Source organism: Lissotriton vulgaris, chromosome 4_1 (assembly GCF_964263255.1).
Source record: "Lissotriton vulgaris chromosome 4_1, aLisVul1.2, whole genome shotgun sequence".
NCBI classification, from domain to species: domain Eukaryota; kingdom Metazoa; phylum Chordata; class Amphibia; order Caudata; family Salamandridae; genus Lissotriton; species Lissotriton vulgaris.
In genome coordinates, this window is record NC_141691.1 from 1,016,099,061 (window position 1) to 1,016,243,239 (window position 144,179).

Below are 144,179 nucleotides of genomic sequence, written 5' to 3' on the forward strand. Positions count from 1 at the left end.
AGCGCAGGCACGATCGAATTATGCAAGCCAGGCTGTGAGCGCATGCACAACCGGGTGTTTATTATTTAATTTGGAGGCAGGTACGGAGCCACTTGGTTAACGAACATTGAATAGTGGTGGCAGTTACTAAGACTACTATGACCAGCATGCCACTGCACCTATTAGGGCGGGACTCTTCATTTAAATAAATCCTATGTTCTTGAATCCAGTTTCCTGACTCCTTGCAGCCAGTGAACAAGAGCTGATACAAGGTCGAAATACGTATGGCAGTAATCGTGCACATCGCTGGGCTGCTACTTACCTGTGTACATGGACTACCATGCTGAGTTGTTGCTTCGCAGGTTGGGGCAACTTGGTGATTGGATGTTAAGCGGCAGGTCCTGCCACGGCGAAGGCAGGCAAGATGGAATTATGCAAGCCAAACAGTGAGCGCATGCCCAACCGGGTGTTTATTTTTGAACTTGGAGGCAGGTACGGAGCCACTTGGTTAACGAACATTGAGTAGTGGTGGCAGTTACTAAGACTACTATGACCAGCATGCCACTGCACCTATTAGGGCGGGACTCTTCATTTAAAAAAATTCTATGTTCTTGAATCTCGTTTCCTGTCTCCTTGCCGCCAGTGAACAAGAGCTGACACAAGCTCGAAAGGCTTATGGCAGTATTTATATATATAAAAAACAAGGGTGTCCCCATGGAGGCATCACACGTGGAAAGGTTACCGCACACCACCCCGGCAGCAGCAACCACAGCGAGCACTCGCTTTCTCCATCTTGCAATATGCCAAACGCGTTTCAAGCCGTAAGCCCTTTGTCAATGGCATGCAATCAGCACAGTGAGGCACGAAGATAGATTAGGGTCATTTTATTGGTTGATAAAGTCAAAACTCATGTGGGCGTGTGCAGGCACAGCATTCTGGTAGATGAAGTCCATATGCCTTAAACTCACGTTCCTTGTATGAAGTCAAGTCAAAACCACTTTATTCGATTTAGTTAAAAATCATAAAAGCATTCTACATTCACAAAGAAGGGACAATATAAATTCATGAGAAAAGATACGGATTCAATAAGTCAATAATATTTACAAATTCACAATAATAAGAAAAGCTAAAAGACATCAGTAAAATTCATATAATTCACACTTTAAAAATACAGCTAAAAAAAGGAGTACGTATTACGCTTTAAAATTTACAAATACAGAAAGCATTAACCAATTTAGCCTTCCATGAAAAAACCCATGTATTAGATTTTAAGTCTTTTTCTCCTGATCCTAACTGCAGCAACAAGATAATTGGCCACGCTAAACATAGCCAAGGCAGAATCCGAAAGTTGAAGATACAGGAGGGCTGGTTTTGCCTGTTGGAAGGCTTTATCCTTCAATATTGGAACCATAGCACCTCTTCCGTCATTTGTCTGGTCAGCTCAGCGCTTGGACGCCTACGGGCAGCAATCGCGCTCTATAAATATCGTTACAATTACAATTACAATTACAACCAGGTATTTATGTCTGGGCACAGTAAAAAAATGACAGAACAACATAAGGTGCATATTATCTTGTACTGAAAAGTTATCACAGTTACAAACAGGGGCGTCCTCCTCTCTATACCAACATTGACTATCACAGAGAACCGTATAGATCTGATTAAACCGGAGTTTAACCAGAAGCCACCTGTGAAAGGGGATGTTAACAATGGTAAGGTATGGTTGTATAGTGAGGCGAGTAATGGTCAGATAATGAGCTCTGACCGTGGTTTTAGTCAATTGTCGTTCCTCCCTCTCCACGTTTTTAATTTTAATGAAGTTGAGCTTAACCCATTCTAAATCAGATTTCTTTAGACCTTGAGGGGCCGAAAAAATATCGGGACGTCCAAGGTCTGAAGAACACTTTTGAATATATGAAAGCCAAACTATTTTATTGAAATTGTCCAATTTTAGAGAGTCCACCAGAATTTTATGGTTCAGGCCTAGATTAATGTTAGTCCAGGTCCTTATCCATAACAAAATTGGGGCCATAAGGAGAGTGTCTGAAATATACCCTAGACCAAGTTCCTGGTGGACTGAAAACGTGGCTGTAGATTGGGGTAGCCCTAATATGGATCGAAGGAACTTATTTTCTTCCCTTTGGACCGACTCGCCGTTCACATGCCCCCACAAACCTGAACCATACCTGGCAATTGCCACAGATTTCGCCCTATACATGTTTAATAAAGCACCAGTTGGTTTCCCGCCCAGTCTCCTGGAAAAACTTAAAATGGCGTTAGCCGAACTCCTAACTGCTTTAGTTTTAGCTGTAATTTGGGGAGCCCAGCTCCCCCTGGTGTCAAAAATCACACCCAAATAAGTAAAAGTTTTGACGTTAGTGATCACATCGCCATTGCAGTAGAACTGTTTGGAATTATTTTTAACAGCCCCAAAAGCCATGACGTGAGATTTAGAGTTATTTATCACTAAGTCCAGTGAAGACATAAAATCATTAAAACCATTTAAAAGTCTTTGCAAACCTATGGGCGTACGCGCTATCAGAGCAGCGTCATCCGCGTACAGGAGAACAGGAATTCTAGTATCCCCTGCACGCGGAATGTCCAAGGTGGCATTTAAAAGAGTCTTCTCAAGTGAATTTATATAAAGGGTGAACAGCATGGGAGCAAGAATGCAGCCCTGCCGCACCCCCCTGCTCGATTTGAACCAAGCTGTACAATTTCCTTCTTGGTCCATCCTAATAGAAGCTTTTAAATCCTTATGTATTTCTGCCAAAAAATATACAAGGAGTGGATCATGTCCCAGTTTTAACAACATGGTCCACAGCCGAGCTCTATTAACTAAATCAAAAGTCGTGGACAGGTCCATAAAAGCAACAAAAATTGAGCCCTTTTTAGCAGTAGTGTATTTCGAAATTATCAAATGAAGATTTAGGCATTGGTCTTCTGTCCCTCTGCCTGCACGAAACCCGTACTGGGCGTCTGCTAAAATGTTATTCTCTAGGGACCAAGTATTAATTCTAGCTAACAGGACCTTGCCCAAAATCTTCATAGAAGAATCCCACAAAGAGATTGGACGAAAACACTTGGGGTCACTTCTTTGGCCCTTTTTAAAAATGGGTACTATAATTGAACATGCCCAGGTTTTTGGCATGCCCCCCTCATGTACACAATTAAAAACATTAGCCAGGATCTCCGCCCACAGCTCAGGTTTACATTTGTAGAGGTCCAGAGGTACCCCATCCGGGCCCGGAGCTTTATTGGCAGCAGAGCCCAGAATAGCCAACTCAACTTCTGATTTTCTAAAAGTTAGCTTGGTAGGGTAGGATACGGAGTAGGGTATAGCAAAAGCCTCAACTGTTTGATTTGAACCATATATATAGGAAAAATGATTTATCCAGTCTGCTTCAGGGATATTTATATCAAGATCCGAGTTATTAGTATTAGCAAACAAAGGATTATTAATTATGGCCCAGAATTTGGAGCTTTGTTTGAGAGTTGTGGAATCCATTAAAGAATCCCAGGCTTCATCTTTAATGGCTTTTTTCTGTGATTTAACTGCCATTGAATATTCTCTTCTCAACTGGGCCACCAAAGACCTATTTCTGGGCAAATGTTTGAGGGCCCTCAGCAGAGCCGAGTGAGCCTTCGAACAAGTATGGTCAAACCACTTGAACACTGGGAAAGGGCCCCTCCTCGGTTTTGCTGTAAGCTCTTTTTCTATTCTTGCACAAATAGCTTCAAAGTCACCAACAACTTCCCGCCCCCTACTCTCTCCATCCCTACATTTCTCAATTTCGACTGCCATATGTTGCTCAATCTGTCCATGAAAGTCCTCCGGACAGACTTTGCACCATTTAAGGCGTCTTCCCTGGTCGCTACTCCTGACGTCCCTTGTAGAAGTAGCCCTTTGTTCCCCTTTACACAAACCAGAAAGAGTGTATAGAACCAACAACACCGGGTTGTGGTCACTGAACCCACTTGCAAAAGCATTGTAAAACAAGACATAACGTAAGAGCCCCGGGGACATAAAGAAGTAATCAATAATGGATTCGCTGCCCCTCGCGTTATACGTGGCACACGATTTGTTTGGTCTTCAAACCCTGGCTCATATAAATCATTGGATGATAACAGGTTTTCCATTGCCACGCCCTTAGGGCTATGTTCAAAGTGAGGCAATGATGTGTGGTCTGGGCCGGTATCATCTACAATCTGGCAGTGAAACTTACATAAGTGAACATTAAAATCACCCATCATGATTAGCTGTACAAAAGTGGATTGATTTGACATATACTTCATTAAAAAGGCCGATAACCCATCTAAAACAAAATTTGGGCCCCCCCCTTGGGTTGAATTATAACAATTTATAAACACAAATTTATTCTTGTCTGGCAAACAAATTTCCACCAACTGGAAATATGGAGATGAACTGGGTATTTCTCTAACCTTCCCTGCCAATTTAATTGAAACAAGAAATAACAGGCCCCCTCTATCGCTTCCCGCCATGGAGCTCTGAGCATCAACAAAGAAAGAGATATAACCATCTAGCCAGAACCCCTTATCTTGTGACCAAGTTTCTTGCAAGGCAACTATGTCGTGTTCCTTCAGTTGTTGTATCCAAATAGGGTCATCCTGCTTTGCCGTAAGCCCGCAATATTCCATGATAATAACCTGATATGCCCTTTGCCTACTAATAATGGGACATCTATAACAGTTTTGGCAGATGTATTAGCCTCTGCAGTACCTAAACATGGGACTGACAGGTTTTCATGTACGGGCACTAGTCATTCAGTATCTATTCTATCAGTAAGGGCCGCAAACCTATTTGACAAAAATAGATCGTTTGAAGGAGGGTACCTTTCAACATTAAGTAAACCGTTCCCCTTAGTTGGCTTAGTGACCCAATCATTAGTCACCACAGATGAAGTAAGTTTATCCTCCGCCCAAGCCTTGTCGATAGGGTTTGGCATGTTATTCTCCACACCGCTCAATCTATGAACTCGAGGATAAAAAAAAGCCAAGAGGCATCGCCCGGACACCTTTACTTACAGGGTCCAAAGGAGAATCGTCCCAAAAGAGTCGACTAGCGACGTTTCTGGATTTGAAATTAACAATGACACAGTCTCCCACTGCCTTTTTCTTACTTGTGCCCACCCAGTTAACCCTTCTACTTGTCAGGATATTGTCAGCAATGTTACTTTCTCCTGTGCAGTTAGCATTACACCATTTTTTAACTTGCCTGAGAAGAGTATCATGTTGTTCCACCTCCCCCTCTTTAAGTTTTGGCACGTTAACTAAAATTGCGACAAAGGGTGTTGCATCCGGCGGTAAATTTATTGGGGGTACCCTTCTTACCACAGCCCCCTGCTGGCCTCTTGGATTTGCAGGGGTAATAACCTGGGAGGCAGCCTCCGTTGAGGGGATGTATATTCCATTATCCACCTTCCCTTTTTTGTGTGCAGGGTTATCAATGGTCACTATAGGAGGGCTAGCCAACCTAAATGTGGATTGACCCCCACCCTTAGGAGCAGACACCTGCGCAACTGTAGGGAGAAATGATGTGGGTATACAGGGGGGGGAGCCCGAGTAATAAGGGCATCATTAATGCGGTCACATTTTGCCATAAGGTTCTTAACACAATCCTTCAAAGTCTCAGTAATGTCAGAGGCAATCTGGATCAAAGCGGATTCCAGTCTTTCTGTGAACAGTTTTTCCAATAGGACCGAAATACATTCCTCCATTACATAAATTGGCTGTGGAGGACCAGACTGGCTAAATGCCAACCTATCAGCAACCCCCGGGCTCTTGGGAAGTGTTGGTATCACAGTTTCGGACAAAGCCGGGAACGGAAGAACTGTGGCAGATTGTGGCAAAGTGGGTCTACATGACTCGATAATGACCCGGGCTCCAACGGGATACAGTTTAAAGCAGGAGCAGATACATTGGATGAGTTGGCAGTCCCAGGGCTGGAGACAAGCCCCGACTCACGCTCTGACTCAGCGATCTGCGTGGATAGCTCTCCCACCTTAGAAGTTAAATAAGTGATTATGCTGGTTGTGTATTTTGGCACCTTCGCATTTGCCTCGCCTGCCGCCGATGTAGCCAGTTTGCGCTTACCCATGATGAAAGGGACGCATCCCGTCCCGTCCCTGGTCGTCCTTGGACGGCCTTAGACGGCCCGCCCTCTGCCCGGGCTCCGCCCGGCGCGTCCCGCGCGCGTCCCGCGGCAGCGGGAGGCGTTCCTTCGTTTTCAAGCGCCTCCGGGCGCGCTGTTGGTGGCGTCAGGTGTGCGCCGCCGAGGCACCTGGGGGCTGTAGTCCTGCCTGCCGTTCCCCTCACGGCATTGTGGACTCCCCCCGGTGCGGCCGTTTCCCTCACGGCTGGTGTGCCCTCCAAGGCTCTGCACAGGTTAGGAAAATGCTCCCCTGAGCGCTCGGCGCTCCTTCGTTTTCAAGCGCCTCCGGGCGCGCTGTTGGTGGCGTCAGGTGTGCGCTGCCGAGGCACCTGGGGGCTGTAGTCCTGCCTGCCGTTCCCCTCACGGCGTTGTGGACTCCCCCCGGTGCGGCTGTTTCCCTCACGGCTGGTGTGCCCTCCAAGGCTCTGCACAGGTTAGGAAAATGCTCCCCTGAGCGCTCGGCGCTCCTTCGTTTTCAAGCGCCTCTGGGCGCGCTGTTGGTGGCGTCAGGTGTGCGCCGCTGAGGCACCTGGGGGCTGTAGTCCGGCCTGCCGTTCCCCTCACGGCGTTGTGGACTCCCCCCGGTGCGGCCGTTTTCCTCACGGCTGGTGTGCCCTCCAAGGCTCTGCACAGGTTAGGAAAATGCTCCCCTTGTATGACCAAGTGGATTAGGTGCCTCACGCTGCCAAAAATGTCAACCCGATTGGGTGGAGGCCAGCCAAAAATTCACAGTGTTGCTTCCAATATATTCCGGAGATGAGGCCCCTTCCACTCCCAAACATGCCCACCGTAGCGAGCACAGGACCCGCCATAGTTCAGCGGTGGGACTTCTCCGCGGCTACTTGTGAATACATATGTATCATTGAATTTAGTTTTCAGCAATGATTCAATAAAACAATGTCCACCACAGTAAAAAGAAAAAGAAAAAGAAAAGCAAGGGTTGAAATAACATCAAATATTACAAATAATGGTGTAACTCATCAATAACATTCAAACCGTTAGGGGATCTCGAATCTAGCAACAAAATAAAATATGCTTCCCTCTGCCCGAGTAATCTTTCTCGGTCACCACCCCGTCTGGGGTTAGGGACTGAGCACAGTAAAGTATATTTTAAATCCTTTAGTTTGTTGTCATGCACTGCCTTGAAGTGGCGAGCCACCGGATAGTTTATGTCTGAATTCACTATTGCGCGTATGTGCTGTAAAATGCGCTGGTTGGCTGGCAACTTGGTGCTCCCAATGTATGATAATGCACTTGTGCATGTCAGTTGGTAAATGACATATTCACTTCGAGAGGTTAGATGTTCATTTATTTTTATAGGCCTATCGCTGAACGCTGATGTGTAGTGCGCGCCATTAACAGCAAATGTGCAGGCCCGGCAAGACGTGCATCTAAAAAAACCTGTTTTAGCAAACCAAGAACTTTTAACAGTAAGCTCAGGCTAGGTTTCGTCCAATGCATCTTTCATGGAGGGTGCCCTCCTAAATGTGATTGCTGGTGACTTAGGTAAGATTGGGCCTAGAATCACATCAGTAAGAACAATTGGCCACTCTGCATTGATGATTTGTCTTAATTTACGCTCCTGAGAGCAGTAGGTGGTGATAAGGCGGACAGACCCCCTAGAAGCTGATTCAGAGGTTTCAATAGTTCTAGGAATCAAAAGTTCGTCTCTCGAACGCCTAGATGCCTTTGAGAGTGCGCGATTTAAAAGATCTTTTTTGTAACCGTGCTGCAAAAACCTTTGCATAGAATCAGCCAAGCATTGGTTAGTTGTGTTAGAATCACTGCAAATTCTTTTAATGCAAATGAATTCGCCAAACGGAATGCTATTGATGGTATGTGGAGGGTGAGCACTGCGGGCCTGAAGGATAGAATTACCCGCAGTGCTTTTCCTGCGTAATTCGGTGTGAATCTGACCCTGTTCAATGTAGACATGTATGCCTAAAAATTCAGCTGAGTTTGATGTTATGGTAGCAGTGAATCTCAAATTGCGGTTGTTGTTGTTAATGTTATTGACAAAGAGTGCTGCCTGTTCCTGTGCGCCCTTCCAGATGATACAAATATCATCTATAAATCGCCAATAGTAGGCTAGATGTTGAGGCCAGTGGCGATGGGCCCCATGGAGAACGTGCTCCTCCCACCAGCCAACATGTAAACATGAATAACTGGGGGAGAAGCACGAGCCCATAGCAACCCCACGCTCTTGATGGAAAATGTCCTTGTCAAACTGGAAATGATTGTTGGTTAAACAAATACGTATCATCTCCAGTAACATGGCATTGTGTTCTCTTAGCGTTGCATCTCTCATGTCAAGATAATATTGGATGGCTTCCAAACCGTGCAGATGATGGATGCTAGTGTAAAGGGATTCAATGTCCATAACCAGGAAACAAAAATCAGAACACCAAGTGACCTGCTTAATTTTAACTAAAAAATCCGTGGTGTCTTTGAGGTAGGAGGGACGTGAGGTCATGTGGGGTTGAAGGAAAAAATCAACATATTTAGAAAGATTTTCATTGATGCTACCTTGTGCTGAAATGATAGGACATCCGGGAACTGGGGTGGTGCATTTGTGAATATTGGGTAGGAGGTAAAAGAGAGGGGTGATTATGTGTGTTACACTAAGAAATGTAGCCTCTTCTTTTGTGAGAAGCCCTTGTCTTTGCCATTGACTAATGCTTTTTTTGATGGTTTCATGTGTTTTTAACATGGCAAATTTAGTGGTCTTAGTATAACATAGGGGTCTTCTAACTGGCGAGCTGCTTCCTGAAGGTAATCCGATTTAGCCCACAAAACAGTTTTCCCCCATGTCCACATTCTTCACTATCACATTAGGATCACCCTGTATCTTTTTGATAAGCATTAAATATTGTTGATTATTATAGTCATTTTGTTTCTTACTACCCAGCACAGTCCTGTTCAAAGTTTTTAGTTCAGTGATGACTCTATCACTGAAAACTTTCAGTGCGTCCTTCGGCATCAATGGTAAAAACGTAGACTTTCCCCGAAAAGGACTTAGTGATGCTTTATTAACTGCAATTACTTGGCTGAATGTAGGAGCTTGTTGAGAACTGTCCTCATGTGCTAATGAAATAAGAGCTTGAAGACCTCCTAGATTTTTAACTTGCAGTGGTTGTTCTTCAGATACTTCAACAGGCGTTTCAGTGTCTTTATTAGCTAATTGAGGATGTATTTGAAAATATTTCATTACCTTAATTTTTCTAATAAATTTAAAGACATCAATTCGTGTCTGGGTGCATGAGAAGTCATTGGGAGGACAGTATGAAAGACCCAAAGATAAAAGTTGTTCTTCTGCCTTAGAGAGTACCAAATCAGTCAGATTAATTACAGTATTTTCTTGTGTTGATGTTACTTGTTCCAATTCTTGCGCAAGTTGCCCCGTGCTGCGCCACGCTTTGGTATTGCGCCTCCTGATGCGGCGCTTTTGGCTGCCGCTCTGCTTACTGCTTGAGGAGGGTTCCGGGAGCGCAGGGAGTACCTCCGGTCCTCGCTGACAAAATTTAGCTCGTCGACTAATGTAAAGTTGGTTAAGTCAATTGGAGCCAGAGTAGTGGTTGTTAAGCTTTCATCAGACCCACTGTAAGAAGCTACTGATAAGTTATCTTCATTTACTGGGGCAGTGTTCATATTCGTCGTCTGTTCGACTCCTGCTCCTGGTTTTTGTTGGACTGACATCGCTTTGCGTTTATACGAGTCGTACTTCCTTTCAAAACTGAAGATACGACCCGTGGCATAGTCCTGCTGGTCTCGTGCGAACTTCTGTATCTTGCGCTCCTGAATGGTTTGTTCAAGTGTAGTCAGTCTCTGGTCAATTTCTTTCTGGGTTTTGTTAATCAAAGCAGTTTCCCCTGTAGCTTCCAACAGCCCATTGACACGGTCTATCTCAATCAATAGGGCTTCTCTGTCTGATTGGGCATACTTGATCAAGATATGCAACATATTTCTGGAGGATTGAAGGTTGTTTTCCGCCCATTCTTGTAGCATTCTTGGGTCGGGGTTCTCATAAATGGGGACAATTAGAACCCTCAAGCCCCTTGGAACACGATTTGCATCTCGGTATTTCTCGAGGGACTTCTTTTCCCACCATTTTGACAACTCGTTACGGAGTAATTTCTCCAAGGTCTTTAGCCAATCCCTAGCATTGCTGATAGTAGGAGTAGCACGATTTTCACGAGGTGCTGTGACATTACCAGCTGGTAAGTTCTCGTAAAGGGCATCAGCCGCTGTTTCCCTACTCCTGAGCGCGTCGCTGGAGATCATTTTAGCAAAAGTACACAGCTTTCTCAGTATTGTACCTTCACACCGCTGGATGGCTAGAATATATTGAATGAATGTCTTGGGAGATTTCCCAAAGCCCGCTTTTAAATAACGTAATTAACAGTCAAAGTGCACCAGGTGCCTTACCGGACTTCACCTCAAGGATTCACAGAGGTCAGCCGACCCCACCGATTCCAAAGCACCTCGTCAGGCAGGGACACCAATGCAGATGTAGCTGAACAGTTTCAGATTTGCGGGGGGCACCGCAGTCACAAAACTCCACCGAGTTGAAGTCCAAAACGCTGAAACGTTGCTAGTTGCAAAAAACGCTGTGCCTCGTAGAATGGGAGGGTCCACGGAACCGGAAGCAACCAAACTCCGGTAATGAATATCAGAAGAAACCCGACCGCTTCTAGTCGCGGTCACAAGCGGGCGCAGACCACCTCTCCTCCAAAGTGTATTTTGAATAATATCAAAACGCCATCATAAGATTAAAGTGTCAGCAGTGCAAATTTATTGCTTTCCATAGCAGAGCAAGTGCTCTCCCTGACGCGTTTCGCTCCGCGGGCGGAGCTTGATCACATGACGCGTCAGGAGTAGGCAGAGCAATATACAGTGATTAAAAGCCCAAGCGCCTAAAGAAACAGGACGCATGGGTAAAAAATGATACAATCAGGCATAGAAATAACTGTTTACATAGTTTGTTGGCAAACAAGGCAAAAGAAAGAATATATATATATATATATATATATATATATATATATATATATATATATATATATATATATATATATATATATATATATATATATAGATATACGTACATATATATATATATATATACACATACTTATATATATACACATACTTTTATATATATATATATATATATATAAGGCAATCCGCAGATCAGCCGCAGCAGCTATATCGTCGCACTCCGCAGCTTTCACGGACACGGACCAGGTAAATCAGTGCAATTTTTTTTATTTTGTGCCATTTTGCCGTTATAACGTTTCGGCTTCTCCGAGCCTTGATCACATGACAACATGAACCAATAGAACCGCCGTTTATAATGTGACTGTGCTTGTTTAAAAACTGATCATGTGATTTGTTTGTTGGCTAAAAATAAAAGACATACTAAACACACTATGGCAGTTGTAATAATCGTGCAAAACTGTATAAATTTCAAAAAAGCTACAATGAGTCAGACAGTGCTAACTATAATTGAAAAAATTTGCAAAATTCGCATTACATGTGCAGAATGTGCATATGTGAAAACAATGTAATAAACATCGTTTGCTTAAGAGGCTATACAAATGCCTGGCTAAATCCAAATATTGTAACAGTACCTCAATGGAAAATTGATAACTGATAATGTCAGTTCATGGCACAATCTTGTCAGAGGTTAAATCCTTGACAAAAAATACGGTGAACAAGAGCCAACCTATAGGGCCATGTATCAACTATTAGTGCCAATCTCACCCCTGTAGGCACTGTATGTAACACCATATTGCCATATGTCTACAAGTGCCAAACACAGTGCTTAACTGTAGTTGGAACAATGTGCTAAATTTGCAATACATGTGCAGGTTGCGCATATGTGCAAAACATCGCAATAAACATCGTTTACTTAAGAGGCTATGAAATTACATGGCTAAATCCAAATAATTTAACAGTGCCTCAATAGAAAGTTGATAACTGATAATGCCTGTTCATGGCACAACCTCATCCAAGGTTAAATCCTTGACAACAAATACGGTGAACACGAGCCAACATATAGGGTCATCATATCAGCCATTATATCATCTGTCAGTGGCAATCTCACCTCTGTAGGCACTGTATATAACACCATATTACCATATGTCTACAACTTCCAAAAGCGAATAATTTTATTAGTATACTATACTCGCTGTGTTGCCAATAATTCAGATTTGGATAACTGAAGTCAATCTTGGGATGAATGAATCCCTGTTTAGTTGCTCACTCCTGTCTTCCAGCCTGACGTAAGGTAAAATCACAGGTCTTTGTCCTTCGGTTTTATGTGCAAAAAAGTGCAAATGTAAAGTGCCCAGTTATATTCAGGAGAATATGACTGCTGTGAATAAAAACAAGTATTAAAACCTTGCAATTAACAATCAGGGAAATACCAGGTACATAGGAGTGGACTGAGCCCAGTCACACTCTCCTAATGGTAAATAAGATGTGATGGTGAAACTGTATGTCATAAAAAAATCACACTTGTTTCCCAGTATCCAGTACACTCTTTCATCTTTTGGTCAGTATAAGTGCAAATACAGCTTGCAAAACTCAGTATGGGCATACATAGTATACTATTCCCTCTTCAATGAGTGCAAAAGTAGGGAAAGTGTTGGATAGCGGAGGGATAAAAATAACTATTTCCACTCCAATAAGTGCAACAGTAGGGACAGTGTTGGATAGCAGAGACGTAAACATTACTATTCCCATTCCAGTAAGTGTAACAGTAATGAAAGTGTTGGATAGCGGAGGTGTAAACATTTCTGTTCCCACTCCCATAAGTACAACAGCCCACACCTAAAATTAATTACACAATTTCAATATTTAATTTTCATTAATTCATGAATAATAATTAACAACTAATTATTAATGAATTCAAAATAAATTGCTTCCCACCCTTTACCCCTATAAACGCCACAACCCACACCTAAAATTAATTACACAATTTCCATATTTAATTTTCAAATAATTCATTTATAATAATTAACAAAAAATTAATAATTAATTAAACATAAATTACTTAACACAATTAACACTATAAAATCTCAATTAAATGAATATTAATCAATAAAAATATATAATTCATTCATTATAACCACAGCTAAAAACCCCAAATTTAATTAAAATAAAATGTATAACTGCTAAAAATGTAACACATATATTAAAAAGCATAAACAATACTGATACAAAAAATGCAGTACATACATTGAAAATATATACTAAATGCATAACACTAATTAAAACATCAATATTTTAAACAACTATATTTTTGCAAATTATATTATTGACTTCCATAGTTTTAAAAACAATATTTGAAATGGGACCGCCCGCCATAAGGGTGAGGGTCCCGTGGGGGCCATTAGAATCCTGCATTCCTGACATTGTGGTGGGCAGTGCACTCAGCACCGCCCGCCACAATGCCAGGAAGGCATGTTGTGCACTTCCGTGCACAACATGGCAGGCACCACGCAGAGCCTGGATTGTCGTGCATGGAACTGCATAGGTACCCCCCATGTGCACCCCCCAGCGCCCCTGGGGGCCCTCAACAGGCCCCCGCAAGCAGTTCCCGCATTCCTTTCTGTGGCGGCATTGCGGCCACGGAAAGGTATGTTTCCACCCCCATAGTAATATGGCTGGCGGTGTCTACAGACACCGCCACCATATTAAACTCTTTTCCGCCCGGTCAACTTGTTGACCGGGCGGGAAAAAAGCGGCGGACAGTCTTTACGTCCGCCGCAGTCCCCCGCCATAGTAATATGGCGGGGGTAAATGGGTGGCGGGCGGGGACGGATCTAGGGCAGATTGCCACCGCCATGTGGGCGTTGGCGATCTGCCCGAGATCCTAATGGGCCTCTAAATGTCAGAAGGTGAGTTGCTACAATGTTTAAGATTGCCTCACGACCATGCTTCTTCTCCAGTGTCAACTAAATAACCAAGGGCTAGAAGTATACGAAATGGAATAGCGATTACCTAATGGCACTTTTTTGCTAATAGCAATTATTAAATCGTAATTCCTAATGTATGAACCTCTTTGAGTTCATTAGCGATTCATAGTGGGTCGCAAATAGACCTACCTCATGAATATTAACAAGATAGGTTGCAATTTGTGATCCTTTAAGAACTGCTGCCATAACAGGGATGGTGGCTACCCCCACACAGCTTGTTTTCCTGAAGTGAAAATGGGATTCTTTTAAAAAATAAAGAAAATGAAACTTTAAAGTTTCATTTTTTTAAGGGTAGGTAGTGGTCCGACTTTGAGTCGACTGCATATTGCAAATGTTCTGCAAGTGAATTTCAGTCACAAAAGATTTGTACATTACACTGTAATTCAGTATTACGTAGGTACGCCCTTATCATGCTCTTTGAAAGTACCAAATTGTGAATCTGTAACAATTCACTCAATTGCAATACGGGATTTGTACAACAGAAAAAGCATTTTTGCAGTCACAAACAGTCTGAATCAGGTCATCTGAGAATGCAAAAGGTTTTCGTACATCTAGCCCCAAATTCCATAAAAATCACATCTATGAAACAGAAGCCCAGATCAGTGTGATGATGAATGACTGCAGAATTGCAAAGAGATCTCATTGTCTCTTTCAAAGTAATGCATATATACAAAGAGGCCTGTTGAAATATAACACCATCAAATTTGGATTCTGTAGTGATTTCACCTGAATATTAACTTCTTCTCAGCATTGAAGACAGAGGATGTCTTGGATATGTATCCCACTCCGGTAGGCACACTAATGCATGCTTTGATGGTATTGTAAAGAAGCTGCCGCAATTCAAGACGTTGGGGATGAAAGCTGGTTGAATGTATTTTTGTGAGCCAATCTTACAGTTCGCAAAGCTGTTTGGTCACTCATTACAGCATAACAAGTTTAGTGTTGTCCCTAAATTCTGATTGACATGTTTTGCCATTTCTTTTTTTCCTTTGATGGATTCATTTTGTAGGGAAAGTGTTTAAAAAAAACAATCATATGTTTATATTTCTTGATCATGTTATTTACTATGATTGATATAGATAACTCTACCAGGAACATTTTTATCAAAGCGGTAACATCTCAAAGATGAAAAGCAATACACAGATGTTTATGTTAAAAAACACAGTTGAGCTGACACTGCTAAATATTTCAGATTAAGGAGCCTATTATGATCACGGGCGGACCACACTCCAATGTATAGAAAAACTAGCGGACAATGTAACAAACATAACTACAAAAATAACAAAAATCCAATAATGGGAACTGGATCTAAGAAATTTTAAAGATTTAAGAGAAAAAGATCCAATAAAAATGAACATGTCAATAGAAGGAACAGTTATTGTATGACTGGGACCTAGGTGCAACTTCAGGCCAATTGAGATGGAGGGTGGGGGCATACACATATCTGGCTCATTCCAGTCAAAGAGTTTACATTCTGATTTAGTCTTGGATACAGAACTTTAAATCCTTAAGCAGGGCAAGGTTGCTAACTGATCCGAGGATGTCCTCCTGAAACTGCTAAGCCTTTGGACAAGGTCTTGCTGAAGCTGCTGATTTTGCTGGAAAAAGCTCAGTGCATGAAAAGTTAAAATTTCATGCCCACGACAAACCTCTCATCATCCAGACACTTTTTGGTATCTTCGCCTGATCAATATTTGTTCATTTAAACATTAGTCTCTTTTTTGAGCTTGGGATCCTCCATCAGGCCACAGCTGCAGGCTCTATCCAGAAAGGAGGCACCAAAGTCAGATCGGCTTTATGTGAGGGTATACTGACCTGGATGTTCCTGCTACAAAAACTCAAAGAGAACCAACCTAATTTTCTTGCCCAGCGAGGTTGTATCTTGGGAAGATTGAATTGAGTAGCTGGTCCTGTTCCTCCAAAAGTCTGGAAAGCCCCTTTTTATGAGATTATTAGAGGCGACCATCTGGACACATCCAATGGTCTCAGAACATCAGGGACAGCACTTAGAGATCAGACTTCAGTCCCGCAGAGGCCAATAGCAGGTCCAAACCAGGTTGATTTGCAACTGGTCAGTTGGCCGCTTAAGACAAAAGGCCTCTTACAGCTTGTTGGGTTCCTGTAACCACGCAGGAGTTCTGCCAACTGATCCTTAGAGTCAACTCCTTTGTCCTGGGTACAAGTGGGAGAAGGCATAGGCATTCAGGCTTCCTAACAGCCCTCAAACAGCAGGCACAGACTTTCTTTATTTCCACTTTAAAGTGCATACTGTTCCCCTTACTGCAGACTACCCAGAGTGCCCTATCTAACAGAAATCTAAATTAGCTGATGGCTTCTGTCTGCCCCATGAAGGAGTTTGTTGCCTGTTAGGGGTGTATTATGGAAGTTAACATTGCCCTGGTTCTAAGCTAAACCAAAAGGGTCTGGGATAAGCTCCACCTCCCACTCAGCTGGTGCTCACCTAACTATTTTGGGCCTAAGGATAGGTGTCCTCTTACACTAAATTATGAATGTGCAGGCTTAATGTTTGTCCTTTTCAAGTTCATGAAGTTCCTGGAACGTTTCCACCCACTCTTCCTGAGCTGATCTGTAATATCATGTATTACTCTCCCCACACCCTTGCTACTCTCTCACTAGGCCTAAGCCATTGTCTGTACTCTGGGAGCAGTTTTCATACCTTATTAAGGTCAAGGACTGATGATGCAGCTGCTGGCAGGCATACTAATGCAAATAAGCATCCATGCAGAGAAAGGGCAACTTTCTAAAAGCTAATTTTCCTGAATATTTATCAAACATCCAACTTCACCATTTAATTGGATTTTTAATAAATATTAAAAATAGTGGTTGAACTATTTCTCTAGCTCACCTACATTCCAAGATAGCAAAATTATCATAATAATCTGCAGCCTAGACTTACGCATTGGACAGCCACAGCCTTCCACATTAGAGTGATACTTCTTGTGGTTTGTCTACGCTGACTAAGCATATCACATCTTCTGTTATGGGACTAGGCAAGTTGTGCATTAGCTCTGAAATTTATGAAAACCCCACTAACAAATTTCAGGACAACACCAAACATGTAAGCATTTCCCCAATCATCCCCTTCTTTAAAGTCTGTATTAAGTAGTACATTTAAAAAAATGAAATGCACCTATACTTGCATGTTGGTCACCTTCGTATAAAAAATGTATCAAAATAAAGCTATCACTTTCACAAATCCAGTACTGTAAAATGACCAGGGAATTTTGTTCGGAAGCTTGGAGGAATGACGGATGCAGGATTGAACTATTTTTCTAGCCTACTCTCACTTACAATGTCTTCTATATATACAAAAGGCTGGGGAACACAGGCCAAATTAATGAATCCGGAAAAGAAGAGAGTATTATTGGAAAGGTGTTAAGACCTAGAGGTCCGGACAGGTGAGAGGCGTCTAATAGGGAAAGAAATCACATCTCCTTCTGATTGCATACTCTGCTGTCTGATTGACAGAACATGCCCTACCAGCTAAAATGCATCTTGTTATATAACAAAACAGGTCATTAAAAAGAGCAGAAGAAACATACTGCGCGAGCTGATGTGTGAAGGTTTCCTGGCATCTGGTGCAAAATAGTCCATTTTCCTCTTCTCACCAAAAACAAAATTGTCCTAATCCTATATTCATGTGTTGATGGCCCTGAGGGTAGTAGCGGTCGGTCGTGGGAGTACTGCCGGACGGTTATGTGGGGAGGGGGAGGGGCAGTGTGGGGGATAGTAAACTATGGATTCAAGCCGAATACAGGTAAGTAAACATAAAAATAAATAAAACAAATGTTGTTCCGCTCACTGAATCGCCAAATACTTACCTGTAATTGGCCGGAATCCATAGTTTACTACCCCCCATCCTGCCCCTCTCCCTCCCCATGTCACCGCCCGGCAGCACTCCCACGACCGACCGCTACTGCCTGGGGGCCATTTTCTTCTGCAGTTTCCATAGATGGTCTCAGGGTATCTTCAGCCTGATTCATCAAGCCGAAATCGGCTCGCAAAGGGCCAGATTCTGAGAATCTGGCCTTTGTGAGTGCTATTTTTGCATTTGGGATTCATCATCCCAAATGCCAAAATCGGTAATAGCGATTTCGCTATTTTGCGAAGAATTACATTTAAGGAATCTCTATTTGAGATTCCTTAAATGCAAATCATCATCCATTTTAAAATTGCGAATTCGCATTTTCGGTCCGTAATTTTCGGGGGGGGGCAAACCTCGTGGTAAATAGCGAAAACTTAGAAAAATGCTTTTAAAAGCATTTTTCTAAGTTGTATGTTGCACACACACATGTCCTTTGTACATGTGTGTGCGCAAAAACCTGTTCGTATTTACTTTTAAGGAGTGCTACAGGGTGTCCTTTGGACACCCCTGGCACCCTTTAAATCGCTATCTTATTTGCGATTAGCTAATTGCTAATCGCAAATAAGGAATACTCCCCATTCATTCCTATGGACCTTTTGGCCCATAGGAATGAATGGGGAGTTATTCCTTATTTGCGATTAGCAATTTGCTAATCGCAAATAAGGAATATGGAGGAATCGCATTTGTTTTTGCGATTCCTACATGAATCCCGTTTTGGAGTCTGGAATAGCGATTCCTTATGAATCGCTATTTCAAACTGGCAAAACGGCACTATTATGAATCAGGCTGCTTGTTCATTACAACAGTTTACCATAGCACCACACGTACTGTATTTCAGTAGTTTGTATGAAAGGAAATTGAAGAACTAAGAAAATGGAATTGGATCCTGTCCAAACAATACTACGTAAAACGTTCTAGTTTTCATGTTATGCTACAAAACAAATGTCTTTATTGTTGTAGACTACAACTAATAAGGCGATGTTTTGATAAATTATATTCTTCATGACTTGTACCAGAATTAATTGCTTTACTTATAAACCGATTATATTTTGCATGGGAACCTTTTAGGCTGTAGATGGGGCAGCGGCATATGTTATTTTATTGTTTGTATTGCTAATAACAGTGGAGATCAGGCGTCTATACTCTCTCATCTATTTCCAATTAAACGACTCGCTGAAGATGATAGATTATTTGGCATAAACACAGAGGCAGACGTCAGGAACGCCACCATGAGGCCTCCTATTAAGTTCAGAAGGGAGATGTGGTTTCGGGACTGATACTGATTTTAGGGCCAGATGTACTAAGAGTACATTTGGAAAAAGTGACTGTGAATACACAAACAGCCTTTTTGAGAATGGACTTTGATTTTATTAAGCACCTGATGTATTAGTCGGTAGCTATGCAAAATCACCATTCGCAGGGTGTGGCAGAACGACCTGCCTAATAAATATAATTAGGCAGATTGTAATATGTGACCCCCCCTGTAATTTGCTACAAGCATAGCAATGGTGATTGCAAGCAAGAGCAGACAATCATCCTTGAATTTACATTATGGATGAGAAACTTTCTTTTTGTTTTAAATAGTCAGTGTTCATTAGAGGAAGTGGTGCTGCTTTAACAAAATAAAAGATTTGCATTTGAAAAAAATATAGGGGGAGTGTCCAGTGGTTTACTTCCCCAGAGGCTGCCAACACGGTTCCCAAAAAGGAAGAGGCGCAAGTGAGACCCCTTCTCCGAGATCTCGGAAATTATTTAATGGTTTGGAATCAAAAGTGCAATAACAAACTATACGTTCCAAACCAAACTGCAATTTGGGAGGAGCACCCTCTTGCAAATTGATATTTTGAGTGATTCTAAAAGCCTTTTATAGAAGGCAGAAAGTCTTTTCTGGCTCACAAAATGGGTTTTCTTCATAAGAAATAGGCCAGGCAGTTTGTGGTATAAAAAAAGAAAACTGTGATTTTGTGAATCACATGCATTGACACTGCAAGATGCCTTTGGATATATGGCTCTTACGGCCAGATGTATGACCAAGAAATTTGCGACTCGCAAATTGCGTCTAAATAGCGACTCGCAATTTGTGAGTCGGAAAGTGGTATTTATAACAGTGTCGCAGACACTGATTGTGATTCCCAAAAGGGTCACATACATATTGCATGCTTCATGCATATGTATGAGGCACTCGCAATTTGCGACCCCATTGGAATGGCTGGCCCTCCCAGGTATGATGGCCTGCTGGGCTCAGCAGACCTCTATGTCTGAGACTGCTTTTCAATTAAGAATTTTTTTTATGCAGCCCGTTTTCCTTAAAGGAAAACGGGATGCATTTAAAAAAAGAAAAATTACGTGTTTGTTTCATTTTTTAAGGGTAGTTTGTGATCCCTGGGACCACTGCCTTCCATTAAAAAATATATTCAGAGCCACTCACAAAGGCGAAGGGGTCCCTGTGGAGACCCGTTCCTGTTTGCGAGTGAGTTACCACACTTCTGTGAAGGGTGGTAAACTGCGACTGTTTTGGGACCGCAAAATTGGGTTTGTACATGGACAAAAGGATTTTTACACGCGCAAACAGGTCTAAGACCGGTTTGAAAATATCCATTGTTCATCTGGCCCCTAGAACCTAAAAACCTGTTGTCTGGTCCTTTCTGTGTCATTTGATCAATCATGTGTTTTTTGGCAAATCGTTTTTTCCTCCCTCTGCTTCAAATTGTAAATATTTGTTAACGATTAAGGTTTATTTCTAGAATTTTCCTAATAACAGTTCCTCCCCCCCCCGCCATCTCATTTTATGGCTGTTCTGCATAAGTGTCCAGTGTGCAACAACTGTTGCACCAGTCTTTTGTGACCCGGGTACAGTTGTATTATGAAAGGGGTTGCAGACAATTTTGCCCTTGCCTTATAATGGAGAACACCAGTGCCATAGTGTAGCCTATCTCTGATTTTCTGTAAGCATGCTTAACATTCTAATGCCCAGTCCTGGCATAGCGATGACCATGGCACAACGATGGCCACTCATGGCATATTGTGGGCCTCAATTCCTGAGCCTAATTGTGGCTTCACCTAGCATAAGGTGACCACCCCTTGCAGCACAGCTGAGATCAAATTTCCTGAAACAAACATAAGGATGGCAACCTATAGTTTTGCCATGGGGTAACTCTGGGTCAAGAAGTCAGGTGTCTGACTACCAAAGTTTTTAAATTACATACCTTACCACATCTCGCAATGCGCAACGCTTTTTAATGGCTACACGGAATGAACCAATGACCTTGTCCTGGCAGTTAAAGATCAGCACGACGATGATATTAGCACAATTTACCTATTTTTCGCAACAAGGAAAAATCAGTACAATGCCTGAAATCTACAAGGGAGAGTCAGTGTCACACACTCCAGAAGCGGATATAGTAAGATGCATTGCTAATTTTCAGAACAGATGTCATAGAGGCCGATTCTCAAAATTGTTGAAAACGTCTTAAATGCAGTTATCATAGGCATACTATTATGATTTGGATGGATTTCCTTTCATCAGTTGCTACTCTTGTACCTTCACTACCAAAGCACTCCTGATTCCAATAAAGAGAACCGTTTTCAACTGGGAATAGGCTCCTGACACTCCACTGGTGCTAGTGTGGTGAACTTGTCCTAGTTAGCAGTTCTAGAGGAATCCACACAACTCCCTAAATTAATCTTCTCTCAAGGTTCATATCATTCATCTTCTTTCAAGATAATAGTTCCAAAGTGTTATATGAAATCTCTACCCAGTCCAGACCTATTCAGGAGTACTATGGATGACACCCACACCTCTAGGTAACAAAGTGCAATATTCTGTGTGATTGTCACTAAGAGCCCAAAAACAATTCAGGGAAATCAAGAAAAAAAATAGAAATGTATTGTATCAAAACTCGAGTTTCCAGAAGGTTTGAACAAAGTAAATAACTTCCTGTAAGTCACAAACAACCAAGATATCCCGTTCTCTAAAGTCAGTCACTGTTACACTGTTGTTTATAATTGTATGCAGATAATATACCATGTACAAACAAATGACAATGTACTATGAAGGGACACTTAAAGTCACAAATGGCAAAAGAAAGCAGTTAACCACACATTCTTATGCATCATCACTACAAGCACCATTTTGTGAGCAACTAACACTGTGCACAGATGTGAATAAAATACTAAATCTATAGGGGGCTAATAGAAAAGGTAAATTTGGCTCTAAATGTACATTTAAGACCAAATGTTTCTCAGTTATGTCTTCTGGGAATTTACAAATAGATTCCTGGCAGGAATATTCCATTTACCTAGTGTGTGGATCTCTATAACAAATGTGGAGCTCTAAGCTCCCATAAACCCAACTCAAGGGGGTAGATTGTTATGTTATGTTAATTAATTTTATACAGCGCAGCAGCTACCCGAAGGTTTCCCGGTGCTAAGAACGCTAAGGATATGAAAAAAGGAAGAGGTAACTAGTGGATATGGTCTATTGGTTAAAAAGCCAGGTTTTTAAGTCCTTGCGGAACGTCTGGTACTTAGGAGTGTTCTTGGGAATTCTAAGGCACAGTTAGCCTGGAAAGTTGTATGTATGTTTGTGAGCATTCACAAACTATAATCATTACCCATTAAAGCTTGGGAAGTAATGTATATTTGCTTCAGCCAAAGCCTGGTGTAAATACAATTTCTAAGGTGGTATGGGAAAAGGATCAACCTCAAATTTGGTGGGGGTGTAGACAAATTGGTTTCACAATGGAGAAAAATATGTTTCCCATAGAGAAAACAAAAACAAAAAAAATACATTTGCAGAGGGAAATGTACTCCTTCTGTGCAGATTTCCACACCACTCTAGAGAGAATTCAGTATTGAGGTAATTAATTCTCAACAAGAAATAGCTTGCTGTCCATGGCGACTCCTTGAGGAGTAGAAGAGTACAAAAAAAGTAGCAAATCCTACAATTTTGGTGAATCTGCGCTGTTGGAAATGACTATATGTGTGTGGTATCCTACCAGATGTGTGCCTTCTTTTCCTGAGCCCCTTTTTGTTGGCCATAGGCCTCTACCCTCTTTAGCCCTGCTAAGCAGTGGTACAGTGCTTCTGTTCTCCTTTGTAAAACATGGTAAATTGGCCTACAATTAATTGCCAAATTTAATTTCCTTTTAATACAATAATATATGGCACTACTTGTACCCAGGGCTGGTAAATGATATGCTACTAGTGGGCCACAGCACTCAGTGTGACACCCACTGCAAGAGACCTGTCTGTGCAGTTTTAAGCTGCCATTTTGACCTGACAAAATAAACCTTTTGCCATGTCAAAACTTTCATTTTTAAGATTTATAAATCATCTCTAAGGTAAGCCTTAAAAGTCCATAAGGAACAGTGCACGGTATTTAAAAGTAAGACAAGTATATATAATTTTTTACATGGTCTGGCAGTGAAACATCTCTAAAGTTGTTTTTCACTGTGGCAAGATTGGCTCTCTAATAGATTAAAACTGGTTTATGCTATTACAGCAAATAAGTGCTAAATATGATTTGGAACTAGCTAGAATAAATATTTCCAGGACACATTTTAATACTAATTTAAAATACAACTTAATGGTCAAATAGGATTTTATATTACTATTTTCGGAATTATATTTTTTGAAAGTTGTAATATTCCTGCTTGAAACCAAAAGGCTTTCCTGCCAGTGTCCAGCTGTCATGTGTGCCCTGATAGCTCCCCTGTGCTGAGATGTTTATTTCCCCCAGCCAGTGGACAGAGGGCTCTGGGAGTGGGAAGAGAGTCTCGTCCTTGATAGTTTGACTGGCAGGCTGGGTCAACCCCTTTCTAAGCTTTAAAGGATGCCTACCTTATTAGTGGCAGATGACGCTCACATCCATCCCTGTCTTCTTTTTGTCTCTATAGTCAGGCTGGCCCAGTGGGAGTGGAGGAACTGACCAGAAATGGTTTAGGGTTAGACAAAGGATTGCCTTTCTCCCACTGGCTGGCACTGGCCATAAATGTGGATGACACAATCTCTGCTCAGAATAACCCTGGAGCTGTAAAGAATCAGAAGAAGAAGACCCCTGCTAACTGAAGAACCCGAAGTAAGACAGGGCCTGCCTGCCTTGAGCCCAGGACCACAGAAGTAACTCCAAGGGTCTCTTGGCTCACCTCCTGTTTGCCCTAGAGGGACACAACAGGTTTTCAGAGGTCTCTCTCCCTTCAACTCCCCAGCTGGCCAGTTCCAGGTGGACCTGCTCAGGACCCTGCTGCAGGCATCTGTTGGTGTGAGTACTAACCCCTAAGAGGTGCCCTCGATGTCCCCAGCCCTTGGCTGGGGTTGGGGTGTTCTCCTACTCTTCCCAAAATGCAAGATGTGGGACTTACAAACTTTTTGTCAACTTTCTGTCGGGAGAACTGTCAGAGACCGGGGTCACCCGTGATGCTGCAGCCATCGACATCAAATCCCCAGTCAGCCTCAGCTTGTGAGTGTGCCCTGCTTATGAGATCTGACTTCCAAAAAATGTTCTAAGTCTGAACATAGAGAGCTTCACAGAGACTGAAGTTGAGCAGCATATGATTGAAATTGAGGCCTTCCTGGAGACGGACTTCAGACTTCGCCTGCTTGGAACTTTCCTGCTTTCATTCAAGACCAAACTGAGACCTTCTCTTCAGCAGTCCACTGTCTTTGAGTCCCGTTTTAGATACAGCTTGCAGCCTGTCTTGTTGATGACCCGCCAATGACAACTTTTTTTTTTAAAGTTTCTAAGTCAGAAGGTAAACCCATCCAGGTATCCAACTGGCAATCAATTACAGTCTACCTTCAATTTTTGACTTTTATCTGATATAGCGTGACCAGATACCTACTTTTTAGGGGTTGGGTTAAGGATATTGGATTTTAAGGGCATTTTTAGGGTTTGGGGAGATGGATATTGGGTGGTAAGGGTGTTTTTTGGGTTTAGGAGGGGGTAAGGGAATAGGTTGGTAGGGGTGTTTTTAGGGTTTAAGGGTGGGTAAGGGAATAGGGTGATAATGGCATTTTTAGGGTTAGGGGTGGGTAAGAATTTGGGAGGTAAGGATGTTTTCAGGTTTAAGATATGGTGCAGAGTCGGGGCAGAGTGCCAGTTCTGAAGAGCTGCGAGGCTGCAATGAGGAGTCCGTCTTCATTTTTGAGGCTGCTTTCAATGAAATATGCCTGGGCCTATGCCAAGGATGTGTTGCGCTGTGATGGGTCCGATGGCAGGGTGGGCAACTGCGAAGATACAAGTCTTTAATTGGCCCTATTCAGGCAGCAGTGGAGATGGATCTATTCACCTCTGGGTTGCGCTGTGTAGGAGCAGAGGTGCATCAGTTCTGCTGGATCCCATGTGCTGGAAGAGCACCCTCAGGTCCACTTCCAAGGGTCCAGGACTAGGGTGGCACCACTTGGGAAGGCAGACCTGGCAGATGGTCAGGTTCAGATGCAAGGTTGCTAGAAGCATGTTATGTTCCTGAGGCTTCAGATCAGGAGGTCAGCCAACTAGCTCTTGGAGTCAATCTGGGGTCTGGGTTCAAGAGATGCAGGTCCAGTGCTTCTCAACCAGGAAGTGGGCTGTAAGTAGCAGGTCAGCACAGCAAAGCAGGAGTCCAGCAGAGTGGCAGTCCATCATTAGCACAGCAGTCCCTTTTTTCTGGAAGAGTATCCACAGGTACAGAAGTGCACTGAAAAGTTGGTGTCTTAGGTCAAGATTTTATACTTAGTTCTGCCTTTGAAGTGGGGGAGAAGCTGCTGGAGGTTTTCCTTTGAAGGCCCCAGGCATCCTGTCTTCACTGGCTCTATACTAACTATGGGGGTATGCCACCATTTTTTGTAGAGGCAGGACACAGACTATTCAGGGTAAGTGGGGCTTAGCCCAGCTTCTCCCACCCATCCTGCCAGTGATGTCCCATCCAGGCACACCTAAATGCCCTATTTTGTGTTGTGTTGTAGTTAGGGGGAGCCTAACTGTCAGCTACCGGCACTAAATAGATAGGGCAGAAAAACACAAACTTTCTTAAAGTGGCATTTTCAGAATTACAATTTAAAATTCTGACTTCACCGTATGTTAGGATTTTAAATTGTGTTTCCAGAGACGCCAAACATGAACAGGTTAACTCTTCCCATTTGGAAAGTAAACCTATAACATGTAGTAAGGCAAATCCAATGTTATCCTCTGGAAGAGATAGGCATTGCAGTAGTAAAAAATGAATGTAAGGCTTTCACTACCAGGCACGAAAAACCTAATAGTACATGTCCTACATTTTAAATACATTGCACCTTGCCCTCTGGAATGTCCGGGACCTACTCTCGGGGTGACTTATATATATTAAAAAGGTAGGTTTGGGCCTGCCAAAAGGTTTATTTTACCACATCGAAATGGCAGGGTAAACTGCACACAGAGAGGCTCTGCAATGGCAGGCCTGAGACATGTTTAAATGACTACTTATGTGGGATAAGCTAATATTACTAAGTATAGAGGAAAGAGCACAAGCACTTCAGCACTGATTAGCAGTGGTAAACTGTGCAAAATCCTAAGGCCATCAAACAGGAGATCATAAAAATGGAGGAGGAAGGCAAAGAGTTGTGAAGAAGACCACTCTAAGGCAGACACGTCTGACATTTTCCATTTCCCATAAATCAATACCCAATATGATTCAGAAGGGACAAAATCAGATACAGCATTGTTCTCTTGTGGCTACCAATATCACAGGCAAAACATTCAGAGTTACAAAATGTGACACTGCAAGGATACACCAACAAGTATTTTACCATTTACTTATCTTTTTCAATTAGTCAGCCTTCATCAACTGCAGCCTTTACCAAGCAAAGGACGTGCTTTACCGCTGCACATGTGATTATGAGACCTCACCAACATTACTGTGGTAACTATTCTGCTCACAGTTGTTAAACATTTCCTAATAAAATGATTTCACTTCAGAATTACCCAAACACCTCTGAACAAAAGAGATTATATCCAACCCATTAATATTCATTGTAAGAGAAATCGATGCATTACTTTTAGTACGTACACATACAGGGGCTTGCAAATCCGCCATCATAACTAGCAGAGTTAATATAATGGGTGATAGAAAGGGATTCCCATATCACCAATCCACTCTTTTTTAGGAAACTGAATACATGAAAGGATACAGCTCCTGCATTTCATCTTGCACACTCCCTCTGCTGTTTGAAGGATATCCTTGTTAGCTGCACGTCTATGCTGTTGCAAGTATGTCCCTGTGTTTAATTATTTAGGGCACTGCTGTCTGTCAGTCAGGGTACGATTAAACCTGCGTTTTCCTTCAGTTATTTTCTTTTCTATTGACGCCACTTCTATCCATTTTCTTAAACAGAACATCAAACAAAACCAAAACAAAAAATATATATAGAGCTTAGCTTACAGATGTAGTATTACTCAGTTTGGCTGTCTCCATGGGGAGTTTAGAGGTGAGAATTGCATATTTGTATGTATTCCTTCGCGAAAGCTCAGCTTTTCACAAACCACGTTAATGTCTGATACTGTTTCACTAACTTGCCAATTTTGAGCTCTTCCAGCCTTAGCCCTGATACAATAAGATCTGAATTGCAGTTATGTGCAGACAACTCCAGCTCCTTCTTATCATTCTCTGATGCTTGCAGGGGTGATTTTTATTGTTTGTGCGCCTCTATTAACAAAAGAACTACTTCTGGCATTTTAGTGATGGTAAATTTTGAATCACAACTCGTTATGTTTAGCCTATGATTATGTTTGATTCCAGTTTAGTGTTAGCCATTATTTTCATATTTCTAAGTTTCCGCACACACGATAACGCCCAGTTTTCAAAGCTGAATCACAAAGTAACTGGATTTTGGAGAGTGACATGGTTTTACACTTTTCTAAAAATCAAAAATTGAAACATTTCGAAATATTAATGTGTATGAGCCAATTCCAGTTTAATAATATCCAAGGAAAAAAGTATGCAGCCTGGTTGTTCATGCAAACAGTTAATCTTTATGATCAATGTACTGCTTTCACCCCCTTTCTCTCTTTTTTATTATTTTTCTTTCTCTTGTTCATTCTTTCTCCTTTTGCTGCATTTCTCTGTATTGTCCTGTGACAAAGTCTAAAGATGAAAAAAATGGTAGCTTCCCGAAAAGTTGTGCTAGTAGTAACCACATCGGCAACAACCAGCACTTACTATGCACTGGTTTCTCTACCAATTCCTACTCTTAGGGGCATATTATCAAGGGGGTTTATCTCCGCTTTTTTGGCTTTAAAAGCCAAGAAAGCGGAGATAAAATTATCTCCCTATTACCTAGCTGTCGCTAACACCAGTTGGCGACAGCTAGCAGGAGATAGCGACCATCTTGGGCCCCGCTTTGCATGTCAGTGAAATTTATCACTAATGACATGCAAAGTGGGGGTGCCAAGATGTTAGCGACTGGAAACAGTCGCTAACATCGCTATCTCCTATTACCAACTTTTGGAGATAGTCGCGCTAAGCGCGAATATCTCCAAAAGCTAACACCTGCCCCTGAGCAGTTCTTAGCCATGTTATCCAATGGTAGGTGGATAACATGGCTAAAAGCATTAGCTCGGTAATGCATGAATATCGCTGACTTTTCAGCGATATTCATGCATTTCGGCCGATTTTTATCGCTTAGGAGATAAACCTTAATAATAGCAAGGTTCCTAAGCGATAAAAGTCGCCGCAGCTCGGCGATAAAAATATCGCCGCTAAACCAACATAGCGATAATTATCGCTATTTGTTGGTAATATGCCCCTAAGTGTCTTTTTGAGTTTAAAAGAACCTCATTAGGTTTAGGCATATACAAATATAATAATGCATTACAGTTAAGATAGAGGCTGTAAATGACGGGGAGGAGAGGGCGTAAGGAAAAAAAATACAATGGCATGATAAAAATATTTGCCAACCTATTTGAGCAGAGAAATCACAATAGCAAAATACATGTTTATAAATAAGTGAAACATTGTAAAATTACAATAAATAATACATTAGCTCTGAATGCAACAAGTGAACATCAGGGGGGTTTAGAAATCTCCTGCCTGATGGGGTGACAATAAAGTGAAGACGTAGCATGACTATCTATACAATTTATCATGGGAGTCCATGAAATAGAATGCCTAATGTCAAGTGAAAAAGGGGGATACATGCTGTATCAAGTATGTGGTTGGAACAAACTGCATACCACCAGGCTTGGAAAGACAGTTTAGAAAAATCCTTCCAATGTTAGTGAGTTGCCGAAATGCCTCTGCAATTAGGAGGTAAATGATCTTTATATGTATGATACATGTTATCAATCAGTAGATAATCTCCCTAGGAAAATGCTAGTCAACGACTAGGGAACAGAAGTGATCAAAATGGTGTTGAACTGATTCCAAACTTGTGTCCAGAAATGGTGAACGAGTGTCTGCTTGTTGTGAGTGACATGACCAACAAGTATCTGGGTGATCTGGGTTGATACGATGCAAAGAAACTGGGGAAAAGAGAAGCCAATTGTAAATATATAGAAAGGCATTTGAATGATATTGGGAGCTCGGGAGAAAAACCTTATTTTTGTTCAAATTCTTCTCCAAAAAGAAACAGTCTAAATCATTCCCAAATCATTCTCCCATGCTAGCTCAGTGTCTGATTTGGGTCTATCAGTGGAAGGTTGGCGTAAGGCATGATATATAACAGAACCTTTGGGTTATTATGTAAAAGATTGCCTAACATAGAAGAATGTGTGGAAGGCTATACCAAGATGGAGATAAACTGGTCAAGAGCATCTAATATAATATTTTGCAAAAGGAGAAATTTATGCTGAAAAGATGAGGGAAAACGAATGAGGGATTGGACCTGAAAAAAAGTAAAAAAGCAATAAGTAATTAAGCCATATTTCGTCCAAGCTTTCCAGGAAATTGAAATCTTTTTGTTCAATATGGAGGTATTACGCCACATGGGAGAGTGGAGGAAAGAGGGAACATCGTCAGTGTCATACTGCTTCACAGGATTTAATAAAAAGGTGTTTTAAAAATAGGAGAATATAGATTTTGAGGTTTTTAGAAAAGACCAAAATAGTTATATTAGGAAAAAGGGGAGAGAAAAGACTCCTCCAATTGTACCCATAAAGGAGAGTTTTAATTGGAATCTTGGATAAAGTGAACAGATTGTCTTAATGAGAAGGCTGAATCATATTTTTGAAAATCAGGTAAATTAAGACCACAATCTCATTTAAGGCATTTTTATTTTGTTAGAGAGAACTGTGATTTCTTCACATTCCATAGGGCAGGTGAAAGTATGGAATGGATTTGCTTAACATATTTAAGTGGAATAGAAAAGGGGATATTGGAAATAGTACAGAGAACTCCAGGAAAGATTCAAAGAATGCCAGTGATTGACCATGGTATGTATTTTGATTTTACGCTCATCTAGACTCAGCGAATCAGATGTTTTAACCCCTTCGGTGCTCATGACGGAATGGTTCCGTCATGAGCACCAGTGCTCCTGTGATCATGAAGGAACCATTCTGCCATGAGGACAGGGGCACAAAATCCCTCTGCTGCAAACAGCAGAGGGATTTCCATGTTTTATTTTGGGGGCCTCAGGAGCTTCCCCGGGGGGCATATGGGTGCAGTAGCCCCCAATCTGCCCCCCTGGGGGGGCAGAAAGCCTACTAGAAGCCAGGGATTTTTTTTATTGATGTTGGGGTGGGGGCTGCCCAAAAGGGCATGGCAAATTCCTCCCCACAGAGAAATGTCAGTCTTTCTGCCCCCCAGGGGCCAGCCTGGAGCAGTAGCCCCCAATCTGCCCCCGGTGTGGCGGAAAGCCCACTAGAAACCAGGGATTCATTATTTTTATTGACGTTGGGGTGAAGGCCACCCATAAAGGGCATGGCAATGCCCCCTCAGAGAAATCTCAGTCTTTCTGCCCCCCGGAAGTCCACTAGAAACCAGTATTTCTTTTTTTATTGACGTTGGGGCTGCCCAAAATGGACATGGCATTTTGGGCCTTTTGGGCCGTTTCTTGTCGCGGGCACTAGGCCTACCCACAGAAGTGAGGTACCATTTTTCTAAGAAGACTTAGGGGAATGCGGGGTGGATGGAACTTCGTGGATCCATGCAGTTTCCAGAACTTTCCGCCACAGAAATGTGAGGAAATATGTTTTTTGGGCAAATTTTTAGGTTTGCAAGGGATTCTGGGTAACATAACCTGGTGAAAGCCAGTCAAGTCACCCCATCCTAGATTCCCCTGGGTGTCTAGGTTTTAAAATTGCATAGGTTTGACAGGTTTCCCTAGGTGCTGGCAGAGTTAGGGTTCAAAATCCACAGCTAGGCACTTTGCAAAAAAAGGGTCAGTTTTTGCTGTGAAAATGTGGTGTGTCCACGTTGCGTTTGGGGCCGTTTACTGTCACAGGAACTAGGAATACCCACACAAGTGAGGTACCATTTTTCTCGGAAGACGTTAGAGAACGCGGGGTAGGTGAAATTGTGTGGATCCACGCAGATTTCAGAACTTTCCACCACAGAAATTAGAGGAAAATGTGTCTTTTTGGACACATTTTTAGGTTTGCAAGAGTTTCTGGGGAACAGAACTTGGTAAGAGCCAGGCAAGTCATCCTATCCTGGATTCCCCTGGGTGTCTAGTTTTCAAAGATTATAGGTTTGCTATGTTTCCCTAGGTGCCTGCAGAGCTAGGGTTCAAAATCTACAGCTAGACATTTTGCAAAAAAGGTCAGTTTTCACTGTGAATATGTGGTGTGTCCACATTGGGTTTTGCACCATTTCCTCTCGCGGGCATTAGATCTACCCACACAAATGAGGTACCATTTTTCTCAGATGACTGAGGAACGTGGGGTGCATGGAATTTTGTGGATCCAGGCAGATTCCAGAACTTTCCACCACAGAAATGTGAGGAGTATGTGATTTTTGATACATTTTGAGGGTTGCAAGGGATTCTGGGTAACAGAACCTGCTGCAAACCAGTGAACTCACCCCATCCTGGATTCCCCTGGGTGTTTAATTTTCAAAAATACATGGGTTTGCTAGGTTTTCCCAGTTGCTGGCAGAGTTAGTGTTCAAAATCCACAGCTAGGCACTTTGCAAAATAAGGTTCTGTTTTTACTGTGAAAATGTGGTGTGTCCATGTTGCGTTTTGGGCCGATTCCTGTCGCAGGTACTAGGCCTACCCAGAGAAGTGAGGTACCATTTTTCTCGGAAGACTTAGGGAAATGCGGGGTGGGTAGAACTTTGTGGATCTACGCAGATTCCATAACTTTCCACCACAGAAATGTGAGGAAATTTGTTTTTTTTACTTAGTTTGAGGTTTGCAAGGGATTCTGGGTACCAAAACCTGGTGAAAGTCAGTCAAGTCACCCCATCCTGGATTCCCTTTGGTGTCTAGCTTTCAGAAATGTATAGGTTTGCTAGGTTTCCATAGGTGTCTGCAGAGCTAGGGTTCAAAATCTACAGCTAGGCATTTTACAAAAAAAGGGTCAGTTTTCACTGTGAAAATGTGGTGTTTCAATGTTGCATTTTGGGCAATTTCCTGTTGCGGCACTAGGCCTACCCACACAAGTGAGGTACCATTTTTCTTGGAAGACTTAGGGGAACGCAGGTGGGTTGAAATTTCTGGAACCATGCAGATTCCAGAACTTTACAATACAGAAATGTGAGGAAATGTGTTTTTTTGGACACATTTTTATGTAGACTTTGGGGAACGTGAGGTGGGTGGAATTTTGTGGATCCATGGAGATTCCAGAGCTTTCCACCACAGAAATGTGAGGAAAATGTGTTTTTGTATAATGTTTTAGGTTTGCAAGGACTTCTGGTAACAGAACCTGATGAGATCCAGTCAAGTCCCCCTATCCTGGATTCCCCTGCTAGTTTTCAAAAATGTATAGGTTTGCCAGATTTCCCTAAGTGCTGGCAGAGCTAGGGTTCAAAATCTACAGCTAGGCACTTTGCAATTGAGGTACCACTTTTCTTTAAAGACTTTGAGGAATGCTGGGTGGGTGGAATTGTGTAGATCCACGCAGATTCCAGAACTTTCCACCACAGAAATATGATGAAAATGTGGTGTTTTTGGACAATATTGAGGTTTGTAAGGGATTCTGGGTAACAGAACCTGGTGAGAGCCAGTCAAATCACCCCATCCTGGATTTCCCTGTGTGTCTAGTTTTTAAACATGTATAGGTCGGCTAGGTTTTCTAGGTGCCGGCAGAGCTAGGGTTCAAAATTTACACCGAGGCACTTTGCAAAAAAAGGTCAGTTTTCACTGTAAAAATAAAGTGTGTCTATGTTGCGTTTTGAGCCATTTCCTGTTGCGGGCACTAGTCCTACCCACACAAGTGAAGTACCATTTTCATCGGGAGACTTAGGGTAATACAGAATTCCAGAGCAACTGTTATTACCTATTGACTTTCGATGCATTTCTGCCTTCCAAATGAAAGACAATGTGTAAAAATTAGTCATTTTGAAAAACTGACCTATAATTCTCATGCTAGTATGAGTACTCACAGTTTTGGATTTGTGCAAATATCTACTGTTTCTAAACTCTATGTTTTGTTCCAATTTCAGAAATACATAGGTGTCTTTCATAGCAATTTTTCCATGTATATATTTTCCCAAATTAATTGCTATATACCCGGTACATAATAAAAAACCATTGCAAGACTCTGCTCAGTTATACAGTCAGATTTTACAAATATCAGATTATACAACAACTCATGTTAGCGAATCCCCTACTGCATGTCAATGTATTGACTTGTGTTTCAATGGACTGCCATGTAACAATGCCTTTGTAATAACAAACGCGTCGCTATTGCATTCGATGTCACACATGTGATTTCATTGATGGTTCACATCAACACATTCATCCAAGCTGAATTAGTAAATGCTGACACAGGTGTCAGGAGAGTGAGTTTGTATGTCACCTTAGCAATGTGACAGTTACAAACATGCACAAAGGCAAACACAGATGCACAAATCTTGCTAAAAAACAGAATTGTCACAGTATGTAAGTCATAGCAAAACACTGATGTGTGAAATAACAACACACCTGGGCCATGCACACTGTGTCACTTCACAATCAATTTCTTCGTACAGTCAAGGATAAAAAGACTTGCACATTGATGCACAGAGCTAGGCATGCACAGTAAAGGACATCCTTACAAAATCCTAATGTTCGATGAACAAATATCCCAGTGTCTGTGATAATTAATGAGTATAAATTTGAAGGAAATGGTACATTATCCACAACATCTTCACATTAGTCTGTGTATGACACCATAACATGTGAAAATGCACAACTAACTTTGTGTCTCTCTTCTACCCATAGGCACTCCTGAACTGATGTCAGCATCTGGACACGATTCAGAGTCCACTAGCACCTCAGACACTGGGACCTCCAGTGGGGATGACTCTCACACCTCCTCAGACGATGTGGACGAACCTGGCACCTCCGGTGTGGGTCAGCATATGGCACCAGTACAATCACCGGCCCCACCGACCACTCCAGCAACATCTGTGAACATTCAGACACACAGGATCCCCAAGGACACACCCAGACAACAAAACCCTGGGAGCACAGGAACACAGCCCACACTGAAGCTGGCAGGAAACACCAGCCCTGTCAATAAAGAAGGACAGGAGCTGTCAGCGCATGCAACGCCAGTCAATGTCCATGCGGGTAGGGTTAGGAGTGGTGTGAGGGTGTGTGGTGGGAGGACACGTCCCACAGCTGGTGTCGTACATCAAGCTGACCTTGAGTTGCAACGGATATATGATGTATATCGCAAATGCACCGGAGAAGTGGAGCAGTGGAGAAGTGTGGCTCAATGGTTAGAGCGGCAGACCCTGATGCAGAGGTCTAGCCCGGGACCAGGGTTCAATTCCCCGCCTTGGCGGGTCTTGGGCTCAAAATTCCAAGGACCTGATAATTCTCGCCTCAGTACCTATTCCAATCATGGAGTCCCACTCTGCAACTCTGGGCAATAGCTTGCTAAATCTCCACAACAGCCCCCACAACGCTAAGGATGCCTGGCCCCCACCTTGGGGGTGCCCAGGAGTGGACGCCTCATAGGGAAAGCCAGGATGGGTTCCACAGCGGTATTCGTACAAGCGCCTTGAGACCCTTGCGGGTGAGTAGTGCGCTATACAAGTATCAATTTACAATTTTACAATTTACACCGGAGACTTTAACCAGGATGTTGGGATCCCCCGGGACATCAAACAAGAGCAGGCTGCACATTTTTACCGGATGGACAACCATATGGACCTTATGGACCAACACATGGACAGTATGGACCAACACATGGACCCTATGGAGTCCAACTGGTCAAAAATAGATGATCTCACAGCAGTGTATAGGGACACACTCACATGCCTATGCCAGATAACTACCAATATTACCCCACCACCCTGTGTGCACTCCACACCTATTGCACCAACATCTGCAACTGCCACAGTGAGGATGAGGAGTCTGGCGTAGAGATCCCTCCACCGCAGCAGCCTGATACTGAGGCCCCCCCCCTCTGAAGAGAAGGGGCCGTCCAAGGAAGACTGGCAAGTGAGAGACTGATAGCCATGCATCCCCCTCCCAAGGAAGTAAAGAAATGCTCTGGATACCCTCCACTATGTGCAAAGCATTCAGTTTGTTGACAGTTCCTGGACTCTCCTTCACATGGGATGGAGTGTTTTAAGTTGGACTACTTGCTCGAATTACTGTGGACTTTGCTTGGCAGATTTTCATCTAACAACACATCCAACTCCTCCATATAATATTACACTGTACCCACAGTTGTAATTATGATCAGTACAACCTGGCACTGTCTCCAAATGAGGTGCATGAGATCTGTGGTAGGGATTCTGCACATACTGAAATAGGCCGTTGTTCTAAGATGGTTGGACATTCCTTGCACATCAGAACCCACCACAATCCAAAGATCCACTACCTCTAGTGTCTCATTAGCTCTACAAACATACAGAAGATACACAATGATTCTACCACCCAGAACACAGTACTATCAACCTCGCAGAGTCGCGGTAGCAAAGCACACCTTCTTGCTCACTCACCCATGCTTGGCAACAAAAATATGATGCAGCGTCTATGTAAAGTCTAAAATGTCACGTTTAAGAAAGAACATTCTCTGTCCGTTGTCCTACAATGCAGTGTAGGAGCTTGCACAAGGAGCAGAATACATGATAATCAAACAATAATCATTTCCACATTTCCATAGAAGACAAAAGGTGAAATGTGTTTCTATGAACAGTGTGGAAATCACCACGCTCCCTGTGATGGTGTCATATTTATCATACTAATGAAGATCTCTGTGCCAAATCGGGTGAACCTCTCACCTTGGAAACTGGGGGCACTGGTCACAGCAAATGCACAGCAAAGTTTGTGTTCATAGAAGGGAATCTTCCTTCTGTGTAGATGAATCCCCAATGCATCAATGTAATGCAAGCATTTCTCTTTTGTGTCAAAAAGGGTACAATTTCATGGAAAAACAATACCTGCTGACTAGATCTTCCATTACAAACAGTCTTGATGTTCAACCTTGTGGCACAGCTCTTGAACAGTACCAGAATGATTTCATGTGGACTCAAAGGCGTCTTGCACAACAAGCAGAGAAAGAATGTGCGCAAAAATGTAAGACAGAAAGCTAACTTGTAAGCTTGGATCAGGGTAAATTAGCATAATCCAACCAGCTAACAATTCATCTACTGTCTTGTGAAGAAATGTCACATGACACATACCAGAGATAGACATGCAAGGTCACCTCAACACACATAGCACATGCAACATGTAAACATTTACTTAGCATGCCTTTACTACGAAGTTTTTACTTCGCAAATGCCTTTACATAGCAGTTTTTTATTTTGCATACCTTTACTTCGCAAAATCATTAAAATGCATTAAATACGCATTACTTAGCAGTACTTTACTTCGCAGGATTTTACTACGCATAAATATATATTTTTTATTTTTATCCCTTCACAGCAACACTACCCTCCAAGCCCCCTACACTTCCCAAAACACTAAAACACTACCCTACACTACACATACACTACCCTAAACCCTAAAACTCTACCCTACACTACACATACACTACAACACTACCCTAAACCCTAAAACACTACCACCTACACTACACATACACTACAACACTACCCTAAACCCTACAAAACTACCCTACACTACACATACACTACAACACTACCCTAAACCCTAAAACACTACCCCCTACACTACACATACACTACCCTAAACCCTAAAACACTACCCTACACTACACTACACATGCACTACAACTCTACCCTAAACCCTAAAACACTATCCCCTACACTACACAAACACTACAACACTACCCTAAACCCTAAAACACTACCCTACACATACACTACAACACTACCCTAAACACTAAAACACTACCCCCAACACTACACATACAATACAACACTACCCTAAACCCTAAAACACTACCCTACACTACACATACACTACAACACTACCCTAAACCCTAAAACACTTCCCCCTACACTACACATACACTACAACTCTATCCTAAACCCTAAAACACTACCCTACACTACACATACACTACAACACTACCCTAAACCCTAAAACACTACCCCTACACTACACATACACTACAACACTACCCTAAACCCTAAAATACTACCCCCTACACTACACATACACTACAACACTACCCTAAACCCTAAAACACTACCCCCTACACTACACATACACTACAACACTACCCTAAACCCTAAAACACTACACCCTACACTACACATACACTACAAAACCACCCTGAACCCTAAAACACTACCCCCTACACTACACATACACTACAACACCACCCTAAACCCTAAAACACTACCCCCTACACTACTACACTACCCTAAACCCTAAAACACTACACCCTACACTACACATACACTACAACACTACCCTAAACCCTAAAACACTACACCCTACACTACACATACACTACTACACTACCCTAACTACACCACCCCACTTACCTCTCTCTGCCCGTGGTCCACTCTTCTCCTGCGAAGTAACGGCATATGCTAAGTAAAGGCATATGTGAAGTAAAGGCATGCTAGGTAAAAACATGCGAAGTAAAAGATGCTAAGTAAAAGAAGTGCGAAGTAAAAGATGCGAAGTAATGGTTGTTTACCCATACACTGTTGTCAAATTAAAGCATTGAACCGCACAAACAATGACCATTGTTTAATGAAATTAACACCATGGCATAAATACAGGATATAAACAATTGTAGCATGTGTGGAAACAGACAAGGGAAACATCAATATGTGTAACAGTTTTATTACACAGACACAAGCTCTGCAAAAGCAAACTGATTACAGTTACAAGTATTCAAATGAACAAAATAAGTAAAAAATCTGACTGAAAACATTGTCTGTTAGAGAGTAATGTTCCAAATTGAAATTCCATTATGGAACAGCATTGTGTGTACCCAAACAGCAGCCAAAGTAGCCTGTAAAGGAGAGACATAGTACAGTCCTAGATACAACTTGCTATGATGACATATCCAATAATTGACTCACTATTGTACCCAAGCTAGGAGCAATTTCAACAATGTAGTGGTGACCATCATGACTTAACATTGACTGTACAACAACAATGACCCTGTAAACTAGAATACACACACTCAAATCACAACATATTGTTCTACATACACACATTCTGCATAGGAAAGACATTATCAAACATCTTTGCATACTTACACTCATGTAAAAAAGTTATTAATTAGCTGTCTCCTGACATCCAACTTCTCCTCCTCCTCCTCCTCCTCCTCGTCACTGGCAACGTGCCCGAGGCCTGGATCCTCCCTTGATGGAGGCCGTTGTTCCCTGTCATCCTGGATGAGTGGTAGCTCATTCCTCACAGCCAAGTTGTGAAGCATGCAGCACATGATTATGATCTTGCACACCTTAGCCGGAGAATATTGGAGAGCACCTCCTGTCCGTTCCAGGCAGCAAAATCTTGTCTTCAGTAGACCAAATGTGCGCTCTATCACTCGCCTGGTCCACCCATGTGCCTCATTGTAACGGACATCAGCTGAGGTGTTCGGGTTCCGGAGTGTCAGCAACCAGGGCATGTTGGGGTATGCAGAACTCCTACATTTGTCAAATAAAAAAGATCATTTGAGCAAAAATAGGGTACAACTTGACAGACAATGAACACACTACAAAAACTGACAACATGACTCACCAACAAGCCAGGCGCACTCATTCCTGAGCTGGGACATCAGCTGGGGTATCTGACTCATCCTCATTATGTATGCGTCATGGGCAGATCCCGGGAAATGCACACATACATGGGAGATGATCTGGTTCGCCAGACCTACCTCAAGGGCATTGATCGAATTAAAGTGTTTACAATTTCTGTAAACCTGTTCATGTGCTCGTGGTGCAACCAAACCCACGTGTCCCATCAATAGATCCAATCACATGTGGCATGTGTCCTAGGGCATAAAAGTCATCTTTAATGGCACGGAACTGTGGTGGTGTAGGAAACTGTATGTACAGGTTGAGGAACCTCAACATGGCCTCACACACATCCCGGAGCACTCGACTAAACATTGTCTGCGACATCCCACCAGCATCAGCCACAGTAAACTGGAACGATCCTGTCGCAAAATAATGTAGTGCTGCCATCACCTTCACCTAGGGCATCAGGGCAAAGGGATATGTGCGTCCAGGTTGCAAGTGTGGTGACAACAGTTCTGTCAATTCAGAAATTAATTCCCTTGTGAACCTGTATTTCCTCACGCACTCACGTTCCACCATGGTCGCAAGATCAGGGTAGGGTCTGTGGACATTTGGTCTCCTGCGGAACATATGACAAAGTAGGTACACATATTGCCATTACAAATAAAAATCTTGTAATTTAGATTCAACATATTGCATTACACTTTCAATAAAGACACAGTGAAGTCAGAATGTGAGGTTGAGCTAATCCACAAATGACAGCTATGTGATCCTGAACAGCACTCAATTTTGTTATGGATTTTCAAGTGATACATTGTTGTCCTGTGACTATTCACTGTTGTTTGTCACTCTCCATGTGATCAATCATAACATACATGGCACACACCTAATTAAGTATCAAACATAGATGTCAAGGTCAACTAGCACATGTTCTAAATGTACACAGACATGGATCATGTATTGCAACCTAGCAACAACACTACACACAGACAGATTTTCACCATGCACACCACTGTCATGGTGTGGACATTGTCATGATGTGATGTCAGACCTACATGTCCAATCACATACACAAACATTGATGATGTGTAGCAAATATGTATTTGACATGTATACATGTAAGTCAGTGACACATAGACACAACTCACATGACATATACTAGAGGAGGTATGTGAAAATACGTTACAATTTTCAACCAGAAGTTTTGGAGTTGTTAAAGTCTCACATACTGTGGGCACAGTCAATAGGAATTCACATATCAGACTTTAATACATAATCAGATGATGCTGTGATTATGCTTGGATGTAACTGGTGTAAACACAATGATCCCCTGAGACAGTGTCCAGGCATAGGAGGATGATCTGTGAAGTTGTCACTCACATTTGTCATGTTCCTCACAAACAATGCAATAGTTGCACTGTAAGCTAGGATCATCATGGGATTAGTCTTGTTTTTGTCTGTGTCCCATGTGACATGTTCTTCACTACATACACACAGGGCATACAGCATGACATAAACCTTACATATACTGTCTGACATGATGAGTGAGCATTGCATGGACACGTGAGCCAACTCCTGCCCGAGCCGGACTGACAGATTCAATGCTTAATACAATGGTGTCTGACGCGGGTGAGTATTGCATGGACGCGTGAGCCAACTCCTACCTGAGGCGGACTGACAGATTGCATGCTTAATAGTAACCCTGGGCAAAGTACTACGCTATGCTTGCATAGTTTGCTAAATTTACGCTACTTCACACTACGCGAATTGCATGTAGCACAGTGCAAACATGCGTAGCGTAGTGGTAATTTTTTGCTTGCTCGCGGCGCTCAAAGTCAAGTTGGCAACCGCGAGCGAGCAAAATGACATCCCGGCGATACTTTTTCCTCATTCGCGATCAACAATATCAAGTTGCTGATCGCGAGCATGGAAAATAAACCTTCCAGCAAGATTCTCAACGCGAGGAGGTCAGGTTTCTCATTGCGAGTGGTCGCGTATGCTCGCGACCGCTCGCGATGAGAAACTACCAGTCCGCATTGAGAAAGCTGCCGCTCGAGTACAAATCTACTTGAGGGGCAGAAAACGACCACTTGCACTGTGCAAGATGCAGTTTGCACTGATTGCACAGTGCGGACAAGCATCCGGCACTATGCAATCAGTGCGAACAGCATTTTGCACGTGCACTACGCAGTTCGCGTAGTTATGCGTAGCGCTACTACGCGAACTATGCCCAGGGTTACCTAAAAGAATGGTGTTCGACGCAGGTGAGTTTTCAAAATATGCGTCTGCCACATCCTAACCGATCTGGACACACAGATTGCACGCTTGATTCTATGTTGTTCGATGTGTGTGAGTTTTCAAAATATGCGTCTGCTACATCCTGACCGATCCAGACGCACAGATTGCATGCTTGATTCTATGGTGTTCGATGCAGGTGAGTTCTCAAAATACGCGTCTGCCACATCCTGACCAATCTGGACGTACAGATTGCATGCTTGATTCTATGGTGTTCGTCGCGGGGGAGTTTTCAAAATATGCGCCAGCCACATCCTAACTGATGCGGACGCACAGATTGGCTGTTGGCCGTCATCGTGCACAATTCGAGTGCGGTACGATTCGGTTACGTTCTTACACAAATGTATTAAAATCAAAACTGTCAGATATTTTGAACGTTGCGGTAGGCATGTCTAATGCGTGCCATCTCATTGATTGGACAAATTCATAGGATGCAAACGACTAGGACCTGTCGCTTTGGACCCATGGGACAGAATCTTTCTCTGCTGCACAGATATAAGGCTGTCTGCTCCCCTGAGAGCTCACTTGCCTGCACTACATTGTCCAGATTTACATCTCTGCTATCACTGCTGCTGTCTCTGTATACTCTCGCTCTTCAAGGATGGCACGTACTGTGGAGAGGGCCCCAGTCTTCACAGAGGAGGAGAAGAAGGTCCTGCTGGACAGCCTCCTACTACAGTACAGTAAGCTGTATGGGACACCAGGGGAGCTGGTGAGTGTGCAGTCAATATCCTCGCTCATTGTGCATGTTGTCTGACTTGCACTAATCACATTGTGTAAAGCAGTGGCTAGCATGTTCACTCAGTAGTTGTCACACCCAAAGTGTGTAGGTACCTGCAGTGAACAGTTACTGTGCTGGGAAAGTGCATTTTTAGACAGTTATAATACTCAGGCACTGTTTCCATGTTGGTGATGCTGACCAAGTGTCCATCACCATAGTTGCGCTACCAGTGTACATCAGATCCCCTTGTGAAAACAACATGTTTCTCCAACTGTGCATGCACAAACATGTTGCATTAGTATTAACGGTCATTTAACTTTGTCATCCTCACAGGTTGATACCCATCAAAAACAGGAGACCTGACTGACCATTGCCCGGGCAGTTCAATCTCTGGGGGTCCATAGATGTCGCAATCGCAACTACCAGAAGAGGTGGCAGGACTTACGTGGCTGGACCCGTCACATCGCAAGAGTCCAGATGAAGCTGCCGCCTCCTCGTAAAAGGGTCAGACGAGGGGCCCTGATCCCCCACATGCTCCGGATCCTGACAGTGGTCCTCCATGACCTGGATGGGCAGTTAAAGGCCCGACAGCAGCAAGGAGGGGGTAAGTGCATGCCTTCGTTGTGAACTGTGCCTAACATGACCTTTGCAGTCCTTCAGCCTGGTTACGCTACCACCGTCTGTCTGCTTCTACCAGAGTCATGTGCAGGAATTAGGTTATGGCCCTTCACCATCTGAGACACAGGTGAGGCCCTTTCAGTCTGTGACCTGTCTCACTTGGGGTGCGTGTCCCTGCTGTTGTCCAAGGTTAAGGTGGGAAACAACATTTGCTACTGTTACAATATTTGGGCCTACATGAGTGAGGCTATTGATTGAAATATGTCTGACATGTACTCTATGTGTGCCATTAATACATGTTCTAATTGCTGCTCTGCCTCACCATATGTGTTTGGGGGGTTTACCACACACCCATGCAGCAGGTGGGACAATGTTGGTGCCCCAGAAGTATGTGCGTCATGTATCTCACACATGCATAGACACATGCCTAGTGTTCAGGGTAATCCCATGGTGCACATGGACAACGTCTGGTATGCCTACTCCGGACATTAAGAACACTGTGTTCTCCTACTCCTGTCTGTAAACCTACATTTCATGCATTGTGAAAAGTGCAATCAGGTGTCAGCCTCTGTGTCATTGTGGATTGGCCTACCTTTTTAGGCTCATGGGGTGTCAAACAGTTTGGGGTGGGCAGGCAGCTGAGATGTGGCTGCTGCATCATCACAATGGGGTCAAACATCAGTGTGTTATCACTTGACTGTGCCCAACTGTGTACTTGACATTTAAGTGCAGCCAGCTATGATGCATTCACATCAGACTGTGATGTGATCATGTTGCAAGACTTGTGCTTGCTGTCACTTTCCTGTAGCATTTGCATGGCGTGGGATCATCAGAAGCTTTAAAATGTGGCTAGCAGTGGGGGAACATGTGCACTTGACAGCTGCAGGGCTTACATTCACCACAAATACATGATTGTGATAGAGTGCAGACTGTTTGCTTTTGGAGGCACTGCCCCTGTGACTGAAGCCAGTAATGACTGATTAGCCGGACTGGCCTGTAGAATGGTATACCACTTGCAAAAGTGTATCCTGTAGTGATGCCAGTTTTCCTGCATGCACTAAATTATGGCATTGGTCATCAATATCTGAGCACATCATGGTGTGTGGTGTAGGAAGCATATCAATATTACTGACAATGAATTTGGTCATCCCTTATCAGGACACCTGTACTGATTCAGTGGCAGGAGATGTGATATGTGCATACTGACGCATTTGCATCACAAATCCTGCAGTTCGGACAACTGTATATGTGGTGCATATGTGAACATATGAGTAGTGGCTAACTACATGCACCAGACAGATAGGTCCATGGACAGGTAGGATATGAGGGGCATGGTTGACTGTCAGACTGACATGTGTCTTGTTCAGATATGTGTCAGCCATTGGTAATCTACTGCATATGATGCTAAGCTGTGTGCTATAATGTGCTGTACTGACTGTGATGTGTGAGGTCAATACAGGTGACTGATGTGGATCTATTTACCCTGATTGTTTAAAGTTACATCTACGGCTACTGAAGGAGGCAGTTCCACGGACCAGGAGGAGCCACAGAGCCAGACAGGGTCCACTGCTGAGGAGTAATAGGGACCCAGTGGCACGGAGGGTAAGGGGAGCCACACTGAGGAGACCTCAGCTACGACCACCTCAGGAACATGGAAGCTTTGGTGATGACTCCCTTGTGGAGGCCGGTGTCGGCGTCCCCCAAACAACACCTAGTGAGTCTGTCCCCGCCACCACCACCATCTCCAGCCTCCCATCTGCTCCCATCCCAGATGTCCATGGAAGCTCCCTTGTAAGCGAGCATGTCTCCTTCATGCCAGGCCCCGCACCCCCTGCTGCCCTGAGTGTGGAGTCTGTAGGCCTGTTACGCAGATCCATGTAGGGCAGACTGCAATGCTGAGTGTCCTCCATTCACACACCAATCTGTTGACACAACTGGTGTCCTTCATGGAGGGCATCTCATCAAACATGTCTGCCCTTCATCGTACCATTCAGGGCATAGCCTCCACAAAGACGGCAGCAGTGTCCCTCCTCCAACAGGCCTTCACCCCTCCTACCTCTGCCACATCCACAATCCCCACTACCCTAACTGTCCCAAAAACAGACCCACAGGCACGCACCACATCAGACACAAGCAGCACACAGCCATGCAAGACAAAATCCAGAACCACAAGAAGGCAAACTTCGGGGACTGATGGTACACACACAGGGGATGGGTCGCAGACAAACAAGCAGGCATCCACAAGCACTCCGCAGGCCTCAGATGCCTCTCTCTTCAAAACCCCTTCCCTTGCCTCACCTAAACCCCCCCCCCTTCCAAGCAACTCTTCCTCTGTGTCCTTGGCCTCTTCCCCAATGATCCATCCGATCCAACTTACAAGTAGAAGAGAAAGTCCCCAAACGCAGAGGGGAGTTTCCCTGCCACACGGACACCCTCCCCCAGGTGCAAAAACACTGAGGCCCCCACAGCAGATCCCCCGGACCAGGAAAGGCAAGACCCCACCAAAACCACACACTTCCACCTCAAAGTCCATGTCCTGCAGCCCCCAGGCCACCACACCACAGATCCCACCGCCATTCCCTGCCCCAGGTTCACCCACACACCAATACCACATCACCAAAATGCTTGTGCTCTCCCCTCTACCAATTGCACTTCCACCCCCACCTCACATGCTCAACCTGTTCCTGCCACTGGTGTGGAGTCCATGTCCCCCAGTCTGTCCTGCCCACTTCATCAGAACCCCATTTCACTCTTCTTGAGATTGGCACTGCAGTAGGGAGCACATCCACCCCTTCTGACCTGGGCACTGCAGTGGAGACCTCGTCCACACCATCTGACCTGCCCACTGCAGTAGAGACAGCATCCACCACATCTAACTTGGGCCCGGCAGTGGTGACGCCACTCACTGTGTCAGACACCTCCACTGCAGTTGCCAGCAACACTCCTGCACCCACCAGCTGCTGTCCCCTGATCCCGTCCCTGCAGTGCATGGCCTGACCCTATGTAGGCCCCTCCAAGGGGAGATGTCCCTTGGCCGTAGCAGTGCAGGCAAGCAATGGGTGTCAAGTTGCCACATGTCACCCTGTTAAGACTCCTGAGAAGGACTGGCCATTGGCCTTTTGACATTGTTGAGTTCACAGTTATATGGATATAATTGCTGAATATAGCAAATTGTTGTTAACCAGTGGCGTTGCATCTAATGTACATGATGTTGATGATGTGTATCATGAACTTGCTGTTGCAATGGTGTCTTAACGGTATAAGAGACTGCTTTGTTGATTTGATGGACTCCATGAGGTCCATGGGATATGTGTACTTTGCTGGTATGTATTCATGACATATTTGCTGCTATTTCAGGGTGTAATGTATGCAGAATTAGTGGACAGGTATTACTCCTTCTATTTGCTACTTCATATTTTTGCCATGCACTTTTGCACATATGTTGGGTTTACATTTGTGCACATTGTGAAATTCCCTGACTGGGATCATCTCCACTGGACCGCAGGTTTGTGCATCAATGGTACGCAAGTCATCTGTGTCATCGGGGTACCTTGCTTTACATGTGTGTTGCATATGTGCAGATGATTCAAGGGATACTCCCGTACACAGGCTGATGTGACCAGAGCTTTCATTGTGTTGTAATTGTTGGCTCACTGAGAAAGTGTTATGCTGACACGACAGAGCCCTGCACAGCTCAGACAATGTTTGGCACAGCTAACCTTCCCCAGGAGTGGAGTCCCCTCATGGCAGTGTGTCATACTGTGATAATGCCTGAACCCAGGGTGTGTGTAGTGTGAGCATGTCTGTGTGTGATCCATTCATTTTTTCTACACAGCCTGTGTTCCTTACAGATCTTCCTGTTTGTGGCGCTTGCTGAGTTGTCCTCTGTTCATCCAATATCTTTCTCCTGGGTTTCCTGGGATGTAGGAGCATGGCACACTACTGGTCATTAGGGTGTCATCCCTAGGTGTTTTATTTGTAAAGCCTGTGGATGTTGTCAAACGCAGGTGGGACACATTCAGGATTGCCCTTGGCACTTCTGTGTTGCCTGTTTCTAAATCAAGGGGGGGGGGGGGGATTTAGGAGAAGCAACGATCCATTCAGCTTCCTGTCAGTTATTCATAATCAAAGGGGAATGGATCACTTGTACCTGCTACCAGGGTCCAGATCGTTCTATCCGTCAGTACTCACAGAGTACTTCAAAAACCCTCATTCACATAGACAGGTCGTATGGCGGTTTATCTTGATTCTCCGCCTTTTATCTTATACGTGACAGCATCATCATCGGGTCTCTTGTTGGCACTGGTTTATACAGTAGCGATCAGAAATAGGTGCAAAATGTGATGTGATTTAAAAAGGTCCTCATACTCATGGCTGCCAAATATCTGCCAGGTTTAGTACCACTCAGGCGCGTAGGTGCGGGATCCCAGGCTCCCTTGAGCAGTTGGCTGACGAGCCTGGGACCGCGAACACGTTACTACATTAACCAGAGTCCTTAGGGGCGACACCGCCGGTGTGTGAGTAGTGTGCGACCCCACCCCCATTTGTAAAATTAAAGCTCCCTTGAGCAGTTGGCTGACGAGCCTGGGATCCCGCACCTACGCGCCTGAGTGGTACTAAACCTGGCAGATATTTGGCAGCCATCGGCAACCCCAGAACATGGCCTATACCTGCTGACGAGGGGTGATACCCCAAAACACGTGTCCAGGAATGGTGAAGACAGCGAAGATAGCAGAAGATCGAAAGATGATGCATCGCGAACACGTTACTACATTAACCAGAGTCCTTAGGGGCGACACCGCCGGTGTGTGAGTGGTGTGCGACCCCGCCCCCATTTGTAACATTAAAGCTCCCTTGAGCAGTTGGCTGACGAGCCTGGGATCCCGCACCTACGCGCCTGAGTGGTACTAAACCTGGCAGATATTTGGCAGCCATCTGCAACCCCAGAACACGGCCTATCCCTGCTGACGAGGGGCATCGCGAACATGTTCCTACATTAACCAGGGTCCTTAGGGGCGACACCGCCGGTGTGTGAGTAGTGTGCGACCCCACCCCCATTTGTAAAGTTTTTAATCACATCATGTTTTTGCACATATTTCTGATCGCTACTGTATAAACCAGTGGTTCCCTCCAGGTGGAAGCAGCATACCAACAAGAGACCCGATGATGATGCTGTCCCGTATAAGATAAAAGGCGGGGAATCAAGATAAACCGCCATATGACCTATCTACGTGGAAGAGGGTTTTTTAAGTACTCTCTGACGGATAGAACAATCTGGACCCTGGTAGCAGGTACAAGTGATCAATTCCCCTTTCATTATGAACTTCTGTGTTGCAAACATGATGCAATTTTCCCTATGTGGTGTCTGTCAGTGAGTGGGTCACTTGTAGGTGTGTGTGACTACTCCCACTCATCAGGGTCATAGCTGCAATATTGGAAGGTGTTGACATGTGTTATTTGTGGCTCTCCTTTAGTTCATCATTGTTGTGGGAGTGTGGCCGTGATCCCAATGATTCTGGTAGATTTCACGTCATGCCCAGGTACCGCATACCGTGCAGTGTGGCGGACATTCACACAGGTTATTGACTGGCCATGTGTGAGTATTTTTGGGAACCTTAGATCCCACCACCACCCCTGGGATTGTCATGGGTGCATGAACAATGTCACAAGTCCATGTGTGCTTAGCTGATTCACATTGTTGTAGATCAAGGTGTGTTGTGTTGAGGGTGGCCAAATCTGAGTTGACTCATGGCTAGGCCCCTACCTACTTTTTGTTCATTGATGACAGGCCCTGGCCAGTGATTTGTTTGTGTAGGTGTGATGGCAGTTTGTTGGTGAGGACACTTGACCCACTGCACGTAGGTGACTGTACTCCACAGTATGGGCAACATCTACCTTTGCCATCACAGTGAGATTGTACAAGCTACTGTCACCCCAATGTAGGGTCCCTGAGGGTAGTGCTGTGTTGGGCTGTCTTTTGCTGTGTTGTGTGCTGTGCCGTCCAGCTTGTGTCACATGAATGAGTTGGGAGCCCACTCACCTGATGATGCCTGCTTGCCCACCATGGGATGCCCAGTTCATTAGTTACTTTTGTATGACACTGTGTACACATCTGTGTAATTGGGGTTCTGCCCACTGTCATGTGTTGTGTACTTGCCTGGGGACACTGAGATACACACACATGTTGTATATGATAGGCAGTGTGGGGCTGCCTGTTTGTAATTGTGCATCTGCTCCACTGCATTGGCATGGCTGTTGCGGTCCATTGGCTGTATGTTGTTTGGAAGGTTTTTTCCTAGTGTCCCTGCGTCTCCTGGCTTATCAGTCTGCACATTCATCATGTTTGGTGTGTTCGGTTGCTGCCATGGTATGGGACTTGGTCACCTGACATCTACAGTCTCCACAGGATTCCTTAGTTTGTGTGTCTGTTTGTATGGCTTTGTGTGTATGCTTCATGGTGCTCACTTGCCGCATTGTTTAATTGTACACTGGAGTAATTATCAGGGATCATGGCCATTGCTTGTCTGCACATGGCAGAGGATGTTCTTGTGATACACAGCAATCTTTGCCTCCCCATATCTGTGTTTGTATGTGACACAACCACTACATTGTCACAACATTGCTTGTGGTGTTGGAACCAGGAACCATGCATGCTGGTTTGGAGATGCTGCTATTTTCATGTCCACATTCACCTTATGTTCACTGTAGTGATGGGGGTTTAGGACACATTACCACATTGCTCCTGAGATGCTGTTTTTGTGAACCCCACCGACACCTTTTATGCACTGTAGTGTTGGGTGGGTTTAGACCCCATTGCCACATTGGTTCAGAGATGCTTGATGTTTGAACCACACTATCACCTTTTGAGCACACATGTGTTGGGAGTCACAATGTATGTTCAATGTCAGGATCTGTGGTGTGGTCTTTTTACACACACAGACATTAAATCTTAAAAAGGTGGTGGGGGTGTGCCTAATCATCCTTTGTGTGTGAATCCTGATGGTGCTAGGCATCCAGCCCCCTATTAGTGGGGACGGTAATAGTGATGGGCATCCAGCCTCCTATGGGGGGGGGGGTACTGGTGGTTATGGGCATTGGACCCCCAATGAGTAGCTGATACTGGTGGTGATGGGCATACAGCACCATACAGTTAGGATAGGCTAGTAGTGATAGGCATCCACCCCCTATTGGGAGGACTCTGCTGGGAGTAATAGGCATCCACCCCCTATGGGTAGGATATACTAGTAGTGATAGGCATCCACCCCCCTAATGGGTGGCCTATGCAGGGAAGGATAGGCATCCACCCCCTAAGGGGTAGACTATGCTGGGAGTGATAGGCGTCCAACCCCCTATGGGGTGGACAATGCTGGGAGTGATAGGCGTCCACCCCCCTGTGGGGTGGACAATGCTGAGATGGGCATCCACCCCCCTATGTTGTGGACTCTGCTGGGAGTGCTAGGCATCCACCCAGCTATGGAGTGGACAATGCTGGGAGTGATAGGCATCTAGCCCCCTATGGGGTTGACTCTGCTGGGACTGAAAGGCATCCACCCCCCTATGCAGTGGACAATGCTAAGATTGATAGACATCCATCCCTATGGGGTGGACTCAGCTGGGAGTTATAGGCATCCACCCCTATGGGGTGGACAATGCTGGGATATATATCCACCCCCTATGGGGTGGACAATGCTGGGATTGATAGGCATCCACCTCTGATGGGGTGGACAATGCTGGGATAGACACCCACCCCCTATAGGGTGGACAATGCTGGGACGGTTAGGCATCCATCCCCTGTTGGGTGAACTCTGCTGGGAGCGATAGGAATCCATCCTTCTATGGGGTGGTCTATGCTTGGATTAATAGGAATCCACCCCTCTATGGGGTGGACTCTGCTGTGAGAGATAGGCATCCACCCCCCTATGGGGTGGACAATGCTGGGATTGATAGGCATCCACCCCCCTATGGGGTGGACTCTGCTAGGAGTGACAGGCATCCACCCCCTATGGGGTGGACAATGCTGGAATAGACATCTACCCCCCCATGGGGGGGGACAATGCTGGGATTGATAGGCATCCACCCCCTATGGGGTGGACTCTGCTGGGAGTGATAGGCATCCACCCCTATGGGTGGTAAATGCAGGGATAGACATCCACCCCCTATGGGGTGGACAATGCTGGGATTGTTAGGCATCCACCCCCCTATGCGGTGGACTATGCTGGGAGTCATAGGCATCCACCCCCTATGGTGGGGTTTCCTTTCATGTCATTTTGGTGTGTGGAAGGTGTCTGACTTACCTTCTGCGTTGTGCACATCGGTAACAGTAGGCATACAGTATAGGGAAGACATACACGATTGGATAAATGGCTGCTACATCTCATCCCAGTTGATCGTGTTCTGGCGCAAAGCAGAGCTCCAATACGCCTCATCTGAATGCTGTGATGTGCTGGAAACGGCGCCCTGTACGACACGTAGTTATGACGCATCAAACTTGCATGTCCGGAAACTGGTTGGGAAAAGCCTCTGTACGACTCTATTTCTGGGTTTCCTAAGCCAGTTCGGTCATGACATAGAGCACGAATTGGAGCGGATGATTCGGTCGGAAATTTGCCTGTAATACGCATTGTACTTGCTCGTTTGTAGAAAAAAGCTCCGAATACGAGTAGGTCGTATGGTAAGTCTACAAATCGCATTGGGAAGGCATTTTTAGGGACATCGGAATCGGGCCCTTTGTGTGAATTAGGGGAAACCTAATGTCTTATTTAGATTAGATTTGAAAGCAGTACAATATTTTTATCATCAAAATGTGTTTTCCTATGAAGAGGTTGAGTGGAATGGATCCTCCTATTTTTGTTAATTTGTCGTAGATATTTGCCATTTTCCTGGAGCATTTTCAAGACCATTTTCAATTAATAGTGGTCAACCTCTATTGCAATAGTGAATAACAGTGTAGCAGCTTCTTTTAGGTGGCCTTACATAGTCTTGATGTTATGTTATGGTATAATATGTTATGTTACTTTCACTTAATATAGTGCAACAGCTCATACCCACAGGTGTATCTCTGCGCTATCCCAAGCACAGGAACACCACAACAGACTAGAAAAATCAGGTCTTCAAGAGTTTTTTAAAATTAGAAAGTCAGAACAACTGCAGAGATAGTAGGGAAGTTGATTCCAAGTCGAGGGGGCGGTTAAGAAAAATAATTGCCATCGAATTCGGAAGAGCGGACGCGGGTGATGATCAGAAGCATTTTTTCACTAGATTTAAGAGGCAGTAGTGATACAATTCATCCCTTAAATACGTGGGGGATCTTCCCATCAAAGACTTGTTGATGAGGCACCATATTTTAAAAAAAGGACATTTTGTGACCGGTACCTAATGTAAGGTTCTAAAAATAGAAACTGAGAGAGTCAGCCAAAACGTTACATAGCAGGTGTTCGGTCGTATTTTGCACCGTCTGAGGTTTGGACAGTAAGTTGGCATTTGCGGCCATAAGCAATGCATTGCTATAGTCCAGGTGACTTATGACTAGAGCCTGGATCAGAGTTTTCCTTGCAGAGGATGGTAACCAGGGCTAGACTTTCCTCATTAGCCGTATCGCTGCACAACACTCCCCACAGTTTGCAGAGTAGAATAGGATCTTATCTAATTTGACAACATGATTTGTCACAGCTTGCCTGGAAGAGGGAGCTGCACCGAGTTTAAAAGCCCACTCTTCAGGTGACCAAAAGTGCTGGGCTTTGCAGAACAACAGTTTCTCTGTTTTATTTCTGTTTAGTTGGAGACACTTCACCATCATTCATGCAGCAATCCTTCTCATACAATCAATGAATTGGTGCTTTACACCATCTAGAGCCTGTCCAAATGAAAATATCAACTGGCTGCCATCCATGTATGATATAGTATCAAAGATGCAAAACTTAACAATCTTGGCAAGGGAGGCCACAAAGTTTTGAAAAACATTGGGCCATTTGTTGATAGAGATGGAGCAGGACTTAAACAAGCCCTGCATGATAGTCTGTGTTCAGTTGTCTTGGAAGTCAGTGAGCCACAATAGGGCATTCCCACAGATGCCAGTCTCACGCATCCTGCATGGCAGTATTTCATGAGAAACGTTTGCCAAATACTGCTGATAAATCCAACAGCATGAGCATGGCAGGAGAGCCAGCATCTAGTGATAACCGGCTGTTTTCTGTAGCTACACGAGCATGGGAGGAGAGCCAGTATCTAGTATAGCCTCAGTGCTGTGGCCTGCTGTGGATCCAGATTGGGAGGCATCAAGAATGTTAATGTCCTCCAAAAATGCTAAAAGCTGCTTGTTGAGTAGGCTTTTCAAATCATTTTCCATGAAAGGGATAAGTGAGATAGGTCGATAGTTGGATAAGCTCTTTGGGCCTGAAATAGATTTTTAAATATTGGAGCACCTAAGTCTGCTTTCCATGCTACTGGTATTTTAGACAAGTCCAAGGGTAAATTGAACAGTGAAAGAAGGGTGGTAGGAACTATCAGAGATCAAAGTCTGATAAGGCATAAGTCAACGGGTGAATCAGATTTAGTTTTAGCCAAGATCCCTTGAATTTTATATCAAGTGAAAGGTTTAAACCTGTATAGGCAAATAATGGCTTTAAATCGTGGCCCAAAAAAGTGAGATGGATCATACTGACTCTGGTTTATGGGAAACTTCTTGTAGACATACATTCTTTCCTTAAAATAGTCAACCAAAGAGTTGCATTGTTGCTGAGATGTTGAAATGGCAAGGGAACGTTAAGCATTTGGTGAAGCTCTTTGGACAAATTTCTGGGATTCTCAATTTTAGCTTTGTCTAGTATTTTCTAATTTGTATGTGATAGCCAGTAAGTGCTACCTTATAGGCCGCTCTGTGTTCTAGAGGTTTAGATTGGTGCCATTATCTTTCCAACCTTTTTAAGGCAACTTTCATAGCACTGAGTTCCATGGATCGACCCTTGACCCTGTCCACAGGCAGGTCGCTCCCCCACGCCGTACAACACCACCTGTGTGCACATGTCCACTGCTCGCTGTGGTTTGCTGCCGCTTGAGGCCCCTTTGCCTCGCTCACCTGGTATTTTTCCTTGTGCCTTGATTTCCTGTGTTGCTATTTGTCTTGATCTTTGTGATGTTATTTGCCCCTTTTTATCTTCTGTGGCCCGTGCTTGCCCCTCTTTGCCTTCTGTACCCTGTATTTAGTTCTGTTTCTGAATTGTGCCCTGTGCATTGCCTCTTGACTTCTGTGCCGTCGTGCTTAGCCCTCTTGCCTTCTGTGCACTGTACTTTGCCCCGTTGTTTACTGTGCCCTTGTGCTTGCCCCTCGGCCTGCTCTCCACCCGCTCTCCCTGCCATTTCCATGCCACAGTGTCCCCTGCGGCCCACCCCTGCTCACCCATTTGCTGCCCTGCTCCAGCCTCCCAGCTGCTCCTCCCTCCCACCTCCCCTTATATGGCAGCCGCTACTTGGCCGCGCAGTGGATGCGCACAGCTAGCGTGCCGCTGGCATGCCGAAGGCGTGCCTAAGGCAAGCCCGTCTGCGTTCGTCCGTGCCTGGACAACGCCCAGTGCCAGAACCCCTGGCCCCCGCAGATACCACGACTCCCGTCTCCGCTACAACACCAGTACTCTCCATGCACTCAACACCGGCCGCCCAGAAGCGCACCCACGGACCCTTCTCCTGCCGGAACTGCAGATTCACCAGCATCCAATCCACCGACCCACCCACGGGAAAAGAATGCAACCACCTCAGTTGCATCCTTCTCAACACTCGCTCTGCCCCCAAACACGCCGTTGAACTCTGGGACCTACTCGACTCAACCGCCCCAGATGTCGCCTTCCTGACGGAGACCTGGCTGAACCCCTCCTCGGCACCCGACATTGCCATAGCCATCACGGACGGCTACAAGATCACTCGCTGGGACCGCACCAACGGAGTAGGTGGAGGAATCAGCATCATCAGCAGGAACACTCTCAGAGTCTTGACAAACACCGACGACACCGTCACCACCGCCGAATACCTTCACTTCTAGAATCACATGATTCCAACACAACCCTCGAGAGGAACCCTCATCTAAAGACCACCCGGACCCCGACCACAGTTTGTTAGCACACACGCCCTCGCCTCCACAGACTACATCCTTCTCAGGGACCTGAACTTCCACCTCGAGAACAATAACGACCGCAACTCCACCGCCCTGATCAACAACCTCGCCAACCTTGGACTCAGACAACTCGTCACAACACCCAAGGACTCTGCTGGCCACACGCTTGACCCCATCTTCTTCGCAAGCTCCCACGTTTCCTTCAACCAGACCACCGAACTCCACAAGAACGACCATCGCTTTACCTTCTGGAAACCCACCACGCACCACCGCACCCAACAGAACCCCCGCTGCTGCTGGTGCAAAGTCACCGAAGACCAGATAACCTCCACCCTCGGACGAAGCCCACCCGCCAACTTCACCAACCAAGACACCGCCGCCCGCAACCTCAGACAATGGATCGATGACTGTGCCAACACCCTCGCCCCGATCAAGACACCCTCCAACAGACACACCAGCAAGAAAGCCAGCTGTTTTTTTTTAAATATTCTTAACTTTTTTTTACAAAATTCATTGATGAGTTTTGTAAACAATGACAATTATACAAGAGAGCATAGGCAGTGTTCCAACAGCAAGCATAATAATCAGTTCTGGTGGTAAGACAGTCATAAGACATCATGCAGTCGTCGGGTGGAAGGATAAGCATAAAGGCATACTGAAGCATATCAATTCAGGTAATAATAAGGCAGCAACAATAACTGTACATAACATGCAGTTACAGTCCATGAAAAAAAAATAGAGGCATTATGGAATACAAAGACATATAATACACTGGAGGAATTGCATGGAATCGAAAGGTAGGTGTGGGGAATGATAGTAACTCTGTCAGGACCCTGTGAGCTTTCCGCTTATTCTACAATAACAATTGACAGCCATCACAAATTAGAAACTTCTCAATCATTCAAGACCGCATCCCCTGTCTCGAGGGTCACACCATGCAGAGAGCCCATATCTGTCCCACCATGAGATATAAGGTAAGCGGTCAATGGTCCCCATATATCCGTAGGTCTACTAGGTATTGGTAGTGTGTCAGCATAGATGGCATTTTGTTCCTGACAATAAATTACATCATTGAGCCATTCCTTAAATTTCGTGGCTCTCCCCCGACCCCACCGACATGCCAATCTTCTCTTTGCTAGCAATAGGGTTATATCATGGAACTTCCTGTAAGACTAAGGCATGGACATAGTACACCCCATCAACTTGAGCAAGGGGTTAACATCCAGGGTTTCCCCCACCATGGCCTCCCGGACCTCGTGCACCTGCATCCAGTAGTCCCTAACAGTGGGGCATTCCCACGCTAAGTGGAGAAATCCAGCACCTGCGACATTACATCGCTCACATCTATCGTTATCAGAGAGGTTGAATCTAAATTTCTTAGCTGGCGTATAATACAATCTCTGCAAGAACCTATAATGGATAATCTTCAGTCTGCAGCTCGCAGATATGGTGGCCGTTACGCTGCAGCAATAGTGCCATTGCTCGTCAGTGACCTCTATACTTAAATCTTCATCCCAATGTGACCGGGCAGATCCTTCAAGTCCCTGTAGTTGGCCCCTGATATAGCCATAAATTCCTGATACCAGATGCGAGCCATCCTGCGAGCCTAGCATAAAATGTAGTGGGTCAGGCAGTCAGGTTCTTGAGGAAAGTCTGGCAGGACCTCTCTCATCCTCTGTTGCTGCAGTATGTAATAAAAGGTATCTAGCGGAGTAGGTCAATGTTCATTGAAAAACTGATCCATGGCTCGGAATCGCCCATCCACAAATAGGTCTCCCCATGTTTTCACCTTTAGGCGTTGGCATAGTAGTTGGACTCCATCCTCCTGTAGCAGCACTAGGTCAGGATGATAGGTCAAAGGCATTTGTGCCGAATAAAGCAAGGTGCAGCGTAGTATTTTTGCTACCCGCCGCCATGCATCTAACGTGCAGGTTACAGTCGTGAATTGAGTCTCTATTGCCGTCACCGTGCCATGTATAAGACCGCTCAAGGGAAGAGGATTGGCCACCCAGTCCTCCGCCTCCAATTGTGGCATATAAGGCTTGGGTAGCATCCAGCGATAGGCATAGTGTGCCTGTGCGCTCATATAATATACTTCAAAGTCAGGGAGGTCAAAGCCACCCTTGTCATACGGCTGTGCCAGTACCGTCCACCGAAGCCTAGGTTGTTTACCACCCCAGAAGAGTGAGAATCAGTTCTGATTTTAACGTCTTAAAAAAAAAGCATCCAGATTATAGGGGATATTTAGAAAGAGATATAGAAAACGGGGCAGTAATACCATTTTGATGAGTGAAGCCCTCCCCGCCATGGATAAAGGGAGGGAGAGCCAGACAGGTTGATGGTAGAGGTCATCTTGGTGACAGCGGTGCCATATTTAAGCCTTAGTGTTTCCTCTCTATCTCTAGAGATCTGTATACCCAAATAGCGGAGATCAGAGTGATACCATTCAAGCGGAAAATCAAGAGGGAATTCCGACACTGCGTCCGTAAAGGTGAAAAATTGCGATTTACTCCAATTGATATGGACCCCGGATAGCCTGCCAAACACAACAAACTTGCGCAACAAAGAATGTAAGTTATGTTGCGGGTCTGTGATGAATAGCGTCATATCGTCATTGTACAGCGAGATTGCAATTTGGTGCTGAAAACACCAGAACGCACCTACCGGATGCAGCTGACGAAGTCGACAGGCAAGTGGCTCTACGGCTATAGCAAAAAGCAGGGGGGACAATGTAATGTAATGTGTCTTGTAAAGCGCACTGCTGCCCTGAGGCGTTGTGGCGCTGTAGACCGCTGGGGAACCCATCCTGGCTATCCCTGTGAGATGGTCCCTACTGGGTATCTCCAAGGTGAAACCAGGTATCCCCGGCGAATGTGGGGGGCCGTTGTAGAGATGAGGCAAGCTAATGCCCAGAGTTGCCGAGTGTAATCCCTGGTTAGAGTAGGCACCGAGGTGAGAATTATCGAGTCCGCTGACCCTGGTCCACGACCCTGCCGTGTCGGGAATTGAACCCTGGTCCCGGGCCGTTCTCTGCTTCCGGGTCTGCCACCTCTAACCAGTGAGCCACACCACTCCACTGTCAATGGGCATCCCTGCCTGGTGTCACGTGTTATATTAATCGAGGAGGACAGATGACCATTGATGAGGACTTTGGCAGTGGGCTGCGTGTATAGTAGCTGTACCCAGGAGATAAACAGTTTAGGGAATCCCATGCGCTGTAACACAGCAAATAGATAGTTCCATTCGACCGAATCGAACGCCTTAGAGGCATCTAAAAATATTGCTGCCACCGGGAATTCGGGAGCTACTGTTTGAATCAGTGAAAACAGGGTCCGCAAATTATGGGTAGTAGAGTGACCAGTGATGAATCCCGACTCATCTGGGAGTATGATTTTGGTCATCAAGAGGGACAAACGAGTAGCCAACACCTTGGCGAGAATCTTCGCATCACAATTTATCAGGGATAGCGGGGGATACGAATCGCAGGACTTGGGGTCCTTTCCAGGTTTTAAGAGGGAGGTGATCACTACTTCTCTCATCGAGTGGGGCAGGACCCCCTCCTCCAATGACTCCTCGAACACCTCCCGAAGGACAGGGGACATTATATCTATATAATTCTTGTAGAATTCGGACGAAGCCCGTCTGTCCCCGGAGCTTTACCATTCTTTAACGACATTATTGCCTCTCTGATCTCGTCCACCTCAAAAGGTGCACTCAAGAACTTTCTATGTACATCACTCAGCCAGCATAGTGCAATCTCTTCCAAGAACTCATCAAACTGTACATCCCTCGAGCTCTTCGTGGTGTAAAGTGTGCTATAACGTGAAGCAAAGATATTCAGGATGCCCGCAGTGTCCTGGCATATCCCTCCCCCTTCGGTATTGACCTCTAAAACAGTATTGCTGAAACGCGGATTGCGAGTAATGACTGCGAGCGCTTTACCAGGTCTATCACCCTCACAGAACTTGCCTGCTGACCAATGTCGTCCTCTGAACTTAGCCTCTCTCGCAGCCTCCACTTCATACTCCGTGGGCTTGGCCCTAAAATCTACATGTGCCTGTGTCACCTCTCCATGTACCATAAGAGTCTCTGAGTGCTTCAATTCACGGTCAAGGGTACGTATCTGCCTTTGTATATCCCTTAGGACCCCTAAACTCTTTGAAATACAATAGCCCCGGACCGTTACTTTGAAGGCTTCCCAGATGACTTTGACACTGTCGACTGAGGCCTTGTTGCGAGGGGAAAAAGCTGCTATTTCCTCCCCTAATTCCGTCCTGAAAACCTCATCCAGCAGGGCTGTGGGCTGTAATCGCCATTGTGGCCTAGGGCTATCCCATCTCGGTACATGCAAATGAATCAGGACCGGGCTATGGTCAGAATAAGTTTTGGGCAGATGCTCAGCCCGCCTAAGTCCTGTTATCAATCCCCTGGTAAGCAGGAAGTAATCCAGGTGTGCCCATGTGCCAGTCGTGGACGTGAAGTGCGTGCCTTCCCTTCGTAATGGATATAAGAAACGCCAGCTATCTAGTAAGCCACCTTCTTCCAATATCCCCAGTAAGGCTTCCCTAGATACAGTACAGTGCAGCTCCATCCGCCCTGTCCTGTGTGGGTATCATCGAAACATTGAAGTCTTCTGAGGCATTGCAATATGAACCTGATGGCGCTCCAAATATGCTATCACCTTCCTACCCTTCCGAGCATCATTGAGTCCCCGGATGTTCTAGGACATAAGTCTCAATAGAGATTCACTTCCTGTCCCTGCCATCCCTCAAAATGTTATGCACTTCTGTGTCCTGCAGAACAAGCATCCATCTGACTGCCTCCCAAAGAAGGTAAAAATAAAACCTAAATTCAGATTTGGAACATGCTCCGTCCCCACCCCCTCTGCAAGAAAGAAAACACCCATCAGAACTGTACCTCCCCCCTCCCACTGAAGCACCCCAATCATGCCAGTATGGATCCCCTCCCTCCCCCCCCCCAAAAAAACAGAACAACCATATGTCAAAAGGGGTATTCCCATTGGGATATACATCCAGGTGGCACACGTAAATCCTGCTATCAGTAAGGGAATCCTCAGGTCTTATTGATCCCCAACATTAACAGGGGTGTTCGGCATGTCAAGAGTATCATGTGCTAACTTCCCCTTCAATGGCCAAGCTTCTGAAGTGTAAGTGACATGCATTATAAACCATCAGGTAATATAACAGATATAGTTTACAGTCTGGGAGTGTCTAACAGTTTCTCAGCTATCGTCCCAGCAGCTTGCTTGTTGACACATACAGTAGCCAATTTTGTTTCCGCTCCTCAATTCACTCATTCCACTCCAGACAATTCCGCCTCCGCTAGCTCGTCTGCGTCCATCGTGTCATTTTTACATTTCTTCAGCATTTTTAGAAATTTCTCAACCGACTGTGGTGTAGCGTGAAAAGTTTGTTGCCCTTGGTGTGTGATACGTAGACGTGCCGGGTATAATAAAGCATAGTCCACTTGCTCTTGACGCAGCTTCTGCTTCACCGTATTGAATTTGCGTTGTTCTTTTTGCACTCGAGCAGTGAAATCCGGGAATATGGTGATGGGGACTCCCTCATAATTAAGCTGCTTCTTTTCCCGTGCTACTGGGAAAGCAACATCACGATCTCAGTAATTGAGCAGTCTCGCTATGATGGGGCGTGGGGAAGTTCCCGGAGGAGGCCGAGGGCCTAACGAGCGATGCGCCCGTTCCACTATAAATTGAGCTGAAAGGGTCCCTTCTGCAGTAATCACCGTCAGTAGCCTCTCAACATATTGTTCCAGGCTCCCCGTGTTGGTACTTTCAGGAATGCCTAAGATGCGAACGTTGTTGCGCCTACTGCGCGCTTCAATATCCACATTTTTAGCATCTATGATTAGCATCAATTTGTCCATTTGGGTGACTGCCTTCTTCGGTTGTTCCGTGACGTCCTCCGAGTCCGAGATGCGCTGCTCCGCTTCCTTAAGTCGGACCTCATGTGTATCTAGCTTATGTGCAATGCTGTCCATATGAGTTTTAAGCATATCAACCTTGTCCGCTATCGTGGCAAACCCCTGTGGCATTTCTGTGAGTATGGTATGTAGTTCAGTGGCCGATCCAGAGGTGCTGCATTCGCCATCTCCACTTGTCGCGCCCCCTCCACCTCGGGCAGCTTTTTGGCAGCTTTTTGGCAGGTTTCTTGCTATCAAAGGTATGCCGGGGTTGTTTGGAGTCCTGTTTGCCCATACTCCCTAGTGCAGTCAGTCTCTACTTAGGTCAATTATACGTGTATATGTCACACAGATGTGTATCAATGGGACCAAAATCTGAGATATTTAGAGGGCCCAAGTCATATAGCAGAGTTCTCCAGTGATCTGTAGGTAACACAAGCGCAGTCAAGTGGGGATAGGCTCCCACCCACCAGTATCATAGGAAGAGTGCCAGCGAAAACACCATAAGTGGTCTGGGATCAAATGCCAAGTGGTATGGGTACAGCCCCCAAAGTTAGCCCTACACGCCCGGTGCAGCAAGTGTCCCACATCCGTTAGTCCACTTCACTGTATGCCACCATTTTGCGACAGCCCCTGGAAGTGTCAGCAATCCCCAATACTATGAATGGAAATGCAGCCGCTTCGTGGAACATTTCAGGAGTAGCAGCGCCAGGTAAGTATCTCCCACCAGTAACGGCCTTCTAATATAACCATCCAACAGTCATCAGGAATAGTGCATAGGATAGTTGTCTGCCAAAATCCGGTGAGAGCAGAACTTCTTCAGCAGTCATCCAGTACGCAATCACACATTGATCCTCCCCACTCTACAGAGGCACAACATCTCTGGCATAGGTGGGACCTCAGTTAGTGCTTCAGCTGCGGCAGGGCAATACGTCGCAGTTATGTTAGGCCGATCTTCCAGCTGTCAGTGCCGCCATCTTGTCCCCACAGACTTCCTTCAAAAAGCAAAAACAGGCCCCGCTCCAACACTTTACTTTTGGGCTGCCTTCTGTATAATGAGTTCACAGGGGGGGTCTGCCGGGTCCACAGAGGTTTCCGCCTGCACTGACAGCCGATCGCTGGCCGATATCGCCGGGCCACCCACTCCGCTATGGCCGCGCGGCCCGTGCCCCCTGCACAGCCGCGCTGCTCGAGTTGTCGCCGCCTCCGGCCGCAGGCCCTGTACACACAGCAGGCTCATCCCGCATCACTGTTCGAGGGGAGTGAAGCCACCTCACGCCACGCTCCGCAGCCTGAAAGTGCAGCCCGTTGGGTCTCCCAGGTCTGCAGACAGCTAGCACAGCAATTTTTGCCCATCAAAGTGGGATACAGCACAGGATAAATTACGGATCAGGAGCGGGACAGAGGGAGCCTCAGAAGACTGCGGCCATTCCGCTCGTGCGCCACCTAGCACCCCCCAAAGAAAGCCAGCTGGTTCACAGAAGACCTTCAGACCTCCAAGCAAACCTGTCGAAAGCTATGGAGGAAATGGCACTGTGAACAGACACCGAACAGTTGGGCAGCCCACAAGAACGCCACCCGCGGACACCATCACCCCATCAGATCTGCCAAAAGGGCCACCTAGACAACAACCCACACAGCAGCAAAGAGCTCTTCAACATCGTGGAAGAAATCTCCAACCCCAGCTCTAACACCAACGAGATCCCACCCTCGCAAGACCTGTGCGACTCCCTTGTCTCGCAAGATCACAGACATCCATGACAGCTTCAACTCCATGACCGCCCGACAACCACTGAGACCCCCGTCCCCACTACCACCATCCGCACTGACCCCTGCTCTCCGAGACCAACATAAACAATGACAACACCATCAAAATCATGAACACCATCCACTCCGGATCTCCGTCAGACCCATGCTCACACCACATCTTCAACAAAGCCAGCACCACCATTGCACCCCATCTCCAGAAAGCCATCAACATCTCCTTTGATACAGCAACCTTCCCAGAGAGCTGGAAGCACGCCGAGATCAACGCCTTACTCAAAAAACCCAAGGCTGACCCCAAGGACCTCAAGAACTTCTGCCACCGATGACATCAGGGCCCTGCTGGATAACGTAGAAACCGTGGCCCTCATCCTCCTGGACCTGTCACCCGCCTTTGACACTGTCTGCCACCGCACCCTTCGCACACGCCTCCACGATGTGGGAATCCGAGACAAGGCTCGGGACTGGACCACCCCCTTCCTCCCCAGCAGAACCTAGAGCGTCCACCTCCCCCTTTCCACTCCGTAGCCACCAAGATCATCTGCGGCATACCCCAAGGCTCATCCCTCAGCCCGACATTGTTCAACATCTACACGGCACTGCCCACCCTCGGCGCCTGACTGTGCGACCTCAAAATCATCTCCTACGCCGATGACACCCAGTTGATCCTCCCCCTCGCCAATGACCCCCTCATCACCAAAACCAACCTCCACGAAGGAATGAAAGCCATCGCCGAGTGGATGAAGACCAGCCGACTGAAGCTAAACTCTGACAAGATGGAAGTCTGTAGTATCTAAGTCCATACATACATATAATGAAGTAGCCGAGGCAGATGTAGTTGAGTTATGTAGAAGGTTTATTTAGCCATAGGTAGGATAACAGGAAGTATAACTCTGGAACAAGTAGCCCCACCAGGAGCAGCCTCTTAGCTACTCAGCCCATTCTCAACTGCCAACCCTCATACCAGTCACCCAAGCATTCCATCCATGTCAATCACACTCACATTCTAACCTGGAACACTCACACTGGCTGAGCAGCTAGATGCAGAGAAGTGCAGGAACATAAATACTAAACTGAGAATACTACACTATCCTCTCCCTCTCAAAATGGAAAACAAAAGAGAAACAGTCAGCGAAGAAGAAAACTATACACAATTAAAATATACAATCATAATAATAATCCGTAAACCCAGGGATGAGAAGGACATCACATCACGAGAGGGAAAACAGACAAAAGTCAAGAAAGAAGGAAGAAAGAGACAGTAAACACTAACACTGACGCCATCCTCCTCCTTTAATACTGAACAAAAGAAAAATGAAAAATGAGAGACAAACTCACAAACAACAAGTGAGCAAGACCTAACATGAAGAAAACGTCTCCACGAAGGAAGACTATGGCAACCAAAGGCCATTCCTCAAGTGAGGAACTGAGAAGACATGGGTCTAACCGATAAACGAAGGTGTAACGAGGGACAAACCCAAGAACACAACTCAGCACGGGAAGGTGCAGCACAATCTGGCAAACCAAAAGAATTCCACTCCTCATATGAGGAACTCTGAAAATATGGGGCTAACCCATAAATGAAGGTGTAACAAAGGACAGACCTAAGAACACACGCAGCACAAGAAGGTGCAGCACAATGTGGCAAACAAAAGGAATTCCACTCCTCATGAGAGGAACTGAGAAAATATGGGGTTAACCCATAACCAAATAATAGAAGGTGTAACAAGGGACAGAACCCAAGAACACATGCAGCACGAGATGGTGCAGCACAATGTGGCCAACACACACTTAAAGTCAAGGTGAAGCACAAGGTGACTTACACACACAAGACAGAGTAGGAGTACAAGGTGATGCGCAGAGCGGCTTAAACACACAAGACACATTGAGCCTTACGATGACTACACACACATGAGAACGTGAAGCACAGGGCGACTTACACAGGACAATGAAAAGTGAGGCGCAGGGCGGCTTACACACTGGACACAAAAGAAAATATTGCACATGCATGCAATTGACGTACAACAAAGTGTCCAACACAGGTAGAGAAGGGATTAACACCCTATAACCCAAACATGAGGGTTAACAACAAAATAAATGGTGAAAAAACCAATGGCAGGGATTACCACCCTATTACCCAGACATATGGGTTAACCAAAGACCATGAGAAGGGATCATCACCCTATAACCCAAACACGAGGGTTAACCAATACTGTACTGCAGACATGAGGGTGAGAGAACCCACATAAGGAATGTGACATGAGAGTTAAAATGACATGTCAAAGAACACACACATTTCATAAATGAATGAAACCATAACCATTGTGAAAAACATGCTTGATGAATAACCAGTCAATATTTATGACTGTCACCCCAATGATGGACAGGCAAGGCGTAAGTTGCAAGAAGATACCCTGCAGTGGAAACCATGCCAACAAAAACAGAAAACTTGGCAGCAGAACAAAGTACTTTGATGCAGGTATAATGCCCATAGAAGATGAAGATGAAACGTGGCACGAAGATAGGCAAAGAAAATCTCTGGTGAAAGATTTCACGTAGAAATGTGGACGAACTTAAACAAAAACAAAATGTTCCACGTTGAACGGAGCAGCTTGCGGGTGAAAGTAGCTTCAAGCACTCGTGACTAAAGCTAGAAAATTAAGAAACAGTACCTTGCTTGCAAAACAGTACCTTGCTAGCGAAACAGTACCTTGCTGGCAGGATCCCTGAAAGGTCAACACCTCGGATGAGAAAGGTCGACAAAGTGCAAGTGAAAAGGAGTACGCAGTGGCACAAGACATCCGAGGCATGATGGCACAAAGAACCAAATGTGGTGGACATTGGCACAGAGCAAAACAATACTTCAAAGCACCTTCGGTTCAATGCGCTCCAGCGGCGTCAACATAGGATGGAGGCACGTACCTAACGCTGTGCCGGGTGGCTGCTGGCACGCCCCTGCTGTGAGGCGTCCGACAGCAGCCGTGATGATTGCGAAGCAGAAAACGTCATAAGTGGTTCCACAGAGGCTGGAGGCGAAGAGGTGAGGAGCGCGCGCATTCTTTAAAGTTTTTAAACGTGGCGTGACAGTTTTTACTGGCTTTCCTGTACGAAAAACAAAAAAAACGTAAAATTGCTCACTCAGATGGCTTCCTCATGTGGAAGGGAAGAAAATGAATCCAAATCCAAATCGCTTTCTGCTGGTACACGTAAAAGAGTTGTTGCTAACACTGCTTCCAAAAACATTTTTTTTAAACATCTGTCACAGCGTCCGTTGAGAAATTAAGCAGGCAGTAGTACAAGAAAATCTCAACCATGTTCAGCGCTAGTGCGCATGAGCACGATGTTTACAAATCCAACATCCTGAGTTACAGAGAGTCATTAACAACGCACTTGTTCCAAAACGCAGACAGTCACCAATTACCTTGGTTTCAAAGGCACATTCTCCGTTAGTAGTGACTTGTTGCACCATGCAACATGTCATCTCAGCGAAAACGCTGAGATGACATGACAGCACGACTAGACTAGGGCTGCCAGGTGTGTTCGGCACTGGTGGGGCTACTTTTCGTGCTTGTAGAGATTCCTTCTTCTTTTGCTGTAAGATGCTTGTTCCACTTTCATTACAGGATACTCCCAACTCTTGATAAATGGCATGTTATGCGCAGGAAAGTCTCCTCCAGATTGTCGCCATAAAATATGTAGTATCTAAGACCATACATACATATAATGAAGTAGCCGAGGTAGATGTAGTTGAGTTATATAGAAGGTTTATTCAGCCATAACAGAAAGTATAACTCTGGAACAAGCAGCCCCACCAGGAGCAGCCTCTTAGCTACTCAGCCCATTCTCAACTGCCAACCCTCATACCAGTCACCCAAGCATTCCATCCATGTCAATCACACTCACATTATAACCTGGAACACTCACACTGGCTGAGCAGCTAGATGCAGAGAAGTGCAGGAACATAAATACCAAACCAAGAATACTACAAAGTCCTCATCCTTGGCCCCTCCCCCTCGGCCTGGGATTACTCCCGGTGGCCGACCACACTGGGAACAGCTCCAACCCCCACCGACCACGCTCACAACCTAGGGTACATCCTTGACTCTACCCTCTCCATGACAAAACAGGTCAACGCCATCTCATCCTCCTGCTTCAACACCCTCTGCATGCTCCACAAGATTTACAGGTGGATCCCCACCGAAACAAGAAAAACGGTCACCCAGGCACTCGCCAGCAGCAGGCTGGACTACAGAAACACCGTCTATGCAGGAACCTCGGCCAAACTCCTGAAACAACTTCAACGTATCCAAAACACCTCTGCGGGCCTGATCCTCAACATCCCTCGCCACAACCACATCTCTCCCCACCTGAAAGACCTTCACCCATGCACACAAGTCACTCCACAACACCGGACCAGCATACCTCAACAGATGACTCAGCTTCTACACCCCCACCTGCCAGCTCTGCTCCACCGACCTCGCCCTTGTCACAGTCCCCCGCATCCGAAGAGCGACCTCCAGCAGCAGATCCTTCTCCCACCTCACCGCCAAGACCTGGAACACCCTCCCCATCCTCCTACGGTAGACCCAGGACCTGCTAACCTTCAGAAGACTCCTCAAGACCTGGCTATTCAGGCAGTAGCAGAATCCCCCCCCCCCCCAGCGCCTTGAGACCCTTATGGGTAAGTAAATCGCTTTACTAATGTTCTGATTGATTGATTGATGAAGTACTATGGAACAAGAGGTCTGGGGGAAGAGTGTCTCGCTTGTTTAAGCTGTGCCATACTGCTCAACGTGTGCTGTGTTAGTCATCAAGCTCAATGTTGATGTCTGAGCCCTGAATGACTTCCACAGGACAAATGACTTGGAGAACATTGCTGGCAAGATAGTGTTCCAAGATCGATAACCGTTTGTGATTCGTTTGACAGACTGGTCTATACCGTCAGCTATAGCGATCTGAAATTTGATTAAATAGTGATTGGTACAGGTTAGACGGAGTGGAAATTCCAGGCATGTAGAATTGGTGAAAATTAAGTCAAGAGTATGACCAGCCTCATACATGGGGCTGAATACGCTCTGCCCAAGGCCCAGCATTTCATGTCAGTAAGGATTTGGCGACCTCTGGCTTCACACCATCTTCCTCAGAAAAATTGAAGTCTCCCAAAAGAAGGTAGTAGTTAGACTACAGGACTTAAGGGGCAATGCGCTCGGTGAGGAGACAACTAAAATAAGTGAAATCCAGCTGTAAGATCGATTTTAAACATACACATTTCCACCCAGTCTGCTACAAATGATTCGATTAGGTGAACCTTCCCAGATCTCGAACTGTGATGGCCTCTAGGCCTGGGTGGTAAATTCTGTTCCACTTGCGGAATTTGCAGAATTTAGGTAATTTCGCATTCCGTGGAGAACGCGGAATTGCCCAAAATTCCGTGATCCACGGCTTCAAGGAATTTTTTGCTTGTTCGCGCTTTCAAAATGCTTGTTTGCAAGATATTTCTTCCGGAGCACGTAAGCAGCTTTCGCGAACAGGCAAAAAATATCGCAAACACGTGGAACAAGCAATTCCGCATGCTTGTAGAACTTTTACGTGCTGGTGGAAACTACGCAAATTCCACCCACCCCTAAATTGGCTGCTCCACCTCCTAGTTTTGATTCTCTATCCAATCAAATTAATTGGTAGTTATCTGATAGAGCTAGGGGGGATACAAAAGAGGGCTGTGGCATTCAGCCAGGTTTCAGTATAAGCAACAGAAACATGGGGAGAGTAAAGATAAATGATCCCACATTCCAGTTGCATGTTTAGCCAAAAACCTGATGTTACAGTATATGCATCTGAGATTCGGGGCTGGGCTGGTCCTTAAAGTATCCACTGAGGACAAGGCAGTCAGGTAGATGGGGGGACCCTCCGCTGTAACCGCAGAAAGAGGCAAGAATGGGATCTTAAGGGCATTGGCTTTGATAGGAGGGGAAAGACAGGTAAACATACCGGCTTTACATGTGACCAGACCTTCCAAACTCAAATAGGAAAAATGTCCACAAGATGACCCAAAACTTCCTAGCTGAGCATAGGTGTCACCATTTTTAAAGGTGCTGCAGCTGAGTAGCTTACTCTGTCCGCGGAGATGGCTTTTTTGACCAGACAGGCTAGGGTGCCTGGCAATATTCAGACCCGGACCAGCACAGACATGCTTGCCATTGGTGCTTGTCCATTGTGCGTCCACACTGGCACTAGCCTAAGGTCCACCAACCTCAAAAAATGTTGACACGGTGCAATGCAGTATTCAACCAGGAAGAGGGACTACACAGTCAGCAAATTAGAACAAGTAAATAATTCTCCCCATAAACAGCATAGGCTGTGGTGGACTGAAGGACAGTGAGACAGTATGTGGCACAATGTAATTAAAAAGTATGTTTCCTCCCCCCAAACACAGTCCCAATAAAAGTATATAAAGTGATGGTTTAATATTTCACGATGCAGCAAGCCTGAATTTGGCTGCGCATTGGCGCAACAATTAGCCTAATATAGGCATTACAGAGACCTCAACTAGTCCGTCAACCTCCAAAAATGGCGGTGTGGTGCGGCACAGTAATCAACCAGGAAGTGGGGAAGCACAGTCAGCAGATTAGCACAAGTAAAGGTCCCTTCGCACAAAAAGCACAGACTGAGGCAGGCCCAAAGGGCAATGAGACCGTATGCAGCAGAAGGTAATTAGAAAGTTCCCTGCCCCCGACACAGTCCCAATAAAAATACAAAAAAGCAGTGGTTTAAAATTCCAGGATGCAGTAAGCCTGTATAAGGCTGTACAACGGTACTGGAATTAGCCTAATATAAAAAAGAACAATTTATATACCGGATGCTGCACAATGTCAACATTCACTCCAATACAGAGATTTGGGGCTAAATCCATCGTTTTTTTTTCTCCCCACACCTTTCCAGTTCAGACCCAGCCATATACAAATCAGTCTTGACCCTGTCCCCCATGGGAACAGTCTAGACCGAACTGCCAGGCCAGGTCCTCCCTGGACTGGAAACAAGCATCCTGGGACTGGTTTCGGGGCATCACCCCTCATCAGCCAGGCTAGCTTGACTCCAGTGGCATGGAGAGCACAGGACCCATGTCTGGGCATATCCATTCCACTCGGGGTGACAAATGCAAAAAGAACAATTGAAGGACAGAAAGCTGCACAATGTCAAACATTCACCCCAGTACAGAGATCTGGACCTACACCCATAGTTTTTTTTGTTTCCCATGCCGTTCCAGTTTATGTGCATGTATTTAGAATATGAAATATATGCTGAGCTCACTTTTGCCACAATGCCAATACATTAATTAACTGTCTGGTAAAGAAAAGGGTAATTAAATCACAAGTGATATATTGCATGATCAAAATATTGTAACTATTGTATTGATATAACCACTACATCGCATGGTATGTCCAGGTAGGTAGATATGGAGTTAAGAACAGGTAACATATACTTGCCCTTAGATGTAGAAGCAGTTTTGCAGCTCGATATTCTCAGCATCAATGTAGTGATATACAACAGTCTGGCATGCTGCAAACTAGACTGCAGCAGCAGTCTGCTCCTGGACCTTCATCAATACTCATTTGCCATATTGAACAAGGGTCTTAATTTCACCATATCAGCCATATTCAGCCTTCCTTAAAAAATAGCCATCACACTCTTCTGGCAAAAAGCCAAATAGCTGGAAAAAACAGGTTAGTCTATAAACTATTCTTACATGTATTTAAAGCATTAAACAGAATTTCTCCTGGCTGCATGGCTTACATTTTGGAACACTACCCCTGACCAGGAACCTTTGATATTCCAATCTAAATGCAGCAATTTCCAGACCTCCTTTTTAGCAATATCCAGTATCCAATGTCTCCATCTCCTGGGTCTGCCCACTGGAATTCTCTGCCTGGCATGATTGTTTTACCAAGAATTCGAGGTGGAGTCCAAAAACGGTCTTGCTCTCTGAGAGGGAAGAGAGACCTTCAATATATAGGATGGGAGATATGCTCTCCCTAGTCAAACCAATACAACACAAATGAGTATTCCCTGCCTGGTCCACATGGTGCATTTCTTCCTGTGCAGGAACGTGCACTAGTGGTCCCGTGGCGGTGCTGTTTCAAGCTCACAATGAGCCTTTTAAACAGCACCGCCACGGGACTGCTATGCCGCCCACCTGCCAGATTACAAAAACCATGTAATCTGGTGGGCGGGCGGTGTCAACGACTCTTGGCATTGCAGGGGCACTGCAGTGGCTAGCCACTTGCCCTTTCCCCTCCAAAAGTCCCATTTGGGCCCTAATCGTATATTGATATCATGAAAAAGCATACCATGCTTTGTGAAAGTAGCATTGTATCATGGTAGTCCTGCGCGATAACATTCACACACAGGGATTCACCCTACTAGGGAACCCTAAACAACTCCTAGGAGGAGGGGAGGTGGGCAATCCCCAATGGAAGCAAACTAAGAGGAGTCTCCATCACCTGCAGAAAGCAGTTTGGGAGAAAAGGTTGGGTCCAGAGACCCCATGTTGTCAAATAAATATGAGTAAAATACTGCAAAGGTTAGAATAATATTCACTTAGTTCCTGTTCCGGATCGCACAGAAAAACAGAGTAGCCCACACTTACTTCTTCATGGGTGGCATGCTGCTTTAAGACCCAGTGGACATGTAAAGTCTTTTTTCGATTTTATGCTTGAATACAAGACATAGCCATCCATAATATACACATGATTCTGTCTATTTAAGGTGAATATTTAGACATAGGCCACCAGGTTTTGGTGTTTACTTTTTAGATAATCTTGTGTAAGTGGGCCACTCTTTATACTCGCATTCGGATGGTGTCAGAAAGTGTATTGTTTCCCATTTTGTTTTTTCTATATATCACACTATGACCCATTTAAGATGGCGGAGACCCATCCTTTTGTTTAACTGGTGGTCATGCAAGTCTTTTTTCAATCGCTCATGCATAAGATACTTTGAGGAATAGGGGGAGCAGCACAGACCACCAACAACATATTTGTCTGTCCCTAAGTCGGACAGGTGTACCCCTTCCTGGTGGTTCATTGCTTCTCCAGAAATCATCCGGTGTTGTATGTAGCGCAAGCGGCCCTTCACTGAGCACAACCTTGCAAGTTCACCGTTCAATCTTCTTACTGAGACATTCAAAGATCTCACACGGACTCCCGGGCCCCGTGTCCTGCGTGAGAGCATGCCTGACCAAACATTCTTTGCTGCTGGAAAAGTGTGCCCCAGCCAGGCAAACACTGCAAATAAAGCCTCCTTGACTGCCAAGCGTCCTCTGTCGACCATGTTGTTGCCTCCTAGATGCAAGATAATCCAGTCAGGGGGCCTGTGAATTTCCTGCGCCCTGAGCTCCTCGACGAGCCGCCTCAAGTGTCGGATTCGCATCCCCCCGATGCCACGCCAAAGGAATTCGGTCTCGCTCAAGGCCGCCGGTTTCACCACCTGTCGTTGCTGCAAGCGCACCGTCGTGCGACGTACAAACGAGTGCCCAAGTACCCACACCACCGATGCGGGCATGCTAGTCAGAAAGAGAGAAATGACACAGTTTAACACCGTCCGATACGAGAATGCCACATTTGGTCATAACAATTCCGGCCTGACATATCTTTTGTAGCACCCTGACGCCCAGCGTCCCACACCCCTTACTGCGTCGGGGAGAGGCCAGCCCGCCCGCCAGGGTGGCAGCGCCAATCCTGAATGAGGAGAAACCAGCTGTACCCATACCCAATTTGCCCAGGGCCAACTTGAACACTGCTTTAAATTGATATTGAGACAGGAAATGTCCATTCTCGTGTATGAACAGGGCCGGCCCCCCCCAACAGGACGTAAGGCCAGGTACGCCTGCATCCGGGTTACGGGGCAGGCCGCCACGCCCGGAGCGGGCCGCAAGTGAATGGTGGCCCCCTTACCCAACTGGTCAGTTTTGGAGCGTCTTAACAGTACCACCAGCCCCCCTTGAGAAAGGACCGTATCCCGGAATTGCAGGCCCCCCCCTTGGTCAGATCGGGAGGCCCAGACTATCTCCCCTAGGCGGAATGCCCCATAGAAGGCTAAGCAGAAGGCAGCCCCCATCAAGACTCCCTCAAACAGTGACTCGCATATTGACGGTAAGACCCCCAGAACATCAATTAATGTCGGGAGATCCAGTGGCTTGCGACAATCCCGCCTGGGCCCTTCCAGTTTAGCCCATCCTGCCAAGGCCTTCCTAACCAGGAAGGAGGCCCCCGGGTCCCGCTCCCCGCTATTTTGGCAAAGAAACCGATTGCCGACAGGTTCGCCCTGGCATACGCCACGGCTCTGCCCTGGTCCCTTAATACCTGAAGTAAACCGTAGATTGACTCTGGGGAAAAAATCTTAGACATCCCTGCCTGCTGCAAGAAAGACCTGTAAACATTGAAATGCTGTTGATATGCACGCTTCGTGCGGTCGCTCAGGGAGGCACCTGCCAGCCCCGCTAGAGCGGGGCTACAATTGTCCACAGTGATGTAGGGAACATAGTCATGCGATCTTCCGCCTGCGGGTGAAACTCCTGGAATTCCTGCAACTTGGAACGAGACAAAGCATCAGCAGGGTGGTTATCAATACCTGGTATATACGCAGCCTTGAAAGTTAAATTCAGTCTCAAGCAAGCCAGCACCAATAATTTCAGTAACCTTAGTACATGCGGGCACGTGACCCCCTGCCTATTGATGACCTGAACCACAGCCATGTTGTCGGACCAGAAAGTTACTGCCCTGTCCCTGAAGCGTTCTGCCCAGATAGTGACCGCCACCCAAATGGGGAAGAGTTCTAAAAAGGCTATGTTCTTAGTCAACCCGGCCTCGTGCCACGCTGCCGGCCATACCGCCCGCACCAGGCCGAGCCCAAGATAGCACCAAAGCCAATGCTGCCTGCTGAATTAGTGAAGAGGCCCAACTCCGTGCTGGACACCGGAGGGGCAGGCCACACCACCCATCCATTAAAATCCTTCAGGAAACTGCGCCACACCTTAAGATCCTCTTTCACTCCCGCCCTTAACCGAACCCGGTGGTGCTTCTGGGTGAGGCCCACCATAGCCCTGGCAATCGACCTGGAGAAAGGGCGCCCCATAGGGATGATACGCAGCGCAAAATTCAGCTGTCCCACCAAGTTCTGTAACTGATGCAAAGTAACTTTTGGACCTGCCAAGGCAGCCTCAATAGTCTGAGAAAAAGCTGCCACCTTGTCCATTGGCAACCTGCACTCGCCTGCAACCGTGTCGATTTCAATACCCAAAAAAGGACATACACGTGTCTGGGCCAACCGTCTTGTTGGGTGCCAGAGGAACCCCAAATTCCTGGAACATTGCTACTAGCTCACTCAGCGCATGGGCGCAAACCTCAGATGCGGCAGGGCCCATCACCATGAAATCATCTAAGTAATGTATGACATCTGTGCACCTGGACCTGTAGGAAAAGACCCACTGTAACATGGAACTAAAAGTCTCAAAGTATTTATAAGAAACAGCGCACCCCATAGGCATACATTTGTCATAGTAGAAATGCTGGTGAACCTAGAATCCTAATAAATGATAGTCCTCAGGGTGGACGGGCAACAGGCGAAATGCCGATTCTATGTCTGTTTTCGCTAACAGGGCACCGTGCCCCAAGTCCCTAACTTTCTGGACAGCAGCATCGAAAGAAGACGAGTACATCACAGTACAAAGCGCAGGATCAATGGAGTCATTTACAGATGAACCTTTAGGGGAGGAGAGGTTATGAATCATTCTGAATTGACCCGGCTCCTTTTTGGGCACCACCCCCAGTGGGGAGCAAACGAAATTTCCCCAAGGCGGGGCCTCGAACGGCCCAGCTACTCGACCTAAGGCCCCCTCCTTTTCTACCTTAGCGACCACCACTGATGAATGAGTTCTGGCAGACAACTGATTGTTGCATTGGCTAATGGGGGGGACATGCACTGCTGGGATGCGAAAACCTACAGAAAAACCGTCAAACAAGACCTTGGCTGCTACCTTATCCGGGTACAAGTCCAGCCAATAAATCAATCTACCAATATCCACCGGGGTAGGCAGGCTAGGCCTGCAGGGGTTTGCTGTCCCTTGGAGCTGCCCCCCCCCCCCCCACGCTCTTTAGCTTTTTTGTTGCATTTGAACTCGGGATGTGAGGGGTGCCCACAATAGGCACATGCGTGTTTAAACTTGCATTGCCCAGGGGGCCAAGTGCACCCCTTGCCATTGAAAGCCCAGCAAGCCCCCCCTCTTCTCCCCCAAACCCCCCTGGGACGTCCGAAAAGGGCTGCCTAGCGGGATGCTCTCTACTGCTTACACTCTCCAACCAAGAGTTCACCTCTACCTGGTCCCAGCCAATCCCTGGGTTTTCTTCCTTAGCCCACCGAAACTCCCTATCATAGTTTAACCACACCTAGCCCCCATGAGTGGCATGCGCCTTCACAATCTTGTTGGTGTAAAACACTAACGGAGTAGCCAACTCGGGTCTCTTCTCTAAAAGGACCGTGACAAAAACATGGAAACCAAAGAGCCAATTCGTCAAAGTCTCCTCTACCCTTGGCCTTCTATCCTTGAAGGATCCCTCCTTGCCCTCTCTCTCCTTGTAATCAACATCGCTCCTCTTGGGCCTGATCAGGGAAAAAATATCAACGTATGCGCCTTTCCAGATCTTTTCGCGCACCTCCTGACTCACATGTGTTGTCAGCATCCCTGACTGAGACAATACATTCCCCTGAATCCCCCCAATAGTCCCACAGCCTTGCTGCTCTTGGCCAACGTGTCCCCTGGCTTACGTCCTGAGGGTCCCGCCGCGGCAAGGGGGGGTTGGGCTCCATTCGCCCCATTGGGGTTGACTCTATGCGCTTCTACGACCTGCGCAATCTGCCTCTGGATGTCCTGCAATGCCCCCTGATCTGTCGCTTGCTGTGGAACCCAAGGCGCTGCCGCCCCTGCGCTCGGTCGCTCCCCCCCTCTACCTGGGGCTGATAGTTGTCCCACTAATGTGGACACTGATGCCAACAGGCCATCCAATGGATCTTGCACGACCGCCACTGTGGCCACCGGCTGGAGCGGGGCCGGAACATTGGTTACCGCCCCCGGGGCTAGTGCTTTCAATGCCTCTCTGATTTCGGTTAATAAAGACCCCACTGGGTCTGCCGGCACCCCAGAACCTGCAGGGAGATCAATAACCTGTGGCGCTGGTTTGTCTGGTGCTGGACTGGGCGTGGGAACTACAATTACCTCGGGCTCGATGGGAGGAGGGGGGACGGGACCTACTGATCCCACCTCCTCCCCCCCTGCCCCCGGGGTAGGCCTACGCTTTTTGCTCCTTTCCCCCACCTTCTTTCTTGGCTTTCTCTTTTTCTTTAAGGGGGAAAGGCTGCCCTTGGAGGCACACCTTCTCTGTGTGGCCTCTCCACTACTTCAGGCTGCTCCCCCTCGCTCTCCTCGTCGCTCTCTGAAGCGTCCTTGCCCAACTTTGCTATGAGCAATTTCATGATTTGGGCCAACTCGGGATAAGTGTCCTTCCTCTAATGGCCTGTCTTCTTGGGCGCCATACTGCCTATCACCTATAAGCCCCCGCTGCCTCTTGAACACGCTTCCTGTTGCTGGCGTCTGGCCCTGGACTACGCCTATGAGTGCTCGCTGGCCGCACACCCTCAAGCAGCGCTATGAACACCTTGCTGCGCACCACAAAATCCCCGTTCCCCCCTCCCCGTCCCTCCCTGCGCGCTTCCCACGCCACCCGGCAGGAGCCCGTACACCAAGGAAGCCCAGCGTGCAGCCGCAACCCGCAAGGCAGGAACACAAGACCTATGTACCCGACACTCCTACTCCCGAGGTCCACGGCTGCCCACGAGGTCCCCCGAGGAACCCGGCTCCTTACCTGGCTACGTGTTCAGCACTCGCTTCTTCGCGCTCTCTGGGAACCACCACCAACTCCAGCTGCACGCCGCACTCCCTCGACAATCCAACGGGAGACGCGGGAGTTAGTAAAGAAGGCTGGTCCGGCTTGCGGAGACGGCAGGAACGGGTCACTATGCAGTCCTGGAGTGGTAGGGGGAACAGAGACCCTGGTCACTGGGAGTTGACCCTAAATAGGCCAAAGGTCTCCGCCCCCCACCACTCCGGATGTGCGTCATCACCCGTGACCCGGATGCACAAGGGGCGGCCGGTCGCCGATTGGCTGCCCGGCCGCCCAAACAAAATGACTGCTGGGCGGGGCCCGGAGGTGCCGGGTCCTAATGGCGCGCCTCACGATACTCTGCTCTTGGCACATATTTGTGTGGAAAAAGCCACTTTATTGAAACAGGTGCACCTCACATTTCAAAACCCTGGGCCTTTGCCATACAAAAATAAACCTATGTTAAACCACCCCAACCCTAAGTGTCCCTCCCTTCCACTAAACCATACCCTGCAAGTCTCTACCTCCTCCTGTGCTTATCTTCAGCAATTGAAACCTTTTATCCTGTTATACAGTGTTACTGTAACTATTAACCTCTAACTAACTTTACCTCCTAATTAACCATAACTTTCCTGCCTCTTCCAGGAGTGAGTTTGTCTACCCATTCCATATCAGTCTGGATTACCACTGGCAACAACGATAAACTTGCCTAACACATGCCAGCCTCTCAGCCAACCAACCCATGCACCTGCTTCAAGAGACAACTATCTAATCCTTTCTTCTTCCCCTGTACACCTGTTTCAATAGAAAGCTAACCAAGCATAAAAAATGCAAAACTCTAACCGCCTCGTTAAAAACCATAAATGAAGCAGTGAGTGGGTAGGAAAAATGTTTCTAATCCTGCTACCAGCCACAGTGTTTGCCACTATAAAATGGTGTCTGGTAGCATAGAATGGCTGTTTATGCCCGTGGGCTACGATGTAGATCAAATAAAGGCCAACCCCAGAGCAGTTGCTGGACTGCTCCATCCCCAAACTATCCCGGGGCAGACCTCCCCCTGATCAGCTGCCCGTCAGGACCCCATTAACATGGTGCCCATCCACAATGCCATGCGTGGATTTGGTGTGGGTGAACACAAAGCATTCTCTTGTCTGTAAGTTCCCTTGACCTTTCCGTTTCTTTCTGAGTGTCATTTTTTGAATCCTTGTCTAGTTACGGAAATTCTAAGCACAAGTTTAACTTTGTTAATATGGTGAGTATGTAGAGCATTTTACTTTCAATGTAATTCTATTTTATTTTCAAGTGATAACTTGTGAATATTTCTTTACTCTAGATATGTGATTTATACACAATCTATGGACATAGTGTCTGAGTACATCCTAACTTTGGTGAGTGTTTTTAGATTCAGAATTCATAAACACATGATGATTAGAGGCTTTGATTTTCTGATTTTAATATTAATTGCATGACCACAATCCTTGATTGTCTGTTATATTGGCGGGGATGATATTTGCAGATATATTAACATATTTGTTATATAACTACTTAGTCATTGGTATTTCTTGCAGTGTCTGAGGATATTGGTTATGTTACTTTCCGGACAATCGTGTCTTTTTTTTGTTTTTTTGTCCTCATTCTCCACCCTGGTCGTTCCGTCAGATCTTACTTAGAGAGAGCGACACACTGCTTCAGTACACTGGATAACTAGACTTTTGGTAAGGTAGCCTTCGCCTATCAGTGATGTCTAAACCTCCAAAACCTTTGTACAGAGACAATAGGGGGGCCACCTTACAGGGTATGTATCCCAGCAATCAGGGCGCAACCTGATACATCGGGATATGCCTGGAAAAGAAAAAGAGCAAGGGCAGCATAATCATTGGACAGGGGGAAAAAAAAAACATCAGTTATCTCACTGTTGACCCCACTTCTAAAGGTACCAAAAGGCTCTTTCTTTTTGGTGGCCCGATCGCATTAGGTCTAGCCTAGAAACCTGCAATACTGAAGCCCGCCAATCAAGACCTGGCCAGGAGGATGGTATAAAAAAGAAAATGTTTAGCAGGACCCATAACACCGTCCATCACTCCAAATATTGCAGAGCGGGATTAATTGTAATGGGGCAGCCTAGCGAAGTTGACAATAGACTACTTATAGAGTCCCAAAAGGGAGACAGAGATGGACACTCAAAAAACATATATAAGTCTGAGGCAGCTATTGCCCCACACCTCATACATGATACTGGTAAGTCCTTTGAGAATTTTGAGAGCCTCTGTGGTGAGTAATAGGCCCTATGCAGGGTGAAGAGGTGATTGCTTTGGAGCCATGCTGGTTTAACAATTTCCCACAGTATCTTAAAGGAATTAAGCCAAAGGCTTCCCACATCCTGATCCAAGAAGGAACTTCCCCAAAGCTTATCAGCCAGTTGAAATTCGTCCTCAATCTCCTCTTGAATTGCATGGTACCAAAAAGAGATTTCCTTTTTAGCTGGGATTTTATTAAGAAGCTGGAACTCAAGATGGTTACCTCCCACTACTGGGAATCTACACTTAGTGGTAGACTGTGATTGAGCCCAGCTAGCTATCTGTAGGTATTTAAACCTAGAAAGGTTTAAACCGACCCTATCTCTGAGGGATTCTCATGAAACAAGAACACCCTTTACAAACAAGTCACCCCAGACCTTCACACCTGCCTCTCTCAAGGGCAAAAAAAGACCATCCTTAAGCCAACCCGGGCCCCCAGGTGAATCCCACAGAGGTGCCTTACTAGAGAAATTCCAAAGCAATACAGAGCTACGCAATTTGAGATAGATTTGCCCCACTAAGCATAGCCCTAAACATACAACCAATCCTGATGTTAGTAGGCATCTTCAATAGCATGCGAGAGTGGGTAAGTTGGAATGCCCATGCATACAATTGAAGGTCCAGAGCAGCTAGACCTCCTTTTTCCCTTCGGCGCCTACGTTTTTTCCAGGCAATCCTAGGTATATAGGAAAGCCCAAATAAATGAATTAATATCACTCTGCAACTTAGATAAAGAAGAAGGTTCAAAATAAAGAGGGATAGTATTAAAATGAAACGTGATTCTGGGTAAAATAGACATTTATATTAGATTCGCACTTCCCAAAATGGACAAAGGTAATAAAGACCATGATCTCATACGTTTTCGACAGTCTTTCGCTACTACGGAAATGTTAGTTTCAGCTATTTTACTGACATCCTTGATGATATTCATACTAAAATACCTCATTTTTAAACTAGGCTGCACCCCTACCACTGACTCCTCGGTGTTCCAGACCATGATCTCTGTTTTAGAGGCATTAATCTCATATCCGGAGATTACACCAAACTCCTGAGCCAGTTTAATACCCGATGGGAGGGCTGTACACAATTCCGAAGAAAAGATCAGGATGTTGTCCACGTACAGGGCCACCTTCTTCTCCCATTCCCTGTACCTAAAAGGCTTGATGTTAAGGTCATCCCTCAGCCGTTGGGCAAAGGGTTCAATATATAGGTCAAACAGGAGAGGGAAGAGTTGGCAGCCCTGACGTGTTCCCCTTGTGATGTTAAAAGGGTCCGACAAAGCTCCATTCACCAAAAGGCATGCCGAGGGATTCTGGTATAACAGTCTCACTGCTCCACAAAACTTATCTACGGTATTAAACTTACCTAAGACCCCCAACAGGTATGACCAATGCACCCTAGCGAAGGCCTTGGTAGCGTCGAGCGTGAGAACAGCCAAAGGAAGGGAATCAGTGGATGCAATATCAATAGCCCCGATCAGGTCATAGGTCAGTTCAAAAGTTGTCGACCCTTAACGAAGCCCCTCTGGTCTTGGTGCAAGATGTCACCTGCTACTAGCCTCAATCGATTGGTCATAATAGAGGTAAAGATTTTATAATCAACGTTAAGGATAGAAATCGGTCTGTAAGACCCACAATTTGATGCAGGTTTACCAGGTTTTAAAATCAGGGTTATGGATGCATTATCCCATGAGGCTGGGGGTAACACCCCTTCCTGGAGGATCTGGTTGATTAAGGTAGTTAAGAAAGGAACAATTGCCTGCTCCCAAACCTTATAGATTTTAGCGGGAAGGCCTGCCGCCTTCCCCTAGCTACTCACAAATGACCGCCTTGACCTAGTCCTGCGAGATCACCCGATCCATACAGGCACATTGTTCCAAGGTCAGCGAAGGCAATGGTATCTCGTTCAACCAATCTTCAATACTATTCGACTCAATACATTTATACTCCTTATAGATGTTCTGAAAAAACAGCATAAAAATCCTCCGAATATCTTCATCAGATGTATATACCAAATTATCCTGGATGATTGAACCAATATTATTTCGTACCTGATCATTCTTGGATTTCCAAGATAAAAGTCTACCTGCTCCCTCCCAATACTCAAAATGAGCGATTTTACTTGCTTCCCACCTTTGTAAAACACGTGTAATCAACACTGAATCCAACTGCCTCTTTACTCGCATTAACTTATTCTGTAACTCCTGTAAGGTGGCAACCAAGGCAACTGAATGTAAATCTATTTCCCTTTGTACTTTAACAATTTCAGCCTCACTGGTGGATACCTCCTCTCTATATAGTTTCCTCCTATAGGTAACCCTACTGGTTATTTGGCCCCTTAAAAAGGCCTTATAGGAGTCCCAAACACAACCTAATGAGGCTGAACCAATGTTCACCTTCATGAACCACTCAGTTTCATTCACCAAAGAGGAAATCTCCTCATCTTCCAAGAGAAGCGAGCGATCAAACGACCAAATTCTGGGGGAAGCTTGGACAATGCCTTCCATTTCCATCCATACAGCTGAATGGTCAGATAGATGTGAGGGAAGGTAGGAAATAGTTTTTACTGCGCTCTTCAGAGTCTGACTGATCAAAATGAAATCAATCCTTGTTTGATGATGATGTTTATAGTTATGAATTGACATGCCTTGTTGTTGCCCAGACCTTAGTCTCCATAAATCTAGATACCCATACTGTTTCATAGTATCCAATAAGAAGGCCCTGGTTTTAGAAGGAATTGAGGCCCGACTATTTGGTGATTTATCAAGGAGGGCGTCTAAAACTGTGTTGAAATCTCCGGCCAAGACAATAGGTTCTGAATACAGTAATAGGTGACGAAAGATGGATGTAAGAACTGAGGGGTCATCATGGTTCGGACCATAATATCCGACAATTGTAATTTGTGCACCCGAAATATTTACTGTTACGATGACCCATCTGCCACCTGGGTCTACTAACTTAGATAGAAGATGATCCTTTGCTGATTTCTTAAAAAGTATTGTGACCCCCCTAATGTTCATAGTCTGAGTTGTAGAAATACATAGATCAATCCATCTATTTTCTTTGGCCAGGGAAAGCATCTCCGGTTCTGACAAATGCTTCTACTGGAGAACAATGACCTGCGCACCAGAATCACAAAGATATTGCATGATCTTGTCCCTTCTGGGTCTGGTGCGAAGGCCATTAATATTCCAGGAGAGAATCTGTAAGCTATTTATAGGTAAAGTTGCCTCCCCCTTTCATATGTCCAATTTTCCAACAAAAACCCTCTAGACCTATCCAAAACCACCATATTTACACCTGAGATCACTCTATAAAAAAAAGAAAAGAACAAGAACACTACAGAGAAGAAAATGAGGAAATTTTTAGATTTTTTACCTTGCAGCACCCACCCACCTTCCCTGTGCCTTGAACTGCCCAGTCCCCTCCCTGGGAAACCTTTGCCCTATCTATCCGGACCAAGTTCAGAAAATAGCGCCCCACCGGACTCCCGCAACACATGACTCCTTACAAAACAGAAAAGAAAAAGCAAATAAGATGCCAAGGAATTAATGCCTTGCCGACATAAGAATAATTGGGACTCTATATATAGAGTATATATATATATATATATTTTTTTTTTTGCTTTTTAGGATGTCATCCTAATACTCATTATATGAGAAATGTACCTTAAAACTACCCTACAAAAACTAAATTTTTCCCAATGCTGAATTCAATAATCAGAGAAAGGAAGGTCTACTGAAAAACCAGGACTAGCTCGAAACTAACCTGATGGACCTTCCTCCTTGCCCAAGACCAACAGCAATTCATCTGCAGCCTGTACAGATCTAATGTTATACATTTTATTATTATAGATTATCCTTAATGCAGCTGGGAACTTGAGTTGTGCTACCACCCCTAACTTCCTAAAGGCCTCTAACCTCCTCCCCAACTCCCATTGTTTATCCAGGGTCACCCTGGATAGATCTGAGCTTTTCTGAAAAGTGAACCCATTGCCACTCAAGGATTTTTGTTTTAGGGCTTGGTTAAGGATTTTCTCTTTAAGAGAATAGATGTGGAAATTAACTAGAATCTTTCAAGGCTTGGATCTTTGAGGGTTCTTCCTAAAGGGGTCTCTATGAATTTTTTGTATGTAAGTACCTAGATCTTCTACCGACTGTTCACGCCCTAAAGAGTCCCTTAAAAGCATGATGACATATTGCTTAATATCGGTACCCTCGCTCCCCTGAGGAATATTAAGAATTCGGAGGTTATTGCGTCGAGCATTGTTGTCCAAAACCTCCTTCATTTCGCAGAGGACGAGATCCTCTTTTTTGAGATTAATAATATCAGCTTTGGCCTTGTCAAGATGAAGAGAGAGGCCCACCGCAGTATCTTCTAGCGCTACCGTCCTAGCATTGAGTCCATCTATTTTACTCTCCAAGGATTCACAGAAATTTCTAATTTCTGTCTGGCTAGCAGTTGACACTTCGAATCCCTTTTTTATGTCCAGCGACAGAGATGAAAACATGGTTTCCACGGAGACTGCTGCCGATCCACCTCCACCTCCACCCTCAACCTGAGAGCTTCTTGTCATTAAGGACATGCCCTCCTGCTGAACCACACCCTGCTCCAATGCCTCCGTTGCCTGGTGTAATTCCAATGCAGGCTCTTCCGATATATGCCCATATCTCCCATCTCTATCGTTGCAACCTCTAAGACTCAACGCCCAGGACCCACAACTGATATCACAATTGTCGAACCCTAATGAGGGCCCCCCCAGATCAATGGTGGAGGAAAGGAGGGAAGAAGGGAGTGAGATTTGCCCAGAGGGAGCTCTAAACGAGGCTCTCTCTTTCGCTAAGTCTAAGACTTGTGGCACAACTTTAAAATAAGATCTTAAAGAGGGCGTTACTTTTGTACCAACAGCGGCAGTAGGTTTAACCGCTTTTGCTGATCTATGCCCTTTTGCACGTTTAGCTTTCACTTCCCCACACAAAAATGTAGAGATATTATCTTTCTTATTGTCGCTGGTGAAACTACGACTTTGACTTTGAGTCTGAGCCCTTGTGCCTCTGTTTGTCTCCCGTGAGGGGCCCACCTCTCCTCTCACCTCTCTCCTGTTGTTTTGTGCCTTGGTCTCACGTTTTCCTCTTTTCTTCACAGCGCCAGGTTCTAACACCACTACCTTCTCCTGCTCTAGCGGGGAGCCGTCTGTGGCATCTAACGACAGCTTACCGCTCAACTGGATTTGGCTTTGCTCCTCCAACTGCCGAGCGCTCATGGTTTTAACCTCCGTCTTGCTTGGAATGCCTCCACCCTCGGAGGACTCGGAAGCACCAGTACTGCCGCTGTCCCTAGTGCCCCGGAGGAGGCTCCGCAACCTACGCCCTCTGGAAGCTCCAGGGTGGCCAATCCCAACCACAACAGACCAGGCACAAGGAGAGCTGCCGCATTGAAACACATAAGCGGCGAGGAAATCTATCTTACGGGACGGACCTGGGACACCGACACCCGATACGCTGACACGCTAACACGCTAACACGCCGACACGCCAAAGTAGGGATTACTCTTTTTTTTCAAATTCCCCGATGTAATCTACCTCAACTTCAGCATATTAGCTTAAAAATCAAAATCTTCTGGCATCAGTTAAAGAAAGGAGAAAGCATTACGGGAGCCCTGGATCGGAGCGCTACAGCGGCTCAACTAGCTGCCGCCATGTTTCCCCCTAGTTTGCTGACAATCGTGTCTTGTATGTTATTCTTAGGAACAGGTGCGCAACACTGTGTTTTATTCCTATGCTTACTTTTTTCGTCTCTTCACTCGAGTTCACACATACCTTGTTATGTGTTGTGGGTTCAATAGCTCTGGTGTGTCACATAAGGTGAATTCATATATTTGATTTGCAATATATTTGGAAATTGGACTATAATTGTCACAAGAATGTATTAACATTTTATTTATAAATAGGACCAGCTTTCGCGCTGGTGGTGCCCAATGCAACAAGGTTTGTTGATGCCCCCAATGACCTCTTTCTCCATGGATTTCCTCACTACCATCCTTTATCTGTTCCCCTCAAGTCTCCATGACCACTCTCTCTCATGCATTTCATTTGTTTTATAGTGCCACTCATACCAGTGAAAGGTCTCTGAACACTTTACATCACATAAACATTACACAGAGACATTGAATCATAAGTGTGTAAATCAGTGTAGTTTCAGTACTTGCTCTGGAAAAGCACACACTCCGAATTTAAAATGTAGCACCATAGTTGGGAGGTCGGCTTTACTAATATGAATTGATTTCTACCTAAGTGAACTCTTTTTGCAACATTGGGATAATGAAAGACTGGGAGAAAAATCATAACGCTCTAATCTATACCTTGCAGTTTGAATGCAGCTCTTAGATGATAGTCAATAGCTCACTGTTCTAGATTAGGACTTCATGTCAAGTCAAGTCAAAGATAGCTTTATTCGATTTCCATGTTAAAAATCATAAAAGCAAGCGCAACAGAATAAAAAATACATTCCAACAGATCCAATTAATACACAATGATATAAAGTGCAAGTCCAATATTAAGTCAAATCATTCAAATCATTAAATGTCTACATTTGATCACATTTTTCAAAAAACTTGACATTAGGTGGATTGACATTTCATCTTCCAACATCTGGAGTTTTAGGAGAGCGGGTCTGCACTGTCTCAAGCCCAATTTCTTCAGAAGAAACATTAAATATTTCTTCCTGGCGAATGAGTAAAATTTACAGAACAGTACACAATGAATTGTAGACTGTTGTGAGACATCATCACAGGGGCACAGGAGCAAAACTTTTGATCATGTATTTGTTTCTGGGAAAGTTACCATTCTGAAAAAACTGTCTGCCGTAAAGCATGTTAGGAGCATCCTAGAAAAGCTGCTCTGTATATAAATTAAGTATTTTTGAAGACCGTATCCCTGCGTCATTAAATGGTTTTGAATTACAGACCCATTCTTTCCCTCTATCTGCCACCGTTTTGTCTCTAGTAATTCAAGGCACAATTCCTTCAGCTTTTTCCTAGGGATAGATGCTAAAATGTTTGGGGAATCATAATATTCTGGATGCCCAATCTCTGATAAAAATGACTTCACGTAAAAAAACCACCTAATTTTGTGCGCACCCTGAAGCGCAAGACAATCCTGTACAATCTCCCTATTAAGTTCAGTTTCTTCTGCTTCCCACACCTTATGCCACAGTAGCACCAGGCCTATTTTAATAAGATCAGCACATATGGCAAAGCTAGTTCTCTCTGGCATACATAGGTGGATGTCGAGTTTGGGATTGCTAATAAAAACTGAAGAAAGTATTTTTCACATAGTTGATATCACTGGTATCGACAATTCCCCATATCCCTGCACCATATGTTACAGTCAAAACACATTTCGATTTATAAATATCTGTTAAAATATGTACCGGACGGCCCCCCAATTTATTTGCACATTTTTTAACGGCTCCGATAGCACGAGAAAAAGCTAATTTCCTCGCCTCGGCTGCCGCCGTCCAGGTTCCCCTGTTATTAAAAATTATCCCTAAATAAGAGAAATTACGCGTTGTTTCTATCTTAGACTTCTTTAAAAAAGTGTTGCAATTCATGTTTTTCTTTAGTGTACAACACATGTTAAAAGTTTTACCAATGTTAATTTTCAGTCCTCTGGTTCCCATATAGTCTGAAAAAGTGGAGAGTGCTTTCTGTAGGCACACCTGAGTTCTGGACATTATTACCGTGTCATCGGCATATAACAAAATAGGGACTGGGCTACCTTTAATTTGAGGGAAATCCATTTTAACCATTGTTAAGTGATTAGCCACACTATTTATATAAAGATTAAATAGAAAAGTGGCAAGAATGCAACCCTGTCGTGTTCCTTTCCTTATAGGGAAGACAGGTGCGCATTCACCCTTATTACCAAAGCGAACTTTGGCCCCAGCCCCCTGATAAAGTTCCTTAATAAAATTCAGCAAATTAAGTTCAATGCCGAGATGGGACAAAGTGTCCCATAAGATATTATGACTCAGGCAATCAAAAGACGAACTCAGGTCGACGAATGTTAGAAATATCTTACCCTTTTTTTGCCACCACATATTTCCCGACTATAGTTGCCAGATTTAATCCTTGCTCAATGGTGCCAATACCCGTCTTAAAGACGTACTGGAATCTGGAGAGAACACTTGTTTCCTCCGCCCATAATTGCAGTTTGTTCAGTATGGCTCGTCCAGCCACTTTCATTTGGGCGTCTAGCAGAGAAATAGGTCTGTAACACTTTGGATCATCACGATCCCCCTTTTTAAATATTGGGACCACAACCGCTTCTTGCCACGTGCTAATGAAGCCAGTTCTGTTACTACTATTAAGAACATTGGTTAAAAGAGGGGCCCATAAGTTGGTATTGGACTTAAAAATATCTACTACTGGGACCCCATCTGGACCTGCTGCTTTGTCTGAGGCACTTTCTGCTTAGTTAGTTTAGTTTATGACATTTGTTGAGCGCTTGGTTGCACAGAGAACAGTGCGTCCCCGCGCTGACGAACGTACCTACAACTCTTCAGCTTAGCTCACAGAGGGGAAGCATAGGGACAAGGGTGAACTATACTGAGTTTATCATGGGAAAAAGATGGGTTTTCAGCCTCTGTCTGAACCTGGTTTCAGACGGCTCCATCCTCAGTTCAATAGGCAGATTATTCCATTCGTTGCTTGCATGGTGTCTGAATGAACGTCCTCCCATCCTTGCTCTATGGATCCGAGGCACCACTAATAGCATGCTACCCATCGACCTCAAAGGACGTGAACGGCGATAGACTGGAAGCAAGTCCTGCAGATATGGAGGTGCTTTTTTGTGAGCTATACAGTGGGTGATGCACATAGTTTTAAATTTAATTCTCTCCCTTATTGGAAGCCAATGAAGGGAGCGTAATGCATGTTTCCCAGAAGCTCTCCTAGTGAGGTTAAGGACCAGCCTCGCAGCTGCGTTCTGGACGCGTTGTAGCTGTGACAGGCCCTTTTTACTAAGTCCACATAGGAGAGAGTTCCCATAATCTAACTGGGAGGTGACCAGGGCGTGTACCATAGTTTTTCTGGAGCTGGGGGGCAATAGGTCCAGGATTTTCCTTAGGACCTTCAAGAGTCCATAGCATTTTCCCGCGACCTTACCCACATGATTGGTGTAGGCTAGATTAGAGTCCAGAAGAAAGCCAAGGTTCTTAACTGTGTCTACTGGGACGGGGACAGAGCCCAGTTCCGTGGGCCACCAGGCAGAGGTCCAGATGGAAGGACATGGACCTACAATAAGAACTTCCGTCTTGTTGCCATTAAGGCGGAGACAGTTCTGTTTCATCCAGCCGTCAAGTGCAACAAGGCAAGCCGAGAAGTTCTCAGCATCCACAACTGGATCACGGGACAGATTGATCACCAGTTGTGTGTCGTCTGCATAGGAGACTATTGCCACACCATATGACTCCACCAGTTTGGCAAGGGGTTCCATGTACAGATTGAATAATGTAGGGCTCAGAATCGAGCCCTGTGGAACCCCTTGCCTGAGAGATCTTACACTGGATTTGCATGGTGGGCAATGCACTTGAAATCTCCTGTTCTTAAGAAAGGATACCAGCCACTCATGAGCAGATCCGGTTATTCCCTTTTCCCTCAGTCGGTCCAGTAGTGCGTGATGTGATACGGTATCAAACGCCGCACTTAAGTCCAATAGGACCAGTGCGGCCGTGTGACCTTCATCCGCCTTGCTCCGCAGCAATTCTGTTGATAAGAGGAGGGCGGTCTCAGTCGAGTGTTTAGCTCTAAAACCCGATTGAGACGTGTGCAGGAGCAAGTTTTCCTCCATAAAGTTTACCAACTGTCGGTTAGCCAGTTTTTCAACTACCTTCGCGCAGTAGGGGAGAAGGGAGATTGGTCTTAGGTTGTCTAATTGCGCTATGCTTATGTGGGCTTTCTTTTTTATTGGGACGACTTGGGCTAGTTTCCAGCTCTCCGGAACAAGACATTCATGGAATGAGAGCGAGGCCATATTGCCTATATGCTTCGCCACCTGGGGAAGATGATATCGAAGAATTCTCGCTGGTACCGCATCTAGGGGAGTGCCCGAGTGAATGTCCGATAGGATATTGATAAACTCCTCAGTTTGGGGAACCACAAATTTCCTAAGTTCTTTACTGACCTTATTACCGTAGTTAGGGTCGGGCAGATTAGTCGCATCTGAATTAGTCTGAAATGAAGCATAGATCTTTTCTACCTTCCCTATAAAGAAGTCTGCGATCTCGTTGCATGACTCGGTCGTGGGTGGGACTTCCCCTGAACTCGCGGGCTGGGCAGAGAGTTCCTTCAGGATCATAAAGAGCTCTTTCGATGTATTCTCTGCACAGCCTATCCTGTTGTTATAGTACTCTCTTTTAGATTTCCTGATCTGACTGTGGTAGACTCTAAGTTCGCTCTTATAGACTTCACGTAGTGAGGGGGCGTAATCCACTCTCCATCTACGCTCCAAGGTTTTACATTTGGTTTTTGCGGCGCGTAGCTCAGCGGTGAACCACGGAGCAGATTTCGTGCTCCGTGCCATGGGTTTGTGAGTCCACGGGGCTACATTGTCCAGCGCACCTTGAACCCATTCTTCATACATAGTGTACGCCTCCACCAAATTGTCGCTAAGCTTTGGGGGGTCCTGTTCTAGGGCTTGGCTGAAGACATCGTGACTGAATTTCCTCCAGTCTCTGCGTCTAATAGCGGGAGGTTTCTGTAATGGCCCCCTGTTGGGCAGTTTTCTGAGTTGAAATGGTATCAGATAGTGATCAGACCATAGGATCTTAATCGGAGCAGAGACACTTCTGTCGTCCCAGTTAGTAAAAATTGGGTCCAGTAGATGTCCTGCTTGATGGGTGGCTCTATTGTCAGCTAAGTCAAACATAAGAGCTCTAAGTTCATTGATTAAGGAAATGGCCTCTCTGCAGTGGATATCCTCCAAATGCACGTTGAGGTCTCCTACAATCATGAACTTATTATGGCGTAAAGCAGATTGCGTTAGAACATCCAGGAGGCTTTCAATGAACGCAGTTGCCACACCCGGAGGACGATATATAAGGTAGCCCTTAATGGTACAGTTGGGGCTGACCGTGATAGAAAAGAGTCCTGCTTCACATTTATTAATGGGAGTTGGTTCAAGAGAGACTGGTAGGTCGCTTTTGTGAATAATGGCTATCCCCCCCCCTCTTTGGTCCTCTCTATTGATGTGAAGAATGTCGAAGCCGGGCGGGAGGGCCTCTATGATATCGGGGATGGATTGTTCATCCAGCCATGTCTCAGTCAAGAAGACTAGGTCGGGTTTGTCGTCAATCAGTAAGTCATAGATGTTCAGGCTATGTCGTTTCATAGATCTGCAATTCAGTAATAAGACAGATAATTCCTCACCTTCCTTACTCGTCGCTTGGTCTCTGCGGATAGTATGGCCGCAACCCCCACATTTCAGGGGCCATTGTTCCACCTGCAGCTTGTGATAGCATTCCGGCGGCAGCCTCCTGCGCAGCTGAAGTAGTGCCTGCCTCGTATATGTTACAATCCCATGTTGGTCTGAGATGGTTTGGCCAGGGGGACGGGGCCTGCGCCGCTGATGGTCGCGGACGGGCGCAGACGGGCTTGCCTTAGGGCTTGCCTTAGGCGCTCCCGCTGCGCTCGTCCGCTGCGCTTGCGTGGCTGGCACATTTAGGGAAAGGGTGGGTGTGGCCAGAGAGATGGGCGTGGCCTCGCGAAGCAGCGATGGCGGCCCTTTAATAGTTTATCCCGCGATGCAGCGCTAGCTCCGCTGCTCGTGGGGTGTCCTGGTACGCTTAAGGTGCAGCCTCAGGGGAGGGTTAGGTAACTCTGGCCAATTCAATTTCAGGTAGGGTAAATTCAATCTCTACTTGGAACAAACTCTGTTTGTTACTCCCCATCGTCCCCCTGCTAGCCTTGTGTATAGATTCCACCCTCTCGTCTTTTTTATACAACTCAGTTAAATGGTCTACCCATGTTACTTCGTCTATGGCTATCTCTAAAGAGTTCATATTTCTTTCTGCAAAGAAGGGGGCATTGACCGCCTTCCAAAAGCCGACATTATCCCTCAAAATGCATGTTTGGTGTAAAACTCGCCATGTTTCCTGTTTTAAGTAATTTTTCCGGTTTTTGATTACGGAATAATAGATAGCTCTAGCCTGTCTGATGTCACGAATGTTTTTTGGCTCTTTTTTAAGGGTCGTTTTTAAAGCAGCGCGCGCTTTACTGCACGCTGAGTCATACCACCCCTCCCTCTCGTTTTTCAGGCCCTTCTTAGATGTCCTAGTTAATACTTTATTAATTTCACTAGAAATCCTCTGAAAGGCTACCACTATTTGGGCATAATCAGTACTTTCTGATAAACAGGTCATGAAGTCATTATACTGCTCTTTTAGTAAACTTGCCATAAATGCAGTGGCATCAACTTTATTCCATTTTATACAATAGCCGTTTAATCTCAATAATGTCAATCCATAATTATAAAGATTGCCGGCTACATCGCTATAATGATTGTCTTTCGTAACAGAGGCTATAGAAAGACAAATTGGAAAATGGTCACTTAGTGCAATGTCTCCCGTGTGGCAACTAAGGACATCGCAACAGTGACTATTGGAAACCAGAGCAAAATCAATCACCGATCTACAACCCCTTCCAATGAAAGTGGGTGTGAAGGGAGCCTGTGGGCTGCAAAGTTCATTTGCGAACCCTAGGTCTAACTGATAAAGCATAGATTTAAAATTTCTCCCAACATTTGAATGCTCAAAATGGGTACAAGAGTCGCCCTTTAGGTTTACCATCCCACAAACACCTAAATGGCTATGAGTACATAGGTGGCAATTTAGGTCCCCCAGTAGAACAACACAGTCAGCCCCCTGGGTAGTTTCTGCTATCTGCTGCAAGCTTTGGGTAAGTCTATCTAATGTCTTATTTGAATCAACCCTTGGAATATTATTATAAAGGTTAACCAAAGTAACGACTTGTTTCCCCCCCTTGATAGCGTCAGAATTTGATAATAGTCTGATCCTGCAAAGTACTTTTTAACTACAATATTCGCAATATTAGATATAAAAGTACATAATCCCCCAGAGTTCCTGCCCTTCTTTGACGACTTAAAAGGTACAAAAAACATGCAGAAACCATTTATATGAGTTTCAGCCCTGTCCCAACATTCTTGTAAACAGATTATTGTGAATTGTTCTATAAAGGGCAGAAACGCTGGTTCCTTTAGTTTATTTGATAACCCTGCTATGTTCCATGATAAGAATGTAATGGTGTCTTTATTGTCTGTAATCATTGTAGTATCCCTAGTATTGATTGGAGCCACCGGGCTAATGCCTAAGAAAGTTGTTACTGGGCAAGACTCCTTTCCCCTGTAGTCATCTAGCCTCCCCTGATCCTGAGCAAAGACCATTGAGTTACTTGGCAAATTATGATGTTTCCCCGTGATGCGGTCAACAATACTTAATTTTCTACTACCTCGTGCAGTAGAAGAGGTTTGTGGGAATTCTATAACGTTAACCTGTTTGCTCTCCCCAGTTTTTTTTATCGGGCATCTGACGTCCACCATTTCTAGGCAGCTGAACCTGTTTTCTAAAGGGACACCCATCCAGTTGTTCATTTGCCCATAACCCTGGTTTACCGTGACCCACGTCCAATTACTTTCATGACCTGGTGATACAGTAGACGAGTAAAAGGAAGAAAGAGGTCGGGCTTCTATGGAAGACTGGGTAGTATAGTTACTCCAGCTACAAATATGTTCAACCGTGCGTGGATCACTGAAGTTTACTAACACACAGTCACCCGGAATTAGTTTTGTACTCGAACCCACCCATGCCACTCTGCGGACCATGAGGATTATACTTGTCATGTGGGTGGGTAATGGTCGATTAGTATTTAGCCAATGGGGCACTTTGTTTTTCAAGGACGTAAAAGATTCTTCCATGGGGGTCCTTAACTCTGGAATTCCTGTTAATACAACCATATATGGGCTAACTTCTGGGGGTAGATTTAATGTATGCCTTCTTGGCGGAACTCCAAATGTCAGATCCCCTCTTGGCACTCTTACAGTATTACTCAGAGCATTTTCATCTCCCACTGTGGGTTTATCGGAATTGGATAGTACAGCCGGATTTTTCGTCATTATTGTGGGTGTACTAGTTGGATTCGATTTTTGGACCGGGACCCGTGAAGTACTAGGTTCCTGTACAACCTGCTTAGTAATTGTTGGTATTGAGCCAGATTGTACTTTGTTTGCTTTCATGGTTTCTGTCCATCCTCTAGTATTAGATTCCAGGTGGGAGAGTTGTTTTTCAATCCGTGAAAGTTTGATTTCCAGGGGACCAAGAGAGATCTTAAGCAAAGCCCCAAATTTTTATAGTAAAAGATCATCATCCTCCTCACCCACTACCACGGTATCTACCCACACACCAGGAGCTAAGACCTCACCCTGTGTATCCGATACTAGAGCGCCATTCCTCTCATCAGTCTCTTTACGCTTTTGAGATATATCAGTATTATTCCAACCCTTCGCTACTTTCGATTTTCTTCCACCACCTACTGCGGTATTTACCCTTTTTCTCTTTGGTTTTACCCCCTCCTTCCTTTCGCGTAACTGCATCATATTAGGTGTTTCTGTGTCTTTATCGTTACCCTCTGTAGCTTCTGTAATGACCTCTATTGTTTGTAATAAATTTAGGTCGATAACAGACTGATTGTGGGACTCTACTTCGTGTGTGGGAGAGCTATGTACAAGTGTTTGGGTTTCAATGATGTTACTTGTTATGTGATTTTCAGGAGTACGGGCATTCGCAAGATGGTCCATGGAAGATCGTTTTGCCATGGCTTTATTTTGTGAAACTCGCCGTTCCATCAGCGTAATTCCTAGGTCAATACCAGAATTTGCCCTAGTTATAAAATTGTCTAAGGTGCCAGTTAAAGTGGGTCCCCCCATGGCACATTTGCTCTTACCCCCCCCGTGCAGGCATAATGTGAAGATAAAATTCCAAACAGGGCTTGCGCCACAATAGATACCTGAAGGTCCTCTACTATACACTAAAGAGTGTGGGCCCAGTCCAGTCTTACTCGGGCTCGAACGGGCTACAACAGGCCCGCCCTTGGCCCGGGCTTCACCCGGCACGCGCCCACGCACGTCCCGCGGTACGCGGCCAATAGGATATCTAAGTAGGAGTAGATGGAGGCAGGAAGAGGCCCCAGCTGCGGCAGGTAAAACGCCGCAAAGACTGCTGGGCCTCGCAGTCCTGCAGTTTCCTCGGTTCAGCCTGCAATCAACAAAAGTTCCACAATATCGCATGTTAGTCCCAAGAGTAGAAGCAGGATTCCAGAGGCCAAAGTCCACGACTTGCGAGCGGCGCCCGCGAAGCGGGGGCCGCGAGTCGTTTTAAGCTGCAGGGAGGTGGAGGCGGGAAGAGGCCCCAGCTGCGGCAGGTGAAACGCCGCAAAGACTGCTGGGCCTCACAGTCCCGCAGTTTCCTCGGTTCAGCCAGCAATCAACAAAAGTTTCACAATATCGCAGGTTAGTCCCAAGGGTAGAAGCAGGATTCCAGAGGCCAAAGTCCAGAACTTACGAGCGGCTCCCGGGTAGCTGGGGCCGCAAGTCGTTTTAAGCTGCAGGAAGGTGGAGGCGGGATGAGGCCCCAGCTGCGGCAGGTGAAACGTCGCAATGACTGCTGAGCCTCGCAGTCCCGCAGTTTCCTCGGTTCAGCCCGCAATCTACAAAAGTTCCACAATATCGCAGGTTAGTCCCAAGGGTAGAAGCAGGATTCCAGACGCCAAAGTCCACTACTTGCGAGCGACTATACTACTTTCATTTGTATAGGAGAGAAAGTTGGGCAGCTTCGGTGTTTAATCTTACTTGGGTACCATTGAAAATTACGATACCATTCTTAGCAGTATGAAAGACAAAACACTTCACTTCGTCAGTGTTTGTTTTCATTCCAGTACAAATCCGCCCACCACACAAACCTACATCGTTTAAGTATTTCCTCTTTGTCTATGATTAGGACTTAAATTAAACTTATAAACTGCAATGGACAAGAGGGGCTCTGACACAAGCAGTAACACACTTACCTATTTACATTGTATGCACTTTGTGATGTGCATAGTACATGTGCTTTGCAACAGGCATTTTAAACTCCTGTGCTACTTTATATTTATTCAAAGCTTCCACTTGACAACACTAAGATCTCTCTGCAACAGGTCCATGAATCACCAGAGGTATCTTGACATTTTTATTGTTGCCTGAACATTTCTAGAGGCAAGGAATGTGGCAGCATGTGCTGTTAAAACCATATAGTACTTGAAAGCATGCCAACACGCCCCCCCACAAAGTCAGCGCCTGGTGTGGTGGCACCAATCGCACTGCCTTGGAGCCATCCCTGTTTATAAACAAACAAAAAAAGTCACTTCCTCTTTAACATACCCTTGTTCTTTGGTTAATGGAACATTAGTGACAGTTTATACTATTAGGTCCACTATAGAATTCAAACGGGCTGTTACTTCTTCTTGCTTGTGGAAGTTGATTGGAAAATATTTTCCCAGCGACGAAACACATGTTGGCTAGTGTTATGAAGAAATTGTATACCAAGGATAAGATGTTTGATTTCTTGTGATCGAAATATTAAGAAGACTCTTCTTCTAACTATGGAACCCTTTATGATGGAGTGCGTGGGGATCAATATATATTGTCTGACTAATATTGGTTGATGGCAGAAGGAGATATAATATTAGACCACAAGTAAGAATACCCAGTTTACTCTCACTGACTACTTAGTCAAGTGGAAACCCTCATTTGAATAAAATGGTTGTTCCGTTCATTCTGTGTACCCACAGTACACCAAATTCTTCTTTTAGATGTACAGCTCAAATGTCTTGCTTATCAATAATGAAGATCTTGAGAAGATATCTATAAAGAAGGTTGTGTGACTTTGAGTGCTGAATGTCTAAAAAAAGTGAAATTATTAAAAACGTCTAAAATTATCAAAAACACTAGCCTTTTTTTGTGTGATATTGTGCTCCAACTGTTCACGAAAAATGGGGGCAAAAATGCACCAAAGCAATCACATCATGAGCATTTTGGCATTTCAATGGGGTTTGTGTGCTTTCAGAACCAACAAAACATTGCTGAATTTACCTCAAACTGGCAAAATACACCAAAATGGTGACATTTGTTCTAATTTTGCAAGGTGATGCAATTTTCCCAGCACTCAGTAGATCTGTCCACACAAATTACGCCCAGGTCCCGCCTGTCCTTATCCCATTCATAAACAAAGTGAGATAATCCTATCTAACCAACATAAAAAAATAGTGACTGAATCCTGGCCCTACCCCACCCCCTTCCCCTGGAGTAAGTAAGTAAGTAACTGAGCTTATAAAGTGCCTGGTTACACTAGCCATTGTGTCCCCACACTGTACCGCCAAGGAACCCATCCTGGTCTGTTCCTGTGAGGCGCCCACTCCTGGGCACCCCAAGGTGAAGCCAGGCATCCTTAGCGATTAGGGCCGGTGTGGGGATTAAGCAAGCTATTGCCAGAGTTGCAGCGTGGGACCCCTGATTAGAGTAGGCACCGTGGCGAGAATTATCGGGTCCGCGGACATTGAGCCCAAGACCCGACCGCGACCGGAATTGAACCCTGGTCCCGGGTCAGATCTCTGCATCAGGGTCTGCCACTCTAACCAGTGAGCCACACTTCTCCACAGTACATAAATATACCTATACCAGCATTCCCTCCATTCTTTTTTTCTGTCTTCTGACAGAATGGGATGAAGCAGGAGCTGGGGAGCTCCTGGGTCACTCATGTTTTTGGTTGCCGGGCAATGTAGATGGGTGCAGCACTGTTTCATATCCTTTCCTGCCAGAATTGGGAGGAGTTTTGGGGGTTTCTTTCTGCTGGTGTGCAGTTGTGGCAGGGGAATATGGTCTGCCCCTCCCGGGCTGCCGGGCACGTCAGGAGGCAAAGAGTCCATCCACCTCGTCATAGTGGTTTCTAGGAAGGATTTCCTTCTGGGTCATGTGGCCTGACTTCCGTGTGGGAGGCTGACTAGAAGACAGGTGCTGGGTTGCCGGTCCAGAGCGCGAGCTGCAGTATTTAGTGACCAGCTTATGTAAGTACTGCATAGCGTTTTTATTCTTATTTCAGAGCACTGTTTACCAGTCTTTTGAGCTGATGATTCTCCGGGGATTGGGTGGTTCAGACTGATATTTTGCCCCCGCATGCTGGTCTTGTGGACAGCTCGATTGCTCTGGCTGGATTTGCCAAGAGACATTCCTGCAGCTTGTGGTTGGGTTCACTTGGTGTGTTACTGTCCTGCTGTTTTGTGTCCTGCTGATTTTACCCTTGGTTCCTGTGCTTCTGGCTCAGGGTCAGGACTGGTTGGTGCCTCAGTTGTGGGTCCACCTAGGGTTCCAAACGCTGATTGGAGCCTGGTGGCATCTGAATATCTATCACGGGGAAGCATTCCAGGAAGAGCAGACATTTGGAGCGCTCCTCATCCTCCTCCTCTGCATTTTCTTCTGCCCCATTCTACGGCACAGTATGAACGCAGCATGGAGGGGGTGATGCTCGGATTAGGAGGTTCATTAAAGAAACTCTGCGTGAGATGGGTAGGCATTCCAAGGGCTCTCTTCCTGTTAATTCCTCTCATTCTTCTTGTTCTGCGGAGGATTGGATGGGGGGTGTCAAACATAAGGGAAAATACATTGACAAGGAGATGTTGCCTGAATTGCTTAAGCATGCCAAATTCAACATGAGTTTTCCTGATGATGAGGCACCCAGCACGTTTGGTGGTTCATTGCTGCAGATGTTTCAGGGTTCTGCATGGGTTGATGTACCAGTTCATCCCTAAATCCTTGAGGTTCTGAATCGGGAATGGAAGGATCCTGATCGTATCATGCTTCCAAAATGTTTGGTTAAATATTACCCACTTCAGGATATGTCTAAGAAATTTCCAGACCCTATTCCGATTGATTCCTTTGTTGCCAGTCTTGCCGGTCGGACATCCTTGGTTGATAATGCTGTGATTAAAGATCCTGTAGGTAAAAAGGTGGATGATTCCCTTCGGAAGGTCTACTCTGGGTCTCATTTGGCTCTGCAGGCTGGCATTTATGGCACTTATGTTGCTCAGTCTCTGATCTCAGATATCAAGGCCCTGTATCAGTCGATAGATGATACTTCTGACTGCTCTGGGACTTTGGCGCACATCGAGCAACAGGTGGAGTTCCTCTCAGATGTGTCCTTCGATGTGGTGAGGGCTTCGACCCTTTCCGGTGGAGTTAGTGTGGCTGCCCGCCGCAATCTGGTATTGAAGGACTGGGAGACTGATTCTGCTCAGAAGGCTGGCACTTGCCTTTTCAGGTGTCCATGATGTTTGAGGAAGAATTGAAGGGGAAGTTGCATAAGCTGCTTAAGGAGAAAAAGCACTGTTCCTCCTTTAAGCAGCCCTCCGCTGTGACTGTTTCTTCCAAACCTAAGTCTTTATTCTTCCCCCTTCTCGAAGGCAGTTCTCCCGGGGCCACAGGAGGTTCTCTTCTGTCGGCGTTGGGATAGGAAGGTTAAGTCTCCCCCGACAAACCTCGTTTCAGACTAAATGGCTGCAGATGCCAGATTATTGGTCGGAGGTCAGCTGCAGGTCTTTCTACCAGCCTGGCTGCAGTCCTGCTCCAATGTGTGGTTATGGACATTGTTCAGCAGGGTTATTGCATCAAATGTTTGGAGCCTCCTCTGGATTTCGGGAATCGTCCAACTCCTTAGCCATCTTGTTGGGCTAAGTGGTCTGAGATGTCTCTGGGGATTGAGACTCTCTTGAAGAAGGGGGTTATTCAGGCAGTTCTCCTCTAGAAGTGGGTAGGGGGCTTTAATCCCTGATTTTCTGGTTCTCAAAGTGGAATTACTGACATAATATTGAAAGACACAATATCGACCTACCACTAATATCGACACCAAAATACTTACATCAATATCAGTATTATCGGAAAACAAAAATATAGTTATAAAAAATTATCGAACATGCTTAAAAAAGTTACAAGATATCAATAATATTGATTACAACAATATAGATAGCAATGATATCGTTCAAAAATATATTTACATGTTAAAAACATTTATAAACATAAAAAACTTAACCCAAATAATATATATCTAACAATAAACATACACAACGTACAAAAGAAAAGTAATACAACCTGTTTTAAAATTATTTAAATATATTATCATAAAATATATTAAAAACACAGGATTATAACTATATAAATAATATACCTAAATAAAAACCACATATTATTTAACATCTAAAACAGTATAATTCACATTTAATGGAGTAAAGCAGTAAAAAAAATGCAATAACTGAATCTTAATTAGCATTTTCCATATATGGAATGCAACGGCCAAAACAATTAAAACAATAAATTACAAGCAATTAAATACACATGCTATTAAAATAAACCAATGAAATTGAACAAACTATTAATTAAGCACTATATAAAGACACAAAAATTAATCAGTATTTTAAACCTCAAACCAAAAAGAAACAAGAAGGCAAAACTCTGTTGGATTGCTGCCAGAACACAGAACTTCATTAAAGACAATACTATTTCCTACTCCAGAAAGAAAGTAAAATAACATTTATAATCTGGTGGTACTGCTAATATTTTAAAAGAAGTATTTATACTAACAAAATAATTTTTATATATATATATATATATATATATATATATATATATATATATATATATATATATATATATATATATATATATATATATATATATATATATATATATATATATATTTAAATGTATATCTCCTATACAGATAATTCTGAAAACATCCAAACTACTACAGAACACTGTGACAAATTTACTTTGAAGTAAAGTAAGTATCAAACTAAATTATGCTAAAACAATTAGCTAAAAAACCCAACTAAAGACCAACTGTATCCCAACTTTCCCCACTTCGTACAAAATCAAACAAAATTATTCAAATTACTTTTTTTGTACAAACAGAAATACCATCAATAAAGCTGAAATCAAACAGTAAAGACAGAGCATCAGCATTGAAAACAACGTCAAATTCAAAATTGTAAGTATATAAATGACAATGCATAAATATAAATAAATAAAACAGTGCAGTAATATTTATAAACATTTATATATACATTTTTCTTAGCATTAGAAACATCACAATGACTGAAGGTGCCCAATTCATAACTTCACAAAAAGGAAAATATTTACTATGTTACATGGGGTATGTTTATACCCAAGAAAAGCAAACTGGACTGCAAGTAAACTGGAAATGTAGTAAATATTATTCTAATAAATGTTATGGGAGGACTACAACTATGGAAACAACTGTTCTGTATGTTGAAGAACATAACCACCCCCCTAATGTTACTGAAATTGATATCAGAGATGCTTTAGATAATATAAAAGAAGCTAGCACTAGATCAAAAAAATATACCACTGAAATACTTAAGGAAATGCTCCCCAAGATACCAAAACATGCTACTGACCAAATGCTCTCAATATCTTCCCGAAAAAGAACCATTGCTAGAACGAAAAAAGCTACTACCACCACCACACCTGCACTAAAAACATTACACATAATGAAGAACAATTTATTCTTTATGATAACAGATCAAAAGATAGAAGAATAATTATTTTGCAACTGCTAATAATTTACTGAAACGCCAACAGTCTGAAACTTGGATGATGAATGAATGAGGGGTTTCTTATATCGCGCAAACTTTGCCCAGTGGGCGTCAAGGCGCCTAAATCAAATACAGAAGCTTACATCCTACCAAGTCCTATTCTATCATAAGTAGGCCTTCTTAAAGAAGTAGGTTTTTAGAGCCTTTTTAAAAGACTCGATGGAGGGGAGAGTTTTTATTTCCGTGGGGATGGAGTTCCACAGCTGCGGAGCAACCACGGAGAAGGCTCTGGCTCCCCATCTGGCAAGTTTAACACGGGGGACAACCAGTTGACAGAGTCCCGCAGAGTGAAGGCTTCTTGTGGGGACGTAACGCAAAAGAAGGGAACCAATAGCACTAGCAGGACCATCCATCAATGCTCTGTGAGTCAGGCAGAGAATTTTGAAGGCGATTCTGTGCTGCACCGGAAGCCAATGAAGCTCCTTCCTGGCTAAGGTGGCAGAAGAGGCTTTAGGAAGATCCAAAACAAAACGCGCTGCAGCGTTCTGAAGAATCTGCAGACGGTGAATCAGACCTTTGTTGGCTTCCATGTACAGGGAGTTGCAATAATCCAGCCTCGAACCTACCAGGGCGACTGCAACCTGTTTACGCGCCTGGGGGGAAAGGTACCCACGGATTTTATTGAGTACCCGGATCACACCACAGCAAGTGGCCACGGTCCTGTTGACTTGCAGGGACATAGAGAGCGAGGTGTCAAATACCACTCCAAGATTTCTGGCAGATAGGGAGGGAGTGGGGCAGATGCCAAGAGAAGAAGGCCACCACTCACTCGACCATAGATTTTGGTTCTTCCCAAAGTTCAACACCTCCGTTTTTTCGCCTTTTAGTTTAAGGGAGTTTATGGTCATCCAGTCTGCCACACACTGCATGCATACCCTGAAACTAGTGGCCGATGTACTAACGGAGGTGTGAGCTAGAGATACCATAATCTGGGTATCATCTGCGTAGGATACCACCTCCATCCCCTGAGATTTAACTAGTCTTGCAAGGGGGGCCACATAGATGTTGAACAGGGTCGGGCTTAAGGCCGACCCTTGTGGCACCCCACATTGCAAAGACTTGGCAGGGGAGAGGTGGTTCCCAAGCATCACTCTCTGTTCCCTTCCAGTCAAAAAGGAGTTTAGGAGGCTCAGGGCTGGTCCTGTGACACCAGCTTCCCTCAGCCGAGATGACAGAATGGCGGGGGACAGGGTGTCGAACGCGGCCGTGAGGTCTAACAGAACCAGAACCGTGGACAGGACTTTTAAAATATGTCCAAAACCATTCTATCAATTATATACTGTCCATGCACTATACCAAAACACAAACATCCCTTTTCTCTACGCTTTACTACCTAGGAGCCGATTCCGATCTCGCTGGGAGAAGGCTCCGTCCGACTCGGATCCGGATGGCTATCCGACCAACTCGTGCTCGGGGCTCCTAGCGCCCGAGTACAATGTGAACAAGCGCTGACGGACATGGGTCGTTCGGAGCCCCATTGAACTCAATGGGAGCCTGTTGTATGACGCATATATAGGCTCTCACTGATGAAAAAGTTACATTGCGCACAAGGGCACCCCCTGTAGTAGGGACGCGTCTGTGCACCCACACCATACATGCATTTGTAGTGGGGACCCTTGGGTCCCCCACTGTGATCAACTCGTACGACTACAGGTGAAGGGGGTCTGACGTGGACCCCCTCAGTCCGCTTCCCAGAGAGTTTACATGTCAGAGGCTCCGAATCGTGCATCGTACTGGCTCGGTCGGAAATCGCCTCCATTGCACGGCACGGTTTGTTTACAGACGAGATGTACGGAGTGGTTCGGACCCGGAAATGATTCGGTCGATGATTTCGCTTTCCTCGATCATACTTGCTTGCTCGTACAGATGTGCAAGTCAGTCGGAAAACACGTGTACGGTTTGTACTTTTTCCGGCCGGATCGTGTTCGGAGCCCTTCCGAGCGAGATCGGAATTGGCCCCAAATAGGCAAAACTCCACCTATATCGAACTACTGACCAAAATAAAACAGGAAACCAAAAACTATTTTTCCCAGAAAATAATCATTGATTTTGAGCAAGCAATGATAAAAGATAAATGCACTACTAAAAACCTATCCTCAGACTGCAATTCAGGGTGGGTACTATCATTTTAATCATTGTATTTGGAGACACTTCCAAAAATCCTCATTAAGGGCCCGATTTCGATCTCGTTCCGAAAGCAGCCGAATGACTCGTGTCCGGAATGCTTTCCCTACGAATTGTGTCAGGGGAGTTCGACCAAACAAGTACGATGCGTTTGAATGCATCCGGATACGATTCGGTCGGACTCCCATTGACTTCAATAGGAGCCTGCGTACCGAGTGCTTACACAGGCCCGCATTGAAGAAAGGTGTGACTGGGGAAAATCGTGCACCCTGTGGCGGGCATCCCATAGTGCCTCCCACACTATGCATGGTCTGAAAGGGGCGATCCATGGGCACCCCCATAGGCACGATGTGCCCCGGGGAAGGGGGGCTTGATATGGGTCCCCAAAGACCGATTCTGGCAGCCTTTTTGATCAGGGCACAACGACTCATAAAGGCTGTCCAAATCGTTTATCGTACTTGCTCGCTTGGAAAACCTACTCCATAGAGCAGTACGATTCAGCTCCGGAGGGCTCTATCTCTCGGTGTGCCTTCCGGAAATGATTCGGTCAGCACTAAGCATTTCCAGGCATTGTACTTGGTTGTTCAGAATTGGGAACAAGTCGGTCGGAAACTAAGGCTCCGGATCGGTTCAGTTAAAACCAAATCCGATTCGGATCTCTTCCAGCCGACATCAGAATTGGGCCCTAAGTGTTGAATATGCAACAAATAGCTCCTTTTCATATCAAATAGAAAACTTTGCTGACGTAGCTGAACACTACAACTTACTAATTGAAAGTCCATACTATCAACAAAATGAACAAAAACTAAGGGGTCGATTAGGATGGTGGACGGAAGGACGACCGCCGGCCTAGAGTAGGTGGAAAATGCCTTTTTTCAGTCCGCCAGCCGCGGCCAGTCCGTCCGCCATATTAGGATGGGAAGCACTGTCAAATTTCCGTACGCCGTGGAAGAACAAGCACCGCTGCGTAAATACACCGGACCCCGCGGCGGACGTAACCAATCCAGAGACACTGCCGTACGGAATGACGTCTCCGACCGTCCACATAATCACGATGGCGTAAAAGACACAGCAAATCGCAGCGGAAAAACCACTAGCCTGAACAGGGCAGATTCACCACAGCGGAGAGGCAAAACATTGCAGAGAGATACCTACTACAGGCAGATCGCCGTCATGGACCCAGCTCTGCACGCATTTCCGCTTCTCTTCGTGCTCCATCACCACCGACGACGACGCAGGTACGCAAACACACCAATCGCTGTCGGAAGGGGAGTACCTGCCCGGGCTGTGACGTGGGGAGGGGGAGGGGCATGTTGGGGACACAGCATTTACGATAGCACCAATATATCAACAATGCAAGGAGACAACCAGGAATGACACAGCGAAACCACTAAACAGGAATACCTTGCTTTATTGCACATAATAGGGGTTCACTCCCAGAGTAGCCAGGAGCATGGGCACTGAATAGAACAAAACAGGTACATCTGAAGCAGCACATGAGAGGGGCAACGAGCATCAACAGGCCATGGTACAGAACAGAGCAGGTACATCTGAGGCAGCACACGCGAGGGGCTAAGTGCATCAACAGTCCATGGCACAGAAAAGAGCAGGTACATCTGAGGCAGCACATGAGAGGGGTTAAGTGCATCAACAGTCCATGGCAAAGAACAGGTACATCTGATGCAGCACATGAGAGGGGCACAGAGCATCAACAGTCCATGGCACAGAACAGAGCAGGTACATCTGAGTCAGCACATGACAGGGGATACGTGCATCAACAGTCCATGGCAAAGAACAGGTACATCTGATGCAGCACATGAGAGGGCACAATGCAGCATCCTAACAGCAACAGGGCAGTGTTCACAACAGAGCAGGTACATCTGAGGCAGCACATGAGAGGGGCACAGAGCATCAACAGGCCATGGCAAAGAACAGGTACATCTGATACAGCACATGAGAGGGCATAATGCATCATCCTAACAGCAACAGAGCAGTGTTCACAACAGAGCAGGTACATCTGAGGCAGCACATGAGAGGGGCACAGAGCATCAACAGGCCATGGCAAAGAACAGGTACATCTGATGCAGCACATGAGAGGGGATAAGTGCATCAACAGTCCATGGCAAAGAACAGGTCCATCTGAGGCAGCACATGAGAGGGGCACAGAGCATCAACAGTCCATGGCAAAGAACAGGTACATCTGATGCAGCACATGAGAGGGGCACAAGCGTCAACAGGCCATGGCACAGAATAGAGCAGGTACATCTGAGGCAGCACATGAGAGGGGATAAGTGCATCAACAGTCCATGGCAAAGAACAGGTCCATCTGAGGCAGCACATGAGAGGGGATAAGAGCATCAACAGTCCATGGCAAAGAACAGGTACATCTGATGCAGCACATGAGAAAGCACAATGCAGCATCCTAACAGCAACAGGGCAGTGTTCACAACAGAGCAGGTACATCTGAGGTAGGACATAAGAGGGGGACAGAGCATCAACAGTCCATGGCAAAGAACAGGTCCATCTGATGCAGCACATGAGAGAGCACAATGCAGCATCCTAACAGCAACAGGGCAGTGTTCACAACAGAGCAGGTACATCTGAGGCAGCACATGAGAGGGGCACAGAGCATCAACAGTCCATGGCAAATAACAGGTACATCTGATGCAGCACATGAGAGGGGCACAGAGCATCAACAGTCAATGGCACAGAACAGAGCAGGTACATCTGAGTCAGCACATGAGAAGGGCATAGAGCATCAACAGTCCATGGCAAAGAACAGGTACATCTGATGCAGCACATGAGAGGGGCACAAGCGTCAACAGGCCATGGCACAGAATAGAGCAGGTACATCTGAGGCAGCACATGAGAGGGGATAAGTGCATCAACAGTCCATGGCAAAGAACAGGTCCATCTGAGGCAGCACATGAGAGGGGATAAGAGCATCAACAGTCCATGGCAAAGAACAGGTACATCTGATGCAGCACATGAGAAAGCACAATGCAGCATCCTAACAGCAACAGGGCAGTGTTCACAACAGAGCAGGCACATCTGAGGTAGGACATAAGAGGGGGACAGAGCATCAACAGTCCATGGCAAAGAACAGGTCCATCTGATGCAGCACATGAGAGAGCACAATGCAGCATCCTAACAGCAACAGAGCAGTGTTCACAACAGAGCAGGTACATCTGAGGCAGCACATGAGAGGGGCACAGAGCATCAACAGTCCATGGCAAATAACAGGTACATCTGATGCAGCACATGAGAGGGGCACAGAGCATCAACAGTCAATGGCACAGAACAGAGCAGGTACATCTGAGTCAGCACATGAGAAGGGCATAGAGCATCAACAGTCCATGGCAAAGAACAGGTCCATCTGATACAGCACATGAGAGGGGCACCGAGCATCAACAGGCCATGGCACAGAATAGAGCAAGTACATCTGAGGCAGCACATGAGAGGGGATAAATGCATCAACAGTCCAATGCAAAGAACAGGTCCATCTGAGGCAGCACATGAGAGGGGATTAGAGCATCAACAGTCCATGGCAAAGAGCAGGTACATCTGATGCAGCACATGAGAAAGCACAATGCAGCATCCTAACAGCAACATGGCAGTGTTCACAACAGAGCAGGTACATCTGAGGCAGCACAGGAGAGGGGCACAGAGCATCAACAGTCCATGGCAAAGAGCATGTCCATCTGATGCAGCACATGAGAGGGGCAGAGAGCATCAACAGTCCATGGCACAGAACAGATCAGGTACATATGAGGCAGTACATTAGAGGGGATAAGTGCAAAAACAGTCCATGGCAAAGAACAGGTTCATCTGAGGCAGCACATGAGAGGGGATAAGAGCATCAACAGTCCATGGCAAAGAACAGGTACATCTGATGCAGCACATGAGAGGGCACAATGCAGCATCCTAACAGCAACAGGGCAGTGTTCACAACAGAGCAGGTACATCTGAGGCAGCACATGAGAGGGGCACAGAGCATCAACAGGCCATGGCAAAGAACAGGTACATCTGATGCAGCACATGAGAGGACACATTGCAGCATCCTAACAGCAACAGGGGAGTGTTCACAACAGAGCAGGTACATCTTAGGCAGCACATGAGAGGGGCACAGAGCATCAAAAGGCCATGGCAAAGAACAGGTCCATCTGATGCAGCACATGAGAGGGGCACAGAGCATCAACAGTCCATGGCACAGAACAGAGCAGGTGCATCTGAGGCAGCACTTGAGAGGGAAACGTGTATCAACAGTCCATGGCAAAGAACAGGTCCATCTGAGGCAGCACATGAGAGGGGATAAGAGCATCAACAGTCAATGGCAAAGAACAGGTACATCTGATGCAGCACATGAGAGGGCACAATGCAGCATCCTAACAGCAACAGGGCAGTGTTCACAACAGAGCAGGCACATCTGATGCAGCACATGAGAGGGGCAACGAGCATCAACAGGCCATGGTACAGAACAAAGCAGGTACATCTGAGGCAGCACAAGGACGTGTGTCATGCGCCCCATCCTATGGACATTAATAATGCAAGGGTGGTCAAAATAGACAATCCAGACACCAAGTACAATGACATGTGAGTGATGGGAAATGCACCTCACAGCACATAATCAGATGGACTGATTGACCTAGTAGCTTCGGACACAGTGGCAGGATCAGAAACAGTAGTGTGAGACACAGCCACAGCTCTAGTGACTTGCAACATGAGCCAGAGACCCAGACACACTGGCAATACCAGAAACAGGAGTGTGAGACACAGCCACAGATGTAGTGACGGACACATGAGCCATAGACCCAGACACACTGCCAGCACCAGATACAGGAGTGTGAGACGCAGCCACTGATCTACTGACTGACACATGAGTCATAGACCCAGACACACTGCCAGCACCAGATACAGGAGTGTGAGACACAGCCACAGATCTACTGACTGACACATGAGCCGTAGACCCAGAAACACTGCCAGCACCAGATACCGGAGTGTGAGACACAGCCACAGATCTACTGACTAACACATTAGCCATAGACCCAGACACACTGCCAGGACATGTCCCTGTACAGTGACCAACAATTACCATGCCAGCATCTGAGACATGAGAGTGTCGGACACACACAGTAGCAGTACCTGATACAGGAGAGGGCACAACTGACACAGTGCTACTACATGAGGCATGACAGCGAACAACAGACACAGTGCCACTATCTGACACATGAGAGTGAACTGCATCTGACCCACTAGGACCACTGAAATGATGAGCCACAGGGCTGTATGGGCCAGGAGGCAGGGTGGCTCTGGGAGCTGGGGTCAGCTGTACTGGAGCGACATTGGGGTGGTCAGGTGTCACTGGTATGTGTCTCCATTTCTTTGGGATATGTAAGGGAACCCTAGGCATGACTGGACTGGTAAGTGGTGCGGGCTCATCTGAAACATCACCCATCAAAGGTGGTTCATGTGCTGGTGGTGGTCTGCTCTCTGGGGACGTGCTGGACCCTGTTTGACGCTTGCTATGGCCCTGCCTTCTGCCCTCTGTATCATGTGTAATGGGGGATGCAACAACAGTGTACTCCTTCCTCTGCTTCACAGGGGTGTGGATGGGAGTAGAGGTATGGGGGACTCCACCTCCTACACATGTGGTGTACGTTCCTTCAACAACTCCAGCTTCAGGGGACACAGGGGTGATGTATGCCTGTCCTTGGGGGATTTTCTGTGAATGGGAGAAGCCTTGGCCCTGGGAGGTGTTCTGTCTTTGGAATGTGCCTTATCCATGGGTGGTGCTCTGGCCCTGGGAGTTGCCCTGTCCTTTGTAGTGTCCTTGTCCTTGGGAGTGTCCCTGGCCTTGGGAGTTTCCCTGTCCTTTGTAGTGTCCTTGTCCTTGGAAGTGTCCCTGGCTTGGGAGGAGCCCTGTCCTTTTTAGGGTCCTTGTTCTTGGGAGTGTACCTGGTCTTGGGAGTTCCCCTGTCCCTTGTTGTGTCCTTGTCCATGGGACTGTCCCTGTCCTTGGGAGGTGCCCTTGCCTTGGGAGTACCTTTTGAGGGGGATGCCTGTGTTACATGTGAATCCCTGTCCCCTAACACCCCTTGAGGATCCTGTGTGTCAACTCCAGGGTAGCTGATGTCGTGTTCTGTGAAAGATTTCCCTGTCCTAGGGGATGTCTTTGGCCTCCGTGCCCTGCCTTGCTGCCTGTGCCTGCTTCTAGTGCTATACCCAGCAAATGAGCCCTGGTCAGAAATGTCACTCTCCCCTGAGACATCAAGTGGTGTGGATGGGGGAACTGAAGTAGAACCTTGTCCATGCGACTATTGAATGGCTGCAGACACTGTGTTGGATAATGATTGAACTGTTCTGTGTAGACCAGCAACATCGCCATGCATCCCCTCCATGAATGCTACCACCCGCCCCAACTTCCTATCGTGGTCTTAGAATGCATTGATCATGTTGGTCTGCCCTACACATAGCTGTTGCAGCAGATCAACTGCCTCAGCACAAAGGGCAGTTTGTGTCACAGGGGCAGGATGCAGCGGTGCCTGCACCGAAGGCCATTCGCTCCCCCTACTCTTGCGAGCACGAGCAGTACTTGTTGCAGTTGGTGGCAGTGTGAGCCCAGTGTGCTGTGTACCGACTGAAGGTGAAAATTGCCCACTCCCTGTGTCTACCAACAGTGCCGACTCACCAACACTGTCTGAAGATGAGGACAATGGTGTCTCCACATGTGAGTCCTCAGGGACAGTTCTGTCCCCCTCTCCGGGGCTGCTCTCTTCAGTCTCATTCTGCGTGTGTGTGATCTCTGATCCGGATGCATGTCCACCACTAAGCTCCGTCGTTCGTGGGTCAGTGCCCTCGGCCAAAGCTGAAAGAGAGTGAAAAGAGGTATACCTAAGTGCCACACTCACATACTGCAAATTACAAAATCAAAACTTCCTTGACTGGTGACCAACATGTAGCACCCATCCTGCACACGAACCACCCCTACCAGACCTCCTCATGTCATAGAACCGGGGGTGCCTGTGAAACATGTACATCAAACAAACAGGGCAAGTGCATGCTGACCACCACAAATATGATGCCATGGGACCACAGACCTCAACTGCATGTCCTGGGACCTTGCACTACAATGCAACTGGTATGTCCACCTGGCTGACATGGATGCTAACGCTCACTCTGCTAATGGCACCAACATGCAATTGCAGCACAACATACACACCACGGATTTCACTACTGTGTCTGAGCAGCAATACATGCATGCTCTCACATGTCACAAACCCATTCAGTCTGCTTACTGCTAGTTTGCTGCTGCTCCCCTCTCAACTGGGCGGACAGGTCAGGATGTGTCACAGCTATGGTACATAGCATTAGAGGGGTGATGGTACGTCGTGCAAGCCGGCCTGATTTTGCAATCATCCCCAGTGTCATCTCTGCCACATTCTTGCTGAGCCTGGAGATGTCGCTTGTGGCAGTGTGTGTGTCACCTATTGCACACCCCCACTGCCCGTACATCACGTGCTATGGTCCTCCACACGGTCTTGCGAAGGTGCAGCTTGACCGACCATGATGGTAGATAAGAAGGGGCAAGTCAGGGGACAGTTGGCCATTCACACAAATAGGAGCAAAACGTATCTTTCAGCAGCCATGCACAATACAACACATGTGAAGGTCACACAGCGCACCGCCAAGATTGCAGAAGCCAGGAGTCAGTGACCACCTCATGCACACCAACATGTCCCCCACTGCACTTACCACCTGTCGGGGGGCACCGTAGAGCCGTTCATAGTGGCAGAGCATACCGTCCACAAGGACCTCCAGCTCTGCTGCGGTGAAGGGACGAGACCGGATCTCTCGAACTCTCAGCATGGCAAGGTCCAGGACTGTGGCACAACAGCAGCAGTCGGTAGATTGCTCAGCCGCAGCAGGTAGAGGTGATGGGTGCAGGCAGCAGTTGGAGGATTGCTCAGCAGCAGCAGGTAGAGGTGATGGATGCAGGCAGCAGTTGGTGGATTGCTCAGCAGCAGCAGGTAGAGGTGATGGGTGCAGGCAGCAGTTGGTAGATTGCTCAGCAGCAGCAGGTAGAGGTGATGGGTGCAGGCAGCAGTGGCTGGAAGCAGTGGATGTGTGCTGCAGACATTAACACATTTATAGGGCCCTCAGCTCATATCAGTGGCACACGTCTGCAGCAATTGGTTTTCCCGGGTTGCCTCATTCAAAATGAGCCAATGACTGGCCCTGCTGTGGCGGTGCACGGCTTACGCTATTTTTTAAATCGCTTACGCGTCCCGCGTTACCTGTTTCCATTGGCTACATGTGCAAGGACCATCACGGTCACATTCCGCCAACCGCATGTGCACGCTACCGCGGTGGTGCATCTTTTGAAAATCATCACTCACTAGCATTGAAATGGCGGAGCACGCATTCCGCGGGGGCGGGGCAGGCAAACACATGCACTTGAATGTGCAAGTTGAAATGGCAGTTGGTATCCCCCCTTTCAGTCACATAGCAGCACCCACCACAGACCGCCGTGTGTGGGTGGTTGCCTGCACCCAGTGGTGGACGCCCGCCGTCAGTCGCCCACCACCGGGTGCGGGCGGTCGCCCACCGCTGGGTGCAGGCAGTGGGTCACCGCCCTGTGCATTGATGTTACCCTGGCATGGATGGCCATGGCTGGCCACCCACCGCTGGGTACGGGCGGTCGCCCACTGCTTAGTGTGGGCGGTCACCCACTGCTGGGTGCGGGCAGTGGGTGACTGCCCTGTGCATTGATGTTACCCTGGCATGGATGGCCATGGCCGGTCACCCACCACTGGGTGCGGGCGGTTGCCCACCACCAGGTATGGGTGGTTGCCCACAGCCGGGTGTGGGCGGTCCCCCACCGCCAGGTGCGGGCGATGGGGGACCGCCCCGTGTATTGCTGTTACCCTGGCATGGATGGCCATGGCCGGCCACACACCGCTGGGTGCGGGCGGTGGGTGACCGTCCGCACCCAGCGGCGGGCGACCGGCCATGGCCATCCATGCCAGGGTAACATCAATATACAGGGCGGTCACCCACCGCCCACACCTGGCGGTGGGTGACTGGCCATGGCCATCCATGCCAGGGTAACATCAATACACAGGGCGGTCACCCACTGCCCACACACGGCGGTGGGTGACCGCCCGCACCCGGCGGTGGGCAACCGCCCGTACCCGGCGGTAGGCGACCGCCCACACCCGGCAGTGGGTGGCCGCCCGCACACAGCGGTCTACTATGGGTGCTACTATGTGACTGAAAGGGGGGATACCAACTGCCATTTCCACTTGCACATTCAAGTGTATGTGTTTTCCTGCCCCGCCCCCGCGGAATGCGTGCTCCGCCATTGCAATGCCAGTGAGTGATGATATTCAAAAGATGCACCACCGCGGTGGCGCGCACATGCGGTTGGCGAGGTGTGACCGTGATGGTCCTTGACCATGCAGCAAATGTTACGCACAATTGCAGTATCAAGGTTCATCTTCTGTGTTGGCAGAACACGTACCCAGATGCTGTGTGTACACACACTGCATGTCTCTGCACACATGTAATGTTTATAGGTGTACATGTGTGTCAGGCCATGTCCGGAATGCGTCAAGAATCATTATGTCATGACAATGGCCCGTGTCCACGTGTCTCATTTATGTCTATTAGTTGCATGTGTGGTCATACTATTGACCTTGCCAGTGGTTAACAAAGGCCCCTGATGTGATCCCAAGTTGCGCCATATGTGCATGGCTATGTGGTGATGTCTTGGTTTTGAGGTCACACGTTTCTAATTGTACACATCTAAACAGTACATTAAGGCTGTGCACCCACATTTTGAAGCAGTCTTGAGTGTGTGGTTTGTGTGTGCAAGTAGCAATGATGGGGGCATACATGCATTCTGTGTATGCGTCTGTGTGTCGCCTGTTGTATGTCCATGCCTGTCATGTGAGGAAGCACAGCATTGTAGGTGGGGTCATGGGTGCATGAAGACAAGGAGGGTGTGTTCCATGTTCGTGTTGTGTGTGCACGTCCATGTGTGTCTGTGGTGATGCTTGTCCACACATGGTCCCTCAGTCATGTGATGTTGGCTGATCTTTCAACATGTGTGCACATACCATTGGACATGTTTGCACACAGGATGTTGTTTGTGGGTGAACATTGTGTGTGTAGTTAGCTGTAGTGCCTTATATTTCTGTCACGTCACACATTCAATCATTGTCTGCAACATGGAATATTTGTATTGTGTTGGTCAAGATGTGATAATGTGGTACAGCTGTGCGGTGTTAGTCTATTGAAATATGCTCCCATCTACTCCCACACAGGAGGGCTCCAAATGTGCATCGACCATACACTGTGCTGGGGGACATGGTTGAAGAGGAGGTTATCCACAAATTCCGGCTTGACCGACCGACATTGCAGGGCCTTGTAGCCCAATTGGCACCTCAACTGCAGCCACACAGGCCATATCCAGGAGCAATTACACACAGCAAAGGTGATGGCGGCACCTCACTTCTTTGTGACAGGCACTTTCCAGTACACAGTTGGTAATGCCGGGGGATGTCACAATCCATGTTCAACATGGTACTGCGGGATGTGCTGCAAGCCATGATGCATTACAAAGATGATTACATCCATTTACCATGTCCGGCAGAGCTGGCTGCAGTGAAAGGTGACTTCTATGCCCTGGGCCAGATTCCACACGTAGTGGATTCAATTGATGGCACACATATTGGTAAGATTCAACCCCAGGATCGTGAACACATCTATCGCAATCGGAAGCACTACCATTCTATCAATGTGCAAGTGGTGTGCCTGGCTGACAACATCATCTCTCATGTATGTGCCAGATTTCCCGGGTCCGCACATGACTCCCATATCCTGCGGAGCAGCATTGTCCCCCAACTGATGGCTAATCTGCGACAAGAACGTGCTTGGCTTGTAGGTGAGTGTTCTGTGATTACTACTGTGTTGTATGTGTGCCATGCTGTTCACACCAATCCTGGTAATGATGTATGTGTCTGTCATCCCCCCACTTAGGCGACTCTGCGTACATAAACCGCCTGTGGCTGCTAAGTCCCCTACGGAATCCAACTACCCCAGGTGAAATGCGCTATAATGAGGCCCATGGAAAGACAAGTAGGGTGGTGGAACGTACATTTGGACTGCTGTAGTCTAGGTTTCACTGCCTGGATAAAACCGGAGGGGCCCTGCAATACTCACCCGGCAAAGTATGCAAAATAGTGATTGCCTGCTGCATGCTCCACAACCTGGCCTTACGCAAGAACATTGAACTGATCATGGACCCTGCAGACCAACAGGTTGCTCCGCCTCCCATACCACCCATGTCCAGTGATGAGGATAGTGGGGAGGAAGAAGGTGTGGACCAGAGGCGTCAGCTCATTGATCGCTACCTTCCTTGAATGTGAGTAACTACCTCTTGTGCTGCTGTTCAATGTGTGACGTATGTCTGCTGGTGATGGGTGGATGTGGTGTGTGAATGCTGCCTGTTATGTTCTGTTTGCACATGTGTGTGGGACATGGTGTACAAGCAATGCGCCCTGATGTGTGTCCCATGATCCGCTTACTTTGAGATGATTGTGGGATGTGGGATGTTGGAGTACGTTGTTGTGTGATGGGTGTGATTCAGTTTCCTGACCTGTGTTTGTTGTTCTCTGATTGTCCATAGGTCACTCACACAGAGCCATGATTACAAACAACATTAATTCCTGCACCTGGTGATGACAACAACTGTGGCAAACCTGTGTTTCAACATGGAGATCACACAGCCTTCAGTGTTTCCGTGATTTTTATTTACAGGGTGTGGATTACTGTTAGTGCATATTTACAAATAGGTGTTGGGGGAAGTGTGAGTTGAAGGTCATGTCAGATGACAACACCGTGGGGACACCTCATTGTGGGATGTACACCTAGTCCAACAGACGTGTGCCAATGCTTGGCATTGTGGGGCAAGATAGTTCGCAGAGTGAATGCCAAGCTCAAGGAAGGGTGAAGTCAGTGGCGGCCCCTCTCCGAGCGGTTAGATGGTGCATTGTCACTGCTCTGTGCTGGATCCAGCCTCGGACGGCCCCTCCGTCTTGGAGCCGAAGCAGAGCCAGCTGTGGGGGCAGGTTGTTCTGGGACCACCTCCCGGTCAGTGGCCTCAGGTGATGGTTGGTGGTGGTGGTGTTGGTGTCCTGTCCCGCTGGCCACTTGGGGGAGGGGGAGGTGGTGTTGGTGCCCTGTCCCGCTGGCCACTTGGGGGAGGGGGAGGTGGTGTGGCGTGGGATAACTACTCCCTCCAGAGAGCTGCTTGCTGCCCCATGAGGTCAAAAATTTGTCCCATTCGGGTGTCCATGGACCGCAACAGCTGGCAGGTCTGTAGCGAGTCTTGGTGTGCCCGATCCGCCTGTCCTGTGACCACTCGTGGGAGGCTTGCACTCTGGCAATGGCATCCAGGGTCTCGGTCCCAGGATGGGCTGGGTGTTGTTCTCGACCTCGCCTTGCACTTGCACTCCTGTTTGTGAGCTGTGGCTTCACCTGTGTCCTCTCCCGTCCACTCTCCCTGCAAGCCTGAGATGTTGATGGACCATCATCGGACGATGGGTCAGGCAGGGTGGCACTGGCAGGAGTGGTGGTGGTGGTGGTGGTGGTAGCTACACATCTCACAATGGCAGGTGTTCGTGTTGTGACACTGGCCAAGGTGGTGGAGGCAGGGATGTCCTGGGAGCCTGATGGCCCTGGGAGTGTGCTTGGGCCAGCATCGTCCTCTGCACCCGAGGTATCCATGGAATCTTCACCGGAGAGTCCTGGCTGTGAGGGGGCGACTGGTGCTGGCGGTTGCTGGCTTCGCCTGTCAAGTTGCGATCACCTGAGGGACAAGAAATTAATAATCAATGCTGTGGACATGACAGGTTTGTTGTTGTTACATTACAAATTTCTAGGGAATCAGGACATGGTTGTTGGTGTCATCATCTTGGTGTGGTACACAGTGCTGGTCATTATGGTGGTGTGGAGGTGGGGAGACAATACTTGTTTTTGTGTGTTCAGGTCCTGCTATTGGATGGTGCCCCTGTGAAGATGGCTAACTACCTGTAAGTTTTACGGGGGAGATGTACTGGTCAGCAATTGGTGGGCGGACTCCATCTTGCTCTGTGATGGGACATGGGGGCCTGTTGGGAGTTGTAGTGCTGGACTCTCACCCCCCACCACTACCCTCCCTATGGACATGGGGGCCTGTTGGGAGTTGTAGTGCTGGACCCCCCCTACATACCCACCCACCGCCACCCTCCCTGTGGACATGGGGGCCTGTTAGGAGTTGTCGTGCTGGACCCCCCACCCACTTCCCACCACTGTCCTCCCTGTGGACATGGGCGCTGTTGGGAGTTATAGTGCTGGACCCTACACCACCAACCTCCGTAAGGGCCTGTTAGGAGTTGTAGTGCTAGACTCTCACCCACCCACCCCACCCTCCCTGTGGACATGCTGGCCTGTTGGGAGTTGTAGTGCTGGAACCCCCACACCCCCCCCCCACCACCACCCTCCCTGTAGACATGGGGGCCTGTTGGGAGTTGTAGTGCTGGACCCCCCACCCATCCCCCACCACCACCCTCCATGTGGGCCTGTTGGGAGTTGTAGTGATGGACCCCCTGCACCCCCCAACCACCACCCTCCCTGTGGACATGGGGGCCTGTTGGGAGTTGTAGTGATGGACCCCCTGCACCCCCCAACCACCACCCTCCCTGTGGACATGGGGGCCTGTTGGGAGTTATATTGCTGGACTCACACCACCCACCACCCCACCACCACCTTCCATGTGGGCCTGTTGGGAGTTGTAGTGCTGGACTCTCACCCACCCACCCCCACCCTCCCTCTGGATATGGGGGCCTGTTGGGAGTTGTAGTGCTGCCCCCCCACCACCCCCCACCACCCCCCTCCCTGTGGACATGGGGGCCTGTTGGGAGTTGTAGTGCTGGACCCCCCACCCACCCTCCATGTGGGCCTGTTGGGAGTTGTAGTGCTGGACTCTCACCCACCCACCCCCACCCTCCCTGTGGACCTGGGGGCCTGTTTGGAGTTGTAGTGCTGGACTCTCACCCCACCACCACCACCTTCCCTGTGGACATGGGGGCCTGTTGGGAGTTGTAGTGCTGGACTCTCACCCCACACACATACGCACCCCACCCTCCCTGTGGACATGGGGGCCTGTTGGGAGTTGTAGTGCTGGACCCCCCCACCACCCTCCATGTGGACATGGGGGCCTGTTGGGAGTTGTGGTGTTAGCTGCTTTGTTAGCATGCAAGCCTGGGAACGTAGGAGGAAACATTTGTGGTTGATCATGGTGGGTGCATTTGAGCCCTGGACTTCACATTTGGGTGACTGTTTGGTCCACATCCATGGATTGGAGCCTGGGAGATGTGTCTTGGCAGTTGTGCAAGGCAGACCATGGTAGTGTGATAGTGGTCATTGGTTTGTACTTACCAGCCTCTAGTCCCTCTTCTATTCATTCCGGCTCTCAGGGTACAGTATGCCCAGCACCATCTCCTCCCATTCGGAAAATGGTATAGACTCCAGGGGAGTGCCGCCACCAATGTGTTGTGCCCGCAGGTAGTTCTTGGCCCTGATGCCTTTCACCCTTGCCTTGAGGTCGTGCCACCACCTCTGGATCTCGTGTTTGGAACGTGGCACGGTCCCTGAAGCATTGACTCTGGTCACTATCCTGTCTCACATGGTGGTTTTAGTTGCCAAGGTGGTCTGCTGGACTAGGGTACCGAACAGATGTGGTTCGACACGGATGATTTCATCCACCATGACCTTCAACTCACTCTCTGTGAACTTGGGGTTTTTCTTGGGTGCCATGGTATGTGATGTGCAAGGTGTTGGTGGGGTGGGGTGTGGTGGGGTGTGGTGGGGTATGCAGGTGTGTGGTATGTAGGGATGGTGTTGTGGGGGTTTGTGTGGTGGGTATGTTGGTGTGCAGGTTGGATGTGTGTTTGTGTGTGTCTGCTGTTTGTGCTATTCTGCCTCTTTCTTCCAGCTGTGCTGTGATGCAAAGGATTGTGGTAATGGGAGGGATTCATTTTATACTCTGTGTGGTGGTTGTGTCCCGATGGTTGTTGCCAGTCAGGTGTTCTGTGGGTGTGGGGACTTGGGTGCTCTTGTTTGTGGTGGGGGGGGTGTCATTGGGGCGTGTAGTTGTTGGGGGTGGGTGTTTCAGGTGGGTGTGTGTCCTGTTTTTGTGTTTTATATTTACTTCCGTCCGCCATTTATAAATCGGTTTGACGGCAGGGGTGATGTTCGTTTGGTCCTTCCGCAGTCAAGCTCCGTTTGTCGGTGCTTTTTTTCTGCGGCGGTCGAGGAAGGTGGTGAGTTCCGTTGGTATGGTGGGGTTATCCTAATCGTGCGGCCGGACCCTCCCCAGGTCTAGTGGCGGTTGAGCCTGTTTCCGCGGTCAATGCGTCCACGGCGGACGGTGTTTCTGTGGTACTGTCTGCTTGCGGCGGTCTTTGATGTGATCCGTCCGCCGCGGTCGGTGTGTGATGACAGAAATATCCTAATCGCAACTGCGGATTATCCGCGGTGCTGTCGTGGGTATTTATGCCGCGACCATGGCGGACGGGACCCGTGTTCGTTCGTCATCCTAATAGGCCTCATAGTCCCCTCATTGACTATTTTGAGGATACCTGGGTGGGAAGGCTACACAGATCTGGGCACAGAAAGCAACCTAAATACCACATTCCATGGTGGAATGTATATCACAGCACACTAAATAAAGAAGCTAAAACAAACAATGCTGTTGAAGAATGGCATAATGCCTTCCAAGCAACAACAGGCAGAATCCCACCTATTCTAAATAAACTACTACTATCTATCCAAAAAGAACAGAGCTACCACCAACTAAAAAAGGAGCAATCTGTCACACAAATAGGCCCCAAGCTTACCAAACAAACTAGACAAGTCTTTGAATACTTTCAATATAAAGTACGACTATATCCAAAACCTAGAGGCCGAGAATACCTAGAAACAACAGCCAAAAGCTTACTTTAACTGAGAAATCCTCCAATTAACCAAAGACTCATCAACAAAATCAAAGTAAACACATTTATATAATTTTTCTATTTCCAGAATTAATATTAATTTGTTAAATATATTCATTAAATTAATGAACCAAATATATATATTGACAAATTAATTATATTTTTGAAAATGTAAATCACAATAACACTACATTTTTAAACATTTCCCTCGCACAATAAATAATTTAAATTACTTACTGTTTCTGTAGCTGAAGAAAGGAAATCCCAACTGCTGTAGATCAATCCAGGTATATCAATAGAACAAATAAATCCCCCCCAAAAATGGAAAAATCCAAACGTTTCAAAAGTAATCCAGAATTGGTACCTCAACAAAGATAAACCGTAAGAATCCCGAAAAATGTATTTAAAAAAAGAAATGCTCAATGAAAACGCAAACAATTAAGGAAGTGTAAAATAATTATTTGTTTACTAAAACTAATACACACTTCCTTCTTAAAAAAAATTCAATAATTTCCCATCATATCTTCAAATGACCAAAAAAAACCTATAAAAAAACTAACAATCACACCCACACGAACATACACATGAACTATAATATAATGCTAATACAAACATTACTTATATTATATTTAACCACATTTTCACATATTTAGACATTTGTAACATAGGTCGCTAAACAAACTGATGACATTCCGCTAAAACATAACTTACACATAAAAATCACCAAAACATCAAAAACCTAACACTAGACACACTACCTAGTACCTAACTACCTTCAAATTAACCTAAAAATAAAGTTTAATAAAGTTTACACTTACCCTCCCTGATGCGGCACAGGTTCTGACCCTGAGCTTTTCTCCTCAGAAATGACCTAAAACAAACGTGAGCGGTTACAAAATACAAGTTCTATATAAATAGTTAGACAAAAATTTTAATAATAGTACAAATTGCTACTTATATTTTAAAAATCATGTTATATTTTTTCTACAATGCAAAATTATAATAATTATTATTATAAAACATGTAATAATTATTATATTTCCATAAATATACATGTTATATACAATGTTTAACAAAAATATGTACTAAATTAAATGTATGTTAATTAAATGTTTACATGTTATAAAAAAATTATTGAATAAATCCATGTAATAATTAATATTGTTTATATTTCACATATAAATATTATTCATTTAAATCTAATATATGTACAAAATATGTAATACAATATACATTTTTTTGTAATAAAAACATGTTAAAACTGATATATTAATGAAAAATGTCAGTATATGTAACAATGTAATAAATGTTCACACTACAAAATAATAATGTACAACTGTTATTAAAAATGATTATTGTTTAACCCCTTCCATGCGGCCGCGATTCCCCTGGTATGCTGTAAACAACACGAACAGGGGCGGGCCGTGACGAACCCCAGCCGTCATCAGCACACGAGCACCGTAGTGCATGACGGCTGGGGTTCGTCATCAGCATGGAAGGGGTTAAAAATGGTTTCCAAAGCCACGTAAAACTACATTATTTTATTTTAAAAAATGTACATAACTGTAATAAAAAGTTTAATAATGTTTAAAACTTTGGGTTCTATTACTACTTCGCGCGCCCGCAACAGGGCACGGGACAGACCGCCGAAATTGCGGCGGTCCCGCTAGGCTAATTAGGATGCACTCACCACACTGCTTTAAGCACCACCCGCGGCAATGTTAAAGCCCATGTTGTGCATTGCCATGCACAAGGTGAAAGGTATCACGCAGTGCCTGCCATCTTGTGCATCGCAATGATGGGGGTATGCATCCTAATATGAATGGCGATGCCTGCAAGGCACAGCCACCATTACCTGTGCCTTATCCACCCGGCCGGCAATCCGACCGGTGGAGAAGCGTTGGGCGGTCTTTCCATCCATTGCGGTGCCCCTCGCCATACTAATATGACGGGGGGTGAAAATGGGTCATGGCGATCGCCACCGCCGGCCCGGCGGTGGTGATCCACCAGTGATCATAATGGGCCCCTTTATTTGCAGAATTATTATGTATAAAAGTATACATATATGCCAAATATATAATGTCTGAAAAATAAAGATTGTACTTATTTTCTCTATGTCTAACAATATATATTAAATGTTCTTAATAAAATTATTATTTTCTTTTTTCATTACTATATGTTTGACAATACATAAAAGATCAATTTAAAAATAATTTTTCATTATTTATTAGTTTAATAACATTTAATTTTGATTTAAAATATGTATTTTAAATCAATGTACTTTATAAAATATATATGTCTTTGGTATATATATATATAATATTTTGTTTTAGTAATTCAACCTATTATTTATACACATTCCAACTATAAACTACATTAATTATTTCATTTTTTTAAACTATCTATATAGCTAATTGACTACTCCCACTCCAATTTATATTAAGACAGGGAAGTTGCTGGACACTAAACATATAAAATTTACTATTCCCACTCCAGTTACTATTAGATTAGGGTAGGTGCTGGACACTAAACTTATATAATTTACTATTCCCACTCCAGTTAGTATTAAATCAGGGAAGGTGCTGCACACTAAACATATATAATTTACTATTCCCGCTCCGATTAGTATTAAATCACGAAAGGTGCTGGACATTAAACATATATAATTTACTATTGCCACTCCAATTAGTATTAAATCAGGGAATGTGCTGGACACTAAACATATATAATTTACTATTCCGACTCCAGTTAGTATTAAATCAGGGTAGCTGCTGGACACTAAACATATATAATATACTATTCCCACTCCAGTTAGTATTAAATCAGGGTAGGTGCTGGACACTAAACATATGTAATTGACTATTCCCAATCATTTAGTATTAAATCAAGGACGGTGCTGGACTCTAAACGTATATAATAAACTATTCCTACTCCAATTAGTATTAAATCAGGGAAGGTGCTGGACACTAAACATATATAATTTACTATTCCCACTCCAATTAAAAAAAAATCAGGGAAGTTGCTGGACACTAAACATATTTAATTTACTATTCCCACTCCAGTTAGTAATAAATCAGGGAAGGTGCTGCACACTAAACATATATAATTTACAATTCCCACTCCAATTAGTATTAAATCAGGGAAGGTGCTGAACATTAAACATATATAATTCACTATTCCCACTCCAGTTAGTATTAAATCAGGGAAGGTGCTGGACAATAAATATATTTAATTTACTATTCCCACCCCAGTTAGTATTAAATCAGGGAAGATGCTGGACACTAAACATATATCATTTACTATTCCCACTATATATTAATATTAAATCAGAAAATGTGCTTAACACTAAACATATTTATTTTAATATTTAAAATGATAAAATCTTACAATATTTAAATAGAGTATTCAATATCAAATTTAAAAATCATATTCATAAAAAACTTAAAATCAAATGAAAATTTACTATATTTGACATATATCTAATTATTTTTAATATTTATGAAACACAACTATTTTGTATATATATTTTTGAATCACAATTAATAATTTATTTTTAATAATTATAAATTCTTATAAATAATTAAATATTTTTTTCAATTTCACATATCTAAATCCTTTGAAAAATGTTAAATCTCTTAATTATAAAAAGTAATGAATTTTTTTATTTTAAATATATAAATTTGAAAAGTATTTTTTATTAAACAAATTAATCAAACATATCAACTATCAACACAAAATTAAAAACTAAAACTTTATTATTTATATAAATGACTTAGTGCACTTTTTTTTTTAATTATACAAAGTTCCACACCTTTATTTACTATAAACACAACATAACACTCCTAATTTTTTTTTTCATTTCTAAATACCTTTCTATATTTTAATATAAAAAATGTAGAAATCTCCCCACCCCTTTCTCCTATAAACCCAAGGTCCCACTCCTAAAACAACAATTCAAATTTAAATTTACAAATGTAAAAAAATAATTAAATGTTAAAACAAATGTTTTAAACACTCCCCCCCTCATCCCCTATGAACCCAACATCCTGCTCGAAAACAACAATTTAATGAAATTAACAAATTATTTAAAAAAAAATATTTTTATCAACAATATATTAAAACACTCCCCACACTTATCCCCTATGAACCCAACATCCCGCTCCTAAAAATTATATTACAATTTTAAAATGTTATAACATTAATTATCCAATATTATACCAGAAACAAACATATAAAAATAAATAAAATATTAAATGATATTTTAACATAACAATATTTTTATAATCGATATTTCACACAACGATATTTTTTAGAACACAAATAAATCAATATTTTTTACATTGATATACTTAACATCGATATTTAGAACTTCCGATATACTAAACTCAATGTTAATGCATATCAATATAAAGTACTCAATATTATGTCTGTTTACCCCCAAAGTGACAGGGGGGATTCCAACTGATCCTCGCCTTGAAGGCTTTGAAGAAGTTTGTGGTTCATCCGCACTTCCGGATGTAGACACTTCAACTAGTGATCCCGTTGGTTCTCCCATGCCATTTCCTGTGCACCCTTGATCTCCAGGATTATTACTATCATCTCCCGATTCATCCCAGTTTTCGTCACTACCTGCAGTTTTGCCTTCTGGCCATAATTTTCAGTTTCAGGTCCCTCCTTTTGGCCTGAGGTCAGCCTTGTGGGTGTTCCTTACATCTTCAATGTGTTCTCATTTACCCATACCTGGACGACTGGTTGATCCATTCTCACTCTCGGCATCAGTTGTTGGTGGATCAGGAAGTGGTGCGTTCAGTGTTGCGAGGTCATGGGTTTCTTCTGAACCTTCCCAAGTGTCAACTGGATCCTGGATCCCTCGCAGGACTTGACTTTCATCAGTGAATGCTTTTGCACCAATCTGAACAGGGTGTTCCCATCTGTTTCTCGTGCAGTGACCTTGGGTTCACTTGCTCTGGAGTTCTTGGCAGGGGGCTCTTTTCCGGTGCATCTCTGGCTTAGGCTTCTGGGTCTCATGGCAGCAATGGTATTTACAGTTTCTTGGACACAGTTTAATTTCAGACATGTGTAGTTGTATCCGCTGGCCTGTTGGAATCTGTTATCTCGCAATCTGGCCCTTCTTGTTCCAGTGTCTCCTTCAATCCTCCCTGCCATGCACTGGAGGATGGTGTTGGACTATCTTTCTCAGGGTCTGCTGTTGCAGCCCTTTCCTTCAATGATCCAGATGATGGATGGCAGTGCTTTATCGTGGGGGCAACATTGAGTACAAGTCACTTCAGGGCCACTACAGGGTCATTGGTCCCGTCTGGAGGAGCTTTTTTCAAATTGGTGGGAGTTGACTGTGGTGTCCCGTACTGTAATGGGTTTCTGCAGTAAGTTGTTGGGGTGCAATGTAGTTATGCGTTTAGACAACATGAATCATCAAGAGGGAATCCAGGTCCAAGTCTCTGAATGCTGTGGTGATTCCCTTGTTTTTTTGGGAAGAGGGGCATCTGTCTCTTGGCAGTTCATATTCAGGGTGTGTACAACAGGGTGGCAGGTGCTCTTAGTCATTATTTCCCACCTCCCAGCAGTTTTCTTTAACTCCAGTGGCTTTTTGGCTTGTGTGCAAGACACTGGGTCTTCCCTATTTTGACATCTATGCTTCCCAGCACAATCCTCAGCTGCCCTGGTTCTGCTCCTGGGTTCTTCAGGAAGGGTTGTGGGGGGTGGGTGCACTGACTATTCCTTGGCTATTACGCCTACTGTAGACTTTTCCTCCACTGGCACTGATCCCCAAGTTTTTGGCTCACCTGGGCCAAGAGTCCTGGGAAGTGGTGGTTCTGTTTTGGCCTTGTCAGTCTTGGTTCCCTACTCTGAGACTGTTGGCAGCACAAGGTCCCTGGTTTCTCCCTTGCTTTTGTCTCCCCTGCTGTCATCTCCGATGTTGTCTCTCCCGCAGCTTCGGTGTGGAAGTTGAGAGGCAGGGGTTACGGCATCGAGGTTTCCCTGAACATTTAGCCTTGGCTCTGCAACAGTCTTGTAAGCCTTCTACTTTGAAATCCTATGGGTGTCATTGGGGGAACTTCCAGTGCTGGTGTCAGACTCTGGATTTGTCCCGTCTGGATTACTTTTTGCCAGAGGTGCTGCAGGTTCAATGCAAATGCTTTGAGAAGTGTTTGTCTGTTTCGACTTTGCGAGCTCAGTGGGCCACAATTAAGGCTTTCTGTTCCCCTTAGGAAAATGTGTCAGGTGTTGAGGACTTGGTCTCTCATTTGTTGCAGAGTTTTTTTTTTGTCACGTCCTGTGGTGCCGCCTTATTTCTCTTTTGGGATCTTCCCCTGGTGTTGTGGACTCTGGTGGCTCCTCCATTTGAACCTTGGTCTTAAGTGGACATCACATTTTCGACTTTGAAGGTGATTTTTCTGGTGGCCATTACTTCTGTTCGGTGCCTTGGGGAGTTGAGAGGCTCTGATGGCGCAGGAGTCGTTTGTGTCATTTTCAGACGATGGGGTGGTCCTCAGGTTGGATTCAGCTTTTGTCCCCAATGTGTCTTCATAGTTCCATCGCTGCCAGAAATTGTTGAAACGCGCTTTGTGCACAGACCATGAATCTGTCAACGATCTTCCTTGGTCCTTGCTTGATGTCTACAGGGCTTTGCGTGTCTATCTTGATTGTACACACCCCTTTAGGAAGTCGGATTCCCTTTTTGCCTCTTTTGGGTTTGTCTCTGAAGCAGGTCATTATGTTAGCTTACTCTCTTTCAGGTTTCCCTCCTCCAGCAGGGGCTCTGGGGCATTCAGGGGGTTTACATGTCCGAGATGTGTAGGACGGCTACTTGAGAATCCTCTAATACATTTGTGAGGCATTATCGGATCCAGAATTTGCAGGGGGATGATGCTGTTTTGGTTTCAGGGGTACTGCGGGCTGTGTGCTCCTGAATTTCTTGTTCATTTGTTTCAATAAATCACCATGCTTTGCTTTCAGCTTTCTGTCCTGGTGGTTTGTTGTTAATGAATGCTTGGGTTGGGGTTACTTGGGTATTTTCACTTTGTTTATGAATGGGCAGAGGACTGGAGGGGCCTGGAGTAATGCCATATTACTTACTGGTAATCTTCATTACTCCTGGACCCGTTGTCCTCGTCCCATTCATTACTACCCTCCCTCCCTCCCCGACTTGCTGCCTTGGCCTGTGGCTTGGTAATTTGAAGGGAATGCTGGGTTGGGTACGTTTATGTACTCCCAGGGCGAGGGGTGGGGTCGGGCCCGCATTCTTTCGCTCTTTCTTCTGTTGGTGAGATAGAATGATCTCACTTTTTGTTTATGAATGGGGCGAGGACAACTGGACCAGGAGTAATGAAGATTATTGGTAAGTAATAGAGCATTTCTCTGCAGGGAGGTTTCGGACGTTTCTTGTGTAGACTGAATGTTCTCCCAACACTAGTCATGAAGACAGTGGCCGAAAATGAAATTAAACATGCTTTCAAATCCATGTTTTACTTCCCACCCTCACCTTTTTATGTAACCTTGGATGGATTGGACAATCGTCGAACCGTTTAATGCTATTGAGGGGTGAAGGGTGGTTGATGTCACTTCGGCTACCTGCGGTATTTTGAAAATCTATAACGAACGCATTGTAAAGTAATACTAACTTAGTAGAGATTACCAGCCCCAAGCACCCCCAAAGCACAGAATCCGCGAATGTCTTCCTTCAGTTTATGTATAGCAGCACTGTTGTATATAAAGAAGTTCTTGAGTCAGGTATAAGACAAGCTGGATTTAATAAAGGTTAGTTCCAAGTTCCAGTTTCAAGTAAAAGAGTTAAGAAGACAATAACCCCACCAGGAGTGGCCTCCCTGCCACTCAGCCTGCCTGCCATCAACTGGCACTACACACACCAGCCAGGCACCCAAGATTCTATGATGACATCAGGCATTCCAAGACCCACACCAGCTGGGCAGCAGGGAAGTCACCAAAGCTAAATATGACAAGCACCCTGCCACGTGGATTAGGTTATATTGAACCACCCGAAACAAGTAAATATGTATTTTTCAAAACGAACATGCTATTTTTCTTTTTCTTGCACAGAAACATCATTTTCAGTTCCGACACAATTTAAACCTTTTTAGTGTGGTATTGCACCTAAAGGAATCCGTTCAGCACGTCGGACAGACAGTGTAAAAATGTCATATAATGCAGGAATTATTCGATTTATCGTTTTTCGGTAAATACATTGTTGCTCCTCAATATAATCCTGGAATACGGCTGGAAAAACGCTACACTATTTCCAAGCAATCTCCCATAACTCGTTTCTGAACCATGGCTGTATCTAAAGAGAGGCCGGAGTGGAATGTTGAAAGTATAAGGCAGTGTGTTATTCTGAATTTCCTTTTTATGAGACCTCGAAGTAATGTGGGACTCAATAAATAGTAGTAATCGAACAGAGACAAATTGTTCCCTTTCACTATAATTTGAGCATTAACGTTACTTAATTCACAAGGAATGTAGACGATTAAAATATTTTAATAAAGACTCCCGCGTGCTCACCTCAACCGAAATATAGGAAAACATGTGTCCACCTATTGGCTGCTACTGTCGCACTTGTGTTGGGTTTATGTAGCTCATGTTTGCCCTATTAAATGTTTGACCTCGTTAATAGTTGCACACAGTTTCTGCCAACAACTACAGCATTCACCACCACTTTGAAAGCACCAATGTAGCGGAAGTCTGTACCAAGTCTGTACCAAATACTGTACAAAAATATTGCAAACGTTCTCAATTAAAGCATGTTAAAGGCTGTTTGGATGGCCACACTATTTTGTATTTGTTTAGCTATTTGAAAACTCCGTCTAAAGGTGGTCTTGATTACACTGGCCTACACAGTCCTTGATCCAGCATGGTAATGGCAAAAACTCGAGAGAGAAAGTAAAAAGTTAGTCACAACTGTGTTCCAGAAAGTTAAACAATGGCTCATTACGTCGTCAACAGAGGTAAATGGATGTTTTGTGCTGAAACTTAAAGGCAGTATGCCGCTTACGGCAGAGATGGCCCAGAGATTATCCCATTTTCTGGGGGGAGCGGGGGAAGTTTTATATAGCGCGAACTAGACCCGAAGGTATCAGAGGCTTTACATGAGCACCAGTTGCGTTAAAGACGGACTCATTCATTTCTGTTAGGCATGGGGAGATTTAGGGGCAGATGTATCAAGCCTTTTGCGACTCGTTTTGGCATGCATCAAAAATTCGCAAAATAAGAAATAGCAAAAATTTGCGATTCCTTATTTTGCCTTAGCATTTAAGGAATCGCAATATGGCAATTCCTTAAATGCTATGTATGAAGCATTTTTGAATTGTGATTTATGTTTAAGAATTCGCAAATTACCACCAAGTTGTAGTTGATGGTAATTTGCGAAGTCTTTAAAAAATGCACAATGTAGCATTTTTGATGGTGGCATGTGACGCACACACATGCCCATATGGCATATATGTGCGCCATATGCACACACATGTACATTTCAGGGGTGCAGCAGGCTGTCTTTGAGACACCCCTGCACCCCTGAAATAATTCTCAAATTGCGATTAGCAAATTGCGAATTCACAATTTGAGAATTACTTCACAATCATTCCTATGGGCCTCCTGGCCCATAGGAATCCATGGGAAATTATTCCTTATTTGCGAATTCGCAAAATGTGAATTCGTAAATAAGGAAGATTAAGGAATCGCAAAATAATAGCGATTTTTTTCATACATTCCATTATGCGAATTCTAAATAGCGTTTCCTTTAAAATCGCTATTTAGGAATCGGAAAATGGAATCTTGATACATCTGCCCCTTAGTGGTTTGCCCAGAATCACAGGATGTTGAGCTTCCCTGCCGAGACTCGAACCCATTTTCTCCTCTACTTGGCGGACCTGCTCTAGCCATTAGGCCACATCCTCTCCCTGTTAATCCTATCTAACACTGCACTCAGTTCCAGGAAGGCCAAATGAATGGATACTTGTTTAGTGCTGTGTATTTACCGACAATGAGGTGTAAGCAGCGTCGGATTGGTAACACGGGCAATCGGGCAATGCCAAAGGGGCTGGTATCCGAATTCTATATATGAGCTGCTTTTTTGAGCAGCCTGGGGTGGCAATTACTGCGGTTTCTGCATTTTTGGATGCCGCCAGCGGCCCAGTGGGTGCTTGAGTGCCCTTTCTAGAGGCAGATGGGCATCCATTACCTCTCTTTTGCCAACAGGCAGAGGTGCCACTCCATTTCCCTCGCTGGGCCGGCCCATTCATATATATATATATATATATATATATATATATATATATATATATATATATATATATATATATATATATATATATATATATATATATATATATACACACATATTGAGCGGGGGTAAGGGGCCTGAGCATAAGTGGCCTCACTTCTTTTCGGGTGTGTTTCACCAGTGCAAACTAATCTGTGCATTTTTTTGAAACCCCCTCCCACACCCACCTTTTTTTTAATAATATTTCGCCGAAGCAGTGTTTTGTGAAAAGGCAATATGCAAATGTGGGCAACTTTTGTTTTGCGTGCCCGGGCCGTTTTTTAATCCCAATCCAACCTTGGTAAGTTTATACATTTGTCATCAGTCCCTGAGTTGGGTCTAAAACCTTACTGGACAGCAGACAAAATGAGATCACCTTTAACCACGGCAAAAGTCCTATAAAAAGATGGTGGGGGACGCTCTAAGTTAGGTGGTTTCACCGGAAGTGATGTCACAACAGGAAGTGACGCCACGAAAGGTGGCTTGCACCATCAGACTCATTGCCTCCCCTCCCTCACCCCTTAGATGCGATTGCATCAGAGAAGCCAGTGTGTGAGCACCGATCTCGCCCCAAAGAGGCCAAAGAGTGAATGTGTGGTTTAATTATCCAGCTCTCATGTTTTCCCCTGTCATGTGGGTCATGTCAGCCAGTCCTGATTTTCTTGATTTGCAAACTTGACTCGAAAACTCCAAAAGCCACCTCCACCAGCTTCGCATAGGGAGATCACTGCGTCCCCCCAGCGCCGACTGTTATCATTACAAACAGGGGCCTAGCACAGGCCCCTGCAGACCCTGGGGTGCGCAGGAAGCGAAGGAGGCGCCCTTCAGAAGGGCCCCCCACAGCGGAAGACCCATGAATGCACGGATCTCGCAAGTCACTGTGTAAAGGGAAATCGACTGAGCGGCTGTGCGGGCAAGTAATGCCATAATGTAAAGTCCAGCTTTTGGGCAGGGGGGACGGCGCCCACCCGGTAAAATAAGTGGGGGTACGCCGTCCACCCACGTGGTACCCCGACTCGAACCCTGCCTTTAACCCAGGTCGTCAATCTGTTAAGAATTATTCACCCAATTATCTGAACTACAGCGCAGATAAAGGAAATAGGCTGGTAGCATCGAGTATCAGTTTTGCTGCCCTTTTAAAACACACATATGATCTTTGATGGACTGACTTTGTCCTAACCCAGGCCCAGTGCCCACAACCGTTTGAATACTGTTGAAGTTCCATCAGTGGATGATGATACCTGCTTAAACTTTGATAAGGCTTCCAATGATTTCAGGGTAAGTCCAGTAGATGTTAAGGCTACATTGAGGGGGACGATGTTTCCACAACGAGGCTCATGCTCCCTTCATGGAACACTACTACTAGCATACATTAGAAGCTTTCAAATCCAGAATGACCTATTGTCACCAACAAAAGAAACATTGGCTTGTGAGACCTTCAGTGTAAATGGTTTTCAATCTCTGTGTAGCTCAGCTATGCCTTCTCGTGCAGACACAGCTAAAGGGAGCATAACTATTTTAATATCCGTGAAATGAACTGGACGTTTGACAAAATACATTATTTCTGTGCTTTATTATCAATTGAGGTTACTACAGATTACCAACTCCTTTGATGCCTTATTAGTCAGTTTTTACAGTAATATCATTGATACACCTTTTACTAATGTAATAGTTTACCTTGTGGATGGTTTAATGACATTTTAAGACGGTCAAACAAATTAGGCTTTTTTTTATGGGCGGGTGGTTTTAATTTGCATCTATGGTTCCACACGAATCACCAGCCTGTGGCTTGAACAGGATGGAGGGGAGGGACACTTTACGCTTTGAGGATGTCCCTTATGGAGAGGCTCTAAATAGGATTTTAGACTTTTCCTTGATCTAGACCTCTTTGACTCTAAAGGGTCTAAGGAGAATCTGCCTTCAACATATTAACCCAATTAAGACACCAGGGGCCATATTACCAAGAAAAGGCGATACATTATCGCCGCTTTTTATCAGCAGGAAACTGCCACTAAAGCGGCGATAATTGGCTTGATAATATGCCCTTGTAAATTCCCATAGAAGCCCAGGTTCTGGTGTTAACCTGGGCTTCTATGGGAATTCACAAGGGCATATGATCAAGCCCATTATCGCCGCTTTAGGGGCAGTTTCCTGCTGATAAAAGCGGCGATAATATATCGCCCTTTCTTGATAATATGGCCCCAGGATAAAATGGAACAGAATAGATAAGGCTGCTTTTGTTACATAGGCTTATTAAAGATAATAGAAAATCAATTTTATCTTTAACTTCCCCTGAAAATATTCGAACAGCTTTTAATATTCTTTGCACATCCACGCTAAAGGGCTGACAATATATAATGCTTCTAAAACTTCCCCTCCATAGGGCTGATTTGACCATGCATGCACAGCTGCCCATAAAAAATAGAGGTGGCATTATCCAAAACCTCACGCTCAAAGGGAGACATTATGTGTGCTAAGAGTCTCTATAAAGAAACCTTTAAGGATAGGAAAACTGAGTTTTGAAGGGAAGCATGGGAAAAGTTACAAAATTCAGCTATCCTTAGAGACAGTGCTGCTTTTTGGGAGGTCATAAATCGACTTTTTCTGTCCAGGTACGAAAACCTTTAATGGAGTCTATTTTACCTGTTTGGGCTTGGGTGGATCAGTTCAATAGCATTTTTGACCAAGGCAATAAGGATTTCACTGTAGGAGACAGGGAAGTAACTCCATGCACTTATGAACCATCGCCCAGTTTACTGACACTACCAATGTCAAGGATGTATATAATTGCTGCTATCAATTTGAGTCCCCATGGTAAGGCCCCTGAGCCCGATTGAGTGCAATTAGATATATTTAACTATAATGTTGCCTTTTGGGCCGCAATACTGACTAATAGTTTTAAGTCCGCAATAAAGGGCCAACTTTTTCCATCCAGAAAGTAAGCAGTGGTTGTCCCCATTTTCAAAAAGGGGAACAGCCATTCTCCATGTTGTTATCATCCAAATCCCTTTCTAGTTAGCTCCTTTGAGATCCTACTTAGAGTTCTGTCTGCTAAATTAGTAGCTGGGATGATGAAAAATCAGGCTAGGTCTAGAGTGCAATATGTCTTTTTTCTAGGTGTTGGCACTGTGGAACATTGCCTAAATCTCCAACTGATTATTAGAAAATATGTTAAGGCCAGGAGGGGATCTATTCACTCGCGTTTATGGACCTCTCCTGTGCCTTTGGCATGGTGAACAGGGTGACATTTTGTGCTATTATGACGATGAAGGGGCTTGATCGAGTCCTGATTGATTTACTTCAAATGATGCATTGGGACACTGTGGCAAGGATAAGATATGGAACAGAGGGTGAACTTTTCCCCATATTTAATTCTTCATTAGGGGTCTGTCAAGGATACGTGATGACTCCATTGCTATTCCTCATTTATATTAATGGCCTAGAACAATATCTGTGCAAAATAGGGAAATATCTACCTGAAACAAATTAATGTGCAATACTAGTTCTACGATATGCTAATCATGCGGTTTTAATTTCCATAATGGCGGCAAATGGTTTACAACTTCTTCCTGATGCTTTCTAATCTTTTATGGTAGGTCTGGATCTTAAAACCAACCTTAGCAAATCATTTACCATGAGCACAGGCCCAAAAAATATTAAAACAAGAACATTTCAGTTAGGAGGGTCAGTACTCTCCAAAAGTAACAGCCGTTACTTATTTAGGGTCTCCCCTTGATTCTCAGTTTAAATTGGAACAGCATGTTTAACACAAGGGTAATGCAATGCCAAAGAGCTATACAGTCATTCTTTAGCTTTGAACATCAACTTGGACACAAACCTGTAAAAGAGTTAGTCAGCATCTATAAAAGCAAGCATGTTTCAGTGGCAATGTATGTGGATAGTGTTTGGGGGAACACGGTTGCAAACCAACTACAGTGGGTTGAAAATAAATTTGTTTGCAAACTGCAGGCTGCCCCTCACTCTACATCATCCTTTATGTGTCCTTTCGAGGTATGACTAGTTCCAGGTGTGGATTGGATAAAGCTTGGGGGGTTATTTACAAGATGGTTTGCGTCACGTTTGTACCATGCAAGGAGGTACATGTGCAATGCAAATCTTGAGTATCATTTATTAAGCCACACAAGGCCACTTAGTTCATAAAATTTGTATAGCGCACTACTCACCCAGAGGGTCTCAAGACGCTTGGGGAGGAGGGGTGGTACTTACTTATCAAACATCCAAGTTTTAAGTTGTTTTCTGAAGGAGAGGTGGTTCTGTGTAAGGCGGAGGTGACTGGGGAGAGAATTCCATGTTTTGGCCGCTAGGTAGGAGAAGGATCTTCCCCCCATGGTGGATCTGTTGATTCGTGAAATAGCGGCTAGGGCTTGATTGGACGAACGAAGTTGGCGGGTGGGGGTGTAGAAGGACAGGCGCTTGTTGAGGCATTCGGGTCCTAGGTCGTAGAGGGCTTTGTGAGCGTGGGTGAGGAGTCGGAACGTTATCCTCTTGTTGACGGGGAGCCAGTGGAGGTCTTTCAGGTGACCGGAGATGTGAGCCTGGCGGGGGATGTCGAGTATGAGTCTGGCAGAGGCGTTTTGGATGCGTTGGAGTTTTTTCTGTAGTTTGGCTGTGGTTCCGGCGTAAAGGGTATTTCCGTAATCCAGTCGGCTTGTGACCAGTGCGTGGGTAACCGTTTTTCTTGTTTCGGTGGGGGTCCAACTGAAGATTTTTTTGAGCATGCGAAGGATGTTGAAGCATGATGAGGAAACAGCGTTGACTTGTCTGGTCATTGAGAGGGAGGAGTCCAGGATGAAGCCAAGGTTGCGTGCGTGATCCGTGGGTTTGGGTGCGTTACCCAGGGCCGGTGGCCACCATGAGTCGTCCCAGGCAGAAGGGGATGATCCAAAAATGAGGACTTCTGTTTTGTCCGAGTTCAGTTTTAAGCGGCTGTTCTTAATCCATTCGGCCACTTCTTTCATCCCGTCGTGTAGGTTGGTTTTGGCGGAGTTTGGATCTTTGGTGAGGGAGAGGATCAGCTGGGTGTCGTCTGCGTAGGAGATGATGTTGAGGTTGAGTTGGCGCGCGATGGAAGCGAGGGGGGTCATGTATACGTTGAAGAGGGTGGGACTGAGTGAAGATCCTTGTGGTACGCCGCAGATGACTTCGGTGGCCTCTGACCTAAAAGGGGGAGGCGGACTCTCTGGGTTCTTCCGGCGAGGAACGAGATGATCCAGTCTAATGCTTTTCCTTGTATTCCGACGTTGTTGAGGCGTTGTATAAGGGTGCTGTGACAGACCGTGTCGAAGGCTGCGGAGAGGTCCAGTAGGATGAGGGCGACTGTTTCTCCATTGTCCAGTAGTGTTCGAATGCCGTCTGTTGCTGCGATGAGGGCGGTCTCGGTGCTGTGTTTGGCTCGGAAGCTGGACTGTGAAGGGTCGAGGGATTTGTTGGATTCGAGGAAGGTGGCAAGCTGACTGTTGACGGCTTTCTCAATGACTTTGGCAGGGAATGGGAGGAGCGAGATGGGGCGGTAGTTCTTAAGTTCAGTGGGGTCTGCTGTGGGTTTCTTCAGAAGGGCGCTGAGTTCGGCATGTTTCCAGCTTTCCGGGAAGGTGGCGGAGTTGAGGGAGCAGTTGATGACGTCTCGGAGATGGGGTGCGATGATGGAGTCTGCTTTGTTGAAAATGTGGTGGGGACATGGGTCGGTAGGCGATCCTGAGTGGATGGAGTTCATCTGGTGGATGGTGTCTTCAGTGGTGATTGGGTCCCAGGCGTAGAGGTTATTGGAGGGGGGATTTGGTTTGGGGGTGGGTGGGGTGGATTGGTCTCTGAACTGGTTTTCAAAGCTGTTATGTATGTCGGCGATTTTGTTGTGGAAATAGGAGGCTAGGGAGTCGCAGAGGTCTTGGGATGGGGTGATGTCTTTGGTGCCGGCGGTGGGGTTGGTAAATTCTTTGACGATGTTGAAGAGTTCCTTGCTGTTGTGGGAGTTGTTGTCAAGTCGATCCTTGAATGCTGATTTCTTGGTGGAACGGATCAGTTGGTGGTGTTTGCGGGTGGCGTTCTTGAAGGTGGTCAGGTTGTCATTGGATGGGTTTTTTCTCCAGGCTTTCTCGAGGGTACGACAGAGCTTTTTGGATATTTTAAGGTCATCGTTGAACCAGGAGGCTTTTTTGCTACTTTGCTTGATTTGATGATTTTTCAAGGGAGCTAGTTCGTCTGCGCTGTGGGTGATCCATTGTGTGAGGTTGGTGGTAGCTTGGTTTGGGTCCGATGTTTTGGCGGGAGGGTTTTTGTGAAGCGAAGTAAAGAGCTGGTCGGTGGTAATTTTATTCCAGTTTCTTCGGGGGATTGGTTGAGGGAGGTTGTGGGTCATGTTTTTTTTGTAGTTGAAGTGAACGCAGCTGTGGTCCGTCCAGTGGAGCGGTGTAGTGTGGTTGAAGGAGACGTGCTTGCTGGAGGTGAAGATTGGGTCGAGCGTGAGCCCGGCATAGTGGGTGGGGGTATCAGCAAGTTGTTTTAGTCCGAGATTGGCTAAGTTGTCCAGGAGGGTGGTGGTGTTGCTGTAATTTTTCTTTTCCAGGTGGAAGTTGAGGTCTCCCAGTAAAATGTAGTCTTCAGGCAGGAGGGCGTGTGGGCTGATGAAGTCAGTGATGTCTTCGCTGAATCGAGTGCGGGGTCCTGGTGGTCTGTAGATGAGGGTGCCTCTGAGTGTGGTCTTGGGGTCGGTGTGGATCTGGAAGTGAAGGTGTTTGGCGGCTGCAAGGTTGTCGTCTGAGCTGGTCGTGATGCGGATGGAGTTCTTATGTACGATGGCGATGCCTCCTCCTGTTTGGATGGTGCGGTCTTTTCGGATGATCTTGTAGCCGTCCGGGATGGCTATGGAGATGTCGGGAGCTGATGAGGCGTTCATCCAGGTTTCTGTAAGGAAGGCGACATCCGGTGAAGTGGTGTCGAGTAGGTTCCATAGTTCAATGGCGTGTCTGTGGACAGAGCGGGTGTTGAGCAGGATGCACTTCAGGTGGTTGGTGTCAGAGCTCTGTTTGGAGTCTGTGGATTTTGAGAGGGTCTTGATGCAGTCGAGTTTGCAGAAATGGCAGGAGAAGGGTCCGTGGGTGTGTCCAGGGGCGGCCTGGTAGCAGTCTTAGAGTCGGCCAGGGTTGAGTGCTCAGAGGGATGCAGCATCATATGTTATGCGGGCGGAGTGGGATTTGCGAGGACCAGGGGGTCTGGCGCTGGGCGGGGTCCAGGCGTGGACGGGCGTAGACGGGCTTACCTATGGCGCACCTTCGACGCGCATGGGGTGCGACCGCTGCGCTTGACCGCTGAGCGCATAGACATCTGTCATATGAGGATAGTGGAAGGGGGAGGGGCGAGGGAGGACCAGCTGGGAGACAGGAGCAGGGCGGAGAGCCGGGCAGGGAGGCACAACAGCAACAACAAAATGGCAGCAAGCCAAAAAGCGAAACAGGATTGGGGCACAAAGTGAATAAAAGCGAACAAAATGGCAGAGGCACAGGCACAATTAGGCGCAAATGAGACACACAGGCAGCACAGCACAATAGAAACACTCGCGAATGCGCACCTAGCGTGGTCCTGAATGACTCCATGAATCTGGGGTAAGACAACACAACGCAAATACATGTGTTGCCTTATTCTGCCCTAGGCAGGTATTCCATGGGTGTTGCTTCAGTATTTCCTCGCAACTCCCATGGTTTTTGATGCATTTCCAGATTTACCAGAACTACACCATGGTGCAAGGCAGGCTGTGTTGGCGCTAGGCTGCCGAAAGGCTACCAGCACAGGGGAAAAGACAGGAATGTAACACATTGCCTTAAATACAGTGCATTTCTTTCCTGTCATGCAGTGCAGTACAGCAAGGTGTCTCGCTGAACTACGCTGCATAAATAGACCCCTAAGTCTCTTACTTATGGAGATAAGAGTCTAGGGTAATCCTGAGGCTCACTTTACAGAGGAACTGCTGGCGAATTGCCTTGCTTAAGACAATGCTATGGCAATTCTTTGAATTCTTTGAATTACATCTATCAAAAGTGTTTTTTAGACAACAATTCAGAGGTTATTGAAGCACGTACCTAGATGCAGGTAAAGGAAATGTTTCTGGAAAGGCAAGCTCGACTTCACCATGAGAAATTTTCTAAACTGCTTCCAAGCATTAATTACATTTTAATCAAACAATCTCTGGGCTGTGAGTTTTATCTAGTTAGGGTCTCAAATGCTAAGCATAGATTTTATCTTGCGAGATTTCGTTTTAACCTTATCCAAGTTCTATTGGCATTTCTCAGACAGAATGATTGGAATTATTTATTGCCATAGTGTGTCTGTGATAACACTTCCCTGTGATAACGCTTCCCTGCCATAGTGTCCCTGTGAAAACGCTTCCCTGCCATAGTGTCCCTGTGATAACTCTTCCCTGCCATAGTGTCCCAGTGATAACGCTTCCTTGCCATAGTGTCCCTGTGATAACGCTTCCCTGCCATAGTGTCCCTGTGATAACGCTTCCCTGCTATAGTGTCCCTGTGATAACTCTTTCCTGCCATAGTGTCCCTGTGATAACGCTTCCCTGCCATAGGGTCCCTGAGATAACGCATCCCTGCTATACTGTCCCTGTGATAAATCTTTCCTGCCATAGTGTCCCTGTGATAACGCTTCCCTGCAATAGTGTCCCTGTGATAATGCTTCCCTGCTATAGTGTCCCTGTGATAACGTTCCCTGCCATAGTGTACCCTGTGATAACGTTTCCCTGCCATAGTGTCCCTGTGATAACGCTTCCCTGCTATAGTGTCCCTGTGATAACGCTTCCCTGCCATAGTGTCCCTGTGATAACGCTTCCCTGCTACAGTGTACCTGTGATAACTCTTTCCTGCCATAGTGTCCCTGTGATACTGTTTCCCTGCCATAGTGTCCCTGTGATAACGCTTCCCTGCCATAGTGTCCCTGTGATAACGCTTTCCTGCTATAGTGTCCCTGTGATAACTCTTTCCTGCCATAGTGTCACTGTGATAACGCTTTCCTGCCATAGTGTCCCTGTGATAACGCATCCCTGCTATAGTGTCCCTGTGATAACTCTTTCCTGCCATAGTGTCCCTGTGATAACGCTTCCCTGCCATAGTGTCCCTGTGATAACGCTTCCCTGCTATAGTGTTCCTGTGATAACGCTTCCCTGCCATGGAGTCTCTGTGATAACGCTTCCCTGCCATAATATCCCTGTGATAACGCTTCCCTGCTATAGTGTCCCTGTGATAACGCTTCCCTGCCATAGTGTCCGTGTGATAACGCTTCCCTGCTATAGTGTCCCTGTGATAACTCTTTCCTGCCATAGTGTCCCTGTGATACTGCTACCCTGCCATAGTGTCCCTGTGATAACTCTTTTCTGCCATAGTGTCCCTGTGATAACGCTTCCCTGCCATAGTGTCCCTGTGATAACTCTTTACTGCCATAGTGTCCCTGTGATAACGCTTTCCTGCCATAGTGCCCCTGTGATAACGCTTCCCTGCTATAGTGTCCCTGTGATAACGCTTCCATGCCATAGTGTCCCTGTGATAACTCTTTCCTGCCATAGTGTCCCTGTGATAACGCTTCCCTGCCATAGTGTCCCTGTGATAACTCTTTCCTGCCATAGTGTCCCTGTGATAACGCTTCCCTTTCATAGTGTCCCTGTGATAACGCTTCCCTGCCATAGTGTCCCTGTGATAACGCTTCCCTGCCATAGTGTCCCTGTGATAACGCTTCCCTTTCATAGTGTCCCTGTGATAACGCTTACCTGCCATAGTGTCCCTGTGATAACGCTTCCCTGCCATAGTGTCCCTGTGATAACGCTTCCCTTCCATTGTGTCCCTGTGATAACGCTTCCCTGCCATAGTGTCCCTGTGATAACGCTTCCGTGCCATAGTGTCCTTGTGATAATGCTTCCCTTCAAAGCACCAAACACTTTATGCTTTTTTGACAGTGATTTTGCTGGCCACTAAGTGTTATCGGGTACCAATCTTGCGCATTACTAGTATCAGACATCACAATGAAGCTTTCATGTATTTTCAAAATCTGAACAATTTAATAACGTATTGCTGTAGTAAATTTCAGTTGCTGCGCCCTGGTGATTATAAATAGATATGGCACTTTATAAACTATTTTGTGATCTGTATTTTAGGTTTTTATCTGGTGAATAGTGTATGAGAACTGTTTTAATGTGTGATTTTATTGTATAATTTGTATATTTGTGTACTTGTATTAGAATTGTTATTTTTATCGATATGCACTTTTATGGCTACTACAACAAATAAAGTTGGAAGGATGATGATGGTGATGACCATTGCTCTCTGAAACTCTCATTGGTAGCTAGAGATCATTTCTTGATCACCAGACCGAGACAGACTGTAGACACAAAACAATGTGGCACCAGAATTTAACTGCCCAGATAGTAATAGGCAAGATAATAATTCTTCAGTCTTCAGGATAGCAGCCTGCAGGTCCCCACTAGTTCCTAAATCCAAAGGCTCAGGATTTACTCCTTGGGTCACAACTTTATAAACCCATCACCAGCACACATAGGATCAACCCACTCTGCTTCCAGCCTGCCTAAATACCATGTGATATGATAGCTTCCTTCACACATTCCATAAGTAGCCTTTTGAGTTGCAGAAGGGGATATATTCTTTCACATGGCATGAGGTGCAAATGGTGTGCTGCCTCCTCACACAGCTTTACCAGCAGGACAAGCTATTTCAATGGATATTGGCCCACATGCATCAAGCACTTTTTCATTCGCAAACGGTGCGATTCCTTAAAATCGGCCGTTTGCGAATGCAAAAGTGCTTTTTGGGATGCATGAAGCAATTTTAGAATTCGTAACATGTTTGCAAATTCTAAAATGGCGGGTGCTTTTAAGAAGTCGCAGATGTGCGATTTCTTAAAAGCAATGTATCATTATTTTAAAAAGTGAAAATTCGCAAATAGGGTGCCAAATTTACCGAGTGGTTGAACCACTCGGTAAATTTGGAAAAAGTGTTTAAAATGTTGAAAATGCTTTTTTTTCAACATTCATCTTACGGACACACATGTCCTTAGGACATGTGTGTGTGCAACATGATGCGAAAAATACATTTCAGGGGTGCATGGGGGGGTCCTTTGGACCCCCCCCTGCACCCATGAAATTTTCTAAGTGCCACTCGCAATTTGCATTGACTCCTATGGGCCTTTTGGCCCATAGGAATCAATGGGAATTGCGAAAATTAACTTAAGAATTCGGTATTTCTTTGGGATTCGGTAAAAATTGCGATTTTTACCGAATCACAAAGAAATACCGAAAAAAATGATGCACAGCATTTTGCACTTCTTAATTTGCGATTCCTTATTTTTCGCAAATTAAGAAATGCAAAATGACACAATGATGCATGTGGGCCATTATGTGCAGAAGTTTCTTTCAAATGCAGCATGAAGAACAGAAGGGACCGCTACCTCCAGAAAGAAAATTGGCAGAGGAGGAGCAAGGTCCTTTCAGAGCTCAACAACCAGCAGAAGATCAAGCTTACCTGATACAAGACAAGTACAGCAGATTACAGACTTCCTTCATACACCGTAGGAGAAGCAGTAGAACAAACTTCCTCCACCCACTGCAGGAACAGCGGCAGAAAAAGATTCCTGCAATCTTTGCATGGGCAGCAGTAGCTCAAGGTTTCTTGATGTCAGCATAAACAGGCGTAGAGAACATTTCCTCCATGTTCATGAAGTGCGTCTTTCATAAAAACCATGTGCGAGCAGTATGGCATATATCTGTCAACACAGTGTTAGCAGAATTAGTGCAAGCTTTTGTTGACCATCGTAGGCGCAGCAACAATTCTTTCTTTTGTCATACCCAGAATAGACAATCAGTGATGGTACCGAAAACATAAGAAAACAGTCTGCCCAGTCAAGTAAAGTATAGTGAGGGGGTGCCACAAAACCTGGAATACGCAAGCACTGATATATTTGATTAAGACAACAACAAACAGTGGGAAACCGATCAGTTTGTTTTGAAACTTTCCCACGTGTTTTGTGCCCTAAGACAAGTGAGAGATCTTTCCACCTATTTTTTTTAAATTGAACTTACCCATAAAGGCTTGTTTTCAAAATTTAAAGAGATAAACTACTTCAAAGCTTGGGATCTAAGTGGATGACCTGGAAGATAGAATACTTTAGTCTGGTACTACAATGGTACAACCTCCTCGACTCATGACTTTATGATTTATCACTAGGACACATTACCTTCCACTCATCCAATAGGGTTGTATGTTAAAATATAATTGTCTGACATAAATATTGTGTCCTGAATGTAATATGCAAAAATTGTGTTCCTTTGGGATTAGACGCTCTATTATCAACTGTGACAATATTTATGTAAATGAAATTTGGGACACAATATTTATGTCAAACAATATTCTGACAATGATATTCTGGTACCATAACTCGCAATAAGAAACTAATATGAGCGGTATATATTTGGACAGATATGCCACCACACTCCCAGGAGCTGATGTCAGAGACCAGCGAAGAAGCATAGACTTGTACATTTGGGAGATGATTCTGCACCTTATGGTATACTCAAGAACACAAGCTGAAATAAGTGAGTCCTAACCCAATGATCATACACTCTATAAAAACCCTATTCACTTCAGAAAAATGACTGCTGCTTATCCAGAACATGTATATATATAGTAGATGCACATTTTTGATAAAAATAGTGTGGCATCTGTCCGTCGCCCATTTCGCTTGCACTGTAAAAAATACCAGAACATTGTAGAATAGACTAGAACATTGGAACCTTGATGCCACTAAGTTCTAGAATGTAGAGTGAGGAGCCTGCGTGCTCCGGATTTGCATTTGGTATGCTGTGGCTGAGATTTATGGAATAAACCTGATGCTTCTCTTCACTCTTTGGTCTGCTTATTGAGTAACCCTCTTACCTTGCACTGGACACTGGTGAGAAGGATGGGCTACATCCAGGTACACCTCAACGCTCACTCGATGCAGCAGGAAAACTGAGTGTGGCCATTCCCAAGAATTTAAGCATATTTAGGTAAGTACCCTGGTCACACGACAAAGTCTACAATTGATGTGTCAAATAGACTCTTGTATGCAGTGCATACATTTTAAAACGGTCACTAGCTGTGAGTCTAAGCAATGAGCAAATGGGTGCTGGCTGCAGTCGCTGTGGTACTTAACGGTCGTCCTGACGTGACCCCTATTCACTGCTTCACTTAATGACTTGGGAGAAAACAATGTGCCAGCAAGATGTGGTGATTATAACCTCAGTTGAGCGTGTTGACATTTTGAGGTAGAGAATTAACTATCTGAAGTCACTCTCCGCTCCCAGTGTCAGTGTGAAGGGGCCTGCAGCTTTCTGATGACGTTGCACACTGTACATGAGGTCACTCCTTCCATTGTGCCACTGAACTAAAGCTGCTATGAAAGTTTGGAAGCATATTTGATGTGTTCACGCATCAACAACTTGTTGTGAGTGTGAGGGGTGTGCTCTGAGATTAAGAATTCACCACCGTTAATGTTCCCCTCTCACTGGGAGTGATCGCTGGACATGAGACTTAGGGCCATATATATGAACACATTTTCCTATAGACACAGAATGGGTAAAACCCTTTGATACATCTGGCCCTAGTCACACAAGCGGCTACGAATTGATGTGAGCGTGATTGATGCAGCTGCAAACTGGTGTGAGGGGTACACCACCAGGAACTCATTTTGATCACAGAACAATGAGGAGAATTCAGCACCCAAGAATCGCAAGTAAGGTCTCACCCCAGTAGGACCACTCTCCGTCCTTACATCTGCCTTCTCGCGTGGAATCAGCATCCTTGTTTCATCAGCGTTCTGCCACAGCCCGAAGGGAGGAGCATCTTCGAGGAGTCTTGGGAAAGCTTTCTGTTGTACAGCACATACTGCCCGGCAGTTGCTGCGTTTAGTCCTAAGCTTGCAAGGAGCACTCGCCTCATGGATTCTTGGCTTCAGAGACATTGCTTGTCTAAAAAGAGCCAGTGCCTCCTGGAGACAGTTGAGGATCACCATGCTGATATTGGCAGTGATACAAAGAGAACAGTAACTCAGAGTATGAATACATTATGCCTTGAAATATACTGCAAGAATTTGGCCTCCACTTGGTTGTGATTAAACAGAAAATATTTGTGCAAATTTGATCATATAATTATTATATAGAGACGCACTAAATATAACATGAAAATGCATAATCAGTTAACTTTAGAAAACGTACCTCATATATATAATGTGCAAATGTGTAAAATGATGTCTAATTTTGACAGCAAGTTTTAATTCCTTCTGTTCTCTGCTTGCTAGGCCGCACTACTCAGTTATTTCACATTGCACCTTTAAGAAAAATAAATGCTTTTATAAAATAGTGATTTATTGTTATAATTAAACTTTTGGGCTTGACTTTTGTGAAATGTCCAGTGTCCTGAAAAAATGCATTCATTCTTTCCTCACACCATAGAACTTGATGGTACTTAGAATGTTTTCTTTGCTGCATATGAATAATGAACATGTATATTAATGAAAAGAAAATGCTGGCAGCAGCTTACAATTCGTGATCTAACCAAGACATAACAGAATGTGAATGTTTAATTTCATACAACAGCTCATTGGTATACGGTGAGACACCAGGTAGCTAACAGACTAGGGGCCATATGTATGAACACATTTTCCTATAGACACAGAATGGGTAAAACCCTTTGATACATCTGGCCCTTAGCTTGTAAAAGGTTCTTATGAGAACCTTCATAGATGTAACTTTTTGTAATACATTGTATCCATTTCTGACTGATTTCATGCTGGTGTGAACGTTTACCATGTCAAACAAGGGCAAAGACGATGGACTATTAGAAGACTTCTTACCATTGGAAGACGATGATGAAATGCACCTGTTTTTGTAACATGTCTAGCTGATTTCTATATAGCACGTGTTTCCTTGCTAGCGAGACTCAGTTTTCCTGACCCATTCCATGCCCCTTAGCACTATGCTGTGCTAAG